Here is a 130,057-nt window from a genome sequence, read left to right as displayed (position 1 = left end):
TTAAATTCAAATCAAGTAATCACAAAGTGAAATTGATTTAACTCTTTTAATATATATTTTTAAAATAACAACAATAAAAAAAGAAAAAGGTAATGTTAATATCTCGATCAAACATTACACCTTTGGTCAAACTAATTTGAGTTGAACTTCAATACTAACCAGCTCAACCGAGTCAACTTAGTTCAACCTTCAATCCAGACTATCTCAACTTGATTCTTTAGTTCATTTGACTCAAGTTAATCTTCAGTTAGGGTCGACTTATGTCAACTTTCACCTAAGATGACTCAAGTTAACTTCTACCCAGGTCGACTCAGATTGACCTTCGACATGATCGACTTGCCTTGACCTTTGGGTTGACCCGACTTTATTTGATTCTTTGAACTGACCAACTTGAGTTGACTTTTGACCTAAGTAGACTCAACTTAATGCTTTGACTTGGTCGAATTGAGTCGACCTTTGACCAAAATCGACTTAAATCAACCTCTTACCTTAATCGACTCAGTTTAACCTTCAGTTTGGGTCGACTTGACTCGATTTTTAGGCCAAATCGACTTAGGCTAACCTTTCACCTAAGTCAACTCAATTCAATCTTTAGCTAGGCCAATTTGACTTGACCTTTGATCGGGTCGACACTGCTCAACCTTCAAATAGGGTCGACTTGACTCGACCTTTTACTTAATTTGGCTCGACTCAATTCTTTGACCTGATTGACTTAGCTTAGCCTTTGGCTTGGGCATGTCGACTTGATCTTTAACCCAAGTCAACTCTTGTCAAGCTTGAATCCGATCTTCTTATTTTATGTACATAGTGTAGCATGAATAAACATGCACATAAGTTTCATTATAAACTTTAATTAACTAAAATGATTATTTCTTTATAAGTAGGGGCACTTCAACTTAAACAACTCATAAAAATGTTATAGATACTATAGTCATGAATGAATAAATGAAGATTAACAAATACTTCTCACATGTGAAAGGAAAAAATGTTTTAAAAGATACTTTAATGATGTATTCATAAGAAGACAAGTAAATATAAAGTTTGAGAAAAAACTTTTCAAATACAAGGGAACATTTTATATTTTCTTGTCTCCTTACATATTCAGAATTTGCAATGACGAATTGTTCATGGGGCTTGTGCACCGACACTTCAAAAAATAACACTTAAGTTATTTGGACAACTATGTTATTCTTCATGTTATGAAAGAAATTGAAGTACATGCTCGTTTATACCTTTTTTAGAAATAAATAAGATTACACTTCAAAGAGTGTATGTTGTTATAACAATTTTTTTCTTTTCTAAATAAACTCTTCAAAAATATAATCAAGACAAAATTAAATTGTGTCATGTTATAGACAAGTTGTTATTAGATGACAAAGAGATTCCTAACATAGCTAGTTTATCTTTTGATGAACTAAACTTAGAATTATGTTTCTAATTATAATTGATAGTATTAATTAAGTTTAGGGTGTGATCACTAGGGAGGTTTGGTTGTTCTCAAATTGTTCTCTGGTGGTTTATGGTCTTCAAGGGAAGCTTCATGTTTCAAAAAGAAAGGTAAGTGGTTATACATCAGTTGATAAGCATGTTGAAAAGTAAAGACAAAAGGTTGTGAGAATCAGAAGAGTTTAATGAGTATAAGTGTAGAAGAGAAGAGTAAGTCTTTTGGTGTAAGGATTTTTGGTTAGTGTTCTGAAGCAGGTACTAAAACTTCCACATCAGAGTGGTGGGGTTCATTATTACATTGGTGTCTAAAGCATAACCAATGTTGATAGTTTATAATGGAATAGTTCTTGTTTAGTGTGGGGAGTACAAGAGATAAGTGGTGGATTGATTGGAACAATAGTGTTTTGGACTCAGTGTAACCATAGGGAGAACTACAAGGTTGAAGAATCTCATAAGGGAAGTTGAAGGCAGGTTGGAACATTCTAGTATAAGTCTTAGCAATCAAGAGTGACTTCATGCATGCATGTTTTCTAAGAATAAAAATAGTATTGATGAAACAAAATGTCAAAGTTAACACGAAAGAGAATAATTCTTAGGGTTTTGCAAGATTGTAGAAGCTTTGAAGAAAGTTTCTTAAGGGTAATAGTTTCGAGTTACAGTTATACGAAGAAAGCGTTCTTTTCAGTAAATTGATGAATAAGGAAGTATGAAAATCAAACTAGCGCAATAGATGATATTGGGCAGGTTCTTATCTGTAAGTAGCGTGTGTGAACAATTTTCTTAACCATGAATTGTTGTTTTGTGAGCAATGAGCTTCTTTAGAGAAGGTAGTTATGTTGTTATCTGAGTTGATTTGAAAGTGTGTGGTGATCTTTAAAAGTCAGAAGTGAGATTATGTATGAAGGAAGTAGGTAAGAGTCAAAGAAGGCAAAGTCAGTCTACGATTTCAAGCTATAGCGTCAACCTTGAAGTGAGAGAATATTAATAGAAGTTAAACAGAGAAAGTGGGTCAATGAGACGAAGAAGAGGAACTGTGTTTTTGGTTTTGAGTGGTAATGTCAATCTTGAAGTAACAAAGGGTTAACAAATGGTGAGACAAATGGGAAATTCAAGTTCTTGGTTTTGTAAGAATTGAGTAAGAGTTAATCAAAGGGTATGAAGAATGAGGTCTGAAGTGAATGTGGGAAGGAGAATTCATTAGTATAATTAAAGTACTATATCTAATGGGTTTATCAGAATGGTTGAGAAATGGGCAGTTTAGGCAATTGTAGTTTGAGATGTATCATAAGATGGCTAAATACAGATCAAGCTAATGATTTCAAGCCGAGAAGAGGATAGAGCTAAGCGTGAGTCCAGGCTAGTGGGTCAAGAAAGACAAATGGTTCAGGTGGCAAAAGTGAAGATGAAGTGCTTAAATTTGGTTTTGTCGCTACAACAAATGAAAGAGTTCTACCTTGGAAATGAAATATCATAGTTGGAAACTATGTTACTCAAGAGTGGAGATCAGTAAAGCAATGTGAAGTCCTTAGAATGAGTGTGTTTAAAGGTAATCAAGAGTGATTAACAGTTGGCAGTAAATCAGAAGTTGTAGTGATCAAGTCAATCGTATGGTGCTTCTTAAAGGGATCAATAGAAAATCAAGGGGGATCAGTCAAGGGTTGATCTGAAGTCAAGGCTAGCAAAAGTTTTAAAAGAGTTTTACCAGATGCAGTGGAAGGTAGATGAGGGGTTAGCAGTGTGGCAGACTCAATATGGTTGGTTATGTGAAAGAAAGATTCGTAAGAGTGAAGTTTAGAGGTTGAGAATTTATGTTGAGAGTAGTGGCTATACCAATCTACACTATTAAACACTAGAGCATTTTAACACAAAGGCAAGGTTTTCATGTTAGTAAGGTTGTTGGGGAATAATATATTGGTTAAGTTAGGTTGTTGTGATGATAGAGAATGAGGAGAGCATACTTTCTTGCTATCTATGAGTGAATTTTCGAGGTCGAAAAGTGTTGTTGTTGGGGGGAATGTAAGCATTTAGAAAATAGAGTATTAGATTTGGTAGGTGTATTAAAATAATGAGACCAAGTATTTTATTTTAAAATATAGAATTTTCTAAACTCGTCCCATTTCTTAAAACACACTCTATCTCTTTAGAACTCTTTCTCTTTGCTTCCTCTCACATCTCTCTAAGTGTTATTGCTCCTAAGTAATCTGTTTGGCGATTAGGAGGTGTCTAGACGATCACGACGTCAAGGTCTACAAATCTTACCGATCAATTTTTGTCTTAGAGCAAGTAAGTTTCTACTCATTTTTACCTTTTAGCTTTGGTTCATGATCATGCATGGAAACTATTTTGGATGTGTCATTTGACCTTCCTTTCTTGTTCTTGGTTGATCTAGAGTTCTAAGGATTCTGTCCGTTTTCAATTTGCTGTCTCGTAGGTTCATCTAGAGATTCCTTGTGTTTCAAGCAATCGGCGGAACGTTTCTTTGAGTTGGGTAGTTTATTGTAAGGTAAGGGAAGCTAGATCTGTCTTTGATTATGTTTGTTTATATTAAAATAGAATCTATAGGAATAATATGTATTGAATGAAATTGTGATAATAGTATAATATTTTCTTGGTGTAAATAACAAAGGTATTATGAAGAGTTTGTTATTGTAATATTGTAAAATTGATGTTCCATGCTGTTATGAATATGTGCTATGAAGTTGTGTTGTTGTTTGTAATTGAATTCAAAATTATTATGATGAGAAATGGTGAAATTATTTGGTTTTAGGCCTAAAATAAGGGTTTGTATGTGTGAGTTTGAGAATATGGGGTTGATGTGAGGAAGCTATTGTCTAGGTGTTGTCAGAAGGTAAATTGGAACTTGTTAGGAGAGCTGGATGGTTGAAAACTGTTATGTAGCAAAGTGAGAGTTTATATTTAAAGTTTTCAAGTGCTTTTGGTGTAAAATGGGGGTTTTGAGTACTGAGATTTTGAAGTAGTGAGTATAAACTGTTTTGAAAGGTTAGAAGTCTATCATTATACCTATTAGAACTTGTCTAGGAACTAAAATCAGTCAAATTTGTCATGGAAGTGATATTCACTAGTGCAAAAATAGCGTATAACATCACGCGTTCAACGTCCAACCACTGAATAGCTAACGTTAAAAATGATCGGTGACATTTTTGTAAATAAATGCAATTGTAGAACGTCGAAGCCCCATTCAATTCGACATTCTATGATGGTAATTATTTAAACCAATTCATCATTCTCTTTCTTCTTTCTTTTAAACTACCAATAGTATGTCGAATCCTGTAGGGGTTCGACGTAATATTTATCAGTCAGAAATAGTCACCATTTTTAATTTTTTTTTATTTTCTTTAAACAACAAATAATACGTCAAATTTTGTAAGGGCTTCGATGTATTATTTGTCAATCATAAGCCAAAAAGTAACACCTTTTTAATTCTTTTTTTCCTTTTTCTTTTAAACCACATATAATACGTCGAATTTTGTAGGAGCTTCAACGTATTATTTGTCAGCCAAAAGTTTCCCCTTTTTAATTTGAGCGGGAGATTGAAAATTCATTCACTTTATCTTAGTACGCGAGACCCTCTTCTCTTCTCAAACTTTTCTCGAACGAAGTTTGACGTCCATCACATGTAATATTTCTTTCATTTGATACAAAGGCATGTTAATTAACTACTTTATGTATAATTTTTGTTTGTTTTGACCGATTATTTTCGTGTTATTGTCCTTCATAGGCGCATTATGCTTTCTCTCTCACTGGTGGAAACACTTTATTTCGACGAACCCACCTTTTGAAGGTTAATTTTCGTTTTGAAGAACTTATTTGTTGAACTTGTTTGTTGTTGTTTGTTGTTGAACTTGTTTGTCGTTGTTATTTGGTTGAACTTGTTTTTTGTTGTTGTTGTTTGATTGAACTTGTTTCTTGTTGATATTATACTACACGTTCATAGTTCATGCTTTATAAAATACCAAAAACTGAAATTTGTTGTTTTTCTACTTTTGAAGTCTCGTAGAGTTGTAAAAAAGGATTACAATTAATTAAAAAAAAATTGTTTCACGTCGAATATTAATAAAATTCGATGTCAATTTGATTAACGTCAAATTTTTTAAATTCCACGTCAATTTAACATCTCCCGATATGACATCGACCTCGAATTCGACGTGAAAGGCCAAAAAACAACGACATTATACAATATTTGTCATGGAAGTGATATTGGCTTCATAAGTTGAGTTTCTAGTCCATTTTAGAGGTTTTAAGTGTTAAGAATTGAAAGTAGGATAGTTGGGATGAAACTTAGGTATTTGGGTATGTTATCTAGTGTATTAAGACTTGTCTATGTTGCTAGATTGCCAATATTGAGTGTGCAAGAGATATAACTGAGTTTAGGCACTTTTGAGTTGTTGAATTGGTTTGATACATCTAAGTCCTATCCGAATGAGCAATGTAATACTCTACTTTCTTTATAAACATGTTTTCGTATCAATATTAGTATTAATTACAAATTCTAAGTTGATCATTTGGATATGTCTAAGATGCACCAAAACCAGAAAAAATTAGGTTGTTGTAAAAAACTAATAAGAATAATCGATCATCTCACTTGATAATCGATTATTCCTGTAAGAGGGTCATATTTTCTTCAAATATCTCAACAATAATCGATTATCACATGATAATGGATTATTATCATTCGAAAATCATCTTGGGTGCTACTAGGCACCACTACCAGTATTGGATGATTTTTAGGATTTTGGATATTAGTTTTGAATGTTTTTTAGGTTGTTTTGGACCCTTCCGATGTTGTTGGTGAGAATTTTAAAGTTGTTTTTCTTGCCTAAGTGTGAGTACTAAGTTGCTATGAAGAAAATTGTGTTATTGTGTGATTTTTGATGAATTATATGTGTGTTTCTATTTCTTTAATGTATGACCAGTAGTCTCATGTATTGGTATACTATGTGAATGTGAAGTGATCTCAATGGTTTCAAAGGTATGGTAGAGAGTTTCAAGGAGGAAATTCTCAGTGGTAGTTTCAAGTGTGTTAGTGTGAATGCAGGGAGCTCAGTATTGGAGGTTATCCTGACATTCTAATAGTCATACATTCTCAAATAGAGAGGTTTAACACATGTGGTGAGAGTAGTAGTTTCAAGTGTGTAGTTTCAAGTGTGTTAGTGCGAATGCAGGGAGCTTAGTATTAGAGGTTATCCTGACATTCTAATAGTCATACATTCTCAAATAAAGAGGTTTAACACATGTGGTGAGAGTAGTAGGAGGTCTGAACCTGAGGAGCCTTTTTCCATATGGCAAAAGGGCATTTGAGGACTAATCTTGTGATGTGTGGTAGGGTGAAACCCAACTGGCAAGGGCTTTACAAGCAGTAGTGGCCACCACAAGTGCATAACTCGTCATAGTTCAACATTCTAGGTCTGAACAGTCGGTTTAGGTCTTTGCACATTAAGATGTTTGGATTGGTGAATATTACACATTTGATTTAAGAGTGATACGTTATAAATGATATATGACTTGTTTTGTATTATAGTTTACTCTTGCTTCTGTGTTGTTTGTTTTTGTGGATGTTTTCTTTTTTGCGATGATCACCTTAATGGTGTAAGTTTAGTGAGACATTCTTTACATAGCTCCAGCGAGAGGTGAGGTGAAACAGTTGGGAAGTTAGATAATTCTATAGGTGTAGATCTTGTCTTTCGTAGTTTTTTTTTTCTTATAGTAATTTCATTATCATATATCTAATATTCATTTTAGTAATATTTGACTATTAAAAATGAAATGTTACATATAAAGCCTACACTCTACGTAATTTAAAAAAAAATATATTTAATTTTAAGGATATTTAACCTTAATGAATCGAGATAAATATTCTTAAAATTAAATAATTATTTAAAATAAAAAAATATTAATCGTGTTTTTGTTGTTTTAAAAGTAAGTGAATGCTATTTATTTTCTTACAAAATCTTAATGCATTTAAAAATCATAAATTTATAAAAGACTATCAAAATACATTAATAATAAAATAATATTTATTAAAATATTATAATATATATTATTACTTAACGTATTGTTTTACAAAATGAAAATTCAATGTATACCTTTTTTTTTAAATAAAAATGTTTATTACGTCACGTCATTCCTACCTACTAACACAAATGATGTAGTAGTTATCTTTAAAAAAAACCTTTATATAACTAATTGTGATGTAAAAGGTCTAACAAACCATTTCAAGTATTTTGGAGAAACCCAAATAGAGAAAATCTATATATAATAGAATAGGCATAAACATAGATTTATAAGTTATATTTCTTTTTACTATTTCAAAGGAGATATTATAACAAAATGGAGAATGAAGACATAAATTTTATTACAAGAAATCAAAGAAGGAAAAACAGAGAGAAGAAATTACAATGGGAAAATATACAAAGGTTTGCACACATGCAGAAAGAGAAGTTGTACATTTTTGAACAGAGCCTAAACACTGTCATTGATCAAACGCTTATGACGATGATAATGCTCTTCCAAGAAAATTCTGGATGCACCTTCAATGGTTCTACGCCATGTCTGCAACAAGTCATGAAAAAAAATATTTATATTTTTCAGATAAGATTGATTAGTGATCAAAGTTAATAAAATTACTTCTTAAAGTAAATCATTAATATTTTTGGTATAAAGTTTGAAGCTTCAAGTTAAGCCATAATCAGGCTTAAATATTCCCCCTTCTAAAGCATGTTATAGCCTTTTCCTACATTATTAATTTATTCTTGTGTCTAGGAATTTTAGACACAAGAAAAGTGAAAAAAAAAAAAATTTTCGACCAAATTAATTCTTTTTTAGCTGACATAGATGTCTGTATAATTGCTTCATAATTTATTGCATTTATATAATTAACTGAACAAAAAATAGTACTTAGTGTACAAAAGAAAAAACACCTTTTCAACTCACGAAAACAAATTAAAACAAAAATTATCACATATGGACCAAAAACACGCTTTGTCTGAAGAAAATGATTTGAATTGGCTTCACCTTATGAATGTTTCCAAAGAGTGATGACTTGTTTCTGATCCTGAGCTGCCGGAGCACCACCGACCTCCGTGTCAACCTGGGCAGCAGAAGAGACCTCCTTTCGACAGCTGCGCCACCTGTTGAAGGGCTGTCAAAGTCATATAAATCATGTTCCTTCCTCTTCTTCCTTCTCCTTTTTCTACCCTCGTCACAACCCACTTCTGCAAACTTCTTCAGAAGCTCATCAGAAGATTTTTTGGTTACATGTTGAACCTTAGCAGTGTCCATTGGAAGTGAAACAATAATTGACATAATGGAATAGCATATGGTGTATCTTATAAATGCACTATTTATGTTATGTGAGGTAATATTAACAAGACTATATATATGTTCTGTGGTGAGGACCGTTACGAGATGCAAAAGTGGTAAGAGATAATGGTTGAATAATGAACTGGAGAGGGAAGAAAATATAGCCGTTGGGTTGGGATAATGAATTCTGACTGACTTAATTATCCTAAGATTTTTCTTATTTTTGTCTTGTTTTGGATTTTTCTGTGATGTTAGATGGGAATGGCATGTGAATGTTGTGATGGGAACAATACAGTACTAAAGTTGAAAGGACCCACAATTGCGCTCTCCTTCTTCAGTTTCAGTGCTACTTTCTGACATACTACTACCTACCTTCTCCTACTATATAATAAACAAACTGTTTTATCTCTCCTAGCTATCTATAATATAATAAACTAACATTTCAAATTAGTATAAAAGTTTTAGTTTCTACATAAATAGTCAGTTGAATTTTTTCTTTCATAGTTAATATTGAATTTTTTCTTTCATCGTTAATACTAAATGCGTTCCTAGTTATTAATAATGGGCTATAGCAAACGAATTATGGCTGTTGCTTCTTACACCCCACCAAATTACACCCCATCAAAAAACTTCCCAAAAATTGTTTCCATAATAAGAGGGGGGTGATTGCTTTCCGAAAAAATAAATTCCAGAGCTGTTTATAGTGTTCCTGAAAATAAATTCCGAAAGTGATAACGTACAGGAAGCAATAGCCACCAATTATTAAGTTACACGACAAGATACCTTGAAGAAAAAATAAATAAGAAAACTTAACATTTTCTGAATTGAAATCTTATATATCCATTGTCAAACAAATACACAAGTGTAAATACTATGTTACATTCAAAACTACAAAGAAAAATGGTCACGGGTGTCAATACATCAGATACTATAAATATTAGACTAAAAAACACAGGTAGCCTCTGTCAACTTCAAGCTTCAATTTTCAGTTCTTTGCTTTACGTCTAAGGATACACCCATAATAAACAAATTTTGAATAACCTGCATTAGATGTAAATGAAAATCATCTGTCTACAGATAAACATGGATGACTCTTTCAAACCCATTTAAGGGGAAAATGACAGCCTTCAGGGATCAAAATTAATTCAGATAAATTAGTTCTCAAAGCTCCTGTTAAAAAAGATAAAAGTTTCACATGTTCATTGTTCACGTGAACTGCCAAAACCATTGAAGATTAAACTTCATAACACCAGCCATAGATATCAGATAAATTTAAACAAATTGTATTTGTAACAACTATTATAGTGGAGAAGCCACACTAACTATGGATACAACTTAAAAGCAATTTTTACATGAGCGTGTTGCTATCAGGCACTACAAAAAAACAAACCATTACACCAAAATGACTTCAGTAATGGCTTTGTTGTATTTTAGATTATTACTTTGTCGTATTAGTTTTTAATTAGTTACGCCTAATATGCCAATTAGGCTTTTAAAAGTGAGAAAATGTAACAAGTAAAAAAAGGATGTTGATTTCAGTTGGAAATACCTCATAGACTTAACCCATTTTATAGATCAAGGGTAAAACTGAGAGCATGACATTCGAGGTCCCTTAGATTAAGCTGCAAAAAGGGAAAGAGGAATTACCAGTCTGAAAGAATTACATCAGATGAAATCAGCTTTATAAGACAGCAGACATTAAGCAAAGAAAACAACCTTCAGCAATAGTAATCCTACAGAATATTGCTCTTAACTACATTTTCATCAAATATAAATCATTCCAGAATAGCATCAGTGACAGCCATGTAGGATCGAACTAAAACTTCTTTTTCAGAGAAGACAAGAGATTACTAGCTAGGTCGGTAAAGTTCTTGGCATATTAACAGTCAATAACACGAGCAGCTAAAAATTTTGCAAAGGGCTTTATTATTTTATTCATTAAATTTCAAAATTAACTGATTTACAAGCATTGTCTTCAACCCAACTGGAAACCATATCAACCATCGTACAGCTGGGGCTAAGGGACCTTGGAGGAAATATTGCCGTTGTCCATAATGGTAGAAAAAGACAATCTACATACCAAAACCTATTTGTCTCACGTGACTAATCCGTAACCAAAATAATTGGAAATACCCAGTTATCTCTGGCACAGGCCAACACCAAAATCTTTCATGAATCTTTCACGTATAGAAAATTGTCAAAAGAGTAACAACATAATTTTCAGATGATAGTTCTTTTAAATTTTCAGATAACATTGAAATTCTAGCTATGAACCATATTTTTAGCTTTTAATCATTTAGAAACCCATTCTAAAGATTAAATAGACTGCAATGAAATGCCTAAAGTGAGTCTCGTTAGTACGTTCAGAGGGACAACAATCCATTGCCTTAAACAACAAACCAGAGACATGTTACTGATATGCTAATGGAATAATGTATTTATACAAGTATAAAAAGGCCATATCTAAGTTAAAATGAAGTGTGCACGATTTGAAGCTCACCATAACAGCAACTCCAGTTTCACTGAATTTAGGAACACATATGAGTCTCACCAACTGCCCTTCTGATCCTGCAAGCAATATGCAAAATTGATTGAAGTTTTAGAGAAGCGATATTATAGTAAACGCAAACAGAAACAAAGTAACTTTTATTTCTGACACTACAATATAGATTTTAGAATAAAAATACCCTTTATGATACGAGTTTCAAATTTATCTTGATTTCCAACAAAGTAAACGTGAGGACAACTCTCAATGAAGAAAGGATCTCTCTCAGTAAAAGGAAAGCACCCTGGAAGACAATAGTTAGTATCAGAAGTGAGAATAAATAATTTTTATATTTTGTAAGAGAAATATATTTCTTCAGAAATAGCAGGTAATATAACAAATGTTCAACCCTCCAGAAAAAATTGGCTGAGCTAAGCAGAAGAAAAAAGGATTATTGATGATAAAGGAAGTGTAAAAGCATTGAGGAATATATAATAAGCATACCAAGAGTATTAGGTGCGGTGGGTGCTAAATGCCTCCATCTTAATGTCCTTTCCATGAATTCAAGTTTATCTTTTGCATCTGAATATTTGTCAAGATCATCTACATTTTGACCGGATGTCCCAAGAAACCTGCAAGCAGTGTGGGATCATGTTCAACGTATAATGCATTTAGCAACAAAGACAATAATATTGAGAATAGACTATTTACCTGACATTATCAAGCTCAAAAGAATGAGGATTTGTACAGGATCTGAAAGTATTATACGATGACGACCCAGGGAAAAGGCATTCATGCAATGACTGAAAGTGATAATTTTAGTAACAAAGCAAAACAGCACATGTTAATATGACATACATAAACCTTGAAAGAAAAACATAAGAACCTGTTGTGGCAATGAGAAATTCGCAGGGTCACTGGGTCCTGGCATAATATCCAAAGGCAAACCAGCAGCTATCTGAAAAGCAAGTAAAACTTAAGCATATTATTAAGAAAAACAAGGAGTAAAATTTAAGAATGACTGCAACGAAACGAACCTGACTCAACAGAATGTCTAGCTCCCTTATTGGCTCAGACATTCTTGCAAAATCTTCTGAAGCCAAATTCTTCAAATATTGATCAAAAGGCCAATAAATCACATTAGGAATTACAGATTAAATACCATAAAATTGGTTGTATTATTTACTGAAATCAGCAATCGCATGCAATGGGCACTGTATGTCAATCTAGACTTTATATAAATAAACCAAGTGTGTAAATCTTAAATGCAATTCTAAGATGTTAACAAGTAGCGGGATTACTTAATTCTTCTCATCTAATTATCCATTAACACAAATCAGATGACTCTGCAATATTCCTAAAAAATAGTGAATTACTACGGCAACTAAATCAAATAATAGAGAGCAAGTGCAACCAAGAATTCAGATACCAGAGAAAACTAATTGGTGATGATACAGTACAAATTACATTAGAAGAGTATGTGATCATATGTTAGGGTGTTTACTTTATTAGAATAAAAAAAGTAAAACTATTGACTTATATTGAGTGCATTGTTTAAACTTGTTTAGCAAAGAGATATTAGTATAGGAAACTCAGTAGTAGAAAACAAATGCAATATCATTAAAGAAACTTGTCATTGAAATTGTTAAGATATCAGTGCTTGATATTGCTGTTATATTACTTTTGTACTACCACACATCGTCACATACTTATACTATTCTTTCCCTGTAATAAATCAGATCTCTCCTTACACAGTAAGAAGCTAACGTAGCCAGTAAATGACATGCAAAACTAACGGTTTCTCTCTAATTTTAATTTTCCTATTTCTCTCCCTATACGGAAACATAAATACCTGTCCATTAAGAATTCTGTGAGGTATCTCAACTAAATTCCCAGCAAAGACAACTTGAACAATTTTTGATGCAAAAAGTTGTGCCTGTGTAATTTGTCACTTTTCATTAGTGAAAACTTAATGGTGAATAATTATCAGCTTGATAAGTTGGGAGAAAAACAGGACAAACCTTCTCATCCCCTAAATGCCCCGTAATATGATCAATGAGAAGCTGAAACTGAAGAGGATTAGAGGTGCTGCTACCAACACTTAAACCTGACACAAGAACAACGTATTTGTCTTCCCCTGTAGAATCCAAACAAAAGAAAATTCAAGATAATATTTTTACTAAAATTAGAAATTTTAATAACAAATATTGAAGTGAGGAGGATCAAAGATGTAAAGTTAAAAGTTCGCTGCTCATTATCTGTGCATAATACAAGCAGGAGGAAATGAAGCATAGAACAAGCAGCATATTTAAATTGGATAACTTTTCAAAGTTAGACCATATAAAAAGATAAGAAACTAGTTTCTTTAACTCCAGCAAATACAATTGCAATCAAATAGAAAGAGACTAGGATAAGAAAAGAAACAGAAGACAATTTATGATCGCTGACTATCAATAATAAAACTTTCAAACAGCACAAATCCTTCTGGCCAAATACTAAATAGATAACAGAAACATCAATGCAGGAAAGTGGGATGCCAATTCACCAAATATCCTTCCATCCTCAAATGGGAAATCCTAATCTATCATGGGTAGCTAAGGTCTGGGCAAAAAATCCCATACATGTGTAATGGGTGTGCTTTATTGGGTTATAAAATGCAAAGGATATACAAGAGGTACCTGATTTAAGGGGGAATTCTATCTGTGGGGGTAAGCCAGCATCTAGTACATCCTGAACCAAAAAGTCACCTGCCCCACTTTCCTTTCCAAGTACAGCGACCACAATTCCTGTTGCAGACAATGTAAGTATAAAATTGTCATGTTCCAAATGACAGCCATTTGTACGGCAGGCATGTTGCATAGCTACATGTGTTATTTCTAGATACCTCAGATATATTAAACAAATCTGAAAACAAAGCAATCCAAACTGAAAGAAATTAGAATTAACATACACCTGATTCTAATTGCCTTCTTATAACAATCTATTTACTAAATAAAGTTAAGTTGTTCATCATATAGACCTGTTACATATTCAGGCGGAATGATATTTCCGCTGAGCTTAACCCGCCCACTTTCATCTTCCAAAACTAGGTAATCATCAGAGTGCATGAAGTTATGTGGCTTGACAAGTGGAACCACTGATTTCTGCATATTATCAGCAGAAAAATAGTGAAATATAGCACCTCCGCACACTGTTATCAAATTTCACAAAAGAAAGCACAAGATGCATCCTTATATAACAAATTCAAGTCCTTACTCTCAATAGCAGGATGGCTGACATAGATGCTCTCCATAGTCCCATAACACAACACAACACAACTCAAAAGCTTCCATATTTAACCAAGCAAACATTTTTTCTCCACTTTAATTAGTAATTCAACAAAAAGACACTTTGGTTTCTCTGCATCTCCTTTAAAAAATACCCGAATCGTACAGTTTACATTACGCATAAACGATATATTTACAAATAATTGACAACACAAGTAAACTAAAACAGAGTTTCAAATGCCAGCATTTCAACGTTTTCATCATCACATAAACTAATCTCCAGACTTAATATCTATATTGACGCTGTGAAATAATCAGATACCAACATTGATACGACTTTTAAGACCGGCAGTTTAAAAGGTCAACAAATTATCATACATGTCAATCCGAGATTAAATGAACGTGTAAAAAACATTTACAGTGTCAGTGCACTCATTATTCATTCTTAATATTCTCTGTAATATTTTCTTAATTATACTTTTACAATTTAATTAAAATTTAAAAGCACACGTGCAATATTGATGGGAATACCCATGAAGTATAAACAGAGAGGAACCTGCTTAGAATACTCATCAAGTACGCGAGGTTTGAGCTGCATGTGTTTGTAGAGGGTTCCAACAATGACACATTCCTTGCCCTCTTCCAATTCCAACACCGTGCACACTGTGCGAAACAGAAACCGTAAAAAAAAAATTGAAACCTCAAAACAAAAGAAACACCACAACACAGAGGAATATGATAGTATTATATAACCCTAAGTGGATGTGATGGTAGAAAAAGAAGGAGTAGGTTACCGGGAAAATTAGGTTTCCAGTGAGGAACGAGTGAATACAAGAGAGTCCGCATCAAATGAAGGCGTGCGAAGTAAATATGGCAGTACTGTTGACCGTGATACTTCTCTTTTCCAATTTCGAAGGTTTCGTCCTGCTTCCACACAGAAATCAAATTAACACATTCATCATAAAAAATCACAACACAAGTGAAGCAGAGAGAAAGAGCATTGACCAGAGAGACATAGTCACACTGCACGCGCTCTATTCCCATGGCGGGAACACTTCCCTCGCTTCAGTTCTTTCTTTCTTTCTTTCTTTCTTTCTTTCAACCCTGCAGAGAACAACATATAAATACTCAATTTCTTTAATAAAGTGTAGATAAACGGTTTTATTACCTTGCACCATGTGCGATATCTCTGATTCTTTACCCATTTAGTATTTTCTATATGATAAATGATAACTAATTTATTTAAATTCATAAATAACAACGTTACTTAGAATTTTAGTAAAAGAAAACATTACTTTGGATTTTTAGAGCTTAAATATTTTTTTCTCTATTTTTAATTATTTTGTTTCACGTGAGATTATTTTTTTCTAATATTCAATATGAATTTTGTTTTGTAAATTATCTATTTTTTTACATTGTCTAGATGGTTAACAAAGTTACGTTACACTTCAGTTTCCGATTTTTTTATTTATTTTTTAAAAAATTTTAAACTTTAATTTTATTTTTTTATTTTAAGAAAATGTTGTAGTATATATTAAATCAACTTGTGTTATGTAATAATGTCAGTATAAATGTCAATGTCACGTTGTTTTAGGTTCAATTTAATTATAAATTTCGTTAAACTCAGGTACAATTTTAAATTTTATAAGGAAATCTTTTCATTATTTTTAAAATATAAGAAAAAATCTTTATTTTTTTAGAATTAGTGAAAAATTCTTTATTATTTAAAAATTAGAAGGAAAGTTCTTCCTTATTTTAATTTTTTTTTTCATTATTTACAAAATTAGAAGAAATTTTTTTCATTATTTTTAAAACAAAATCTAAATAAAGTTACAAAAGAATATAAAATGTAATATCAATTAAATTAAATATAAATTAAAATAAAAACTATAAATTAATTTAAATTTTAATTAAATTTAAATTAATAAAATATATTTTTCTTTTGTGGATAATGAATACTCACTAATGTGTGTAAAATGATATCCCTACTCAATCTGCTTATAAATAAGTATTAAAATACTTGTTACTCGTGAATAATAAATATTAGATATCTATAGATACTCACGAATATGAGTAATTTTGTCACCCTAATTGAGACTCAATTGAACAAAATTATCAAAAATATATTAAATTAAACAAAATTAATGAAAATTGTGACTAAATTGAATATAACACAGACATTATTACGTAATACAATGTTGACTTAACACATGAACAACTTTTTTAAATTAAAAAAAAAAGAAAATAAAAAATTAATAAACTCACGTACTAACATATTATACTAGTACTAGCTTGACACGTGATACTAATATTGATTTAACACATGATATAATGTTGATTTGACATGTGAACAATTTTTTTAAATTAAAAAAATCTACAAACTAACACGTGACACCTATTTATATTGCGTCAACCATTTAGACGTTATCATGAAAAATGATTAAATTAAATATAATTTAGTCAAATAGAAACCATATTTAACATGGAAAAAATTGAATTCCACCTTAAACAAAATGGACAAAAAAATAGAGACCAAACAATTATTTAAACCATTTTTTAAAATGTAACTAATTAATTTTATGCAAATAAAAGCTAAATTTAAAGCATGTGTATACCGGTAGTATTATCTACTATGGCATACTAATCATCTAAACCTAATTAATTATAACGGAACCTAATATCTTTTATTAATGTTATAGATTTCACTAAATAAAAGGCATAAACCGTTTTAATATTAGTTGTCTGGAGCATTAAGTAAAATGAAAGGCAACATTTAAAACATTTCAATAGCAAAGCAAAAGAAAACACATAAAAACATTCAATCCTATTTCATCTCTCCCTACACACGATCTAGGCAGTTCCTCCACTGCCTTACCCACTTCTAATTCTGCTCCTGATTTACCTCTTGTAGCTGAGTTTTCTCTTCCTATTGTTACATCTTAGTCTACCTCCACTCATGCAATGCAAACTCGGTCCAAGTCTGGTATTGTCAAACCATGACTCAACCACCTGGTTGTCTTCTGATTCCAATCTTGTTTGCAAGCTTTACAAGTCAATTTATGGATAAAAACAGGACCCTAGCCTGGCATGAGAAACTCACCACTACTCTTACTGGTTTTGGTTTTCATCAAAGCAAGTGTGATCCTTCTCTTCTGACATTCACTTTTGCTATTGACTGTCTCTATGTTTTCATTTATGTGGATGACATTATCTTCACTGGATCTTCTTTAGCTTTACTTCAGACCGCTATCTCAAAATTATGCATTGGTTATGCTCTTAAGCATCTTGGAATTCCTGAGTACTTTTTGGGAATTCAGATCAACAAACTTTCTAGTAGTTCTCTTCTTCTTACTTAGTAAATATATTTGTGACCTTAACAGAGTTGGCAAAGGAGTTTCTCCTCCTTTTCCTGGTGGTCTCAAATTATCTAAACCTGGTTCTGATTATATGGATGATTCATCCCTTTATCGATCCACAGTTGGTGCTTTACATTATATCATTATTATCGGGTCAGAGATTAGATATAGTATGCATAAAGTTTGTCAATTCGTGGTTCAACCTCTCATTGAACATTGGAAGACAGTCAAGGGTATTCTATGCTATCTAAAAGATCTACCTCTTATGGTTTGCACATTCAGCCTATTTCAATTGTTCGCAACAGATACACTATCCATGTATATTGTGATGCAGATTCGTCATCTGACATTAATGACAAACGCTCAACCTCAGGTGCATGTATATACATTGGCTTTACTTTGGTGTCCTAGTGGTCTAAAATACAACTTTGGTTGCTCGATCATGAAGCCGAATACCACAACCTTAAGACTAATGTTGAAATTCAGTGGTTGCAATCTCTTCTTCAAGAACTTCAACTCAAGGTCAGTATCCCTGTTATTTATTGTGACAATCGAAGTGTCTTCTAATAATATCAGGGATCTCTCTTCTTTAATTCTATCACTTGAAGAGTAGAGATTCAATAGGCCCAACGATTAGAAATAAGTTTAAAGTGAATCTCATTAGAAATAACTTCAATTGCAAGACGAGTTCAGTGAATTAAAAACTGAATCATTAGGCCTGCTTCTCAACATTTAGAAAAACAAGTGTAATAATTACTAATGTGACTCGTTTGAGAATAATGATTTTAGAACTTTTAAATGGGAACAGAATATGCGAATTGCTTGCAATAAAATACTAGAACAAGAATAAGCTTTCCTCAACAGCGTAAGAGCATGGTGTACATGCACTGATTCAAGTCTTGGTGCAATAATTAAACTGTTCTGAGATGGCATATCTTATTCTGCAAACAAAAACAGCTACACTACTTTTTAGACACTACAACCAACAACATTAGGGTTTACCAAAATTATTCCCAATAAGCAGGTTTGCATACTTAACCGACACAAAGGAAACTTGAAACGCCGCAGCACTAATCTCACAACTTGTTGTTGTACCAAAATACACCTTTGTTCTCAGTATCGTGATCTGGCTCCACGTAAACACACTCTCTTGCCTCTCTCCACATTGCCTTCACAAATGGAGTCTCGTCAAGCCGATAATACTCTCCCAAAATGGGCCTTATTGCTTTTGTAGCCTCCATTGCATGATAATGCGGCATTGTGGAGAACAAGTGATGTGCTACATGAGTGTCTGTAATATTATGGAAGACCTTGTTCAGAATTCCATAATCTCTGTCAACTGTTGCCAAAGCTCCTCTCAACCAGTCCCACTCAGAGGAATTGTAGTGCGGTAATGCAGGGTGAGTATGCTGCAAGAATGTAATCAACACCAGAAATCCATTGACCACTAGCAACGGAACTCCATAAACACACACCACCCAGGCAAGCCCTTTTGCCATGACAAGATGGTAAAGGCCATAGCATACTGCAAGTACTCCAACATCTGATATATATATTTGAAGTCGTTCACGATCAGAGTAAATAGGACCATAAGGATCATAGTGGCAAGCAAACCTTGGATAAGGCCTGCCTGACACGTTAAAAGCCAGGTACATGGGCCAACCAAGAGTGAGGGTGACGACTAGTGTGAGGACTCTGCCTGGTGGATTGTTGAGGTATTTAGAGTACCACTGCATACCGGACTTCTGCTTTGGCACAAATACTTCATCCCGCTCGAGAGAACCGGTGTTGGAGTGATGACGGCGATGGCTGTATTTCCATGAAAAGTATGGGACTAGGAGACCAGAATGGAGAACAAGGCCAACGATATCATCAAGCAACTGGTAGTCACTGAAAGCATGGTGACCACACTCATGAGCAATGACCCAAACGCCAGTGAGGATACAACCTTGGACAGCCCAGTAGATTGGCCATGCAAGGAAAGACAGTGGTTGGGGAAGGATGTGAAAGTAATGGGTGGCAACATAATACAGGCAGAAGGCTATAGTTAGATCATAAATGACATAGGAGAATGAGCGGAGAACAGAGCGCTGAAAACAGTGAGGTGGTATGGCTTTCTTGATCTGGCTGAGGCTAAAAGGAGGTTTTTCAAATGGCACCCGCTTCAGAGGATCGGCCTCTGATTTCCTGTTGGAAGGAGGGACAAAGGTTCGGCCACCAGCCCCCATCTTCACACAACCTGCAAAAGACAACATCAGGGCATATTCTTACAACACTTTGCATTTCCATGAACAAGACTCTCAAGCCAAGAATTATCAACAATACCTACCTAGTAGCTTCTAAAAGCACACAGCATTAGAATGGATACAATGTGTGATCTTCAGAGCAAAACATGCATTATTAAAATAGTGCACAGTGAACATTTCAACAAAAGTAGGCAACAATTTCCTCAGTATCGTTTTCTAGTTCATTACGTTTCATCTCTATACTCACATTTGATAAGGGGGGAGATAATCCTACTTGTAATAATAATAATACACAGATTAAACGCGAATAGAGAAACACGCAATTACCTATACAGGAATAGAGATTGCTAACAGAAAGTGTTAGATAAAACATGCTAACAGAGTATGTTGAAACCACTAATCACCTGTTATATTTTTATTTTCTTCTTATAATGGACTTGAGCATGGACCATTCTCTTTGTCCAAACCAAGGTAATAGATGTACACCATGGTCACAAAACAAAAATGATTTGGACAGGGCGTTGTCTAAGCTATGATTTTATAATTAAAAGAAAAAAGCAACCCACATGCAAAAATAAACGTAAAAAAGATTCATTCACAATTCAGAAAAATAAACATGCAACATTATTCAGATCTGTAAACAAGAGGGAAGACTTTTCCAATGAGAAACAATAAGCATAAATAGCTAGATATGACACTATATTAGCTTTCCATACTTTCACCCAATGTCTCACTAGTGACGATCATCTTGACAAAAGGTAGAACTGTGTCAACTACTAAGCAAATGATACAGAAACTAAATTTGATTTGTAGAGTGTGTCATGCTTTACTGTTTGTTTTAGAGTGAAAATATTGCAATCGAAATCGAAATACAGTATTTTCTATAATCATAATCCTTAGCTTCATGTAAAAAAAAAATACTAAGTCTAATAATATAAATTAAAAAATATAAAACACCATATATCGCTTTCTAAACATATTCGCTTAAGAAAAGCGAGCAGCCGCCATCCTCCAGGGAAGTTCGACGAAAGTTAGGTAGGACAAATTGCAACCATTAAACAAAACAGGTGTTTAGATCTCAACCAGAGAAACTTATAACGACATTTACTGTAGGAGTTTTGATTACAAGTTGGGTACATTGCACCAAAAGAATTTATCATAAATAAATACAACTCAACCGGCTTCAAGATGTCCCATCTTTAAACAAAATTATTCAAAGCTAAAACAAATACAACTTGCAAACTCGTCAATCAATCTAACTGATGTAAACACTTTGTTTGTATTATCGGCAACAAACGATGACTCAGAGGCGGACCCACCATAAACATGGCAATATATATAATGATAAACGAGGTAGTGAATTATGTCTTGGACAAATCAGATTTTATTCTTTCAGTCGCTTTCACATATAGACATTAATGAACATTGAATTGAATGCAACAAAAATAATTTGAAATAAAAATTACTAACACGACATTTTTAAAAATTTCATAACAAAAATTATTGTAAATCTTAAAAAAAATATTTTTACTAAATTCTCATTAAACTAAATATAATAACAACTTGTTCATTAAAAAGTTTAAAAACATAATACAAAAGCAAATATTATATAATATATTAACTAACAATTTAAGCTAATTATAATAATTGACGTTTACAATTATTTATAATTAATTAAAATCATAATAAACAATAAATAACTAAATAATATAGTAATACGTAAATAATTCTTTAATATATATTTTTATTAATTACAAAATATCGAAAATTAGAACTTAATAAAAAATCATTATAACATTTATCGTACCAACTTTCATGCAGCTCTAATAAATTCTAATTGACTCTTCATTTTGTTGTTCACAATGGAGTTTAATTTAAATAAAAACGAGAAAATCTACAGTGAGGAAAATATTTTACACTTTCTCGAGTTATTGTAATATAATTTATTTTTTAAGCATATGTAACTAATATAGCAATTAAAAAGAAAATAATATGCATAATTAATACTAATACATTAACAACATCTATATATATTACATATGAATAAACGAGAGTCTAGAAAAACATAGATACACCGCTCTTCATTGCCGTTAAATTTACTGTGGGAAAGAGAAACTATGCAGTTACCTGATATCACATAAAAATATAATTTGTCCCCCATGTCTTTTTTTATGTGAGATTTGATTTAAGAATTTTTCTATAAACCAAAGTATACAATAAATTATCTCAGTTTTATTAAAATACTTATAAGACTTTTTAATTTACACTTTTTATTTCTACATCAAAGTAAATACATATATACATAAACATAAATTGATAAGAAATGAACCTGTAAAATATAATTAAGTAATCAATATGATTTCCAACATCAAGTAGCAGCCAACAAAAAATATTAAGACCTGTTTAACTATACTTTTATTATTTTTGTTCAAATAAACAGGAAAGAAAGAGGCATAATGAATGAGTCCAATTAAGACGTAGTCCATGTTAAATTTCATAAAAATAATATTTATAAAAACAGGATTTCCTATTACTATGAATAATCAATGGAAGTGAGAATTCCCATTTTATAATGATATCTTTTCCCATTTAAGTTAAGAAAAAGTTGCCTCTCTTACTCTCTCCTCTTTTCTAAGATCGCATAAACAATTACACTCAAACAACAAGCATATAGACAGTCAAATCCAAAAAAAACTAGAAAAGAAATTACAGTACATATTACTCCGTTCAAATGGTTAACAAATTTGAATGGAGAAAAATCACACATTTTGATAAAAAATATTAAATAATGTCAGAAAAAGTCATTCCTATATTACAGAGTACTAAATAATAATCTACATAAATAAATAGGCCTAATAAGAGCGAAACACAAAAACGCTGTGAATTTTTTTACAGGAAATACAAATCCGAAGTGAGAATTCAATATTGCTAAGACAAAAAAAATCATTATATAACATTATTTATTTATATATAAAGTTTATTTTGTAAAATTTAATGTATACCTATAGAATCCTTATAGAGATATGTGAAATAAAATTTAATAAACTTTACATTACTTTAATAATAACAATAACAATAATCTATGAAAATTAAAATGACTTGAAATACATAGAAAAAAAAAACATCAAAACAAAATACAAAGGTTAAACCAAATTATAAAATTGATGATAACTAAAATTCTATTCTTTTCTTTTACAATACTAAAACCAAAAAAGGGATAATGAGATATCAATTAAATTAAATAAATAGTAAACTCTACCATCAATAACATATTTTAAATTAAATAAATAGCAACATATCCCAATAAATACACATTGTTCAAACATTCATAATTATTAATTATTTGAAAGTAATAAGTATAGCTTTTTAAAGGCATGGTATGTATATATATATTTTAAAAAGGAAAGAAAAGTGCAATTTAAGAATAGAACAGAAAGAAGAATTTTCCTTCCTCAAAACAATACCAAAATTTATCGTGCAGAGATTTTATAACCCAAGTTGATTTTATAACCCAAGTTGGGCAAGCGAATCCGAATATTCTAACTCACCAACCATCCAATTGGTCAACCAAACTATTCATTAAGCACAACAGTAAATAAGGCGCAATCATCAAAGAAAAAAAGGAACAATCAGTGAAATCCTAATTCCGGATAAGTGGTGTGTATCAGTTTGACAGCAAACACACAGATTAACACAAGCGAATAAACAAGATCTGAAAGAGAACAGAGGTGGCAGGTTACCTCAAGCAAAATTTGTTCAGATTCACGACAACCAGGCTTATTACAGAAGAGAAGAACACAATGCTGCCGTTTTCCAGTGTATTAATACAAACCAGAAATACGACAAGCGACGGGAGGTAAACGAAGCTTCGTCCTTAGATCCGATAAAGATGCATCATAAAATAGAAGTACAGAGAGGGTTTTATATATGCATATGCGGAGGAGAAAACTAGAGTGTGAAAATCAAACAGGACATGGAAGAAATGGCCACAATCAAATCACGTTGTACGAAAATCACGTAAAATAAAATAAGCGTGGAATTTAAAATGAATCGAAGCGCGGAGAGCGGAAACAGTTAGATCGAGCGAGACTAGGGAAAGGAAGGTAAGAATAGGAGAGAGAAACATACATAGATAGAGAGATAAAACAGATAGATAGATAGCATTGGGAGAAAATACGAGAAGAAAGAGATAACAAGAGAGAAAGTTACCTGAAAGTATGAGGAAGAAAGTTGGTTGGTGCGGTGAAGAATGTGTGAAGGGGAGGGAGTGAGAAAGGGGGCAAGGTTAGAAGAATGCGGAGGGCTGTATTTAAGGTTTGTTTGGGAGTGAGTTACAGTGGAGGTGAGGCCTCCGTCCAATGAAGGTAGGGCCCACTGGATAATTTTACACGTTTTTCTGCTAATGCCAATGCTTCCTTATGGCTCACCTTACCTCTTTCCTCCTTCATCTCAAAGGCCCACTTTCTATTGCATCCATGTTTAATATTCTTATAAAAAAATAGTACAGTTTTAGATGGGTTAGGGTGAAACTTTTACACCGTTCCCATACTCTCTATTTTCTGACGGGAAATATCATCTTCTTCTTTTAATGGCATGCCTGCCACTGGTTTGAATGCATTAAAAAAATGGTTATTTATATATATAAATTTTAAACGTGAATATGTTTTCTAGTGATTTTTAAAAAAATTAAAAATTTGCATTGAAATGTCGGATTTTCCAATGTTTTTAAACTGGTCATCACCGTGCATGATTTTAAACTGCTAATGGCCGTGCAATTAAAAGTGAGAGGATAAGGTTTCACAAAATGTATGGCACCAATACAAATATGAATATTTTGTGATATCATCCTAACAGTGAGATGTGGGGTTTCAAGAACTGTTATAGAAATGTGTAAATTTTTATTTTATTATTTAAAGTTGGTTTGAAATTAATAATGTGAAAATTAACATCATTTTATAAATTAAACACAATTAAGAAAATTAATTGATATTATCTATCAATTTCATGTAAAGTTATTTTTTAAAATTTAAAATATGGCTCCTATACATATATAAGAAATTATTAAGATAAGTGTTACACATAGAATAAAACCTTATTAAATTAGTTTTTAGATATATAAGAAAATGTCTTCATCTGTCTTTCTTACCATTACTTTTTACATATATTTTTAATTTGATTTATACTTTATATATATAATAATCAAATTAAAAAGGTTATAAATAAATAACGTTGACCAAATTAATAACATTTATATGTTAAAGACTGATTTTATAAGTTTTTATTTGTAAAAATAAAATTGATAATTTTGTACAGGAAAATAACTAAATATATATTTCAATTTTTGAATTACCCTTCATTATAATTTGATATAAAAAAGGAAAGTAGTTGAAAGTAAAACCCAAATAAATAAGAGATATTTTATAAATAATGTCATTATATATAAAAATAGGTTACATGTATTTGAATATTCAATGTCAATAAATATATATATATATATATATATATATATATATATATTTGATATACGAAGATAGTATTTACGGTAAGAATGTTAATACTATACTTACCTCTTTTTTTTTTAATTCATTACTAAAAAAAATCGTTCTTATTGAACTTAAATATAAACAAATTTTGATTTTCAATTTTCTATTTAAATAAGATAATAAATAAATAATTAATTAATCCATTTAATAATTGTGTACAAAAAGAATATGTTGATAACACGTATCTTTTGTCATTAATGAAGTCTTTTGATGAATGGATGGTGACCTTTGTTGACACTTATAATAAATGGTTAATACAATATTAAAATATTAAACCCGTTTTAATAAAACATATAAAATATCTACCAACTTTAATGTAATTCAAGTGACTTCTCAACATATGCAATAAATATCTTCATTATTAAATACTTACATTCAATAAACTTAATTTTTTTTAACCAATCATTCATTCACAAACTTAATTTATTTTAACCAATCTATTCATTCACAAGCTTGCACTCTCTACCTCTTATTGGACCTTTTCCTACCAAAATATCTGGGACTCTCACGTGACTCCTTATCTTATGGTCATCGACATCCCAACGAGTCACCAGCTGATTCAACAATGGCCAACCGATTTTGAATAGCTTTTGTCACAGAATATATATATATATATATATATATATTTACAAATGAACCTGAATATATAATTATCAGCCACATGATGTAGAATCTTATGGTACATTCTCTGTGTTTCTCTTAAACCACTTTTCTATACAGCTTGCGTTAAATTGAGACAAGTTATATGTGGACAATTTTTAATCAAGATTTTTTGGAGACAAATTAAAAAAAAAATACCACACAGAAAGGTAAAAATCTTCAGAATAACATGTTTTTGAAATACACTGAAAAGTGTAATTTGTAAATGAAGAGCATTAAAAAAAATAATACCGCAAATATAAACTTGTGGACAGACATCAATGTCCCATCAGAGTGAAAAAAAAAACAAAGTTTCGTTCTAAGAAATCTTCTTTATTTTAAACTTTTGAATTCACAATTTCCATCAAAATATATAAGATCATGCAAATAAATAGCTTAACAAAGAAAAAGATATGATTGTTGGTTGAAATTTTTAGCTTCATAATTTAGTTATTTATTTTATAAAAAAAATAATACAGAATGGAAATTTAAGAGTTTAGACAGGAAAAAAGGACAAAGAAACTATATTTATATAATATAATTAAGTAAGTCAGATAAAAAAACTTAATAAATTAAAATGTTGTTAATATAAATAAAAAAAATAAATTTTCAAATTTCTTTCGAAAACCAAATTTTTGAGGAAGACATCTTTATGATTTACTTTTGTTCTGACATTGAGTGATGGGTGTTACTCTCTCCACCACCACAACTTGCTTCCTCCACCATCCCATTTCCCGTTTACGCTTTTTTTTATTTTTTCATTCCTAGTTTATCCTTATTAAAATTTTAGGGTTAATATTATTTAAAATCTCACAAGGACATTTATTCTCTTTATAATTCTTCCCTCTTTCTTTTTATTATTTTTCTCAGGTTGTCTCTTACGTTACTTCTTCTTCTCTTTTATAGAATTGTGACGTGAGAGTGTGGTGGACTTTGTGTTTAGTAAGATTGAAAATGGGAAAGCAATTCATCTTCAGCCGTGAGTGTGGTGGTGCTTCAAGGTGCTGGTTCAGAGGCGTGAGAGGTTCAGAGGCGTGAAGGTGCGTAATAAAACCCTAAAATATAAATCGTATAATCTTTAAACGGATGTGAGCATCCGTCAACGGATGTCAACATCCGTTTAAGAGAAAACGGATGTCAACATCCGTCGACGGATATCGACATCCGTTTCAGATCCAAACGGATACCCGACATCCGTTTTTGGCCTGGTTATCTTCTTCCTTTCTCCTAACACACGCACACAACAAAAAAACGCAGAGCACAGTACAACACAGAACACAACACAGAGATATATGCATTGCATTTAAAAAATAAAATAAAAATATCATCACTAACCTTGTGAGAAAAAATGGAAGATGATAAACAAATGTGTTGGAATTTGGGTGAGAATCTGAGAGGGTTGGGAGGTGGGTGAGAAGTGGTAGAAAGATGATTTTAGGGTTAAAGTAAATAATTAGGATTAAAAAATAAAAAGGTTATTTGTGTAATTATAAAAGGTTAGTTTTGTAATTCAAAAAATATGTAATAGAATTGGGGAGGTGGAGAGAGAAAATGTGGTGGTGGAGGAAGTAACACCCTTGAGTGATGGACCCAAATACTAACCTAGGAGCCCAGCTCTTGCAATTGTTACACCAAAAATTTACAAAATGTGTTTAAGGATACACAAAAAAACAAAAGAAATTTTTTTTAGACAAAGCAAAATATTAATCTTTTCAATAATATTTTTGGATTTTTAATTCTATCTTATGATTTTTAATTATTTGATCATTTATTAACATTAAATTATAAAAAATATATTTCACTTTTATTTCTTAAAATAACATTATTTAAAGAATAGTATAATTTTATTAATAATATTTTAAATACAAATTGTCAATATCAAATTACATTTACTTTTTATATTAAATTATAATATAAATATTTTTTTCATATCTTATGCAGGAGAAAATAGCTGAATAATTCTATAAATATTATATTCAATATAATATTATATATTTTAATTTTAAAAAAAACTAATAAACATACACAAAAGTAATTATTAAAAATTGTTTTATAGTGTAAGGATATTGTTTTTGTAAAGTCCATTAAAAATAATAATAATAATAATAATAAATTAAATATATATATATATATATATATATATATATATAATAATAATAATAAAAAAAAAATATGATTGCAAAATGATAAAGAACCTTTCAGAAGTGGAATGGTGACACTTTTGGTGGTGAAGTCAAAATATTATTTTTTATAAAATAGTATTTTTAATAAAATATTAAAAAAATAATAAATAAATAAATAAAAAGACAAAACTACTTTCAGAAGTGAAGTTAAGGGGAACAACTTTCTGTAATGGGATTTAAATATTATTTATAATAAAATATTATTAAAAAAAAAAAACCTAAATAGTGCCAAATCTTAGCCTATAAATAGCAAGCATGAGGAAGGCTGAAACTTGCACCCAAAATTGTGAAAATTTTTGAGAGAAGAGAGTTGGAGTAAATTCTAGTTGCAAAGAGAAAATTCTGGAAGTTTTTGGGGAACAACTTCTAAGCAGGAGATTAAGTCTGGAATAGAGGTAAGGGGAGCTAACCTTGAGTATTTCGTTTTGTATTATCTTGAGTCTTGAATATGTAATATTTTGCTTTTGTCTGATCTTAAATCTTGAACATGGATTATTTTGTTTCTGTATGATCTTGAATTTCGAATAAGAACATGCTTTTGTGCCGAGATCCAAGTTTGATAGTTGTAAAACGTGATATTGATTCTGCTATGCTAATTGTACGTTATTATTACTCAGAACATTTAGTTGTTTCTTTTGCATTTTTAGAAGGATGAAAAGTTGTTTAACCGGCTCTGCCAGATTCAACTTCTTGTATTCCCCATACCTTTTATTGTTTTTCTTATTTATTTATATTGTATTTTTGGAAAGATGAGAAGTTGTCTAACCGGCTCTGCCAGATTCAACTTCTTGTTTCCCGAGAACTTTTATTGTTTTATCTATTTTCATTGCATCTTTTTGGAAGGAAGAGAAGTTGTCTAACCGGCTCTGCCAGATTCAACTTCTTGTTTCCCCAGAACTTTTACTGTTCTATTTAATTTTTATTGCATCTTCCTGGAAGGATGAGAAGTTGTCTAACCAGCTCTGCCAGATTCAGCTTCTTGTTTCCCCAAGAACTTTTATATATTAAGATTATTTTAATGATTGTCAAACATTTGATTCTTCTCCGGTGACCATTTATAGTAATATTTTATTATTGTTAATTTGTTTGTAATATATCTGTGATGAATGTATTTTATGATGTTGATATGAAATTATGCATCTGAACATGATATGAGTATTACGGGGAAGATTTTGTAATGATATAATATGAGTTGAGGAATATGAGCATGATATGAGTCTCATGGAGAGATTCTGTAATGATATGGTATTAGTGTATATGTTGATGTTGAGGGTCCTGCTGTTGGAGGTTATCCTAATACTCTAATAATCATCCAATCTCAAGTAGAGAAGGATGAATTATGTGGTGAGAGGGACACGAGGTCCTGGTCTATGTGCCGGTTTTGGACATAGTGTTGAGGACTAACCTTGTGGATGGTATAAAATATTTTGGAAGTGTATTTGTAAGAATAAGTAGAAGTCATCACAAGTGCATAACCTCCCGTGACTGCTCATCAACGTATCATCCGGATGAGTGTCTATTGGGTGTTGTGGGATGAGTGTCTATTGAATATTGTGGGATAAGTGTCTATTAGGGATTGTGGTATGATGGGATGAGTGTCTATGGTGCGATTGTTGTATGATAGTATGTGGGTGTATGACATAATTATTATATGATGTTTGTTAAGTGTATCAATGTAATTATGCATGTTTTACAAATTATTTGTGTAATGTTAGCTCACCCCTACTTGTTTGTGTTTGTGTTTGTGTGATCACTAGTAAAAAATCGGGTTTTTACAGCGCACATTATGCCACGGTTCAACGAAAACCGCAGCATAATGGTGCGCGGTGGCAGTTTTGTAAATAAAACGAACATATATGCCGCGGTTCTACTGGGAACCGCGGCATATACCCCAGTCAACCATTGCCTTTGACGCCACGTATGAATAAAAAATTAAATAACAGAGTATATGCCGCGGTTCTCTGCACAACCGCGGCATATACCCAGCCAATTTATTGCAGGTGCTGACTGGGTCAGAGAATTTCAGAAGTTACAGGGGGTATATGCCGCGGTTCTCTGGGGAACCGCGGCATATACCCCTGTAACGTCTCAACTTCTCTGCCTTTCAGAGAATTTCAGAAGTTACAGGGGGTATATGCCGCGGTTCCCCAGAGAACCGCGGCATATACCCCCTGTAACTTCTGAAATTCTCTGAAAGGCAGTTGGGGAGACAGTTGTGTTGAACACGTTTCAGGGGTATATGCCGCGGTTCTACGAGCAACCGCGGCATATTCTCCTATCTGAAATTAATTTAATGTTTATTTGAAATATTTCGAGGTATATGCCGCGGTTGCCCGCTGAACCGCGACATATAGTTTGAAAATAATTTCAAAAATGCCATTTCTGATAATTTTTTAAATTAGTATATGCCGCGGTTGGACGTGAAACCGCGACATATTCCCCTTTTATACCGCGGTTAAGTAGTGAACCGCGGTAGATTCCCCCGTTCAGAGTTAAAAATTAAAACTTGGAACAGTGTCGTCTTCCTCGCGCGTTCTCTGTTTTCTTTCGCGTTTCTTCTCCTCCGAACCACCCATCACCTCAGATTTCGCGTTTTTCACCGTTTAAACTCAGAATTGTTCGGTCATTATTCATTTTTGACGATAAAAACGAGTTTTAGCCGATCAAAATCGTGATTTCGTTGCGTTTTTCACCCTCACCGCCGTCGTTCCTCTTCCAGGTATTTATGTCCTTTTGCATTCTTAACGTTATTTCTTCATTAGTTTTGGTAATGTATGAAGTTTCTATAGTTTTGGTAATGTATGGTATAATTTTTGCTTTAATTTTGATAATGCATGAAATTGTTATAGTTTTGGTAATGTATGGTATGGTTTTTGCTATAGTTTTGGTAATGTGTGTTGTAGTTCTTGTATTATTTATATACATATGATGAATCCATATCTTTATGTATGAATTTTCAATTTGGATACTATTACATGTTTTGTTAATTTATATGATATTACATAAGTCTTGAAAGAAAATTTAATGTTGTTATTTATTTTGACAGATATATGGCTGATCATCCACATTCTTCAGGGGATGAGGCTCCCCCACCCAGATCCACTAGAGGACCCACTAGGATGAAACAACTATTAATCAGGAAAAATAGTGGTGAAAGAACTCCGGTGAATGTGAATGTCACCACGGGTGTGGCAACTGGCCCCTATGCAGATGACTTCCGATCATACCTTGGAGTAGTGGCACGTGATAAGATTAGCATTCTCATTCCATCTTTTGATCATGTGTCCGAGGGTGATCGGAACATTATTTGGCAAGATATATTGGTAAGTTAGTTAATAGCATTTGAATTATAATTTGTTTATATTGATAATTTTGTACTAATACAACTTTATTATGTTTTTTTCAGATGACATTTGACATTCCAAATGTCCCAACACTTAGTTACGTTATTATGAATTTCAGGCGCCATTGGCAACTTCTTGTTATGTCTGTGCAAGACAACTATGCTTTGTGGTTCTGCTCATTGCACAGGCCTCCTCCCACACAACTCAGACAAGCAATTGATTGGTAAGAACCTCAATGTTTGGACTTTCTTTGTTATATAACTGAATGCTAAAACATTTTTTTATATACAGTTCTATTCCAGCAAGTATGATGATGGACGGGAGATCAATTGCTAAGAGTAGAAAGATTGCTTGGATTTCTCTCAAGGTTTGACATATGCTAAAGTCTGACTTTGTTATAATTGTTTTATAACAAATGTTATTCACTAACTATTATCAACTGTGATGATATATTGTAGTGTAACAGACAAAATGGGTCATATGAGTGTGGATACTATGTAATGTATTGGATGACCCATATTGTTCGTTCTCACATCACAAGAAGCTGGGAAACGGTAATATTTAACTTTAACAAATTTTGATTTTTTAACAAATGTTGAATTCATATACACTAATTAAAATGAATTGTCTTTTGCAGAGATTCAAGACTACTACACCAGTTCCTGAGAAGTCACTACTATTCATTAGGAACGCTGCTGCGAAGTATATAGTTAGATTATACAATAGCTCTTAGATTTAGATTTAAACAATGCATTTGATTAGATAAAATTTTCTTAGACTCTCTACTTTATTTGATGTTGAAATACATTTGAACATGTGTTTGTTATGTTGAAATTGAATTTCTGTAAATGTTTTTATATGCAGGTCTGTTTTTGTGGTAATGGATATCACAAAAACAGACCTGCAATTTTAAAAAACTGCAGGGGAATATGCCGCGGTTCTAACCACAACCGCGGCATATAGTGCTTCGTTTTTTTTTTACAAACGAGACATATGGCCGCGGTTTTGACACTAACCGCGGCATATTCGTCGGCCTATATGCCGCGGTTGAACCGCGGCATATAGTGCATTTTTTAATTTTTTTTTTTAAATTTTTTTTAGGGTTTAGGCAGCGGTTCCCTAGACAACCGCGGCATATTCCGCAGCCTATATACCGCGGTTCGAACCGCGGTATAAAGTGTCTGACTTACTACCGCGGCTGAATATGCCGCGGTTCAAGAACCGCGACGTATAGTGAAAATGAACCGCGGTAAAAGCCCTTCGCTGCACTAGTGGATGATCGTATAATTCGTTATACGGGAGCAGATGAAGGAATATCGCTCGATTCAGTGCCAATGAAGGAAGAGATAGAAGAATAAATTAGAAGAGTTCGAGTTGTATTTATGAGTTTTTAGTTGAAATCTGAGTTTAAAACATATATATATATATATATATATATATATATATATATATATATATATATATATATATATATATATATATATATATATAGAGGTATCTTGTATGAAATCCTCTATATTCATTATGAGTGGTGGTGTAATGCTACAATATATCAACTATCAATTATGAAGTATATATATTACCGTGTGACCGAACGTAGAAATGTTACAATATTTATAAAATCTATTAAATGTCGAGTATCAGATTATGGGATGTTACATTTTTACAGTATTTAATAATTATTAAGACTAATTATATTTATTTAGAAAACGTATAACGTTAATAAAGTGTGTTTATCGTTAGAGTTTAAACAGAAACAGCAAATAGTAGTTAAAAATTCAAAATATAGCATGTGTAAAAATTTGGTCAATTGGTACTTTTTTTAATATTTAATATATTATACTAAATTGGGCATGTTAATTGTGTAAATAAATAAAAAATAGACTATCTTAATAGTTATTACCTAACTAAATCCGAATTTAAGTAAGAATTTTCTTTTAAGTTGTATACTACTATAAAACACATCTATTACTTGCATGTTTTTTTTTTTGTGGAAATTTCCAGCAGAAAATATTTACGCTTTTTATGTGAAATATTTTCTAACCTACATGCACATTTTTGTGAATTATTTTCCATAATAAATATATGTGAGTTTTCTTGTAAAAAAATTCTTTTACAGAAATTGAAATTTTTTATAAAATTACCCAGTAAATTTATTTTTCTTGCAAATAATCTTTTTTAACTAAAATATTGGTTTAATATATTACATCTAAAACACAAACTAACTTATTAAACTCTAATATATTTTAAATTTGATACAAATAAAAATATTATAATTTTATTGTACTTTTGTGATTATATATGACTAATCAGTACCTAATTTTGGATGCTCTTAATATTAATTAAAAGCAATCAAAAATAACTCTAAACACTCTTTATAGGTAACTTATATATATATATATATATATATATATATATATATATATATATATATATATATATATATATAAAATAATAGTCAGTTTTCTAGCATGTAACATTTATTTATATAAATAGTTATATCATATTGTGGTTAAAACAAGATATATTTTCATAAAAAGAAAGTCAGTCCATTTTTATATAAAAAAAAACTTGAAAAATGCTATTTTAAGTATAACTAACATGTTCTTTTTGAAACTAATTATGTGTAGTTATTTAAGCATTGATACTATAGTTAGTTTATAACACAAAATTGAAGGACTTGTCTTCTACTCTTTCTATTTTAAAGAGTCAGAAGAACATGGATAGATAAAAATTGACACGTGTCTCAGACCTCTCCGGTAATTACTCTTTCTCAAAAAAATCTATAAAAAATGCACAATGATCTATTTTCGTAGTCAACTTCAATCTCCTGATGGGTTCAGCTTAAAGAAACATATTGGATTCCCTTAATCTATTGGGCTGTCAACTTCAATGCTAGATTTTATTTAAGATTTCTTAGTTTGAAATTTAGATATCTGATTCCAACAGGTTGTTAATCACTATGAGCTCTAAATTTATTTTGATGGAATGATTTATTATTTTTTCTTTTAAAGAATTTTCTGAACAAAATGCTGAAGATTCATTCATATTTTTCTTCTTTCTCTTTGGTTTGGTCTCTATGCATGTTTTTTTTTTTTTGTGTTAATTTGAAGTGAATAAGCAAAGTTTTTCCACAACGAATGAAGAGTATTCTTTGTTTGGTAAACATTCTAATTCTAATTCTACTACTAGTGCCATAATTGAAATCTAAATCCCTCTAGTCTTTGTTCAGGTTTCAACATTAATTTTTCTTGGTGTTATCAATATGTTTCAACCATTGAGTAAAAATATTAACCATATATGGGCTCAAACCCACGACAACAATTTTCGCGAAAGCTTTTTCAAGTAATGCAAATGGCAACTTTGATTACCATATTAGAAATTAATCATGCTGTTTTGATATCCTACTAACTTTTTCTAATATAGTTTGTGTATATGCTATAAGAATATGAATAGAACAACATATAATATAATCTTTTTTATTTGTGATTTGAAACTTTTTGGTTATTGCTAGCCAATGTTAGGTGAGTGCTGCATATTAGTTGTTTATGATCAAGGAAGGATGACAATATTTCTCTAGATTTTGCAGATCAGAAGGGGTCATGCTGAGGTTAGGCACTAACTGTTAAAGTTGTAGTCCTTGATGCATTTGGTCTTGTTTATCATTTAGCACCTGAAAACTTTGGGAGGAAATATGGAAGATAACTCTTCTCCCTTCACCAAATCCCTCTTATGAGAGCGGTAAAACAAATTAGTTTCTAGTCACATGAAGCAGTGTCAGCAGGACTTTATAGTTGCTTCTTACTATTTATAGGGTCTCGATCCTTTGATGTTCATGTTTGCTTTACTTGGAAATTCCACTTATGTAGTCAGGTATCCTGATAGTTTATATTATCTTCTCTACTTAAAATTTCAGCACCAAAGTGACTTTTGCCAACTGAAAGTATTCAGGATACGAAAGTATCAAAATGTATTTAATGAATTTGAGACAATATCTTTATAATCTTTCTAAGAGGAAATAGATACATAATCTTTTATTTTATTTTCCTAGGTTTCCTAGTTTCCCTGTTTCTTTTTTTAGGAGAATTAGATTATTACAAATAGAAGATATAGAAGATATGAGAATGTATTTATTATGATTGAGAATAATAAATCAGTCTTATTTTCCATATGGTATCAGAGCTTGTCTAATCTGCTTCCGCTGTCTTTGCTGTCTGCCAGCGACCCCCTAAAATTCTCTTATTTAACATATGTTTTTAATGGGCTCCAATTGCTCGAGTCAAGTTCTACCTTAGAATTCTAGCTTTTTCTCCAACATTACCAACACGTCTGTCCTTCTAATAACACCTACACAAAATTGTGCTTCTAGAATCTGGCCAAGCTATAAGCTATACTTCCAGAGATTAATCTGACCTAGCTATAAACTATACTTCCAGTGAGTTGAATCTAACCTAGCTATAAGCTTTACGTCCAGAATTCAATCTGACCTACCTATAAGCTATACTTCCAGAGAGTTGAATCTGACCTAGCTATAAGCTATACTTCCAGAATTTGTCTCAGAATGAGATTCCCTTTCAGACAAGTAGTTGCACTTGTAGTTTACGTAATGCCCATAGTTGGCCTCTTCATTGACTTCCAATCAGGATCCTCGTTCACTGTATTTCGCTGTGCACTGCCGCTCTCTGCTGTCGGCCACCGTCCGCCGGCGGCCACCGTCATAGTTTCGACCAATGACCAGCGGATCTGGATCGTCTCTTCGAGCGAAGGCCAACCGCGCCGGTTCCGATGACTACTTCTCATTCACGCGCCGCCATGAGCTAAAAATCAGTCTGATAGTCGCCGTCGCCGTCGTCATTTTCTTCGGCGAAGATAAGGGTTGGGTGCGCCTCAAGGAGCGCGACTCAACCCTGGTAATCCACCTCCTAGAAGCCTCCCCATGCACGACCTTTCTTCAGCTGGTCTCAGGTGCGCGTTCGTTACGCGCCACCCTCCCGGTGTCGAACTCACACCGCGCCACTACTGGTTGTGTCGCCGAACCTCCATCTCTGTAATCTGCTCCTTCTGATGTCACTTTAACGCCATCATCTCGCCACTGTACTGAATCGCTGGATATACTTCATGACCCGCTCTCTCGACAGGGAGACCTCTTTCGACGCCATCGCATCAGTTCTTTCCAAGGGTTCTCTACCTCTCTATTCGTTTCTGTTTCTCGAGCAATAGTGCTTCGTTCCGCTGCAACCACAGTCGGCCGACCCAGTCAGTCGCCATCGCGACAGTTAGTTGTTGTAACCTCTACAGTTTGTCGCTGTCGGTTGTTTGCCGTGAGGGGAAATATTTTTCAGCCCCTTCAAAGAACTTTCTTCTTGGGCTAGAGTTTAGCCTGTACTTGTTGTGATACAGTGTTAAGTATCACCATTTAAGAGTAGCCCAGTAGAGAACTTTGGACCTCCAACTTGTCTTTGGCCTTTTGATGCCATCATAAGTCCCAATCTTTGGTGTTTTTGGTTTCTGCCAATGCCTTATTGTAACAGCTCACTGAGAGTTGTTCTAATGCCTTGTTGTAATAGCTTACTGAGAGTTGTTCTATGAGACTGCACGCTGATATGGCTCGTTCGATGTTAGGGGTTTTAGATTTGTCCCCAAGTACAGATCAGTTCTCACCAATTCTTCTACCTTCACATTCTGTCATTGACGTGCATATGTCGTTCAGTCGTGAGGGGAAGAAAAGTTGTAGCCGTTGTAGGGTTGTTAAGTCCCTACAGGTTTGTTGCTGTTAGCCGCTGCAGGGCAGTTCAGTTCCTGCAGGTTTGTTGTTGTTCAGGGCAGTTAAGTCCCTGAAAGTTTGTTACTGTTCAAGACAGTAAAGTCCTTGAAGGCTCGTTGTTGTTAGGGCAGTTAAGTCTCTAAAGGTTAGGATAGTTAAGTCCTTGAAGGTTCGTTGTTGTTAGGGCAGTTAAGTCCCTAAAGGTTCGTTGGTGTTAGGGCAATTAAGTCCCTACAGGTTTGTGGCTGTTAGCCTTTGAAGTTCTCCCATATGTTACTCATGGAAATCATGTTCTTGAAGTTTTGTTGTTGTTCGCCACAATTGATGGCAATCCAGTCCTTGCAGTTTGTTGTTGTTCGCCACTATAGGTCATTCATCTGTTCTAGTAGTTTGTTGTTGTTTGTTGCTGCAAGTCATCATCCATTTTTTGATGGAAATCTCTCTCGTCCATTGTTGTCCAAGTTGAAGTTTCATGGTGCTAGTTCGCCCTCGTTCATTGCTGTCCAAGTTGAAGTTTCATGGTGCTAGTTTGCTTTTGTCTATTCCAAGCTTGGTTCATACAATCTTGTATGATCCAACTTGAGGGGGAGTATTGTAATTTGAGATAATATCTTTAGAATCTCCCTAATTAGAGGAAATAGATACATAATCTTTTATTTTATTTTCCTAGATTTCCTAGTTTCCCTATTTCCCTTTTTAGGTATTTCCCTTTTTAGGAGAATTAGATTATTACAAATAGAAGATATGAGAATGTATTTATTATGATTGAGAATAATAAACCAGTCTTATTTCTCACAGATCATTTAGTTTGTCTTTTGATGATAGTATACTTGTGATCGGCTTGGATTGGTAAAAAATTAGACCAAATTTGCCATGGCTAGTAGATGCTGGAGAATGTGTACTTCTCGATTTCTTTGTATCCATTTTTTGTTAATTTATCTTTTCCAGATTATACTTGCCCGAGAGAAGTGGGTTCCAGGTGGATAAAGTTATATATGTAGGGCAACAAAGATAACCTTAGAGCTTAGCTCATTAACTTTAAAGTTAATACATTGATTATCCAAGGTCGTTTAATCCAAGCACGCAGTTATGGATCATTTAAATTGGAATATACATGTAGTTATAATATTCTAATAGTTAGTTTCAAAAATAATCTAGAGTTAAATATAAGGCCACATGTGTACATGAGATTCCTTTTGAGCTATGGAGAGTTTTATTGTAAAAGACTAAATAAGGATTTGAATCTATTAAAGATGGGTTCAACTCAATTCAACACAAAATAGTTAAAATCAAATTGATATGTTGTGAGCACTTTTAGAATTGGCCCAACATTGTTATGACTAAACTTGATCTCATCTTATTTGACTTTACTCAGTTAACATAAAGATAACTTTACTTTATTAGAAGTGGATTTGACTCAAGTTAAAGAGTTGGACCTAACTTGAATCGGCAACGTGGACTCGATTCAATTCAGGGTAGACTTAGCCTAATTAACTTAGTTAGAGGTGAACTTGCCTCAGCTTAGCCTAAGGTGGGCCTGACTCGACTCTACATAAGGTACGTTCATTACTCATTAATACTTAATTTAAGTTGGGTCTAACTCAATTTTATTTAAGGTGAGCTTGGAATAATTTGGTTTAACCTAACTTAAATTCAGACTACTCATTATTATCTAGTTTGATATACATGATTTTGATGCTAAAAATATATAATATAAATAAAAATAAAATCAATTATTAATTATTATATACAAGTCAACGTCACTTCATCTTATTAATTAATTTTATAAATTAACTCATATTTATATTTAAGAAAACACATTATATTATTTTTTAAAATAATAATATATATAATTATAATAAGTTTCAGGAAAATTAAACAATAGAAATAATGAATATTTTTCAAAATAAATTAAGAAAAATCGAAATTATTTGAAGACAGGAAATATAAAAATAAAACTGAGATGATCTATAGATAAAATCGAATTTCATTACAAATTATAAAAAAGATACAGCCACGCGTCCTTAACATTGGAAACCCCATTCAGTGTTGAAGGTCGTAGCTAACTGACACGCGGCAATTACGTGTAAGAAGATGAACCAAACTAGGCCGAGAAACTTGCCACGCGTACTACTGCATGTGCTGGTGTGAGAAAGATATGGTAGCACCTAAATCTATTTATTCGGTGTGGGATGTTTGAGTCTGATACAGTGAGCTGAAGAAAACCTAAATCTGAGAAAGAAAGAAAGAAAGAAAATAATAGAAGCAATAGTTAAAAATGCAGGGAGGAAAGAATACAGGAGAATCCATGAAGGAAAAGGCTTCAAACATTGGTGCTTCTGCCAAAGCTGGCATGGAGAAGACCAAGGCCACTCTCCAAGAGAAGGTATATATATCAACCCTTTATTTGCATAGCACCATTATATTAATACTTACTATCATATTTTTCATAAAATATTCATCATTTTGTCACCTACTTAATTATAAATGTGCTTGTGCTATAACCAGGCAGAAAGAATGACAGCACGTGATCCGTTGCAAAAGGAATTAGCAACCCAGAAGAAGGAAGCTAAGGTCAACCAGGCTGAGCTGGACAAGCTGGCGGCCCGTGAACATAACGCTGCGGTGAGTGAGCATAACTCGGTGGTGAAACAGGGAGCCACCTACTCCACCACCGGGGAGCATGGTCATCCCACGGGATTCCACCAGATCTCGGCGATGCCAGGTCACGGCACTGGGCAGCCCACGGGCCACGTGACTGAAGGAGTGGTGGGCTCGCATCCCGTTGGGACCAATCGAGGCCTGGGAGGCACAGCTACGGCCCGTAATACCCGTGCAGGTGGAAACCCGAATGATTATGGGTATGGAAACCCGAATGATGATTATACTATAATCAAATAAGTTATTGGCAACGGTTTAATAAAAACGATGTAGTTGTTTTCTGTTCATGCTTTTTTTTCTGTCCCCTTTTCCCTCCATTTTTGTCATGGAGAGTGAATGGGGTGTTGTTACTAGCTACTGTAAAAGTGCTTTCTTTCACTCTACTGTCCCTTTATGTATCACTTCCGTTTCAATAAATAAACAAGATGCGTGTAGTGTATTACGACGATTATTATATTTTGAAAAATCTATTTGAAAATGAAAAATCAAATCGTACAGTACTTAAACTCATCATTTTAAGTTGGGATGAAATCGATCAGATCCAAATAAATGACCTTTAATAAGAAACCAACTTAAAGATAAGTTATTGAGAGTTTTTCCTAATACAAAATCAATGATAAGATATAGTTATTGAGACTTCTTACGAATACAAAGTCATGAAGATAAAGTTATTGAGAGTTTTTGATACATTTATTACAACAGGGTTTAAGAGAAATAGACTAACTTTATAAATAAAAACAAAAACACTTATAAATATAAGTCGATCTCATACACTCAACAATTTGATATTGATCTCACATTCAAAACAATTTGATATTGATCTCATATAATCAGATTTCACATACTCTCTCTAAACATTTTGATATCGGTTAAAGGGAGAAATTATCACAAGGAATATTATATTGATTAAATTTATCACAAGGAATATTATATTTGATTAAAATTATCACAAGGATATTATGAGATTGTTAATAACTGGACATAATAAAATGATAAGAAGAATAATCCAACAAATGGATGAGAGACTTGAGAGTGAGATCATTCATTATAGGGAAAAGTTATTTTCCAATTATAATTATCGTAAATGGTTACTTACCGCAAATAATGACACAAAAATAAGTTATTGATTGATATATTCGCCAGTAAAGATAAGGTTAGTCATTATCAAAAAACTGTGACCATCGAATGAAATTAGAAATTAGGATTTTTTTCTCTCAATTATCAAAACACTGTGACCAATTAGAAATTAGGATTTTTTTTCTCTAAATTTCAGTTTGGCAAAAACTTTTCTTCTTCAATATTCAGAATTTCTCCATCCTAATCTCCCTATGTTGTTCACTACACCTTACCCTAACCACGATTGGGATTTTATCGACTTTGTCATACTTAATTGTTTTGTTATTTTTTCTAATGCTCAAAAAGGATAATTGAAGAAAGTTTGTCATAATTATTTTGTTATTTTTGGATAATTGATGAAAGTTTATTGGTCATAATTAAAAAAAAAAGTAAAGGAAGAGATTGTTGAAAAGACTCCAAACATTTTGGTTTTTTTAACGATGAGTGGTTGATAATGAGTAGAAAATGTTCTAATCATTTTTACACAACATAATTTTAAATAAATGTTTAAACATTAAACATAATTTTAAATAAATGTTTAAAACATTAAACATAATTTTAAATAAATGTTTAAAACATTAAACATGTTTGTTAAATGTATATCATAAGTAGATGAATTGAAATAAGCCTAAATAACATTGAAATAAGCCTAAATAATTCTTATAGTTATGATATTATTAATCGAAAGTAATATAATCTATTAAAAGAACTCAGAATTCATAGAAAGTAAAAATTAAGACAAAACTATCTGTTATGATCATTACATAACATAATCAATTAAAACAAAAAATTAAATATAATATATTATGCAGGTAGTCTAATATGTTAGAGGAGAGAAACAAGACATAATGTCATTTTAATCGATTACATTACATAATTGATTAAAAACAGAAACATCGGTCTAATCTATTATGCTAACAACCCAGTTAAGTTAGTTAAAAAAAGGAGTATAAGACATAATTATCATTTTAATCGATTATATAAGTGACATAATTGATTACAATATTAATCTAATCGATTAAACTGCGACAAAATATAATTTTCTATTTTAATCATATTAGAGACTTGACTCATTACATTTTTTCATTGGCAATATACTGACATTTTCTCTGAGTTTGATATAGACATATTCAAGAAGAATTCTAGGAGATTTCAAGCTACATTGGTAAATGAGAAAACAAGAAATCCATCAAAACTCAAAGGAGTTCACTTGTTATGATCTATCTACACAATTGAGTGTAATTACTTCAGGTTCTTATACATTGTGTTTGATTTGATACCTGTGTGGGTAGGCCAGGTTAGAGAGTGAGTGGAATCCTCTCTTGTATTGGATTTGAGTGTGATGAGGATATCAATTGGATGTATCATTGTATTCTTGAATTCAATCCTTGATTAGTGAATTACCTTCACACTAAAGTTGTTGATAGAAAACTGGATGTAGGCTTTTTGTAGGAACTGAACCAATATAAATATTTATGTGTTTTAATCTTTCTTTTACATTTCTTTGCTTGATTTATTCAGACATCTTTGACTTTGATTCAAGATTAAATATTTTATAAAGATTTAAAAAGCTTTTGAAATCCAATTCACCCCTCTTGGTTTGAGATATAGGGGTTACTTTTCTAACAATACTGACGACTTTTCCTTCGTTAATTACCGAATGCCAATATTTGCATGATTACCAATAATGGCATTATCGACAGATTAATTGATTGTCGATAATTCATCGAGAAAAGTTTATTTATGATGGAATATGGTGTTATCAAGTTGCCGAATTTCTACAATCAAACTATTATACTGTCATGAAACTAGGTTGTCAAAATATTGAGTGTACTTAAGGTTATTAAATAAGGTCAACCTATCAAGTTATCGAACTAATACCTGAAGTCATTGAAGAAGACTTAGAAAACAAACAAAGAAAACAAGTTAACATATCAACTTAGGTCAAGTCAACCAAACCAACTATGAAAACTAAACATAACGAGATGATAAACAAAAAAATAGCAAAAGAATTAGAAACCTCCCTTCTTGTCTTACTTCTTGTACTCTTCTTCTATAACATATTAGGTGAAGTTATTGAATTGTTATATATCAAATTACTCATTATTATCTATCTTATCTTGACACTGGAGAGATGTGTATTAAAAGTTTGTAAATTATTAATTATTATATATAAGTGAATGTTAATTCATCTTATTAATTAACTTTATAAATTAACTCGTATTTATATTCAGTGAAAACACATTATATTATTTTGCAAAACAATAATATAGTAATAATAAGTTTAATAAAAATTAAACAATAGAGATAATGGATATTTTTCAAAATAAATTAAGAGAAATCGAAATTATTTGAAGACAGAAAATATAAAAATAAAACTGAGATTATCTATAGATAAAATCGAATTTCGTTACAGATTATAAAAAAGATAGAGCCACGCGTCCTTAACATTATTTGAATCCCCATCAGTGTTGAAGGTCGTAGGTAATTAACACGCGGCAATTACGTGTAAGAAGATGAACCAAACTAGGCCGAGAAACTTGCCACGCGTACTAGTGCATGTGCTGGTGTGGAAAGATATGGTAGCACCTAAATCTATTTATTCGGTGTGGGATGTTTGAGTCTGATACAGTGAGCTGAAGAAAACCTAATCTGAGAAAGAAAGAAAGAAAGAAAATAATAGAAGCAATAGTTAAAAATGCAGGGAGGAAAGAATACAGGAGAGTCCATGAAGGAAAAGGCTTCAAACATTGGTGCTTCTGCCAAAGCTGGCATGGAGAAGACCAAGGCCACTCTCCAAGAGAAGGTATATATATCAACCCTTTATGTTTGCATAGCACCATTATATTAATACTTACTATCATATTTTTCATAAAATATTCATCATTTCTCACCTACTTAATTATCATTGTGCTTGTGCTATAACCAGGCAGAAAGAATGACATCACGTGATCCGTTGAAAAAGGAATTAGCAACCGAGAAGAAGGAAGCTAAGGTCGACCAGGCTGAGCTGGACAAGCAGGCGGCGCGTGAACATAACGCTGTGGCGAGTGAGCATAACTCGGCGGTGAAACAGGGGGCCACCTACCCCACCACCGGGGTGCATGGTCGTCCCACGGGATTCCACCATGGGACTGGAGGTAGTTACAGTTAAATAATGATGATTATACTATATATCATCAAAAGTTATTAGCAATGGTTTAATAAAAACGGTGTTGTTGTTTTGTGTTCATGCTCTTTTTTCTTGTTTGTCCCTTTTCTCTCCATTTTTGTTATGGAGAGTGGATGGGATGTTGTTACTGGATACCACTGTAAAAGTGTTTTCACTGTACTGTATCGTTATGTATCATTTCCGTTTCAATAAATAAACAATATCATGGTATTGTGTTATGAGGATTATTATATTTTGAAAATGAAAAATCAAATAATGAAGAAAATAAAAGGCATATATAAATTACCAATGTTGTTTATCTAACGAGTAAACAAATACAAAGTTTCTTCAGAATGAAGATATGAAGTCATCAACTATTCCTTTTCCATATTTTAATTTTTTTTATCAAATATTATGATTGTAAAGGTAAATATTACAATAATCCATGAGTTCTATTTTATTATTTTTTTATTCTCAAATCATGAATTAATCAACTATAGGAAATATTTGGATAGATTCTGTTTATGGTGTAGTTATGAAGTGTTTAGTTCTTTCAGTGGTACATTTCTACTCGATTACAAACTTTCGTATAATTTTTAACAATAAACCGCCATTTGTGACCACACTATATTTTGCATAAAACTATTGCAAATTAAATCAAATAGACTTCCTAATATCTATATTATCTTCATACATTCTACGTCTATAATGACTCTTGTCTATAATGATCCTATAATGACTCTGTCGAACGTATTAATTTGTTGAAACTATACTAAACGAACTAAAGGTAGCATCAAATTCACATAAATTTGTTATATAATTACTTAAATAAGAAAAGCATAATCCAATTTACAGAATAGAGAATTTAAGAGAATAAAGAATTAAATAAGAATTTTTTTAGTTTTAATAATAAGAGAGGAAATATTACTAAACTTACTTAATTTAAGAATAACAAAACAAAATTTTGAGAATGAGACAATAAAACAATTCTCGAATGAGATGATAAAAAAAGTTATGAAGATTGATTTTACTATTTTTTCATTTAATTTAATTATATATATTCTTTAGGTACATAAATTTAATTATGCAAATAATTCAACGGTACGGCTAAATTTATTTTAATTTGATTCATGGATTGCTTGACAGTTAGCTCATTAACATTAAGGAAAAATGCTACTGGGTGTTAGCTCCCTCCACCACCACCCTATACACCCTATACTTCTTTTACAGATTTTTACTTTTACTCTATTTTTATCCTATTTTAAATAATTTAAAATTCTAATTTTACTTTCCCAGCACCTACCCACGAAACTATTTTTCCCTTTTCCCATTTTCGTTTCACCTCCCCACCTCCCACACTCCATTCGCTTTTCTTTCTAGTTTTTTTGGTTTGAAAGCTTCCTAGTTTTTTTTGTTTGAAAGCTTCCATGACCGCCTTTCCTTTTTCCCATTTTCGTTTCACCTCCCGCACTTCCATTCCTTTTTCTTTCTAGTTTTTTTTCGGTTTGAAAGTTTCCTAGTTTTTTTTGGTTTAAAAGCTTCCATGACCGCCGTGGTGCAGAGGAACATCGAAGAGCGTCTAGAGCATCAACCAGCGTAAGGAAGTATACATCAACGGAGGTGACATCCTTCAACGGATATCCCCTAATAAAACAAACTCTAAAATAAAAAACGTAACCTTTAAACGGAGGTGACATCTTCAACGGATGTCAACATCCGTTTAAGGTAAAACGGATGATGTTGACATCCGTTGAAGGATGTCACCTTCGTTTACGTTTTTTATTTTAGAGTTTTATTTCAAGGTTTATTCGAATACGAGGAAGCACGACACACATTGTACCACGAGAGCGACACTGCACCATAAGAGGGAGACTGCTTGATAATTTTTTCCACCACCACCAACCTTTGGAACTTGTAGTATCTCACAACGACGAAAGAAATAGAGAAAGAAATATAATGTTAAAATAGAAGAAAAGTATTTTACTCGGGACTAGAATAGATTATTAGTGAAATAGGTTGTGAATGGATAAAATTAAAAAATAATAACCCTAAAAATAAAATTTTACTCAGAGATAAAATAGTAAAGGAAAGATAGAGGAAGAAAGGTGTAGTGGTGGATAAAATAGTAAAGGGAAGATAGAGGAAGAAAGGTGTAGTGGTGGAGGGAGCAACACCCACTATTACAAGTAAGGTAATAGTTCATATTTGTTTTCAACTATAATTTGTATCGCAACTTTTAACTGCAATTAATATTGTCAAAACGTGATTAGGTAAAGAAGCATTAGGAACAAACGTTAAAACAATTAGTCGAATAAAAAACTAATTTTGGGTTAGAAAAGATAAATATATGAATAGGGTACATCAACCTTTATCAACAGTGTATTTAGTTACTTATGATTTTACACCAAAATAAAGAACTAGTAAGCATATTCTAATTTGTGTCTTTAGTTAAGATGATTTCAAGATTTGTGTGTCTAATCCTATATTTATAATAATTTGAGTTGATTTTTTTTTTTAATTCGCTCTCAAAGGGTCTCGACAACATAGTGCAAAAGATAAGGTGCAAATTATATGCCTCTCGCTTAAACAAGAATCTTTGTTTTATTTTTTAATTTGAACTTTTGGATTCGAATCTTCTAATTTTTCGTAAAAAAAGTAAACAAAAACGTAAAATCATAATAAAAATATTTTTAAAACAAAAATTGTTATACATACACTACAAAGACGACACTAATGATAAATAAGATGACAGATAATCAAATATAAAATGAAATGAAAACATAAGAGAATAATTTAAGCATTTACATCCTCTTTAACTAAAGAAATAAAAAATTGAATAGAATATACTCATAAATTAAACTAATTTAACATTATTTATATATATATATATATATATATATATATATATATATATATATATATATATATATATATATATATACATACACTACAAAGACGACACTAATGATAAATAAGATGACAGATAATCAAATATAAAATGAAATGAAAACATAAGAGAATAATTTAAGCATTTACATCCTCTTTAACTAAAGAAATAAAAAATTGAATAGAATATACTCATAAATTAAACTAATTTAACATTATTTATATATATATATATATATATATATATATATATATATATATATATATATATATATATATATATATATATATATATATATATATATATTTGAAAAACAAGTAAACTCAAAATGTTATGTTTTTTTATGATGTTTTTGATGATGGTAAATGTTCTTTATTGATGATGAAAATGAATGCTCTTTCTTGCTTTCTTGGACAAATAGATTGTAACACTAAGATACTCTATGTGACTTGTTATAAAATAAGTTCATTGTTGTGGAATGATTAAAACTGAGTTAAGTGTCAAGTACTATAAAAATATGGGTTTTTCTCATTAAGTAAAATATTTAATTAATTAAAACTGAGTACAAAGTTTAATTGATTAGAAAATTAATTTAATTAATTAAAATAGTCTAAAATATACAAGATAATTTGTTCTTTAAGTAAATAATATAATTGATTAAAATTATTAATTTTGTGATATATATATATATATATATATATACATTTATGTTTTACTTTTTTTTATAGACACGAAAATATTTTGAAAGTTATCAAAGTGTGAATCAAGAATATTAAGTTGTCTTGAAACATTTTTAGAATTATTGAAAAATTTCAAGGGTTCTAAGGTTTAAGGAGTAAATGAAAGATCAAGCAAGGATCTGTATTTGTCTTTTTTGTAACACCTGCACTTAGTGCATTTTTTTGTAGTTTAGTCTTAGCTATCCAGGCAAAGCTCTTAAAGGTGTGTAGTCTCTTTTTTAAGTTTGTGTTTTGATGTGTTTGAGGAGAGTGAGAGTTTATTAAGTGGATATTGTATTATGTAATTTTTGACATTTGGTGTTAGTGAATTCCTTCCCACTGAGGTTGTTGGAGAAAGTTTGGATGTAGACTCTTAAAGAGTCGAAGCAGTATAAATTTTGTGTCGTGTTTTTTTTTTTATTCTTGCAAATCTTTGAAGTGTAAAGGTTCTTTGAAAAAGCCTATACACCTGAAAATTTTTAAAAACTTTAAAAAGTGTTTCCAAATCAATTCACCCCTTCTTGGATTGAAATATATTGTCTTTCAATTTAACAATTGCACCAGAACTGGTTCATCGAGTTTAATCGATTAAAAAGATCATGTATGATCAATAAATCATCATAAGTATCATTTAAGACAAAAACAATTAGTTTGATTATATACCAACAAATAAGAATTAGAGGGGGCAACCTATGAAAAACTGGGATGGAGACCTTATTTGGAATTGTTGAAGTAGTCACAGGACAAGACTCAGTCGGTCATTATTATCGGAGGCAGGAATAAGGTAAGGATACTCCTAAACCATAGGTATCCTAAACCACAGTAGGTATCCTGCAACACAAGCAGTTGGACAATTGACTTCAACGACATGGATTATAGCATGCTCTACAAAGCGTAGCCAACACCCATCAATGGTCACAACGTCTGCTTGTGGGACACTCTTTGGCGGTTATGGTATCATCTGCTCATAACCAAACTACCTAAACACACATTTGTTACCAATAAAATGGATCGAAGCTTTGAAATATTTTGATGATGATGCACTCAAAGAATTGAAGAACAATTTACATGTCTGGAAGAATTATGTTAAAGTTTTTTATTGTAAATTTAATTATAATAGCTTTAAACTTTTGAATGTAACTTAAAGAAGTCTTATATCTATTTTTTATAGTTTAGAATGTTCACGACTATAATCGATTATCACTTCGAATAATTGATTATCACAGAAAACATATGAAAATGCTTTGATTCGTAAATAATCGATTATCACTTGGGATAATCAATTATCTCTGAAAGCATGAATTACCAAGGTTCGCAGATAATTAATTATCACTTGGGATAATCGATCATCACAGAGAAAGTTTTTTCATAATGACCTGAGATAATCGATTATCACAAACAGTTTGGAGTTATCTGTTAAGCTTCTGAACTAGCTCGAACCTTGGGTTATAAATAATGTGTTTCATAGTTCTTTAGGGGTTACTTAAACTATTGCAGAACATAGAGAATAGTTTGAAAAACTCTAAGTGTTTTAGAAAGCTTGCTGGTTATGTGCTTGAAGAAGTAAATGTTGTTACTTAGTGTGTTTAAGTTTTTGGTGCTCTTCTACCAAGCATAATCAAGTTGCTCATTCTTTTGTGGGTCAAAAGAAGGTGTTGGTCATCTCTTATCTGTTAAGAGAGGTGTTTTCTAATCTTATCCTTGTTATTCTATTACAAACTGGTTTTACATTTAGTGAAAAAGTTAATCTCTCTTTTAGAGAGATTAACAACTAGATGTAGAATCTTTTTATTTGAACCAGTATAAAAATTGCTCATGTAATCTTTTCTCTTCCCTTCTCTACTTTACTTATTTTCTTTTAAACAATGCAAGTTTTCAGTTTTATCAAAGAAATTTTTAAAAGCAAAAATTTGTTTAAAGTAAATTAATTTTTTAACTTGAACCAATTCAAACCCCCCCCCCCCCTCCTCTTGACTTTTCCTACGCTTAAACATTCTACTACATGTTTTCTACAATTAGTATCAGAGTTTGCTTTGATATTCTTTCAAATATTTCAAAAATGGTCGAACAAAGCCAAGTGTATGCCGAGGTGCCTCCATGAACAGACCCCTTCTTTTCACTAGTGATAATTATGCATTTTAGAGAGTCAGAATGCAAATATTTTTGGGGTCTATTGATAGGGGTATCTAGGAAGCAGTTGTGAATAGTCCTATAGTTCCTATTATCAATGTGATTGGTATAGAGGAAGAAAAATCATATTTGCAATGGACTGTTGAAAAAAGCAGAATAACTCAATTTGATAAAAGAGCTCATGACATAATATCCTATGCTTTGGTTTTAGATGAGTTTTATAGGATTTCAATGTGCAAGATGACTCATGAAACGTGGAAAGTTCTTCAAGTAACTCATGAAGGAACCAGCGATGTGAAGCGTGTTAGGAAGAATACCCTGATACATGAATATGATATGTTCAAGATGCAACAAGGGAAAACCATTGTTGATGTGCAGAAGCGTTTCACTCACATTGTTAACTACCTTTCTGGTTTAGGTAAAACATTTGATATTAATGAGTTGAATGTTAAAATTTTAAAGCTTTTGAACATAATGTGTCATGCAAAGGTGACGACTATTTCTGAGTTGCAAATATGTCTTCAATGTCAATGGCTATGTTGTTTGGAAAGCTAAGAGAGTATGAGCTCGAATTGAGCAACATCCTCATACTTAACATACTCTTGCTCAACATACTCCTTCTGCTCTTTAGTAATCAACTATTTCTCAACAACATCAACATTAGCTTCTTTTGTGCATGTTCTACAAGTTGATGGGTCTTCTCTTTTCACCCTCTGATGAACTTTCACCACAGTGAATAGATGCACATCTAGTTCTAGCCATATTTGTCAACCAAATATATATATATATATATATATATATATATATATATATATATATATATAATACTTATATAAAAAGATAACAAATAATACAATATTTCAATTTTTTAATATTTCAAACAATATATAATTAACTAAATATAATATAAACTTAGTAAATAAAAATAGAATATTATTAAAATATACGAAATATTTAAAAATTTAAATTTCTCATGGGTATATAAATATATATTAAAAACCAAATATAATATAAAATTCAATAATCAAAGTTATTTAAATAAATAAACAAATATAACATTATAAATTATAAAAATAAAAAACAACAAAATTAAATTCGTAAATTTATAGAAAACATAACAATATATATAAAATATATGTTAAAAAAAATTAATAAACTTTTTAAAATAAAATTATAAGTAGTATTCTATTCACAATTAAAATATGAAAAGAATGATTTTATTTTATTTGAAGGAAAAAAATAAATATTTAAAACTGTATTTCTTAACAATTTATGTATAGTTGATGAACCAAGATTTCCAGCTTTTTAAGGAAAAGTTAATCTATAACTTTATTTGAGGTTATTTGGATGTTGTGTGAAATATATTAATGTTGGATGAAAGTTAATCTATTACTTTATATATTAATGTGTGAAACAAAGTTAATCTATAACTTTATTTTATGAGACTATTCTGACTCAATTAAATATTAAATTTATATAAGGATGAAAGTTGGATGAGAGTTGAAAGAGATTTTTATTGGTATATTTGACATTAAAGATTAAATCTACATATAAATATATATAAAATATTTATCTTGTTATATTAATTGAAATACAGTAAATATAATGTGCATAACCTCATATTCTAATTAATATACTTATTTTTCATAATATAAATTATTTATCTTGTTATATTAATTGAAATACAGTAAATAAAATGTGCATAACCTCATATTCTACTTAATATACTAAATTTTTCATAAGTAGTGTATATTGTATGACGAGTATGTTACACTTAGTAGTGAGTAAGATAGTTTTGAAAAAGTATAGATAATAAAAACTAATTAATATTAGTTTCTATTGTATTACATGAAGTTTTTTTTTTCAAGTATTATTTTTTAAAAATGTTTCTTGTGTATATATTAAGTAATAATGTAATACATAAAGGATTCCTATGTAATTTTTTTTAATATTAATTATGAGATGCTGTAATTATTAAAAATTAAAAATTAAAAATTCTATTAATTGGGATGTCACCCTAATAACTTAATACACCTTTTCTGCAATAATTGTTTTTCAATATATAAAATATATATTTTTTCATGCTCAATAAATAGTTCATTTTAACATAATTTTACAAATATGAATTTTAAATTTTTAAAGAGAATAAAACTAATTTTCACAATTTAAAGAGATCGAGATACTACTTTTACATTCATTTAAAAAAACAGATTTAGAAGAATAAAATATTATTGTATATAAATTAAATAATCATAAGGCAAGTACATATACTTTACCATACTAAAGAAAATTATTCTCCAACCCCAAGATAATAAGGACAAGAAAAGAACCATGATTTCCAAATAAGTGGGTCAGCTAAAGAGAACAGGAATTTGATGATATAAGCGGAAGTTGCAATTGATAAACAAAACAAGCTATAAATAAAACGCAACTCAACAACAAAACTAACATTCAGTACTGCTAAAGTGGCAATGCACAACAATAATAATAGCTCTGGCTAATGTACCTCACAAACACAAACTTCATACTGATTTACGCAATTCGGAAGCTCCATGAGCAAAGTGGCATCTCTCTCCAAATGTGCAAGACCCTTTGGAAAAATTCTCGCACAGCTTCGTCTTAAAATTGCTTCCATGCTCTCGAATAGGTGCACCAGGAACACCTGGGTTAGCTTTTGATGCAGACATTTGCAGGGTCAGTAGCAAATCCTTCACCATATTACTAGCTTCCTTGATTTGCTCAAAATTTCCCTCTAGTTCAATGTTTCTAATATTAGGATCCGATTCATGCTCCCTGATCGAAAGTTTGGCTCCAGTTTGGCGGCATATCTGTTTTGAGTTCACACCACCCTTCCCAATGATTGCACCAGCCAGGGATGCTTCTACGCTTATCTTGGCAGTGGCATGGGAACCAAAACTTGTAGCAGGACCAGGAGAAGGCTCCATTCGACCACCAAAACGACCTGCTGCAGTCGGCCCCAACGCTCGATGGTCATCAAATGATGGAGCAATTTGCTTCCCAAGTTCCCATTCACCATGGGCAAAGTGGCATTTGTCACCAAATTTGCAACCTTCAGCAGTATTAAATTTGTTGCATATGCGGGTCTTTACAGCAGGTGGCGCAGACCCATTTGGTACAGGTGGCAGAGCTGCCACATTTCTTGATGCTGGAGGTGCTGCAGGTGTTAGATTCATTATATGGGCAACGGCATTATAGCCACCAGGAACGTAATGCAGGAAGTGGCAGCTCTCACCAAACGGACAACCAGAAGTGCTGCAAGACAATTCACAATCAGGTTACACCACACTCGTTTCCACTTCTTTAAGTATAAAATGTAACATGAAGAAACTACCGGCTTATTTCGCAAAATCTACAGCAAGGAGTTTTAAAATAGGACAAACAAGCAACTTAGACTATCAGAGTCGTCTACTATATTGTAATATATTGATACATCACCCATGCACACTGTAATGCTTAAAGGTCACAAAGTTTCAGAATGGTTCCTCCAAATTGTAAAGGAAACAATACAGCTACATCACTAAGCCAAACAGAAGAAAGACAAAGTCATACAGGCAGATCTCCAATCAAGGCCCACTTCTTAGGATCAACCAGTCACAGCAACAAGTATATAGACAGCCTAAAAAACTTAATATAAATGAGTATAGCTTCTAGTTTTACCCATCCAAAATACTTAATGTCATCTCTACTCAATCTGAAATATAATCACAGTAAAGACAAACACCAATAAAAATTTAAAAAATCAAAGAACAAGCATTCAAAGAACTCAAACATAAATATACAACAGCAAATAAATGAATATGTTTTTTAGATTGGCAACTGGTAACCAAACAGCGTTGTGAACCGGAAAATATTGGAATATAGAGGAATCTCCTTGTATCAGCATAAGAGGCCAATCCTTGTCACTATAAGCTTTGAATTGAAGGTCACAATCAGATGGGAAAAACAATTCTAGGCCTAGTGTTCTTTTTTATGTAGCGAAGGATCCTTAGGGCAGAATTGCGATGGATGGTTGTCAGCTTAGAAAGAAATTGCACAAGATAGTGCACAACATAGGTTATATATGGCTGTGTGCTTGTGAGATACACGAGTCTTCCTATGAGATGTCTATAGCTAAGAAAATCATAAGTAATTCTTCTGAGTCAATTGAAATCTTCTAAGTATTATCCATCGGTGAAGATGTTTAGCATCCCAAAAGACATGGGTCACTTAGAAATTCCACCATATATTATCCCGGGCACATCAAGATACCTTTCTTTGACCATGCCACTTCAAAACCAAGAAAAAACCATAATTCTCCGGACTCTTTGATGGGAAGGGATCATCAAGGGCTTGCCTAATTTGTGCTATTTCTTGATCAGTATTTCTTGCCAAAATCATATCATCCACATATACTAAAAATATTGTGAAGGAGTTATTAACTTAACAAATAAAGAATAATCATGCATAGCCAGTAAAGAGAAGAAATGAGGAGAGTTTAGCGAACTTTATTCAAGACCATATAATGCCTTCTATAGTTTACACACTTGTACCGACAAGACTTTATTCAATCCAAGAGGGGCCATCATGTAAACTTCTTTCACCTCACCAGGTTAAAAGGCATTGTTGATGTCAAGTTGCCTTAGTTTCCATTTCAACATGGAGGCAATAGATAGAATTAACCTGTCAGTGGTTATCTTTGCCACAGGTGAAAACATATCCAGATAATTAATGCCTTCAATTTGAGTGTAACCTTTTGCTACTAAGCAAGCTTTTTATCTCTCTATTGTGCCATTTGCTTGCGTTTGATTTTGAAACATAACATAGGAATTATAACATGAAGACAAGTGTGTATATGATAAAACGGGAGAAAGTAGATAGAGAACCTTGGAAGAGGTATCGGAGACCATGTTGATATAACAATAATAATCCTTCAAATAACCTAAAGGCTTTCTTACTCTAGTGCTATGGTGAGGAGGTGTACTTGCAATGTTCATTTCAATTGAAACATTGGTTTCAGTTGTAGGACGGGAGTTTGTTTCTTCTGAATCGGATGAATGATAGGTTGAGCTTGAGGACAGGAGTGTTTGGAACAATTTTAGGCTCAATAGGCTGACTAACATCAATAGGAATATGAACTTGAGGATCATGGGTTTGGGAGATTGGATATTGATTGCTATGATTTTCACCATTAGGGAAAGTACATCGGTCAACCTCACTACCTTTGGTCTCTATTTCGCAATATGGAAACACCCTTTCATAGAAAACAAAATTTCTAGAAACACCCTTTTGTGCAAGTTTCATATCCTAAGAAAACACATTTGCAGGCCTTAGGATCAAACTTGGTTTATGAACAGGTGAGGTACTGACAGAACAAAGATATACCAAAACCTTTAGTTGAGAAAAATCGAGTTTTGCTTTATGTAAAGCCTTATGTGGGGAAGAACAGGTGTAGGCAACATGATGATAAAATCAGCATGTGACCCAGCAAAAGACCAGTATAATTTTGGTAAATTGGATTGTGTAACCAAAGCTCTTGCTACATTCAAAAGGTGCCAATGTTTTCTCTCAACAATGTCATTTTGTTCAGATGTGTTAAGACAAGGTTTGGTGCATTATCCCTTTATTAGCATAAAAATTAATTATAAAAAACTTTGTTCCATTGTCACTCCTTATGGTCTTTATCATTGAGTTAAACTGAGTTTGTATAAAGGTGACAATATTTTGTCATGTTCTTACAGATTCAAACTTTTGTTTCAAGGAAAAAATCCAAGTATAACGTGAGTGATCATCAATGATTCTGAGAAAATATTTATGTCCATGAATAGATGGAATAGAATAAGGTCCCTATAAATCAGTGTATATAACATCAAACATTTAATAGAGATTGAACTGCTAATGGGAAAGAAGAGCCTCTTTTCTTTAGATAAACGAAAAACATCACAAATGTTGGATTCATTACTTTTGACAAAAGGAAATTTTTTCTCTCCATCAAGACATTTGATGGAAACGTGACCAAGAAAAAAATGCCAAAGGGTGTTAGTACTTAAAGTGGCTAAACTTACGACTATGATAGGTTGGTAGGAGGTTCGAGCATGTAAGAAGGTTTGATAACTGAATATCAATTGAACCACTCATCTTCAAGGAGTTCTTGTCCTGAATTTTACAATGAATGGAATCAAATATGAGAACACATAAGAGACTTCTAATCACTTTAGAAACAGGTTAAAATTAAAACAAGGAATGTAAAACACATCATGCAAAACATGATTTCAGGTTAGAAAAACACTCCCTGAGTAATTAGCAACAACTTTGTTTCTAGTTAAGAAGTGGCCTTTAAGCCTAAATCAATCCCACAAAATTAGCTTGTAGGATGAGATTTACACCTACTTATATGCTCTAAACTAGTCTTATCTCTAGTCTAAGTGGAACTTCCAACATTTCCATTGGGTAAGGTGACATGTATGGGCTTAATTTGATGATATGATGCAAAATGGAAAAGACAAACAAATATTATCAATGGCTCCAGTATCTAGTATACATGTAGTGAAAGAGGGAAAGGTTTTACTAGTGTTTTACTGAATCGGAGGGGGTGGAAGTTACAAACACTTGGTTGGAAAGATGACTATTATCGAAGATTTGTGACTATTGTAGAAGAATCAGATTTTCCTTCAAAGAATCACCATAATAGGAAAAGAAAAGGATAGATATTGAGTTCGTGAAATGCACATAGTGCTATATTTTTCTTATTGCAATGAAGGAAAACCAATAGAGGAAATAAATGTGTACACTGCAAACACTACCAGACAAAAGACACCTTCGCTAACATCATACCATTGTGCTGCTATGCAAAGTAGAAAAGCAAAATAGAACAGAAAATCAGAATTTGGGTGCTTAAAGATCTCTCAAGGCGATGCATGTTTGTGTCCTTTAGGTGAGCTGTGTTGACTTTATTTGATAAAGTACAAAACCACCAAAATTTTATACGTAGTTTAGACAACATACCTAACCCAACCAATTGAAGTTCAATTCATATTAGTTTGTTAATAGCTTACCAATTGAAAGGTGGGTTCAAAAGCAATAGAACCCATTAAAGGATGAAAAAATGATGTCAAACACAATTACAAGGGAAATGTACTAATTAAGCTGAAAGGTAAACATTAAGTGAGAAATGATCAATTTATCACCAATAAAATGATGCTGTAATGATCAATTTATCACCAATAAAGTGATCTTGGAACCCACATTGTTATCTTTTTCTACCTTGTTATTTTTGTTACAACTTGTTTAGACAAAGAACAATATGTACCTGTATAAAAGCTTTGAATGCTCAATTAATTCACAAAATTGCACGATTAAGTTTTAAAGCAACTAAACAATTAATTATTAAATAAATTATAATAAAACACTATTAATAACAGATTGGCAGTTCAAAAATATTTATTAGATAGGAATAGATTAGAACCTGAAAAACTTGGTACAAGGCTTCGATTTGCTTCCTACACCAGTTGATAAGGACTCCATTTCTGTTGCAAAACATTATTACTTATTCTCAGTTAATATTCCCTTCGCTTATTAATCTTTTATTCCAAAGGTATTAATACCAACAAACAAAATTATAGTATAATTACTATTGAGTGACAACATTTTATAATTTTTCTTAAGTTGTGAGTTCATTAGACAGGGAAATCAGAGGTTAAGTTTTCCACTGCCCAAACTACTGAAAAACAGACAAATCTGAAACAATTCTACCACAGCAAAAGCTATGCTCATAAGTGAGAGAGAAATTTCTCACCTCAAAGTGCACCCCACAAAACACAAACGAAGAAAACAAAGGCAAACAACTTTTGAAGTCCAATAAAACACAGCGAAGAAAATTACCAAAATCAAAGAAACCAAAAATGCTCAAAATCAAACCTTGTTTGGATTTCTTAAATCCACCATTGGAGTTGAAACCAAATTCGAGCCTTCCCCTCTTTCGAGTATCCATGGAACTAGATCCGGGAGAAATGGCGAGTTCTATGTATATAAGATTCCAGGAAAAACCTAAGATTACAAACTTAAGCTTAGAAGCAATGAGAGGAAATGAAAAGACGAAGAAGAATTGATAGAAACTGAACGAGGAAAAACCCTAACCCTAGGAGCTCTGATCCTGAAAGAAGGGTTTTGCAAAGTAGGAAAGGAAAGAGTTTGATGATACTATAAATGAAAAAGATGATAAAGATTGAGAAAATATAATTTTCATTTTATCTCCATGATATGTGTAAATGTATTAATATTAATTTGATGATGTTATCTATTAGGTGTACATACCCGTTGGATTTGTTATGACATTTTTTGCTGCTCCCATCGTCACATGACATTCTTGATCATTTATATTGTCAGTAAATTATATATATTTTTATTTAAATTTATATATATACTTAATGTACATATATATACTAAATATATTATAAAATATTTTACGATATTTATAAATATATCTTGTAATATTATAATTTGGTTTAATTAAATTTGATATTTATGATAAATTTGAAAGGTTTTATTTGACTATCTATTCAAGTTTTTGTTTTTTATTTTAGACTTTTTTTTATTAAGTAGGTAGTGGTTAACAAGTCTGCTCTCTTGTTTCGTTACCTCCTTAGTTTTTGTCATAAGAAATTTTATGATTTTAAAATTTTACAATTTAATAATTTTTTAATTTTATAGTTCGAAATTATTTTAAAATTTATAATTTAATGCATTTTGATTTTTTTATTATTTTAAAAATTTTAGGTTTATAGCTTTATAATTTTTAAATTTTTTAATTTATAATTTTATGATTTTATTATTTACAATTTTATAAATTTATAATTTTATGATTTTAAGATTTTATATTTCATAATTCTATAGTATTAAAATCATATAATGAATCAAATAATCATGTAATCTTATATACTTATAATCCTATAATTTTATTTTTTATAATCTTAAAATTTTATCATATTATAATTTTATAATTCATAATATTATAGTATTATAATATTACAAATTTATCATTTCATAATCTTATAATTTCATAATTTTATAATATTATAACTTTAAAATTTATAATCTTATAATTTTCTAATATTAGAATTTTATAATTTTATAATTTTATAATTTTATATTCTACAAGTTTATAATTATATAATTCTTTAATTCTATAATTCTATGAGTTGAATACTCTTAATGAAAAACGTTTTCGCAACCCTTCACGTTATTGAGCTCTTGAAATATTCTTTTCGAAAGCTTAGGTGCTCGACTTAAGATTTATGTATAAACTTTGATAAGTTTGTTATGTTATTCAGAATATATTTATTGCAGTGTTTTGTAAGAACTTCCTTAGGAAAACAATCATTTAACTTAGTTTCTGCATTTAAAATATAAAGCTCAATTGTAGATTTTTCAAGATGATTGTTTAGTTAAAAGAAGAGAAAATAACACAATAGATTTTATACTAGTTCGCTCCAACTGAGTTATGTCCAATCTCCTCTACAAGGGGTTCCACTATAATCATCACACAATTACAAATGAGTATTAGCACCACTATTGGTACTCAACTACCTCGTTGAGATATCTTCTAAGTATTAGCATCACTCTTGATACTCAACACCTTGTTGAGATTTCCTTTCATATCTGTACCACTTATGGTACTCAAAAACCTGTCGAGATTTTCTTTGAGTATTCGAACCAATAGTACTAGACTACCACGCCTAAATTCCTCAACTCAAATACAGTTCAGTTGTGAGTGTTTATTTTCTCTTCAGAATTGCAATCAATGATTGCTTATAAGTAATTCATACTATATCTCTCAACGAGAGGATTTGAATGTAATACAACATAGTCTCAACGAGAGGATTTGAATGTAATACAACATAGTCTAAACATTCATATGTTTTCTCTTCTCTCTTATAGAAGTAAGCAATTTGACAATGAAGCTTGAGAGTATCTCTTTCTCTTTTTCTCTTCTCTTCTCTTCAGCTAGATTAATTCTTTTCCTTGAGCTCTTTATCTTTTTCTCTTCAGCTTTTTCTCTTCAGGATGGATATATCGTTGTAAGCTCTTCTTTCTTAAGATTTTCTCTTAACTTATCGATCTTGATTTTTTTCTCAAGAGATCTTTTATTTACAGGCTTCACGAATATTTGTCTGTTAGACTGAGTTTATAGTTTATAGCTTTGATACTTGTGTTTTCTCTTTCTTCTTTTCACAACAACCGTTTTGTAAGTCAACTTTATCAGAACAAACATATTTTTTCAATCATTTGCTTGAAGTATGTTGTACGTAGGGATGGTAACGGGTTGGGTCGGATATGGATAGTGTCTATCCACAATCCGACCCAAAAATAAAAGCTCCACCCACAACTCGTCCGCTACCTACCCGAATATCTACTTCAAAAAAATATACACATATCTTAAAATCCATGGATGACCGTATATACTTGCAAATACATGCAAATACCGAAAAATATTAAAATATATATATTTTATACATTTTTAAAATAAAATTTAAATAAAATTACAAAAAAAATGTATATAATTTAATATAAATGAAATAAAATATAAACTAAAATTTAATTTTAATTAAATTTAATCTAAAAAAATAGAAAGTAATTCATTTAAATTTAATTTAATTTAATTTAATTAAATATAAATTAAATTATTATTTTTATTATTTGCAGGTAACGAGTATCTGCGGATCGGGTAGTATAATACCCGCACCTAACTCGTTTATAAGCAGGTATTAAAATATTCGCTACCTATAACCCGCTGGTATTAAAATATCCGCTGCGCACAACTCGCAACCCGCGGGTAGTAAATATCTGCGGATACCAACTATCCATTGCAGATACCAACTATCCATCCCAGATTTTATTCGCGAGTGCAGATTTTTTTGTCATTCCTAGTTGTACGATCTTTTTAGACTTTGCTTCAAGTAAGGAACATTCCGTGAATATTTATTTTGTTTTAACGTCTACATTTTGATATTTGAACCATATTGTGGATACGTGTAGAATAATTTATCTGTAAAGTTAGAGTAAATTGTGCATGCAACATATGTGAATTTTCTTATTACTTTTGTTGTTTTTGAACGTTGATCATTTAATGTCATTTAATGCTTACCGTTAGGTAGCATTTTACAATTAAGTTATTTTCTTTGAAGATATCAAGCATAGATATACACTTCATCAAAAGATGAGGTACTTAGTAAAGTAAACACTTCTTTAGCTTTTTGTCTCTTTTTAGACTTAGTAAATCTTCCTTACATATTTTAATAATTGAGTCTTTTAAAGCATTGTGTTAGAGACATTGTCTTGACCCATTTTGTTTTCGAGAGAAGCTAAATACCTATTCCAGGTATTATAAGCATTAAGCTTTTATCTCAATATATCTTGAACGCTTTAGGCAGAACATCATTTAGCAATGCGTCTAGGTGTTTTAGCTTAGATGTTTTTCTATTTCCTTGGACCTAAGTGTTTCCCTATGTTTTTCTATGTTTAGGGATTCTGGTTTTAGGTTGTGTTTGTTTAGGGTTTAGGCTTTAAGTTTTATGTTCTCACCCTAAGTTATTTTTTTATTATTATTCTGTTTTAATGTTATTTGATTAAACTTCAAAACATGAGAGCGTTTGGTTGTATAGATGATTTTGTCTTTAACATGGAGCTCTCTCAAGTGTTTTTTTATGATGAACTTGTTAAATGTTCTTTCTTAGGTGATTAAACTGTTATATTAGGATTAAATTCATGTAAGATAGATTATTGCTTAAATATAATAGTAAAACTGCATAAATGTGGTGTAGTGCTACTAACTTAATCGATTAAGTTAATGTAAAATCAATTAAAGTGAGTCAGAGGCACACCTGGGTTGTGCTGTCTGTTTTAATCAATTACATTAGTAACCTAATTGAATAAAACAAAGAATTATATATATATATATATATATATATATATATATATATATATGTGTGTGTGTGTGTGTGTGTGTGTGTAATTCCTTTTGTAAGTACGTAAAACATTCTGAAAGCTATCGTTTGTGAAACAAGAAAACTTTGTGAGAATTATTGGGGCATTCTTAGAGGAGCCAACATAAATTGTGAAGATTTAAAGGATCAAGCTCTCAAGAGTGAAAGGGAAGATCAATGAAGTGTCTAGATTCTGAATTCTTTGTAAGATCTGCACAAGGGGTGTACCAAGTTTTATTTTTCTGTAATTCTTTGTGAATTGCGATAACCTTTGTTGTGTAAGCAAGGTTCCTAAAATAGTGTGTATAGCCTCACTCTTAGGAGTATGTTCTTGGTTCCTAGAGTGAGTGTGGGTAGTTTCACCCTTAGGAGTTTATTCTTGTTGTGATTTGAGATTTAAAGTGGGTGAATCTTGTATTCTGTAAATCTTGACATCCTTAGAGTGGATTTAGACTCTTGATTTAGAGTGGATTTCCTTTCAACTAAGGTTGTTGAAAGAAGACTAGATCTAGACTCTTGAAGAGTTGAACCATTATAAATCCTTGTGTTGATTTCTTTGTTTATTTTTGCCTATTATATTGTTGAATCTTTGATGTGTTTCCAATCATCAAAAGCTGAAAGGCTTTATCACCTCTGATCTCTCCCTTCCAAACAAGAAGAAAACTATGGTAGTAAAATATATTATGTGTTTAGTACATGAAAACTAATTTATCTAGATACTAATTCACTTCCTTCACTTTTAAACTGTGATTAATTTGGTGATATTGATAATTTCTAGTTTCTTAGGTTTAGAGAACTTTTATCTACGATTCCTTTGTAATTATGTATTTGACCTCATTTATTTTCTTTTTAGGCAAGAAGATAGAGATGTAGGAAGCGACTCATCTCATCTAAACATCTTGAAAATGCATGTCAACCAATGATGCATCATTGTATGATTGGCACTTGGACTTTCATATTTCTTTAGTATTGTTAATTATATCTGGCCATTTCATGAATATTTCTTGAGTGTGTTTATTTCAATGTTTAAAAATTTATTCTGAGAATGCGAATTTTGGAATGTGATATTTCCATGTTTATTATAATCCATAAAAGAGTTTTCCTTTAATTAAATGATTAGCACATACAATCTTTTGATACATTTCTTGTTCATTGATGATTGAACCTTGTACTTTAATCAACTAGTTCATAGCTTAGATAAAATCAAGATTCTTTTGAAAAATAATTATTTTGGTGTTGGGGAAGTAATGCTCTTTGAAAGAACTAGATATGGAAGACATTAGAATTAAGTGGACATCTTTTATTTTAGATGTTAGTAACTTATATAAACTTGACTATAATTTAATATTGTATATGTAGGTTAATATAACATTTAGATTAGATATATAATTTTATTACAAATAATGTGTTAAATATTATTAAACAATTTAATATATAAAATCAATTCCATTTTATATATATTGATTATAAATTGATTAGACATAAATGTCAATGTATATCAGAATAAATTAATTTTAAAAAATATATATGTCAAATAAATAAATTTAAAAAATATATATGTCAAATAAATAAATTTACGTCATGAAATTCTATATATTATGACAAATAAATCCATATATGTTATAATAAATTCAACTATTTTATATTTTATGATTTGATAAGTGATTTTTTTCATAATAGAATAATATGTCACAGATAATATATTAAACATATGATATACATTTCTGCGATATCATATAAAATTCGAACCTATGACGGTTAAAACTATAAAGTCAGTCTATCTATTATAATAATGTAATAATAGGTCAATTTTATGCGTTTTATATATTAAAAAGAAATTAATATGTCAAATGCTTTTATAGCAAATTAAAGAGATAACGAAGTAAACAATATAAACATAAAATATGTTTGATACGTGAAATTTTTTTAACATAATTGGTTTAAAAAAATTATATCCATTATTTTTTAAGACTGAAGACCGAAATCAAAATTTCCAACAACGACAAATTCTAATTCAACTCTACTCTTTATTTTCTTGGATTCATCCCCCTCACTTTTCCCCAAATCTTCACCTCAATCCAAACACTACCTAAAATGGTTCATTTTAACATAATTTTACAAATATGAATTTTAAATTTTTAAAGAGAATAAAACTAATTTTCACAATTTAAAGAGATCGAGATACTACTTTTACATTCATTAAAAAAAAAACAGATATAGAAGAATAAAATATTATTGTATATAAATTAAATAATCATAAGGCAAGTACATATACTTTACCATACTAAAGAAAATTATTCTCCAACCCCAAGATAATAAGGACAAGAAAAGAACCATGATTTCCAAATAAGTGGGTCAGCTAAAGAGAACAGGAATTTGATGATATAAGCGGAAGTTGCAATTGATAAACAAAACAGGCTATAAATAAAACGCAACTCAACAACAAAACTAACATTCAGTACTGCTAAAGTGGCAATGCACAACAATAATAATAGCTCTGGCTAATGTACCTCACAAACACAAACTTCATACTGATTTACGCAATTCGGAAGCTCCATGAGCAAAGTGGCATCTCTCTCCAAATGTGCAAGACCCTTTGGAAAAATTCTCGCACAGCTTCGTCTTAAAATTGCTTCCATGCTCTCGAATAGGTGCACCAGGAACACCTGGGTTAGCTTTTGATGCAGACATTTGCAGGGTCAGTAGCAAATCCTTCACCATATTACTAGCTTCCTTGATTTGCTCAAAATTTCCCTCTAGTTCAATGTTTCTAATATTAGGATCCGATTCATGCTCCCTGATCGAAAGTTTGGCTCCAGTTTGGCGGCATATCTGTTTTGAGTTCACACCACCCTTCCCAATGATTGCACCAGCCAGGGATGCTTCTACGCTTATCTTGGCAGTGGCATGGGAACCAAAACTTGTAGCAGGACCAGGAGAAGGCTCCATTCGACCACCAAAACGACCTGCTGCAGTCGGCCCCAACGCTCGATGGTCATCAAATGATGGAGCAATTTGCTTCCCAAGTTCCCATTCACCATGGGCAAAGTGGCATTTGTCACCAAATTTGCAACCTTCAGCAGTATTAAATTTGTTGCATATGCGGGTCTTTACAGCAGGTGGCGCAGACCCATTTGGTACAGGTGGCAGAGCTGCCACATTTCTTGATGCTGGAGGTGCTGCAGGTGTTAGATTCATTATATGGGCAACGGCATTATAGCCACCAGGAACGTAATGCAGGAAGTGGCAGCTCTCACCAAACGGGCAACCAGAAGTGCTGCAAGACAATTCACAATCAGGTTACACCACACTCGTTTCCACTTCTTTAAGTATAAAATGTAACATGAAGAAACTACCGGCTTATTTCGCAAAATCTACAGCAAGGAGTTTTAAAATAGGACAAACAAGCAACTTAGACTATCAGAGTCGTCTACTATATTGTAATATATTGATACATCACCCATGCACACTGTAATGCTTAAAGGTCACAAAGTTTCAGAATGGTTCCTCCAAATTGTAAAGGAAACAATACAGCTACATCACTAAGCCAAACAGAAGAAAGACAAAGTCATACAGGCAGATCTCCAATCAAGGCCCACTTCTTAGGATCAACCAGTCACAGCAACAAGTATATAGACAGCCTAAAAAACTTAATATAAATGAGTATAGCTTCTAGTTTTACCCATCCAAAATATCTAATGTCATCTCTACTCAATCTGAAATATAATCACAGTAAAGACAGCATTCAAAGAACTCAAGCATAAATATACAGCAGCAAATAAATGAATATGTTTTTTAGATTGCCAAAGAGTAACCAAACAGCATTGTCAATGGAAAGATAGTGGAATATAGAGGAATGCCAAAACTCCGCTATAAAAATGTCATTGCAGCCGAGCACTGCCATACCATTTGAAGTACAAAACCACCACAATTTTATATGTGGTTTTGACAAAATACCTAACCCAACCAATTGAGGTTCAATTCATATTAGTTTGTTAGTAGCTTACCAATTGAAAGGTGGGTTCAAAAGCAATTAAAACCATTAATGGCTGAAAAATTGATGTTAAACATAATTACAGGGGAAACAGACTAACTAAGATGATAGGTAAACATTAAGTGAGAAATGATCAATTTATCACCAATAAAGTGATCTTGGTGCCAACTACATTGTATCCACTTGTTATCTTTTTCTATCCTATTATGATACAACTTGTGTACACAAAGAACAGTACGTACCTGTATAAAAGCTTTGAATGCCCAGTTAATTGGCCAATTAAGTTCTAAAGCAACTAAACAATTAATTCTTAAACTAATTATAATAAAACACCATTAAGAATAGATTAGCAGTTCAAAAATATTTATTAGATAGGAACGGATTAGAACCTGAAAAACTTGGGTACAAGGGCTTGATTGGCTTCCTACACCAGTTGATAAGGACTCCATTTCTGTTGCAAAACATTATTACTTATTCTCAGTTAATATTCTTTTTGCTTATTAATCTAGTAAATTTTATTCCAAAACTATTAGTATTAAAGAACAACGCTATAATATAATTACTTTTCAGTGACAACATTTAGAATTTTTCGTACCTTCTGAGTTCATTAGACAGGAAAATCAGAGGTTATGTTTTACTACAAAATAGACTAATCTGAAAAAATTCTACCACAGCAAAGCAAACTATACGCTCATAAGCACGAGAGAGAAATTTCATCCCTCAAAGGACACCCCACAAAACACAAAGGAAGAAAACAAAGGCAAACAACTTTTGCAGCCTAATAAACCAAATCGAACGAAAATACCAAAACCCAAGAAACCAAAAATGCTCAAAATCAAACCTTGCTTGGATTTCTTAAATCCACCATTGGAGTTGAAACCGAGTTCGAGCCTTCCCCTCTTGCGAGTATCCATCGAACGAGATCCGGCAGAAATGACGAGTTCTAGGTATATAAGATTGCAGTGAAAACCTAAGCTTACAATCGATGAGAGGAAATGAAAAGACGAAGAAGAATTGATGGAAACTGAATTAGGAAAAACCCTAATCTAGGAGGAGTGGTGATCTGAAACAGGGGTTTTGCAAACAATGAGCGTAGAGAAAGCAGTCAGTTTGATGCGACTATAAATGAATAAAGTGATAAGATTGAGAAAAGATAATATTTATTTTCATATCTTGTAATGATATATATAAATATATTTATATATTTGATGATGCTATCAATTTGGTTTAATTTTAGTACGATTTGTTCTGACATTTTTACCCGCTTTCCTTCTATCGTCACATGACAATATTATTGATTATTGATGCTGTCACGTAAACTATATTTTGTATTTTATTTAATTTTATATACATTTATATAATTGTACATGTTTTCAAGATTATTATAGAAAGATATTTATTAAGATATAATAATTTTTTTATTAGATTCTAGTTTTTAATCAAGTGAAATACGAATAATAAACAATGTCATATTATGATAACTAAGCTTTTTAACAAGTCACAAACGTAATTAAGTATAAATAGACACATGAATACATTTTTTTTTACAAAGATTAAGATCTTATGTTTTTATTTCATATTTAAATTTCATATAATATGTTTGTAAGTAATGTGGTATTCATGAAAAACGTTACATCAAATAATAATATTACAAACGAATAATCATGTATCACATAAACTAAATTATTTAAAATTTATAAATATTACTAAATAAATTTTAACATACTTTTAAGATATTATTGATATTAAGAAATATCTTAAAGGTATTTATAAATAATGTTATAATAACTTCTTATTAGATTTTATTATATCTTGATATAATAATTAATTATTTAATATTTTTAAAATATCATAGTAATTAATTATCTAATATCTTCAAAATATAATATTTAATTATTTTTACATAATTTTATGATATTATAATTTTACAAGTTTTTAAAATAATAAAATAATATATAACGATATCTAGGTAACGAAACAACGTAACAAACAATAACATCAGTTAATTAATAATTACATAATTCAATTAATAGAAAAATTAAATAGTAGAAGTTTAATTGAAAAATATAAATTTATTAAATATCTGATAATTAAATTTTTAAATATCTAATACATTTTAAAAATTTATTAGAGATTTGATCGAAATTTTTTAAATTTAATAGGAATTTAAAACTTGATCAAACCATAAATAATTTATACACACTCTCAAAATATTAGAAAATATCTTTAAAATATAGAGTTATAAGGTGGTTTAATGATAAAATTAGAAAGAAGAGTGAAAGGGGTTGTGAGTTTAACTCAACATCCATAACAATAAACCAAGAAAGAAAAAGGTTTTCATATGTAAAGAAGGGGAAAAAGATACATACAAAGTGAACAAAACATAAAACAAACTATCATTCATGCATAACTAATCTTTATTTTCATCTTTCACATAATTAGTTGTCTACCCATGAGTATATCTTAAGACAACTTTTAGCTTAGTGAACAAATAAGGACATTTAATGTAATGTTAGATATAAGTTTCTCACATTTATAGCTATGCAATTTAGAGGTGGGTTTTATGGTTTGAGATGTAAAAAAAATTTATATCATAGTATTTATACTCATAAATATCCGTATCCGTTAACTTCTAATTTACCAAATATCATATTTTATATATATAAGAAGTGATGTATTGTATTTTATTTGAATTTATTTGTGTTTTATTTTTTATTGAATGTTTAAAATTAAATTATATATATATATATATATATATATATATATATATATATATTATGATTAAAATATTTTTTTAAGTACTTTTAATTTGTTTTGTAAAATTGAGTATCTATAGATATGTGCAAATATTAAAAACTCAGCCTACATCTTGAGTAAAAATTACAAGTCTTGAAAATCGTAATTCCCTTAAATAGAACTCACTTAAAATCTCTAACATCATTCTTAAATGTTCTTTATGCTCCTTAATAAGAGTTTTGGAATAATAAAAAATATTTTCATAAAAAATTACCACAAATTTTTCTAAAAAAGAAAATAAAAATATTGTTTATATACTTCAACAATCTAAATTTATTAATTACTATTTTTATCATATAATATATTAATATAAAAAAATCTTTTTCTGAAATACTAATTTTAATTTTAAACTTTTAAGAATTGAGAAAAAACAATGATATTTTTCTCATAATTTACATTTATTACACTGCTGTAATACAGTCTACAAAAAACAATTACATTTTTTTGGCACTCTTGGTTCTATGAAGGATGATTTTTTTTTTTTTAAATTTGTTTGTTGTCATATTGACTTGCATCTCTTGTAATTCTTATAATGTGAGTCAGTAATTAAAGGAAGAAGGGACAAGTATAAAACGCTTCACCATTGTTGATTAGCATCTGATTGCTCGGACGGACGTTGATGGAACTCGTTTTAAACGCCCAGCACAGTATTAAATCCTTCAGAAAAAATATTCATAAATTGACAGTTTTCAAAAGATTAGCCAGAATCCATATGAAAACTTCATCTGAAACTAAACTACCGAGCATGTATTATATCTACAATGAATAGAACAACAAAAAATGCATCATGAGACGCATAAACTGCACTATCTCTGTGATTCACTGTTCCTATGAGGCATCAGCTCCTCTCCAACCCTAACAGTGCCAACCATCAACTGAGAATTCAATACAAGAAAACGAATACATAAAAAAGAGGAAATAAAAATAGCTTCGCAAGAACTTCCAGACTAAATTAATATAAATATAAAATTTATCCTAATAATTAACATGACAAAGGAGCTCCTTTTTTTCTATTGAATAATTTGCTTCCAGTACAAAATCATGTTCAAGAAAAAAAAGTGCTACTATAATCTGAATGATAATCAAAGCGGTAGTGTAAATGTCTCTATAATTAAAGCATAGGACAGCTACAAAATTGAGTGTTTGGAGCACTATTTCTTCTCTGGAAACAGGTACATTCCACAACCATTTGATTGCGAAGCTTCATTTCATTAGTCTAACATATTGATTATTCTTAATAACACTTTTTATAGCTTAAAAACACTTTTTATAGTAAAAACTATGAACTATTATTTCGGAATGAAAACGTCGACAAACGAAAAATGTTGCACTAAATTTAATTCAATACAAGAAACAATTACAAGTAAAAATACCTTCCAATCGTTGAAGTCAAATCGGAAAACAAAATGGCTAAAAGCAACATCCCCAGAAACAACTGAATTTGCAGCAGGAGCGTTCCTAGGCGCTGACATTGAGCAAATGCATGGAAAAAATATCAAGGGGAAAAATCTAGGCTAACTGTGTAATAAAAGTTCAGAGTTAGTATAATCATTTTAAAAATAACTCACAAACTAGTTGCCATCCAGACTCGTTAACTTTTATTTCAGCCCGACCATCTCGGACTAAAAAGGATAAAGCAAATAAATTCTCCACGGTTTGTCCAAATGAGTTCCGATTCAAAACCAGATTTTCAAGCTTGACAACTTTATTGATCCTTAAGATGTTAAACATCGTTAACATATGCTTATCGGTCTCCGCTATCTCTTCCCCTGAACCTCCACATAGCTGCAAAAATATACAATGATAAAAAAAAGAAGACATTAGTATGTCATATTACATTAAAATCACTGAATTTACAATTCTGAATAACAAGAAAAACCGTAGCTTTAATAATTCCATATTCTCGACTACGACTAAAAGATTGCATTTTCGTAATTTTCTCACCACAAATAAACCGTAAGAAACTTCAAACCATGAAAATTACAAGTTGAAGACTTGTGCAACATTTAAAGGTCTATCAAAATGAAAACCACCAGTGAACACTTATTTTCTCTCCTGTTTTCTTTCTAGCAAAACCGCAGACTGAATAATAAGTTTTACCTCTTCAGGCCGTGCCAATTCAGTTGGTCTCACACGCTTTCGACGATTAATGACCTTCCTCTGCTCTATTTTAGCATCCATTGGGGCCATCCTGAATAAGAAAATTCGAAATGAACACCCAAAGAAATATTACAATCGATAAGAAAGAATTCTCTTCTATATACGGAACGGACATTACATTGTACAGCACCCATAACCTGCTCTAAAAACATGTGACACCGCAACTCCAATATCATTCCAAGCTACTGAATTTCTACTGCAATCTTCTGTGCTATTACTTGGTCCAACATGTCCTCCGAACTTTTTAAGAATGTGTGTAACAAAGTCTGAAGGAGTTAGTCCGCCATTCGCAGTAGTTCTCACAGACATTACCAGGGATTGGGTGATTTCCAAAAGAGCCTTTGCGTCAGCTACTTGTTCTCTTGGTTTTGTAACTGAAATTAGACAAAATATTAAAAAAATTAAAAGCAAAATTTAAATATAAGAAACAAAGTCGTACACTGGATAAACTTGGGGTATTATATTTGTTAATAAGGGGCACAACTAAAGAACGAAAAAGGTTTAACAATTTTTTTTTCTTTTTTTAATTTAAGAAATTCTAGAACAGAACCAATTAACAAAAGGCATATTATGAAAGCAACTACCAAAATAAACTCAACAAACCGTTAGACTAAATTTTAATATTATCTTATAAAGTAGATTTAGACTAATTTAACTCTATGCAATTAGCTTACATGGTGAGGCTTACATGGTGAGGCTTACATGGTGAGGCTTACAAATGTTTATATACTATAATTTACCTCTTGTCAATGTGAATCTCTGAATGATATGCCACGTAATATCTTATTGACTGACATAGCAATCATGTTGCATATCTAATTTCATTACTCAGGCTCATATGGAGCCATACCCTGCACATCCTTTTATAACATCAAAGATGACTTAATATTTACATTTCCATACAAATCACTAAATAAATTATTTCTTACACACTTTCTTTAGATTAAGGGTTCTACTATTTAAGAGAAAGATAGGAGATGAAATAAGAGGAAATAAACTAGTTTGAAACGAGGAATTTGCAATGAGATGCATGGAGAGATTGTGCAAGTCCAAGAAGAGTTCTTTCCGCACTCAATTCATATGATTTATCTAGAAAGTTAACGTGACTTTGAACTTTTCTTCTTTTTGTCCTTGCCGAACCTAATAACGTGTCATAATTTCTCTTATCTGCCAATCAACTTTTATGTCTCATTACCCAACTTTATGAGTCACCTGTGAAGAACACATTTGGATAATTCATATGATTGGTGCATAATACAATATGTAGTATGTATAACTAAATATGCAGTTGCCAATATGACATATTAATATAATAGAGTTTATGTAATGGATTATGCATGAGACAATATTACTTATGTTGACCATTAACATGTATATATTACAAGTAGTATGCCTCACATACGTCCCTTTAATTGATTATGTGTGCTCTTTTGTTAGAAAGTCTCTTCATTTCAATAAGGTATAATCGATTATGAATATTACTTAATTAGTTATGTATCCATATGCTTGATGTATATCCAACGAATCGGGAATCTAATTTTTTCAGTATCACTTACTTTATTTCCTACACGTATAATTTAACATACTATAGAATCAAGTGTTTGGAATTATTAATTTAATTTCCACAAATAGCTTTAAAAACTATAGTTCCTCAAAAAAATCCTCAAAACTAATCAGAACAAAAGCATTACCACAATAAAATAAATAAATACCTTGCTGATGTAAGCTCTCCATTTCACTAAAGATCAAATCGAACTTGTTAGAATCAGGCCTAGCAATTTCTTCCCTTTCATCTGAGAAACCAAGGTACGCATGCAATCAAAATTCAAAACGTTACTATTTCATTCCTGACACGGAAAATCGATAACGACACAGGACTGGCGGTCGTTTTTGTGCATTAAGTGGTAGTTAATAAGGAATATTCGAAGTCATAATAGAGCGAAACGAAGAGTACGAATCAAGCAAAGCGAGTAAAACGAAATTACCTTGAATCATGTTCTTGAAGACCAGATACCGAGAACGAATACCTCGACGGCGTTTCCGAGTTTTGTAATCAGCGTCGTCGCTTACGGCGTGGAGTTCAGAATCACGCTTGTCGATGCTACTGCAATCACCATCACCGTCCAGTTCGCGTTTCACGTTGATCATGATACTGTTGTGAGGATATTGCAACAGAGCGAGGATAAAAACGAACAGTAGAAGGATTTCGAGAGCGTAACGAGCTGTAGAATGAGGAAGGAAGGGAGGGAGGATAGAAGGAGAAGAAGGAGAAGAAGGAGAAGCGGCAGAGACTCCAATAGACAGAATTCTGAGTCACTGTGTGCTCCTTTTATATGGTCCTTGAAAGGTAGTGTTTGGTTTGTTAGAGAGGGTGGTGACGCAAGCGGGTTGGTTTAACATTTTTGGCTTCCACCCGAAGATTGAGAAGCGTGTGAAACTTTTGGGTTAATAATAAAAGTAAAAAAGAAATGTTTATTTCACTTTTTCTCCAAGACATTATATTTTAGGTTAGTTTTAATTAATATATATATATATATATATATATATATATATATTAATTATAATTATTTACTTGTTAGACATTTACTGTTATTATAATTTAGGTAGTTATTATTAACACAACTGATTTTTGTTTGTCCAACATAATATGTTAATTATTCTAGCAAATGTGTAGAACCGGTTAAATTTAATAATAGCATATGAATTAAATTAAATTTAGTTAAGTTATTTAATTATGTTAGATATTTAGAACACTTTATCCTTTCAAATAACATGTCTTATTTTTTATTTACTTAGAATGTTGCTAAAATTTATGTATTTGATTTGTTAGTTTGAAAATTTTGGTCTTACTTTTTATTATAAATGAGTATACATCAGTTTTATGATAGGATAATGATATTTTGACAACATTTTTTTACAATATTTTAATCTCATTTACGTGTAATTCTGTTATTCGTCCAAAATTATTCCAATATCAATAATAATAATCATAAACATTAACATGGACCAATCATAAATGACAGATAGATAATTTTAAAATATTATAAAAAAAATGTTGTCAAAGTATCATTATCATTTATGATATGGGAAAAGTCGGAAAGATTCCTTGATCTTCAATTTCTATATATAAAATATGGAAATAAAAAAGATATATATTATTAGACCTACATTCAATGATAAAATTATAATTTCTTCAGATTGGCTGTGTGCAGATTGATGTCAACAAGATTGGGTAATGTCTTTGCTCTTCGCGAATGATTTCTTCAGTTTCCATTTGGTACGGTCTGAGAAGTTTTTTTGCTCCTTCTCTCTCATTTCATAAGATATTAATTTGGATTGTTGTTGTTTTTTAGTTTGTTCATATCAGGATTCGTTTTCGCGAATGAGTTTCAGTCATCATCAATTCGAAAGGCACGAAGCTTTTTCTTTTTCTCCAGTTTCTTCCTCATTTTCAAATATTATGATATTTTCATTTTTGTAGTTTTCAGGACAAGGGACCATGTGTGAAACATAAACAGTTTCTTATGTAAGAAGACTGTTAAGAACAGAAATAAACTGGGCATTATTTTTATTTTTTTCAAGAGATTACTTTAGTCTGCATACAAAAATAATCTTAATCCAATTATATTTTAAATAGTACACTAATTTATATCTTAAACGTAGAGTTGAATCCAAATTCAAAAAGACAGTTAAGAACAAAAATAAATAGGGCATTATTCAAACTTTGACCATATAAAAAAGTTTGTATTTGATTTGTCAAATTCAAATTGAACAAACTCTGTAGCATGACTTGAATTTATCAATGGATACTTAAAAAATAACTAATTTAAAAATATAGTATCATCACACTCAGAAGTCAAAAATCAACTTATTATATGGACAATAAATAAATAAATAATTTTCTTACACACCTACAAACAAAAAGTGAAAATTTCATTTTGTGAGTATACCCATTAATCTTTTACTCTCTTTTTTCCTGTCAACTTTAGCCTTTATGCATAGTAATTCATCAGAAATATCGTGCGTTGATGAGAATATCCTGCATGGTATATATGTAATTGCATCAAGGAAGTTCTCATGGTCCTGTGCACTTAACTGTATTAAGGATGAACAGTGATAGAAGGAGAAGGTGACAAGAACCATAACAGCAATTTCTTTGCACTCTTGAGATCCAGAGAATTTAGATGACTTGAAACCAGAGTTCCATCCACCTGAAAACACCACTCTCCTTAATTATATAGCAATACTTACAAATCTCAATACTTAGCCATGCCATGGCAATGTCATATTTACCTCATCAACCAATCTTTCTGTGTCTCTTGCTCAGCTCTCTTCCACCAAACATTTTCATGTCTAACAATTCTTCCTGCAACTGGAATATTATTATACTGGCCTAGGCCACCAAGTTGTGTAGCATGTACTCCTGCATATACTAATAAAAATAGCAGAAACATGATTTTTCTTGTCACAAATAGCAGAGATGCTTCTTGCATAATCTTGAATCTTTGAGATCATTACAAACGTTTCTAATGCGTACCAATTCAGATATTCTCCGAGTTCTTATGGGGCGCGGAGATTTGTTTCCTATTGCCTGTTGATCACCGCCTTGGCTAGTTGGTTTCTCTTTCTGTCTGATTGCATTTTGCAGCAGGTCATCAGAATCAAGAGTGCGAAGAAGCTCTCCGTGAACATCATTTGAGATTCCCAATTGTTCCCTAAGATTCGTTAGAATCGATTCCTTCTCCTGATGAAGAATAAGTGCAGGAGTTTCGTTTTGAAGTAGGAAAACACAAAGATCGCTGAGAGAGAACGATCGAAGAGAAGGAACTGATCATTACCCATGAAAGATCATTGGATTGAATCCTGAAAGCACGCAAGAGTTTATAGTATGCTTCCCTCTCAAGTTTAGCAACCAATTCCTCCATGCTACCCAGCTCCTTCGTCGTATTCCAATCCATACCTCGTTCTTGAAAAGGGAATAAAGCAATAACGGAATTCTCTGCAACACAAGAAAATGGGTGGGAGCAAATTCTAAATGCATACAAATTATCAAACAGTTTCGTAATTTCTTTTGTCTCTGCTTGTGACTGCTATTCTCAGTGCAGACTTCAGTGCCATTCTCAGTGTCAAACTTCCCCTTATATAGGAAACACGTCCCCAATATTTATTTAGTGTAATTGAAAATTATGGATGATGAAATACTATATTTAATAATATGGTTAGTAAAAATAAAATAATGAGACGTTGTGTGTTTCATATTATTGTGGTTTTATATGAAAATGATTTTATAAAGATTTTACATTTTTGTTTTATAAAATGTGACTGTCTCGTTATGATTTTGAATTTAAGATGATTATTTTTATTCAATGTTTATAAGATGTTTTATGAATACAAATTGTTAATATTTAAATTTTAAATTGAAATTTTGAAATATAATATTTTAATTTCAAAAGTCATACATCAAAATGAAACATTTTATATAAGTTCAATAAAAATAAATAATTAAATTTAAAATAATTTACAATATATGCATATGTAAAATATGCAAAATTAACTTTGAAATTTGTATTAGAAACAAAATTTTAAAATTTAAAATTTGACTTGGAATGTTCCCATTATTCAATTTATTTTAAATAAAACGTAAATCCAAATAAAATATTTACATAATACTAAATAAACACTAAAAATAAATAAATGATAACCAGTGACTGAAAATATTAATTATTATTCGTGACTGAATTAGAGACTAATTTTATTTTTTTAAGTTAGTGATCACTTTGATAATATGATTTTCGGTTAAAAATAATAAGTGACTAAATCAATTAGTATTATTAAAAAAATTAATAAATAGTGACTAAATTCTGGGAATAAAAATTATTAGTAATCAAATATATTTTTTAAAATTAATTAATAATTTGGTGAATAGATTAATAAATAATTAATTACTAAATTAGTCGTTATTATTAAAAAATAATAAATGATGACTAAATTTAATGACTAAAAAAATGTAGTTACTATTAGTAACTAAACTAAATGAGTATTTATTTATCCAAAATTTATTTTCAAAATCCTATCAAAACCCAAAACTTACAATATCAATTAAATGAGTAGTGTATAATTAGATTAACTTTCCTTACTTTACTTTCAACATTTCAACATTTCAACATTTATTTACTCATAAATTTTCATCTATAATAAGAATATCTTATTAAGTGGTCTAATTATTATACTTTTTGCTAATCTACATATATGATATTTAATAACTATATATACTTTCAACGATATTTCTATAACTTTTAATCAGTTTATCTTGTATTTTTTTGTACATGCCCTTGCCCCTTTCATATTAACTTGATCCAACTCTTGGAAAATATTCACTCTCACTTTCCTACTAAAAACCCTTTCTCATTTATCTCAATCATGAATATCAGAAGTAGCAGAATTCTGGTCGCTGTCTTGGCCTTGGTTGTGGTTCACTTTCTTCTCTTCTCCTTCTACTCTGTCTCCCGCCAACACAGCTTTTCAGGAGAGACAAGTCTGCCAGTGCCAAGGGAGCTGCTATCTTCATCATTGCCTTCTTTTTCAACAAGTATGAATAAGATAAGCGGAAGCAAGAAACAGAAGACCAAAGATGTAGAACTGAGCCTGAGGAAAGCACCATCCAGCATACCAAATCCTACTCAGAACTAGTACGATTAGATCTTCGCAAGGAACAACTCTTTCTGATTTCATCTTCTTGTCTCTTTTATTCCTCTCTTGCTTACATACTTCACTCGTCTTCCATATTCTTATCTCTCTTTCTTGTTTGCTATTTTCTCTTGTACGGTTTTAGTGATAATGTTTAAGCATCAGAGAAAGCAGAGACATAATACATAAACTGTACATAAGAACTGGAATTAAAGAAAGTATGTTCCAAGGACAGAAGGAAGTAGCTTCGCTTGATTAAGAAAAAGTTTTTGACAGAGCATGGTGAGATCTATATAAAAAAATTGAAATTATATTTTTCAAAAATGAGTGATGAGAAGAGATGGCAAAGAGAGAAGTCCACGTCTGGTTGTTGGTTAGTGAGTTGTTGAACACATGTAGGCATATAATGCATCTTTTAGGTACAAAGTTTGCTTTACAGCCAAATAGATTGAAACTTATTTGGCGGTGATAGGAAACATTGCTTTGATCGAATGGTTTCAAGAAAGAATATGTTAAATACATTATCAGTTACACACCATCATCAGCTACATAATAATTTGAGCATAACTGAATAAAATCATATCTCCTCTTATAAATCTTAGTCTAACGTTAATTAATGAGAAAGTTCAACATAAAAAAATTATCGTTTCATGTCTTATATGTATATTTATGTGTCATTAGTATTAGTATTGTGTTTTCTTGGTGAATATTTCTTTAAAAAATCCATCGAAAGTCTTTTTACTTTGTTTCGGGTAAATTAATCTCTAATCTTACAAAACATTTTTAATATCTCGAATTTTCTTAAAATCTTTGAACAAAATTATTTTGTCGTCTCTAAATTAGTTTATCAATTGTTTATGCAAAAGAAAGCATCAATAAGAAGTATGTTTTTCCTTTTATTCGGACAATATTTTTAAATTAAAACAATATTATATAAAAAAAATTAGGAATTTTTTCAAGAGCAAAATCAAGTTTGTAATTCAAATTCCACCTCTTGCAAATTACCCAGTGAGGATTTAAATACGTCAACATTAGGTTTTAGTTAAATTCAACATTAAGATATTTTCGTTAAAAAAAATTATATGATTTAAAAAATTATTTTATTAAGTTTTGAAAGTAGTATTTTAAAAGTGTGTTTAAAATGATTTTTAGATGGTCAAATAAAACAACTTTTAAACTATAAATAAATATGAGGAAACTATGATTTTTAATCTTAAAATCATTGTACTTATAAAAATATATAAATTAAAATCCTCCCAAGAGTAATTTTTTTTTTTTTTTTTTTTTTTTTTTTTTTTTTTTTACCTGTAAAATTAGGGTTTTTTTTTATAACAAGGAAGAATTTCCTAAGCTCTTATTAAACACTGTATTTTATCCTTTTATTATGATAAACATTTTTATACATAAATTTATACAGTTTTAAATATTTAAAAGTAATATAAAGATTGATGTTAATAAAACCAAAAATTATTCAAACACAACTTTCACTGTATAAGTCCATTTTCTCTACTGTACTCTTCTTTTTTTTTACTTGTACTTTAAAAGAGATAGAAAACGAAGTTTTGAACGTTCAAAATCCAAAGCTGTCAAAAAAGAAAAATGATGGATCATGACCCATCAACGAAGAAGGATTGTAGGCATAGGCTAAAAGGCCAAGAGAGTAGTGCCTAAAGCTGTTTTTTTCTGTCTTACATTCATATTTCAGAGCCCATATTTCGTTTTCACGATCTTCACTTTCACAAACTCAGATAATTTTTATTCCAAGTGTTATGTTATGTTCTTAGCAGTTTGCATTACTTTTTTCTCTTAAAATTTGAAATAAATCTAACAACTCAAATTAACTTTTAACATTAACAACAAATATTGAAAATCTTTCGGACGTGAGATTGAAGATCAAAATCAAACACTCGTTCATACTTTTTTCTAAATCATTTTTCTCGAAATCGCCATGCGTTGTTTTAAGTATCAATAGTTAAGTTTTTCTAAGTCTCAATGCCTTAACTCCAATCCGTATAGACGAGTACTTGTCAAAGACACTCTGACACTCATGTTAATAATTTAGTCGATCATTTAAATTTACAGTAAATACAATCGTTTGTCTCCTTACCTCAAATTCATATTTATAAATTTTGAAATGAACTTACGATTATCATAGTTGTAATACCTGATAAGTATATTTAACTTGTAAACTTGATTATAAGTTATACTTAAAACTTTTTGGGATTGATGGCCGGTTGTCGTCCATTCACCTATCTAATGAGTCGGAACAACACGTTTTAATCCTTTGTTTGCATGGCCTGTGGCTAACCGTATGACATATGGTACAAAAAGGAACATGAATTAGTAGTAGGAACATGAATTAATAATAGGAACATGAATTAATAGGATATTTATTAGAACACTTTCTATGCATATCCTACCACCTTAAGCATTAGTAGTAGGAATAATTTGTTGTCAACATGAATCATCATCAATTGAAAAGGATTAATCATAATAATTAGCCAAAAGGTAGGTATTATTGTGTAATTAATTTGTAACATGAAAACAAAGTATTCCTAATGGTGGTACAATAGAGATCCTGAGATCCAGAGTGTTGACTACTAGTTGGGCTATTCCATGGCCAGTGGTCCAAGAAGTTGGCTTTCAAATTTGAAGTGTGGAATTAGAGCAGGTAGAAACACCTCATCCATTTGATCCTGTCATAGAGAATAAAATCACAAGTGGTTCCACCCATTCACTTTTATGTGTAAAAGCAGAGTTTCTATGGTAACAAGGAGACCAAAGGCACCAAGTTTGTATCCATTAAAGCTTCCATACCTATCTGCAATAAAGCAACAAAAGAAGTTTCGGAATAAAGCATAACTCAGCAGAATAAAAGGCATCCATATTGATGCCATAGCTATCTCCTTTTACTGTCATATTAACCCTGCATAATTGCTAAAGGACTATTGACTGGTCTTAATTCCTGTTCTTCTGTACTTAGAGAAATATGTCACAACTCAAAATTAATTAACTCCTTTCAAAAACTTATTCTATTTCTTGAATAACATTATGTGTACATAATCTTCATATGGAGTGTTATCAAATGACTAATTTCTATTCAAGAACCTTAGCTTTATTAGCATCACTTTTACTAGGATTTTCCTTTCTCATTATTATTCATTGAAGTTGACTCTGAATCCTAATCTGTAAATGGTTTAATACTATTTATATGTTCCTTTCATCAAATAGTTAAGATTCCTCAACAATTACATAAGATAGTCTCATCATGCATGAACTGATGTGATACTTAGCATATTTCCTTACCCAATTTATTACTAATCATGCTTGGATCTTCCTGAGATAGTTTTTTAATACACTTAATAGTTCATTTACAAAATTATTTATCATTTGTGTAATTATTAATTCCTCACAGGTTTCTTCAAGATCCAACATTAATCAGACAGGAAGTCCCATCCCAAAGATTACCCTAGACTACTAGTCCATTATCATAATATCAATTATTTACCCTTGCAATTAGCTACTATAAATTAGCTTATCTCTGACTTTCAGAAACCCACTTGAGGATAAACAATTATTTTACCATATGTTTTACCAGGTTTATTTTTTGCTCAATTATTGGGATACTCAAACTTTGAGCAAATGCTGCTGCATATATGGTCCAAGATCAACAATACAATAAAAAAAAAAAAGCTTCTAAATAGTGTACGAATTTGTGTGCAAAGGCAGGATCTGCCACTCTTGGCTGACATGGTAGAGTAACAAAAACTACTTGATATCAAAACTAGACTAAAAGAATACAACTTTTCTTTTGTTTAAGTTGAGAAGCACATGACACGAATGACCTATGTTCTTGTCATGGACATGTGCTCGTCCTTTAAGGCTGATACAAGATGTCCGTTTTTCTGAAATGTTATTAAAGTCAAGTAAGACAGAACACAATCAGTGGTAGAAGGGAAAGGATAACCTTCCAAGTTGGTACATCTGAAGATTGCAGAAATAGATGACAAGCTCAATGAATTAGTATATATTACTTTACTTGTAAACATGATTTTGGGTTTGAAAAGTGTTGGATCTATCACCTTAACTATCTTCAAACCTGTCTAGCTGTCCGGTAGTGAGTGAGAGTGCGTGCATCTTGATCCAAGCACTTACCCACCTAACGGGGACCATCATTTTAATATTGTTACTGTCTGCATCATGTTAAGGTTAATTAAGATTCTCTGTTATGAACCCAAGAACTAGTCTTTTCTGTTAGTGTATCTTCCACCTAGTGTGCTACTTAAAGCTCATTTTGTACCTTTCTAATAATTTCTCCCTTTTCTTAATTTCGTAAATTTCATCAAATGTTTGTAAACTAAAATTCAAAGGAGAAAAAAAAAGGCAGAGAGGAGTTGGAGTAGGTGAGTTGGGTACAGACCGAGTCCACTCTTTTATCTAGAGTCCAGATACAAACAAAAATGGTTAACAATTTTAAGTAAACGTAACTTCTGCAAAATCAAGCTCTACAATTGACATGTGCTACATGGCTATGCAATCAGCAAGAGATATGGTAGGGTTGGAAATAAATAAACTGGTATAAAAAAAATTCATATTTTGGACTCGATCTGAAACAAATTTGTTAACAAATGAATTGGAAAGTCTGATGTTTCTTTCTCATTGTTTTGGCCACAACCTACGCATGGACTAACAAACAAGAAAGTACCTCCAAAAATGGTTTAACAATGGATAAGACGTCGGTTTCCAGTAATTTATACCTATATTTAGGTGTTTGGAACACAGTACGCTGTGTACATAGGTATTTGCATTGAATGTGAGTAACTTCTTTGTCACATATTTCCATTATAGCGAGAATACGTAAAATAATACTGTGATAGACATTCAATGATGATGCATCTTGGATATATACAATGAGGTAGAATAGTGAAGATGAGATCTACATAATAATTCCATTCAGCAGTTCTCAATTATCATGAAAATAAGTCTGAAAATTAAAGGTTAAAGGCACTGTGACCGTATAGACAGAAGAATTGCACAATTCCCAAGCCCATCACAGATCGTGTACAATTCTTCAAACTCCCCTCCCTTGGTCTTTTGAAAAGTTTGGATAAAAAGAAAAAGGCAAATTAATAAACATGAGCGACCATAAATAATAAGACCCAATGGACAACCTTTCTTTCCCACGTTGTCAACAGGTTCGAATTCGAATGTGGGAAAGCACTGCACAACCGAGGGAACTAACTTGGAAAAGAAACACCAAAACATCTTGAGCTTTTTGGTTTACAACTTTACATGCTTCTAGCCAGCATTTCTTGGAACCTCCTATCAGACTCTTGCTTCTCCAACCTGAACTTCTCGTGGCAATTGGCAATGAACATTTCTGCCAGCACATCAATCTCATTCATGTCATGCTCATTATTTGCACCTGCACCCGTACTTGCACCCTTTTTCTCACCACCCTCAACTTCAACCTTCTTCTCTTCAAGCCACCGAAGGTAGGGGCAATCTTCACCTTGTGGCTCCCCAGAACTCAACCCTTCGAAAACAGGTTCTGGAACCGGTAACACGTGTGAGGATTTGGAGGAGCACCAGTTGTAGTGAAGCCTGAAGGAGCCTAAGATGATGTTCTTGCGTCTGTTGGTGAAATGCTTTTTGTGAGAGAAGTGGATGCCTGAATTGTCCTTAAGAATCTCAACCACGACAGCTTTGACTTTGGAGAGTGCACGAATGATTCGGCACAAGTGGGAGATTATGAGGGTGTGGACGATTCTTTTCAGCTTCATGGAGCTTATGGTTGAAGATGGGGAAGATGGTTTCACGGAGAAAACTTGAAGAGGGTACAAGGTTTTTAGATGTGAAGGGCTAAACATTTTGTGTGTTACTAAAGGAGCAGGTACATAGAAACAGTGTCTGAGAGAGAGTGACGAGAGTGTGTAACGTTACACACGTATTTGGTTTGGTCCATGTTTGAGAGCTGTTGTTGTAGTTTATATGGGGTGCCAACCCTTCTTAATTACTGCTTTACCCTTTGTTTTCTGGTTTATTTAAAGGCTACCCTACACTTTTTTTCTGTGAGAAAAATAGTCAAATTGTTCTTTTTCTTTTTTGGATATGTTGTTGGGAATAAGACCCGCTTGTTTGTTTTAAAAAATTTGGTTGGTTTCAGCAGCTTCACCAACACTCAATTTCTTTCTTGGTCGTGTAATTATGTTAATTACAGTAGTATGAAATTCGAGAACGGTGATTAAGGCTCAAGAATCGCCATAATCACGAACCCAAGATTATATATAATACCTGATCCAGGAACTATATTATTAAATGTTTCCTACAGTTGTAGTGCTTTTTTTTATTGCTAAGAAGTTTCTTCTGCATCTGCGTAAACAATAGCATCCTGCAGATTTATACGTACTTTGACACTTTCTTCACGCACAACTTTGTTTGCATTATGTTATTATTATATGGGGCAAGAAAGTGTGTCATTGAATGACATAAGAAATTAGATCATCAGATAATAATAATTGTAAGAGTATAACGTAAGAAAGTTGGGTATTCTATATCGTGGATTGATTTAGTTGAAAACTCGATCACTTAACTCTGTTTTTCACAGCTGTTCACCACTCCTTTAAAGATATTCAGGTAAACTTTGACGCAAATATATACATATATCTTTTATTAATTAATTCGCTTTTATTGTATGGATAAGTGTCACTTATTTAGTCATAAAGTGAGTGGTGTCTTATATTTGAAATGGATTACTCATGTTACGTGTATAAGATGCACTGATTTACAGTGTACCACCTTAGAAATGTATAATTTGTGTGAAGCATTTTAATTTCTTAAGTTGATGAAAGTGATAGAAAGTTAAATTAAATAATAAATTAAAGGGGATTTTTCGTAGGAAGACAATGAGAACGTTTTACATGCTGTTTTATGACTTTATAGTGCAATATGATGTTGTCATGTTTACCAACTCAAAAACCCCGCAGGGTTATCTCAATTCCTAACCCTTTTTTACTTAATTTTTATATGTGAAATAGTACTATACATCAAACTCACATCAATTAGTTGGATTTGAAGGAGACATTAGCCAAATTACGTACACTCAAGTATTTCTTTTATGGTGAAATAGTACTATGGTCATCATGCTTATTATTTTTTTGAGTAAAAATTTAAATCAAATCTATTCAAAGTAAGAGTTTTTATTAATTAAAACTCAAATCAAAATATGATTTAACCTTTTTTCTCAACAAAAAAAAATCTCTGTACATACTTAATAAACAATCTCAACTTCTAAGGTTAAGGTGACTTTTTACCCCTACTCTAAGATACATTTTTTTTTCTTCAGTTTCTCTCAACTTAATATGTTAATTTATGTAACATAAGCTATCAATAATATATATTTTTCTTAATAGTTGTACTTAATACCAAGATCACAATTTCTTTAAAAATATCGACATCATCATAATCCAAATTATCTCATAGGTTTGTATATATAAATTCAATCATATAAAATGCACGTTATCAAAAACGTGTTTTGCAAGAATATGTTATTTGAGCAAATATTCTCACTTAATAACTTGATTTCCTCAAACAAAAGAAAATCTCTCGTTCAAGCATAAATTCATTGCTTGAGTGATATATTAAATGAATTTGCATCACTTGATAATAATTTTTCAGAAGAAATAATCTGTTTGATTTCTTCTTTGCATAAATATCATCATTGTTTGAGAACTCGACTCGTAATGAAAAGAGAATTAACATTTATTTTTGTTACTCAAACATTACATTTTTGTTACTCAAACATTATATTCTTTCTTGAGCTCGTCAAGTAATTAGAAAACTTATAGAATTAAAAATGTGTAATAAGAATTAACCAACTCAAAACTTAAAATTAATAATAAATAATTTTACTGTGAGATGAAGACATTATTTTCCATATCTTAGAAAACTATGATTAAATACCAATTTAAAAAAAAATCAAATATTGAAGTAGAGATGAAGATTTAAGAATTATATGTAACTAGGGTGCTTAGCGATCAAAAGGCGACTTGGTCTCTTGGCAAATTTACTCACCAGTTATTTTTTCTTAAATATATCAAAAATATAATTCATTATATAAATATTTTTTAATATTTTAATTATTGTCTTGGATAAATTAAAATAATTATTATATTAAATTACTTTATTATATAATTAATAATTGAAACTTATAGGTATTAATAACTTAATTTACAATATTATTGCATTCTTGAAATAATATAATATATAAACATTAATTTCTTAAGTTATTTTATTAATTTTAAAAAGCGTGGGTCGTTTTTCTTGCTCCATATTTGGTATTCAGATGAGATGGATCAAAACGAATTCACAAACTAATACATAAACAAAAATGAAATCAAATTATAAATTAGTTAAAAGAAATATATATATATATATATATATATATATATATATATATATATATATATATATATATATATATATATATATATAGGGGTTTGCTAACGCGCGCCTGTTTTTCAGTTGGTACATTTTAGCAATGTGTACCGGGTTTTAGTAGATAAAAATACCCTTATATATCATGGATTCTAAGTTTTAAGGTTAAGGGTATTTTAATAATTTTCATTCTCAAAACTTAAAAAAAAAAAAAAAGAAACCCCCCAAACCCTTACTCACCTCTCTCATTCCTCTCAATCATTTCTCTTTCATCTCTCTCACTCCAACCTTTTCTCTGTCATCCCTAGTGTAACCCCAATTGAAAAAATCAGAAACACTTGCCTTTAAACAATTTGTCTTTCTAAAGAGTTGAGTCATTGACATATTCACCTTGAGGCAAAGGTTCATTCAAGATCTCTTCAATTTCACCATCTTCACTAATTTCTCTAATTTCATCATCTGCATATGTTGAATCATCATCTCTAAAAAAACCCTCCAGGCCAATTACCAATTCTTTCGGATGTCATTATGCTTGTGAAAATTAGATAAAATTAGATAAGACAAAAATTATAAAATAAAAGCTCATTATAAAGTCATTTTTTGTAAGAAATTGTTTAACAACAAGTATTTCTGATTTTTTCCAGGTCAATTACCAATTCCTTTATGCTTGTGAAAATTGGATAAAATTAGATAAGACAAAAATTATAAGATCAAAACTCATTATAAAATCATTTTTTTGTAAGATTGTTTAACTTTCAATTGGGGCTACAGTAGGGTGTTTCTGATTTTTTCAATTGGGGCTACAGTAGGGATGACAGAGAAAATATTGGAGTGAGAAAGATGAAAGAGAAAGGGTTTACAGGAATGAGAGAAGTGAGTAAGGGTTTGGGGGTTTCTTTTTTTTTTTTTTAATAAAATACCCTTAACCTTAGAACTTAAAATCCATGGTATATAAGGATATTTTTGTCTACTAAAACCCGGTACACATTGCTAAAATGTACCAACTGAAAAACAGGCGTACGCGAGTTAGCAAACCCCATATATATATATATATATATATATATATATATATATGTGTGTGTGTGTGTGTGTGTGTGGGGGGGGGGGGGGGGGGTTATTATGATTCTAAGTTTTAAGGTCAAGAAATTTCACCTCTTTCTCATTCCTCATTCCTCATTCCTCTCAACCCTTTCTCTTTCATCTCTCTCACCCACCTAACCCTAATATAACTTTTTGCTCTGTTCGTTCATTTGTTTTTCACTTTAATAACAAAATAATTGATGATGTTGATGTCAACAATAATTTCAAAAATTAAAAAAAAAACAAGAAACCCCTTGCGAAAAGACGTTAGCATCAACCCATAATAGTTGCAAAGCATTTAGACTTTGTTCACTTGAATAGATTTGGGGGAGAGTGATTGAATGGATTTGAGAAGATTTGAAGGTAAATTTGTTGTTGTTTATTTAACTGGATTTGGATGTAAGTGAGAGTGGATTTCGAAGTAAATTTTTTTTAATTTGTCACATCAATCAAATCCTACACTAATTCTCACAAACTTTACTTCCAAATTCACTCTCACTTACTTCCAAATCCACTCAAATAAACAACAACAAAATTTACCTTCAAATTCATTCAATCACTCTCTCCCAAATCCATTCAAGTGAACAAAGCCTTAGTTTCTTAATACCAATTTTGATAAAATCATAGAATGAAAGGAGTAGAAGTTAAACTATGAGCGTGATGGTAACAAATTTATTAAGTTTAAATTCCAATTTGAAATTGAGTGCATTTTGTTTTTCTTAATTTAACTTCTGCGACAAATGAGAAATCACAACATCATGTTTATATTGACCAAACAAGTTGGAGATGTGAATTGTTTAAAATAAACTTACATGATGTGATTTACTTTAGAAAGTAATTTTTTGGTCCAACTGAGAGCTAACAGGTTTATTATGACTAATTTACTAATTTCGGGTTGATTTTTAATTAGTTGGTATATCAATGCAGTTCTTCTTGAAAACTACACAATGTTCTGCAGTCTGCTCAAATCTATAAGATGTGTAATTTGTTAGAATATTTTTATTCTTTTTACAAAAATGAAATGAAAATATGCTTATCAATATGAAACATTCCAAAGGGAACGAGTAGTGGTCTCTGTTCTGAATAAGGGGACAAAGTGAACAACAACAATTTTATCTGTTCATAACTCTCTTCAATATGTGCAAGAGCTTCTTTTTGCTATGTTTTGACGTTGGTTATATGTAGGAAGATGAAAAATATATTTCGAAATATTGTTTCTGCGTAAAATATGTTTTTAGAATTATTTTTAAGAGCTGACTTCAGAAATCCATTTTTTGGAGAATAACTTACCCTTTTCGGAATTTCCTTTCCACATAAAGGTTTTTCTCTTCTGAAAAGTATTTCCGGACAACTTAATATTCAAAATATCAAATCTCTCTGAAAATAAACTACTAATTCTAAAATTTAAAAACAAAAATCAACATCAACATCATCAATTATTTTGTTATTAAAGTGAAAAACAAATTAACGAACAGAGAGCAAGAGCAACAAATTACGGTGTCGCAGGTTAATGTGTGTGGGTGAGAGAAAATATGGAAATGAGAGAGAAATAAATTGGATAAGTGAGGAATGTAGATTAAGGTTAGGCGAGTGTTTCTAATTTTTTCAGTTAGAGCTATAATAGGGATGACAAAGAAAAAGTTAGAGTGAGAAAGATAAAAGAGAAAGAGTTGAGAGAAATGATGGATGTGAGTAAGGGTTTAGGGTTTTTTTAGTACCTTTGACTTAAAACTTAGAATACATAATATATGAAGGTATTTTATCTACTAAAACTCGATACACATAGTTAAAATGTACCAACCGAAAAAAGAGCAAATACAAATTAACAAACTCCATATATATATATATATATATATATATATTAAGTGGCTTCAGAAGATAGGAATAATTCACCTTTCCTTTAATATATTCCCTGAGCATCAGTTGTCACGTCAACGAAACTCCCATGCAATTCTGCATTTCAACTTTTCTTATTCTCATCAAAATTTCTACCTTTTTATTTAATTTTTTACCTAGTCGTTTTATTTTATATGGTTTCTTTCTTGGAGTTTCTGTGTAGTTGCTCAAAAACTTTCAAACCAAGGTAATACCAATTTAGGAATTAATTAAGTGGTACTAATCTGTCATAGAATAACTAAATGAACTAAAACTTTGAAAAAACATAATTAAAAAATATTTATAAGATGAAAAAACATAAATTAAATTTCTCCTGTAAATTAAAATCTAACTTTTCAAATATATGAAGAAAAAAAAACTTAATATACACATAAATTAGTTTAATAAAAATTCAGTTTATTTTTATGTTCATGTTCATTTTGTACAAATTGATGTTTTGAAGTATTCCTATATCTTTATATTCTTTCACTCTCCGTAATTGACTCCATGGAAAGAATAAAGAGGAAGGGAAAGAAAAAGCAATAACACATTCAGTCTATATAAGTGTAAGCTTGTGCAGGAATCAAACTTGAAAAAGTTAAATTTGCAAGTCTTTTAGTTAATTTGTTATAGAAAACTCAACAACTACATGACTGAATCGAACTCCAATAATGCATGCAGAGGTTGATGATGAGATAAAATTTTGAGAACTTCTCAACCCACCTAAAATTTTTGCTAAAAATACATCAAATAACTAACATTGAACAAGTCAAAGCTATAATATTTACTTGCGTAATGCTTGCTAAGTTAGTGCTTTTGATATAATTGCAGATATTGGTGAAGTTTGTAAAGTGATTATAATGATTGGTAGTTTGAAGGTTTAGCAGTTAAAGGGTGATTTGTCGATGCCTGAAGGGAATAAAAACGAAGACCTGAGATGATGTAATCAAAATGTCGTGTCATTTTCGATGTTCTTTTACAGCACATGAAAGACTGATCATGCAGTGTGGATGCAATTTGTGTGCAGCAAGGGGTTGCATTTGGACACTGCTCAAAATAGATATTGAGAAATGGTCTTGTATGTGTGTTTTTCTAAAATTTAGTTTTAGTCTTTTTAAGAAATGGTATTGTTTTTAGTTTTATATAAATTTATATTTTAAAACAAAATATTTAATTAAAATTATTAAAATATTTTACAACATTTTATATAGCTTTAAGATTATTTAATGTAAAAGTAAGAGATTGATGAACTGATAAATTTTCAAATTCGAGTTGTTTAACAAAATGTTCTTAAAGAAAATAGTGTCTAATTGGTGCAAAACAAATATTTTAAGTAGAACAACTATAATGAGTTTGAATCAGTTATTTAAGTTGGAAACCCATTAGCCTTCATAATTTTTGTACAAAGATGCTAATTCATACATTAATTAATGTGAGAGTCCTTCTAACTCCAATAAATTTATTTTTTATTAAATTGTTTTTAGTAAATTTATTTATAAATCCTTATATTTCGAAACAAATCGTAATTAAATCTTTATAGTTTTAAATATTTTCAGTTTTATCTCTAATACCAAACGCTGATATTTAATATCTCTTAAATAATTTAAAATCATCACATGTCTCAAGTTTATTTCTTTTGTTTTCTTTTCTTGCTACACTCGAGACTCTCTCTTTAAAGTCCATAGAGAAACTATGAGACAATCCTACAAAACATAATAAAAATATGCAAATCTCTTTACCAATCACAATGTTGGAGGCATGCTGTCTAGTCTCAATATTGGGATTTTGACTTATAGGTCTCATGATGTTCCCTTATATGATATAAATATGCAAATCTGAAATGATTATGTTAATTAAAAGGATTTTAATTTATTTTATTACTGCTAGGCCCAAATTTGAAATTTACAGATTCACTACTGATAGGCCCATATATTTCGACCACAAAGCCCCTTAATGATGGCCCATCATTAGCCGCGCAAATAAGCTAACTAGCCCAATCTATTAAGACTAAGTTTTTTACTAATTTGCTAAAATGTTTATTTTTGTGCAAACCTCAATTATAGTAATTATTGCACTTTATCAATTTTTAGAATTTAAAAGATGAAAAGAAAAATGCATATATCTCTCAAAAAGGGAATCCAGTATAATTTAAATAAATAATATATATATATATATATATATATATATATATATATATATATATATATATATATGTATGTTTTTTTTTATAAAAGTCTTGCTAAATATTATTATAATTTTTCACATAGTGACACTTCAGAATTATCTATTATTTGCTCATGATATACTTTATGTAAAAGTCAAGACACAAAAAGAATATATAACTTATTAACAACATTAATTATATTTTATTTTAACTTATTTTCATATATTTAATATTCAATAATATTTTGAAAGAATTTATTTAAATTTTATATGATAATTACTAAGAATTACTTTCAGTTAACTGTAAAAAATATTTTTATTGTGAGAGACTTTATATCTTAATATAATAAAGAAGAATTTGGAGATATTTTATATATTTTCATCTTGGTTTTCTCTTAGTGATTATGATAGTTCGTGTTTTAGGTTATTTTTGGATTGTCATGAAAAACATGAATTCAACATCATTTAAATTGAAAAAGTATTTTTCTTAGATTCAAATTGTACCTTGGTAATGAATCTTGTCGAAAGAGTTGTATTCTCTCTAGTAGAGCTTTACGGTTGAGCTTAATTTTCTGTTGGTCAGGCTTCATGGTTGGGATGGTGGCCAGGTTGTGTTCTTTGGTGGTCGAGCTTGGAGGCCAAACTTTATTGTTTAGTGATCAGACTTTGTGAATGAGCTTTATTTTATGTGGTGGTCATGCTTTGCTCTCTGGTGGTTGGGCTCCTAAGTCGAACTTTTATTCTCCATTGGTTGTGCTTCGCGACCAGACTTTCTTATGTGAGATGATGATCGTACTTTGTCCTCTTCTTATACTCCAATATATGTTGAGTTGAATTTTGCGTTCGGGCACAAGAAGGCTAAGCTTCTTTTGTGCTTGGTTTAGTGTTTTAAGTTTGGGTGCCTTGTTTGTGGTCTTATGTTGAAAGAAATAAATGAGTTGAAAAATAAGGATAAAGGTGTGCACATCTTTAAACTATAAAAGAAACGAGTACATATAATCATTCAATCGTGATATTTGTGTGGCGTTCCTAGCTTCCTTTCAAGCTCCTCTAACTTGTAGGCTCCGTTCTAGAGAGAATCCATCACATTGGGTTGGTCAACGGAGCTACTTTCAGACTCGTAACGTAGATGGTTCCTACTACTTTTGGGTTTGCTAGTGATGATGGCCTTATGTGAATCAACACGGGATTTCAACACTTCCCATCACTTCTTAGGATGACGCGTTACCTATAATGTTAGCATTTATTCAACATATAGATAAATTCAATTTTATGCTTGCCAATATAGTTTGAGACATTTGTAGCAGTTTGTTATTATTTTTTGTTGTGGTAGGACCTAAGTGTGTTAATCTATTGATATTCCTTTGTGGTCGAGCACATCTTATAAAGGCGGAGCTTAGAGGCCAAAGTCATCCTCTATGGGTCGAGCTCCGTGATCGAAGTGTATTATTTACTGGTGGTCGGTCTTCGCTGTCGAGTTCCTTTGCAGGCCAAGGTCATCCTTTATAGGTTAAGCTCTAAGGTGGAATTCATCCTCTGCAGGCCGAGCTCTACGACCAAGTTGTATTGTTTGTTGGACTGTCCTGCTTTGTTCTTGAAGTTTGGCGTTGAAGAGGTCAGTCTTGATCTTTTTTGGATTCTTGTCTAACTGTTGGGCTAAGTAGCTCGGAAGGTCAGGAGGATGATTCTAAATTTTTTTCCGATGATGATGACAATCACTTTCATCGTCATCTCAAACAAGGCCTGAGTTTTCGTTGGACCGAAAAGAAGCATCTTCCTGGATGTCGAGGCTTGGTCCTTTGTATCTATACCGTTAGCAAGCATAAAAAATACAAGCACATTTTACCTGCGAGGGAAATTGGGATTGATCATTTCCACATTTCTAATGTTTCCATCACAAAGAGGGAGGATGGTGCTTTAGTTAAGAACTATATTTAAATATTTTCACTTATGCATTCGTTTCACTAATGGTCGATGGATGAGACCGAGGAGATGATTCTTCCTTCTTTAGGTTGGTTAGAGCTACTGCAGGTCACAATATCTCGATCTCGATATGATGATACCTGCGCTACATCGTCATTGTTAGGTAGTTGTGTATGGTGATCATGAGAATGTGATGTCAGATAAACGTTTTACCGAGGACCTACAATGAGTGTCAATGTTCTTATCCAGATCTTAAATATGAACTTGTGGATATATGACAAGATTGTAACGGTGATTTAATTACTTCTATTATTTATAAAATGTCTCCTTTGAGATGAGAGATCCACTTGTAAAATATGCTTAAATCAGATAGTTATATTTTTATTTATAAAAGAGTGAATTTCACCGGATCTTTATGATAAAATGTATGTATATTTATATAGTCTCGATATCCTATATTATTTATACAGTTTAAATAAATAACCTAACTATTAAAAGTAAGATTTAAAAAAAAAATTAATGATTGTTTAAAAGATAATTAAACTATCCAGATTTTAGTAATAAATCATGTTCCATGCCGCTGACATATTTGAGGTGGGGATGTACAACCCTCCTTTTAATCCCTAGTTATAATTTATCAAATCATTTTACTACATTGTTCATAAAACTAAGAGGTGACAAAGTGAAAACATACAAACACCTATCCCTTTACAGTTGTAGATGGATTTTAATATTATGATCCTTCCTTGCTCATACGACCCTTTACTCTAAATAAAAAGGGATCGAAAACTCTAAAAGTGTCTCTTGGAGGTTCTAAGGGTCATTATATTTATAGCGTGTATTACAACCATTCTCATGAACTTCATCAAATGCATCTAATGACATAATTTTATTATTAATTATATGAATTCCATGTTTATATTTATCGTATATCAATCACCATGAAATTCATTGTTTTCATGTCATTCCCTTGTTATTGGGTCTTTAATTGTTGTTTTGGCAGTTCATATCAATGCTTTGGAACAGATTCAAATAAAAAATAATTGGTGGTAGATCAACGCGTGCGTTATCAATGCAATAATATGTATACTAAATTAATTTTTCATACCTACATTGTTCTATCATTGCTTACTGTATTTAGAAAATGGAAACTGTTTGATATTCTTTTGATCAGAATGAAGAAAAATATTTGATACATAACTTTGTCGAACCTCCACATCTCCGATCATTCATAATGTTTATTTTTTAATTGAATAAAATAATATTTTATAATAAATATATTACTAATTTTGCTCTATCATCTTTTGTTGTTGATTTGACTGGACATACGATTCAAAATCAAGGAAGGCATTGATTATATAATAAAATAAAAAAAGAAGCATACAAGTGTATTTTTTTATTCAGAGCATGCATGTATATTTGTGAGGTAGAGTAATAAGATTTTTCGCCAGAAAAGAATGAAGGAAAAGAAAGGTGGAATATAGCATATAGCATTTCGTTACAAGAGTTGATAGAAAAAAAATGTTACAAGAAAAAAAAATTATATTCGTGTGGTAGGCAGATTTCACTACAAAAATAATTAATTTTAAGAGGAGTTATTTTTCGACGGTTTATGTGTAAAATCGCAGATATCTTTATTTTTATTTTTTTTAAACTTTCCAATAATAACCGTCCCTAAAATATAATTTTTTTTTAATTTTATAATACTTACTACCCATATCTCCTACCCCGTTCATTCCATCTATTCTAATTTCACACACTTTCGAACCCTAAAACCTTTTCTCCGTCTTCATCAAAATTTCCCCGAACCTTACTTTGCACTACAATCTTCTCCTGCTTGGCTTCTTCTTTGGCTTGGCTTTGTGTTCGTCTTCTCCTGCGAGGTGGAGCGTCGAGGTGGAGGCGTCGAGGTGGAGGCATCAAGGTGGAGGCGTTGAGGCATTTGTGGGTTGAGCGAGTTCGAGGTGCTCTGGTGCACTCCTGCACTGACCGTCAAGATAAGACTATGTTTGATCTTTGGTTCTCCGGTTTTGGCTCTCTCGTTCTTTGTTCGATTTATTGACGTTCGATGTTTTTGTTGTAACTCAAAACATTGTCTCTGGTTTGGTTTAACACTTTAATAACAGTTTTTGAAACATTAAACTCCACAATCTAACAAGGCTCGCGTATGTAGAAGTGATTTGCAATATGGTCTATAACCATATAACGGTATCTAGGTTCTTCTAAATTTCAAAGCATTACTTCTAAATTTGCAATGTGATCTGCATTAATTTTTCATAGCTATAATTACTTTTAATTAAGTTTTTATTAAAATTTGTAATTTTTATTTGAATATATGTAATTTTTATTTTTTTAGTTATATAATTGGTACTTTATATTGTTCTAGTTTACGTATTTTTATATAAAATAATAAAAAATAATTTAATTATGTTTTAACTCATAAATTTAAATTTAAATATTTTTAATTAATTTTTTATTATAAAATTTTGTTATATTATATAATCAAGATTAAAATTAACACTATAACTTGAATCTCAAACTTTATTTATGAAAGAGTGATAGAGATTTCCTCTTTAAATTAATACTAAAAGAAATCAAATCAACAATAAAACATAAAACAATAAATTCGAAAACTTTATTTTTTTTATTGTTCATGATATTTTGTTTAAGATTACAAATTCAAAGAGTTGCGTCACTTTAATTCAAGATATATAAACTTATCATTTAATAAAATAATTCTTTTAATATGAACTAAATTAAAATAATCAAATTTATGATGAACCTAAAATAAATTATCTTTTTTTGTCTAAACACCTAAATAATGATGAAAAATAACATTTATATTATTCCAATTAATGACATAAATCAAACGACAGAAATTCAATTTAAAAAATAAATTTTGTTGAACTTAAATAAGAATATTAAAGTAATAACAGACTTAAAGCTTAATAATATGAATATATATATATATATATATATATATATATATATATATATATATATATATAATTTTATAAAAAGATACAAGCCAGCTACATAACTTAATTGGTTTAGATATCGAAATTTGACTCTCCAGGAAAGAAAATAAAAAGAAAAAGACAAACTCATATATCTTGTAAAGTAGTTTGATAGAATATGTTTCAAAATCAACAGAATGATTGGTAATAAAAATATAATGAAAAATAGCATGATACATCTCTTAAATAAAATTAGTCAACTGCCTGCATGCTAATATGAAGTTGCATTTTGCAGCATATACTTCTTTATATGGTAAAGTATTTTCACTTTCCAATGTTTTATATATCATTGGATTACGATGGAACAAGGTTCTATTACATCCAGAGAAAGGATAGATATTTCAGAAAAAAAAAATAGATTATCAAAGTAATTTTATTGTAAAGATAAGGGATATACCTCTAATCCATATACAAATGACTGTCAATTCACAACGTTAACAGAATAGAACCACTAATATATATACTAAAATTGATGTTTATATATGTAAACTACAGAAACAAAATCTATTACACAAAATCACTGTCAAACAATCCTATACTGTAAATTATAAAAACATTTTTGAAAAATATATTGTAAAATATTTTAATTAATTTCATTTTTGACAATAAAATGAAAATAAATGTCTATTTAAGAAAAACATTTATTAATATGATTCCGATATTATATATTATTAAACTTAATCACCATATATTTAAAGTATTGTATATTAAAAAAATATTTAAAATATATTTAATCTTGATTGTTAAACGATAGTGTATGCGAAAAAAAATTAAAATATATTTAATCTCAACTTTTATAAATGATGTAAATTATTAAGTGTGATAGTGATATTAAGGCCAAAAGTAAGAATCTTAAAGCAGTAATTAAAAAAAGAAGCAAGCATGATTAGAATATGAAGTTTTAAGCTAAGGTTTAATTGGAAGGAAGAAGACAGAGTTGGTGCACTTTATAGTGAGTGAATTTAGGGTTCTAAATCCACGTAGGTTATTCCTTTTGAGCTGAACTTTTACTATGGAATTTTTCTTTCCACACTCAAACTTTCAACTCCAAGCCCATTAATTTGATTCCCACCACTTGATAATGACGTTTGGGGTTGCTGCCAGAAAATAAATCATTAACATCTTCCTATGTGACAGACATTGCAATAGTTTATACTTAACATATTAATTTCTTTATGTTCATCCACTACCACCCGAATCATCCCATGCGGATTTTTCCAAGTACTCAACATTTTTTCGTTATTAGGCTTTTTAGTGCTATTCAACATTCGTTCTTATGTTTTGAAATAGATTTCTATAAATATTATAAAGTAATATAGAAAGTAAATTATTCGATTAGTCTACGTCAACACCAACACAAATGCAGCTTCGTTCATGGCCCAAGTTAGGTTAATTAGTATCGACGTTGACTTCTATTTTAATTTTTACATGTTCTACTTGTGTTCTTTGTGTCTAACAATTTACAATACCTTTTTCTTAGTGTATTAATTCTAAATTATGATTATTTTATAAAAAAGACATAAAATGTTTGATGGTGTTTAGTTAGATTGTCTATAGTCTATCACTTATACAAGATGATGCTTTGTCTTGTCTTTTAACAACATGTTTTGTGTTATCTCTCAGTGATGTACATACCCTTCTTTTAACTTTTTTAAGTATGTTTTATCTTGTATTGAGATATATCCTTTTGTGTATAGAATTTTAGAATCTTATATTATATATTATATATATATATATATATATATATATATATATATGAATTTTAGTTGACAAAAATATTCTTATATATTATGGATTCTGAGTTTTAAAGTTAAGAGTATTTGAATAATTTTTGATTTTTTTTTGTTTTTTTATTTATTTTAAATTAAAATTAAAAACTATTAAAATATTTATGCCTTTAAAGTATGTATTAAAATACTCTTTAAAGTATGTCTTTTATTTTATGAATAAAGATTTTTTTTTAACTAAAATTTGATACATGATGTTACGTAAATTAACAAATCCTATATAATATTATATATATATATATATATATATATATATATATATATATATATATATATAATATAATATAAGACTTGTTGGAAGTATAAAAATAAACTTATAAGTTAAGTTATTTTTCGACCTGTCAATCCACTTACCACACACTATGTGGCTCATCAAACTTTATAAGGCAGAGGTGGGGCGAAGAGGTTAACCACTTTTGTTTTTTAAAAAAAGAATTCAAAAATTAATTTTTTGTATTATATTATTTAAAGCCTTAATTAGTAGTTTAATTCTTATATTTTTTACAAAAATTGAGTTTTAATATTTATTAAACAGAGCTAATTTGATGTTAAATTAATATCAAGTATCATGTGACAAAATCTAATTCATATCCTACTTTGAAACCCCTATAATTATCTTTCTTGTTCCATCTCTCACCACCTCCCTCCACCTTCTTCTACCTCCCACTACCTTCTCCAGCCTCCTTTCCAATATTGTAAGAAATTCCTTCATATTTATGACAATGTCCCATTCTAACCAATGGTGTATCTTATTGATAGCTTGATGAGATGTGATGTATTTATTTGTATATGTATTTATAAATTCATCCTTTTATAATGTATGGAGTCTATAATACTATAAGTGATAACAATATAGGTTTGACAAAGAGAATGCAAAGATATATTATTGTATATTTATATTCATTATAGAAACTTACTATCATAAATTTATATACAAACAGTTATGTATATTTAGATTAGTATATACCAACCAGTATCTAAGTAGTAAACCAGTATTAGATAAGAAGCATTGTTATAAGTTTATGTGGGATATAATAAGTTTGATTGTGAAAAATTATTTAAGAGATTCGTACGATGTAGAATAATTTGATTAGAAATGCATAAAGTGTATTTAAGAAGTTTTCTAAGCTTATCCAAATTAGAAGAAACAACAAGAAAGGATAAAACCTCTCATAACTCATACTTACACTCCCCAATGATAAAAACATGCAAATGCGACAATGTTTCACTATAGAAACATAAAACAAAGAAAAATCTACCTTATGGCACAAATAAAAGATGAATAAAATGTTCTATCTATATTTCTTTTGTTCCCAATTATTTTTATGTGATGAATGAATTAGGTTGTCCTCAGCCCCTGATTTTTCCCATCAAAGGTTTTCCACATTAAACGTGTTGATTTCCATTTTCTTTATTTTTATACATTGTGCATCATTTCTAACACGTTCCCTTTCCCTTTGTCAAGTAAAACCTTATTCACCAAGAAAATAAAAAGGAAGGAATTAAAAGAAAATAGAGGTAAGAAATATGTCTAAAGAAAGATGTACAGCAACACGGAAGTGAGAGTGCATATGAATGCACTGAATATGTGTCTTTGTTTTACCTTTATGTAATGGAGAGTCCATTAGGTTACTGAATTTTACTGGGAATCTTATAGTTAAAGTTCCATTGTGCTTTTACGATGAATATAAAAATTAGATGCACTTTTCTGGTAACTTCTGATACCCCCACTTTGCAAGATGCAGTGGCAGGAAGCAATGGAACATGACTTAATTTGATAACATATTTGTCATCCCTGTGTGTGGTTAAAGTTATTTCATCCGAATCCATTGTAGGAATAATAACAGATGTATTATTATATGTGAATTTATGCCAGTATCTTTATCTAACATTTAATTATGACACTACAGATGCCCATAAGGCCATCTCAATATTCTCCATTTTTAAGAGATCAATGGTATTTAATATTACTCTGGGACCGTTTTTCATCTATGACCCATCATCATCGACCTTTGTTGTTGAACTTGTCCTCTATGGAACTTCCCTTAACCTCTTTTTAGACCCATCTAACTTAGGTTGCTTAGTGTTCCTACTTTTCCTATTGATTCTTTTGCATTTGGTTTTAATTCACGTGAAGACAACATTTCGACAAAACTTTTTGTTTGTTTCCATGTACTCTACTTCGTTAATGTCAATTCTTTATTGTTCATTCTTATCCCTTTTTTCTAGAATAATTAATAGCTAATGACCTTGCACGGTAGCATTTAGACAGTTAGATTCAAATCTTATACCTCAAGCCTTTCGGAATATAAAACATAATTTTTATGAGCTTTCCTATTGTTACCTTTCCAATCTTCTTCTCCCCTCCCCAATCTTTATGTGCTTCCAAAGAGTTCTTTTATTTATTGATATATGCATTAGTCTTGTTACCATCCTACATCAAAATTTTGGGTCCATATTGTGTCAATGAACGAGAACAAGGTTCATTGGGGAGGCTTGATTCAACAAAGTCATGGACTGAGTGGGGATTTTAATTCTGAGTTTGGTAATCATTACTGTCAATATTTTGATATCAGACAGCCCTGGAATATGGGACCACTTGCGATGGTTGGAAGAGAAGCCACAGATCAGTTGCCAAACATAGGCCATGTCAAATCATCTGGCACCATTATCAGCCGTTTTGAGTCACCAGCTTCTGCCTTTTATGCTGCCGAAAACTGCATGGGATTTGCAGAATATGATTGCCAACTCGGTGTTCAATCTCAGTTATGCAAGATTAATGACTCGGAATTCCCTTTGTATCAATCTCCCAGGGACAACCTTTTCTTGGACTCAGCAAACCAACCTGACTTAAGCTATGATTTTTCAAACACTTTGCAGTCCATAGTGAAATCTCAATTCAATAATGATCAATGTCGTGTATCCCCTGAAAAGTCCAATAAAATTTCATGTGGGAATTTTCCCACCACCAAGTTCCTTCCAATTCAACAACAGAAGTTGTTCATTGATGGTGTCATCAGGGGCTCCTCATTTCCTAACAAAGGAATTCAGGATCGCACGGTAAGTTTTCCTTTTGGCAAACCCCACATGAAAATTTTTTCATGTGTCCATTACTGAAGATTCTTTATGAAGTTAATTTCCTTGTTTGCAGGTTGCTCGTGGATCTTTTGATTTACCTGTTGCACATATGAGATTTTCTTCTCAGATCGAGAAGTTATCTCCAACACTTTCAGCAGGAAGTGTGTCTACTGTTGGAAACTCTGCTTCTAATGGGGCAGCAGTCTCAAGCAAAACACGTATAAGATGGACTAAGGATCTTCATGAGAAGTTTGTTGAGTGTGTGAATCGCCTTGGAGGCTCTGAGCGTATGTAACTTAACTAAATTTTCTAATTGGCTATGCATCTGTGTAACATCTGATAATCCTCTGTTGCTGTTTGACTGTAGAGGCAACACCAAAAGCTATATTAAAGATGATGGACACAGATGGTTTGACTATCTTCCATGTCAAAAGTCATCTGCAGAAATATAGAATTGCAAAATTCATTCCAGAGCCTAGTCAAGGTGAATTCTATTTTGTTATTTACCAGACTTGCAGTGTAGTTTCTTTTTCATGTCATCTACATTTCTTTGTGCCTGAATTTAGTGACATTCATGTCACAAATGATGAAATACCTTCTTTTTCCCTTTGTTTTGATTCTTTAATTGTTGTTGAGACTTAAATAAACTAATGTAGATTGCAGAAGTTCCAATGCAGAATAACTGCATTTCTTCCCTGACATGGTAGAAAGTTTGACTTGATCTCTTTCGTACGAGTTATGTTATTCATACAACAGCTCATAATATTCTATACAACACTTAATCTATCTCTATCACAAAACCTATTACATCTTATATTTTTCTTCTCCTTTAGGATATGACCTATTGTTCTCCTTTGCGTTATTCTTCCCACAAGTTATTCATGATCTTCTTTGTTCTTTTATTCTTTCAAATATCAGGTTAACTCCACATACTGAACCGAAAACTTTCTTCTGTTTCAGGGAAATCAGACAAAAGAAGCCACATAAAAAATGTGCATCATCTTGATGTCAAAACGTAATGCTACTTAATATATTCCTGTAGTAATAGTACGTCCTCAAGTTTCTTGGTTCGTTTTGTAATCTACCAAACTAACACTGTTCTTGATCTTCAGAGGCTTACAAATTAGAGAGGCACTTAAGCTTCAATTAGATGCTCAAAGGTGTCTTCACGAACAACTAGAGGTATATCCACGCTATCATTTTTCTGGTGAATTTTTATTCCTACAATGTACTTAATCTGTGACCCTTTCCCTCCTCTTGTAAGAAAAACTTGAATACTGGCCAAACCAGCTGAAAGTTTCTTGAATCTTAAACATTGAATTTCACAATTTTTCACCTTCAACCAGCTTTAGATCGAAGAAATGATGTAGAGATTTTAGTCACAGAAGAACAATGAAATCCAATACCTCACATACTTAGAAGATAAAGTATCATTTTTACAAACAAACTTCTAGACATCTCTATTTTGGCCTTTCTCTGATTCAAGACATACCCATTTTGGCATAGGTGATGATGTGAAATTGCACTGTCATGTGCTAAAATGTGGATAACAGTTAGGCACATATTTTGAGGAATTGGATGCTAAAAGTAGTGAATGAGAGGGTATATTTGGATTCTTTTAACACTCTGTCCTCACTTAAGTTTTCATATAACTTACTTTGGTGTTACAGGTTCAGAGAAAATTGCAGCTGAGAATTGAGGAACAAGGAAGGCAACTAAAAAAAATGTTTGACCAGCAGCAAAAGACAAGTAATAACCTCTCAAATACTCAAGATTCAGGCACTGATGAGACAACAATTACTCATAAAGATGGTGAAGTTTCTGTTTCTGAAGGAGCCAACAATTCCTTCTTCACTTCCCAAGCCTCTCCAAGCCAATAATCTGATATGGTTATGTATAAAATTACAGTTTTCTGCATGCTTACATCCTGTGATTTTGTTATAGCATTGTTGTTTATCCTACATATGCAAACTCTATATGAATTAGTACATAATTTAGAGTGCTTACATTATATATTCTATAGAAACAAACAAGTAGCATTGCTTTACTAGGGGAGGAGGGAATAAACTTTGTAAGCAGAGTCTTATGTGTTTTCTCAGCAAGAAGCCATTGTTTTGCTCGTTCTGTGTTTCTTTCTTGTTTTGTTTTGAGCTGTTACATATGATTTGGTTTGGTCGGTTCTGTGTTTGGCTGCTCAAATTTAAGAAGCATTAAAGAGTGATTTTACTTTTCTTAAAACTAAAATCAATCCTCGTATCTTGATTGCGGAACCTTAGAATTTGTTTAAGCCAAAATTTTCAATATGATCCTAAAATATATTCAATCCAAAATTCATCTTATTTTTCCCATAAATTAAGTTGAATTTGGATTAATCAGTTTTAACATTTCAAATTTCTCTCATTGTATTAAAATTATTAATAGAAGAGATTATTATTTTAATTTTATACCCCCTTTTTTCCTCTTTTAATGAGTTTGGCCCTAAATATGAACTGTTGAAAGTGAAGAAGTAAAATAAGAAAGGAAAAAAGAGAGAGTGAAAATTAAGTTGTTAATGAGAAAAATAAGTCAATAATTATAATTGATTTGATAGAATAAAAAATAGACAAGATTTTCATTATTTATTCAATTATCATAATGCTCATATTTAGAAAATGGAATTAATACAAATGTGTAGAACACTACTGAAGAATTTTTTTAATCAGTATAGAGAAATTTAATTATAACGAATAATCTTTTATATCTTAAAATTGCATGACAAACCCATGTATTTCTTTCAAAATATTGATTGTTAGAATTGAACATCTAGGCTCTACAATATATTTATATGAAACTAGATTCTTTGTTGTTTTTTTTCTACCGAGTCCTTAAAATATTAATATATTAAAAAAGTTTAATACATTTTAAAGCCTCAAAGTTAGTGTTTATAAGTGTATTTTGAAAACCTGGTAAATCGATAATACCAAAACGTCGTCCTAAATCTAAACTCTGTTTATATATATATATATATATATATATATATATATATATATATATATATATATATATATATATATATATATATATATATATCAATTAATTATTTAAAAAATGATGAATTAGGTAATTAAGCTTAAGAAAAAGCTTTTAATTTTGTAATATGTTGTAAAGGTAATGAGCAATATTAAAAGTTATTTATGGTTGTTATTGTTGAGAGGTTTGCTAAAAGTATTATAAATTAATGATAAAAAAAATGAAAATATTTAGCATAGAAAACATAAAAAGGGACGTATTGTATTGTTAATTAATTGGGGAGGGAACCTTGAATAGACCGGAATCTCGAAGCCTTGTTTTTATTGAATCTTATTTCTTGTGGCCGTCCTTCTTTGGCATTTCATTTTTCGACCTTTATACATATTCTCTTATTATTGCTAACCATTTTCTTCACAATGTCCCAATAATATTTATGAATTTGTCACATTCAAATTATACACTAAAATATAATTTTGGAATCTTTAAACCTGTTCAAACATGGTTTTACCCTTTTTAATTTATTTATTTTAAGCCCTTTTGGTTTCAAAATATAATACTATTAGTCTTTCAAATGGTCTTTTATATTGGGAATTATTTGCATAGAATTTTTGAAAAACAATATTAAATTTCAAAATTAAAAGAGGGAGAAAAAAATTGAAATTACAATATTTTAGAAAGATTAAAAGCATACTATACTGGCAAAAAATTAACAAAATTATATATATCTATATAAAGGATATTTAACTTTTTGATGTTCACATATTTTTTTCAATTTTATCTTTTAAATATTTTTTTTAAATTAAAATAATTATCTTGTTAGTTTTACTATTTAGTAACTGTATTTTTAATATTTAACCGTTATTTTAAATTTATCTATATTTTAATTATAAAACTATATACAAAATAAATAAAACTATTTATTATATAATTATAAATTATTTATATTTAATTTTATAATAATAATAATATTTGTTATTATCATAGAAGAAAAATAAACACGCACACGTGTTTTCGCTACTATTTACTAAAGTTATACTAAATGATATTCACGTCTCCTTAAATTTTGAATAAACATTTAAGTTTTGAAATAAAAATTCATTTTGCTTAAGATCTTAATAAAATGACATTTAATGGGTTTATAGTTCCCAAATAAAAAATTTCTTTCTCATCTTTCCTTTTAGTAAATGATACTCACGTCTTGATACCTGTGTTTCCAATTTTATTTATACAAAAATAATTTATTGTTTGCAGAAATCTTTGAATTTAATTTTTTTTTTAATTTTTTAGTTACTATGATTTGGTTTTAACATTGGAGTTAACACAAAATTTTTATTCAGAGGTAATTTATTGCTGCCATTGATAAAAAAAAGTAGCTTTTGTTTAGCTGAAAATAGATTATGAATTTCTCATTCAAAGTTTTTAAGTTTGACTCTTGAAAATGATTAGTTGAATCGTTTTTATTCTAAGGTTTCTTTCACATTTAGACTCACTCACGTTTACCTCGGACAAGCTAGCAGCCACGTGCACGTAATCCAAGGCCTTTTGTTTTAATATGTTGTACTAATGTACATGTAACTACACAAATGACAATTCGTAACAACAATATTCTAGATGGTTATTAAGTAAATTATATAAAAAATTATGTGTAAATAAATGTCTAATGTTTTAAAAAATTTCTATAATATCTTTTATTAGTAAGATGTTAAATTATATAAATATAGATGTAAGAAATTCTTTGTTTTTTTACAAAAGAAGAAAGACATAAAATAGAACAAAAATTATAATTATGTTGTATTTATGCTTTGAAATATAAAAAAAAGGCGGTTTCTTTCCTTTTTGAAATGTTTTCTCACCGTTAATAATAGTAATAATCCAATATTTACACCAATCAAATTTAAACCGGGTACCTAACAGTTAAAAGCTACTACAAAATCTAATTAAGCTACACATATCTGAAGTGTTACTACGTTTAAAGTTACATATAGCATTATTCATATTAAATTTTGGCATGATTTATTCTATATTGTATACTTGTTATTCTAGATATTAATATACTATATTGTATATATTACTTTTTTAGTTTGGATAAAATATACATATTATAGATGCAATTTTATGTGTTATTATTTGTTTTTGTTTGAGGTGAATGCAAAAATTTCACCCTTAATGTTAACATTTATTGGCAAATATGATTCTAATAGATTATAAAATAAAGCATCTTTAATTAATTAAAATCATATATATATATATATATATATATATATATATATATATATATATATATATATATATATATATCTTAAAGGTCATATTAAAAATTTAATTTTAATTTACTATAAGTAATATTATAAAATATGTTGATAGGAATTTTCTTATGTTTTTTGCGATCGGTTAGAATAATCTATTGGATTGTATTTTTAATTATCCAATTAAATTAAGTCAAGTTGAGTGCGACTTTAGCTAATATAAGTGTTTTATATTACTATATTCATTAATTAAGATATATTTACATTGGTAAAACATGATGATCATTAGATTGTAAAATTATGATTTTAAACATGTAGTATCAATCTATGAATATTTTTTATATAAGATCTGACAGTTTCAAGTTAAAGAATGAAAACTAAAAAAAAAAGGAGAAAGTTCTTCATTTGGGCTAGATAAGCATTGACTATATATTCTATCATGAAAGAAGAATAACCACGTATTAATGAGATCAACACTGTGGAGGCAATTATTCTCATGAAAAATGGAAAAAGTTCAAATCATCTCTATGTAACATTCATAAAGACCTAAATCTTTGTTGAAATTCAAGTTTTTGTTCAAATCATCTCTATGTAACATGATAATGTGAAGAATTTATTGAAGGTTATAGATAAATACACATGATAATTAGCACATTGAAAGCTTTCCTTAAACAATAAACTCCCAAAAGAATTAGACATTTAATCAAATAAAAACCAACTCTACATATATTTAATAATCAATACAATTATTAAATCCCCAAAAGATTCATAAGAGCTAATACCTTATAATACCAACTCTACGTTTAATCATATAAAAACCAAAACCAAAGGAATACAAACCTTTAACCAGTGGTAGAAGATGTAGAGAGGTGAGAATGATCAGCACAAAACAAAGTGATGTGAGACTAATGACATAAAAAAAGTTACTATACCAGTTATAAGTGACCTGTAATAGTATCTTTATGCTATGCCAAATTTAATTAAAATTCATAATAAACTTGTAATTTATTATAAAAGTATCGTCGTTTCCCTTATCATAAAAAGTAAATTATAACTTAGTGAGAGAACTATTTCTTCGTTCAAATCATTCTAATTACACCATTCAAGTTGCATTATTTATTTTAATATTTGATAATGTTATAATGTTATCTTCAGAAGATCATATAAATAAATTAGCAAATATATATTGGCGGTGCAAAAATAATAATTTTATCTAATTTGAATAACGGAAAATGTTTCACATGAGATATGTAAAAAATGACTGGAAGATTGGGGGGTTCCGGCCTGTCCAAAGTAATGCATTGTTCTAATTGCTGTTGAGTAGAATAAACAACTATAGTTGTTTTGCATCAATGAATTAAGAATGTCTGTCCATAGTTTCTCTGTGATGCTACAATGCTTGATACTTTTCATAGGTCAGAATGTACTTAGACAGAAACCATGTCCTAATGCATTGAGAAATTCGCTTTGTACGAGGACACAACTATGTCTGTATACATTGTTAACTTTTCCTCACACTGTTCATCCCTTACATATTTTTATTCTCCCACACGTCCTTTTATTTTAAATAAAAACTATTTGAAGTCTTGTATAGGTAGAGACTGTTAATACCTTTTCTCTTCTAGCATATAAATGAGCATCACAGAAATGGAGTAACTAAATTTCGGCAAGAGTTTAGGTGTTTTAGGTTAGGTTTTGAGAGAGTAGAGAAGCATGTATCAGTGTAGTTCCCAAATGTACGGAACTGATTGGGAATACATGGGGATTAGCAACCTAGCCAAGGTTGTTGGATCAGACCAAATGAGTGTTCTTGAGCCAAAAAGCTCACCTTTCAACATTGTCACCACTCCTCTTCAAATTCAAACCCCACAAGGCTTTTGTGCAACTGCAACAAAAGGGCTTGTGAGTTTTCAAGCTCAACAACATGCTCATCATCAGCATCAGATCGAAGTTCCTGCTTGGTGCTTTGACTCTAACATGCTGAATATTTGCCAAGCCTCTGGGGATAACTTTACCACCAAACAAGATCCACCCTCGTCTCAATTCACAAGCTCCTTGTGCCCGGTTGCTGAATCTTTCTTGTCGTCCAGCACTGGTGCAGATTGTCCTTCTTCTTCTGAAAAATATTGTAAAATTACTTCCTATTCTGAAAAACATAGCAGCATGCAGCCTGATGGTATGCCATATTACGATCACTTTTCCCAAGAAGAAGATAAATTACTCAGAGATGATGCTGCCACGGATGAAAGGCCCCTTGAAATTTCCTTTCAGAGAAACCAGGTGCTTACTTTTTCAGTGTGTGGCTAGTAGTTTCTGATTCCATTTGAATATACATGATTTAATGTGAAAACTCCTTAGAGAAAAGAGCCTCCATCATAACCCTTTTCATCTTAGTTTCGCTTAGAGAAAAAATTATCAGTCTTCCCTTGTATAGAAATTCATAGGTGCATGATTGATCGTTGACACTCAGGTTAATTTTTTATATATATGATATCAAACGGAGAATCCATTCATATGTTCTTAACTTAGTTTTGATAAACCCAACGCTTTGTGTAGGATGTAGGAACTCCAACCAATTCTCTCTGATAGTAAAACTCATGGAAACTTAAAAATGGTTCATACAACAGACACACATCATTATCTGATAGTTTGAATTTTTGTGCTGATGAGATGCAATATGTCTTATATTAGTTGGAATCATGTACAAAGCCACAAAAGCAAGCTCCTCATAGACTTTGTGGGGTTGCCTGTGTAACTTCTAGCAACTCTGCTTCTAGAAGAGGCAAAAGAAGAATAAAATGGACCGACGATCTACACGAGCCATTTATGATGATTGTTAACAGTCTTGGTGGTCCAGAAAGTAAGTTAACTATTTTTTACACTTAAAAGTAAAAAACAACAAAGAAACCTCTTGTTACTTAATTTGTTCATTGTTAATCGCAGAGGCAAAACCTAAGGCTATACTAGATATGATGAAATCAGATTTGCTGTCCATTTCTCATGTTAAAAGTCACTTACAGGTAAAATCCAATTCCAGTGATCAATTTTGTTTCACCTAATTGTCTCACTAATGTTTCTAACATGTGCCTTGCAGAAGTGTAGGTCTACAATAAACATGCACAAAGCTTTGCAGGGTAAATTACTTCTGTCATTGCCATGGTGTTATATTACCGTAATGCATATACCTTCTGAAATTCCTCAAAACATCTTTCTTTTGAACTGTACCATTGGTAAGCTCAATTGGAGTGAAAAGAGAAAGGTGGAAATTAGAGAAATGTATTTGGACACATCTTAAGTCCGGATACATATCATTATGATTCCTCAATTTCTGCCTTCTGATATTTAAATATTTCTACCAAACACAACCAACCCTACAACATTTTTTGTTGGCTTCTATGAATTATAATTTCATTGCTATTGGGGTATACCTTACAGTTACCACTTTGCCTTTCAGAAAAATCCGAGGAAGGACAGAGAATGGATGGGGTGGCTGAGCTTCAAGTGAAAATGTAGCATTACTTAAACTACAACAATCTACACTTTTGTGTTGTTATGATACCTTTTTTTATATGCAGTAATAGCAAGAGATCTTTCAACTAAAATATCAAACAGTTAACCTGCTTTCTCAACTCTGCAGCCACATGCAAATTGAGGAATCAAGGCAACTGCAACTAGAGGTTCGGAGGAATATCTGCCAACAACTAGAGGTAATACATAGAATTTCTTTGATAAAAATATCTACTGACACATGAATGAATTTTTTTATGAAACTCGAGCATTTGGATGACTTACCCTTTACTATCTTGTGCTTGTTTCCTAGATGCAACGAAATCTCCAAATGCTAATTCAACAGCAGAGCCAGCAACTCAAAGTAATGTTTGATTACCAAAAGAAAAAACCCAAACTGGACACAGAACTCGAAGCAACTGTCCCCTAATCATGGTTCAATTGTTTTGATAAGATACTTTATTTTTGCTGCCTTTGGTCTTGCAATAGACAATCAAACATGTAAGTGTGAGAAACGTGTTCTTGGCAGCAACTTCAAAACGTAAACATGTCTATGTGCATCTTGTTCTGCATTCCCACACAAATCTCACATCATTCTTCGTTCACACATAAAGAGAAAAACTGAAAACACTTTCACTAAGTGAGGGTCGTATATAAATACTTTTGACAATTCTTTTTATTGTATGGTTTATTTATGATTAATTATCTTTTTTCTTTACATTAACTATAAGATTAATTTAAAATATATAAATTAATGTAAATATGATCTTTCTATAGGATTGTTTTAAACTTACAGTTCACTTAACAAATTCAGATTTTATATAATTGATTTAAACTTAAAAACCACTTAACAAATATCTATAATCATGATGGTATTGAACAATTACTTCTTTAGTTTAAATTGCACTAAATACAACAATCCTTTACATTATGTATGAAAAAACAACTTTAAAACAATTCTAAAAAATCGAAATATTTAGTAATTGAATTACTTGCAATTGAATTATATTCATTTCTTAAATAATTAGTTTGGATGGTGTAATTGAAATATCTTAGATTTCAATTTTGTTGTTTGAATAACATAATTTAATTTCTATTTTACGGAGAACTCAACTTCACCTTTGAGTCTAACTTAACTTAGTTCGACCTTTAATTTAATACGACTTATTTTAACTTTTAGTTCAAGTCAACTTGAGCTAATTCGACATCAGTTTGACTGATTAAAATATATTCAACCTTAGCTGATTTGACTCAATTTGATTCAAGTTGACTCGACTTAACCTTCAATTAAAATAGATTGATTTGAACTTTATTTGACCCTTATTCCCCTTTTGGCTAAGCATAAATGTCTTTGTGACCTGATCACGTCAAATTTCACCAAAGTATTATTTGAAAAACAATCACTCTTTATTAAAGCCAAATATTACAATTTGGAATACAACCACTCTTGATTGAGATTAAGTGTTTTTTGAACATAATCATTCTTGACACCAAGTGCTCTTTGGAATACTCACTCCTTGTTAAATACTAAATATTATTTGGAACACAATTATTATTGACTAAACAGTACAAAAAAAATGCTAAATTGCCCAATCACATTTTAAGAAAGAAAAAATTTATCTATAAAATAAAATTTACTAAGGAATTTTACTAAATGATTTTAGAATTTTAACTAATAACAAAAATATCTTTCAATAATGGATCCAATGGTAAAATATGTCAATATATATTTTTTATTATCAACAAAAACATTGAATTGATGATCTATCAATAAATTTATTAGTAAAATCCACTTTGAGTTTATATTATCGACGAATATTTTTATCAATAAATTTTGTTGATAAAATGAGTGTCAAAGTTTCCATTTTGAACTTTGAGTATTTTGTGGTAAAATCTATTAATAAATTTATCGATAATTTTTTTAAATGTGTAGTAGGTAAATTGTTGATAATTAATTTTTTTAAAATTCTTTGATAAATATGTTTGTAATTAATTATTTAAAAAATTTGTCGGTAATTGAATTTTTTAAAAATTTGTTAGTAATTAAAGTTCTTTTAAAATTCTTCAATAAATACGTTGGTAAAATAGGTGAAATTTTTTTCACCAAATATGATAATATTTGTTATAAATTAATTATACATAAGTTAAAAAAAAGAATAGAACAAGGAAAAAAGAAAAGACGAATGAGGCTGAAGAGGTAGTGAAAAAGAAAGACAATGAAATAAAGGAGGAGAATGGCAACAACAACAACGAAGCCAAAGAAATAGTTAAAGGAGGAGAAGTTGATGACAATGTTAGCAAAAGAGAAGAAGAAGGAGAAGGAAAAAAAAATCAAATCACAACAGTTACCAATAGATAATTACAAAAAAAAATATATATTGTCAGTAAATTATAAACAATTTTTTCTTATCATTGGAAAAATTTATTAACATGCACTTTAAAAACAGATTTTTACTCTTAATAATTTTAATTTATCGTTAAATTTTGACCATTGGTTAATTTTTTCTAATGAAACACAAAAGTTTACATAAAAATTAATTTAAAAGATCACAATGTCTCATAAAAAAAGTTATGCACTTTTCTAGATAGTTATGAAACACAAAAAGTGTTATTTTACACAAATGAAAGAATTATTTAAGATTACGCAAATTTGTTTTCGTCATTGTTTCAATAGTTTCATCAACTTTGTTTCTAAAAAAAAAAAGTCTTCTTTATATAGAGTTTGAAGAAAAGAGCAATGTAAATCCTTTGAAGGTGTTGTAAAACAAATTGGAAGTCCTCTTCTGCTTCTTATAATGTTAAGAAATATCTATAGTTTCTCAATGTATTTTTGAAAATTATGTACATATAATTATGTATAAAAGTAGATTTACTTTTATATTGTTGAGTAACTTTCAAAGTTTTAAGAAATTTTTATAATTCAAAATTTAAATAAAATAAAAAATGTCTTGTAAAATTAAAGAGTAAGTAAGTTTTTTGTTCAAGGATGATAATAAATGGAAGTAATATATAAATTGAGAAAGATAAATAGTATAAATATTGACACATTTTGTTTTTAGTATAAAAGAAATTATAATCTTAATATAATTATTTAATTTTGTTTCAATTGATTAAGAAAATTAAACATCGTATTTGATATTTAATAATTGTTAAATATATTTATTAAAAATAATATGCTTAATGGATAATTATTAAAGATAAAATATATGTTGAATTATCTCAATTATTAATTATTAACTGGTTCAAACAAAATTAATAAAATTATAATTTTTATATATAGATATAAATTTTGTATTGTAGTAAAGGTAGATGTGTCTCTACACTTAAAAATCTGTAAGAGCAAATTATATTTTTTTGTTAAAAAAATGACAAAATAATTTGATTATACATAGAAAGTATATTACAAATTTATTTACGGTGAGGCTGGGCCGAACACGGGCCTTAGAGTTTCTTGCAAGATAAGCCCGTACTGCATATAAACCAGAAGCCCATGGTGCATGTATAAGAGAGGCCCAATTAAAGACCTAATGCATTGGGTTCGGAGGTGTTGAGTGGAAGAAGGTGGAGAAGAAGACATGGAAGATTTGAAGAAGAGAAAACTGGACGAAGCAGGAAACGGTGATTTTGCCTCCAAGGAAGAACTTCGCTTCCTCATTGAACCTCTTGCTAAACCCCAGCTTGTTGATCTTCTAGCTAAATTGTGCGTTTCATATTCTCAATTCCACTGCTTTCCTTCTTCAACTTCTTCTTTCTTTTTCCGTCATCCTCTCCGAGCAATCAGTTTCCCCATGCTTTTTTGCTATCTTTTTTCGCATTCATCCGTTGGTATTGCAGTTCTTTCATTGAATTGTGTATTTTAATTTTGAATTGGCTCGTGTGGAACTTGTATCTTGTAGTAGTGTCCTTTGGGGACTGTAATATATAGTTTTTTAACCTTGTTGGATTTGTGAGTATGTGGTAAAGTTTGGAATTGCAGGATTTGGCCTTAAAATTGTTGAAGCATGGGTCTTTAGGAATTAGCATTTTTTTTTCACTGTTTCACCATTGACACGGTCCTCGGAATAATTTCAAACTTAATTTTTGTCCCTTTTTCTAAGTACAGATTGAAATATGGACAACCATAACAATTTCCTCCTTCTTGCATTCCATTAAGCTGTCTCACCCCCATTGCCAGCTGTTTCTTCTTGTGGGGATGAAAGGTGGTGTTATAATCTAGGCTGTAGTTAATGACTTAGTGCTGACCCAGACCCAGTGCACTTTGTTGTCACAGTTCTAGAAGGGTGACCCATCACATAGTGGGATTGGGGGAGGAAAGAAGTATATGACATTATCCTTGCAAGGGGAGAGATTGTTTGTGGATTTGAACCTTATGTGTCTAGGACACAAGGCAGTGTCCTTACTAGTTACTGGTGTGCCAAGGCTTGTCATCTCAGGGCATCATGGTTGTTAATTGACAAATTTAGCATTATTATAATTATGACTAGATGAAACAAAAATCGACCATTTGTACCTAAAACATTAAAATAAAATCAATAAATGCTTGGTGAAAATAATTTTTTCTACTTTGAGGCAGGTATTAATTTTCTGCCTCAGTTTTTCGGAACAGAATCCTTTTTTGGGCATTGCTTTACATTTGTGTGTATACAATGTGCAGTTGTCATCTTTGAATTGTTGGTACCTTCTGCTTGCTTGGTGTGCTTTGCATAAAAAGGGGCCAAAAGAAATTGCTCCCACTTGTATGCTGTGTGATTGACCGTGTGCATGTGTGTTTGTTTTCATGTTGAGGCATAAAGAGGGTCCCAATATCCTTCAATTGCAGAAGAAATAAAAAGTATTGCAAGTGCTGATCCTGCCCATCGAAAGCTTTTTGTTCGTGGCTTGGCATGGAATACCAATTCAGAAACTTTGCGTGCTGTGAGTGCATTGGTGATTGTGTTTAGTGTGTCATGCATGTGATTGCTTCCATGTCACATGGAATCTGCCCAACAAAATTTATTTTCTAGAGCTCCAAATTTTTGTCCCTGTATTTCCCACCCTGTACCATGTCTCTGGCTCAAGCCTTGAGAGCTAAAAAAAATGAAAAATTCTTTCTTCTCTGTATGTTGCCTCTTATACATTGCTTATTTTTCCAGGCATTTGAAGAGCATGGAGAAAATTGAGGAAGGAGCTGTGATCTATGATAAGGTAACAGGGAAGACCCGTGGCTATGGATTTATTACTTTCAAAAATATGGAATCAACTCAGCAAGCATTGAGAGCTTCTAGCAAGTTAATTGATGTAAGCTTTGCCGCATTTTATTGCTTTGGATTTTTATCTCTTATATACATGAATCTGCAGTTTTGCTTTAGCAACATCATGGTATCTGAGTTTGCCTCTTTGAATCTCTTAACTTGCCTATCCCAATACACCCAAACTATGAAATGTATCAGGAAGATTATTTTGTATGTGGTTCTTTGTTGAGGGAGCTATTTTCTGGTAGCAAACAACCTGTAATCAGGGTTTGTGCACTTTTCTCAATACTTCTCATGTTGAAGAATCCAATTTACGTTTACCTACCTTGTACTGTTGAGAAACATTCGGGCCTAGTGACATTTCTTAAACCTTAGGGCCTAAGGTCGAAAATACACAGGAAGGTTATTTGTGATTTGTATTTTCTTTATTCTTATAGATTTTAGTAGTTTAGTTGTGTAGGTGCTGTCCTTCCTAAACCCCCAAAAAATGAAAAAACTATTAATATGTGTGAAACTGTCTGCAGCTGTCATTCCGACATTTCCCTGATTGATTGTAGAAATTTGTGTTTTCAGGGAAGATTGGCTGTCTGTAATCTAGCCTGTGAGGGTCTAAGTGGAACAAGTAGTGCTCCTGATGTTTCCCTGAGGAAGCTTTATATAGGAAGCTTATCACCAGAAGTCACAAGTGAACTGCTGCTCAACTATTTTGCGAGGCATGGTGAAATAGAAGAAGGTTCAGTTGCATACGACAGGGATACAAATGAATCACGGTAAAAGTAGCAACATGTATTACTTGGATACAAACTTTATAGTCTTTTTAATTTCCATGAGAGAAGCTCGATTGCCTGAGAAAGATAGTTGTTAATTTGTTACCCCAGCCCACTTAAGTATGTATTCATGTATTCACTGGTGGAGAGCATCCAGTGTTGCTTTTGAAAAAATCTATTTGTGCTCACTTTAGTAGCTCAGAAACGGGTTGTCAGGAATGGCTTTGATTATTTTTCTTTTAAAGAAAATGGTTTATATAGAGCAACGGTCATATATAGAGCTCTGTCTATATATTTGCAACAGTCACATAGGGAAAAACTATATGTTAATTGTATGTTCTCTGAAATTATCAATTTCATATATCTATATTTGTACCGATTTGTTCTGTCGAAGTCTCAATTTGAAGTTCCAAAATTTTGTTCTCTGAATTATCAACTTCAAAAAATCATGTTTAACAACCTATTTCATCTATGTATCGGTAATTCTCTGAGTTGTTTTCTTACTGTAACGTGTTATTATTGTTTTATTTCCAACTGTAGTGGCTTTGGCTTTGTCACGTACAAGACAGCAGAAGCTGCCAAGAAGGCCATAGATGATCTTGAAAAGACTCTTGGGGTAAGCAAACGCTTCATATTTTATATCAAGTCCGAGGTTAGCTGTTAGAGTGGGACCTGTTTATTTCTGTGCTTAAAAATGTCTTGGATGTGACAATAAGAAATGGAAGATCATTGAAAAAGGCAGCTTAATTATACGGTAAAGAAAAAGTAATAAAATATGGTGATTTACACACTTTTAGGCTGCATATTAGACTATAGGGTTAAATAATTTTTTTATATTTCGAAATTTACCCCTATTGAAATTGGTTTCTCTTAAAATATTTTGGTGTTTTTGATTCTCAACCTTTAATAAATATGTTCTCAGGTCTTGATAGTAACTATGTTACTCTTAAACTAAGAATGTTGATATTTGCAAGGATGATAGCATCTGACACTAGAAAATTAGTACGTCTATATTATTAATTTACAAGTAACAGAATGAATAACTTTTAGGATCAAATTAACATATTTATTAGATATTGGTAGTCAGAAACACAGATTTTGGGGATACCAAAATTTATTCAACCTACATCTGAATTTGTTTTTATGTTTAACCCTACTTATGACTAAAATACAAACCCCTACCATGTAGTATATTGGAAGGAGATTCTTTTCCTAATTGGTAATTATCTAACTAGACAATAAACTAGCATGATCAATAACAATCTCATGTGTTTTGATTGCAGGCAGTTGTTATTTTTTTTAATGGAAATTGCAATTCATATTGAAGCTGTATAAATTTTGGAAGTTATGACATGTTACTTGTTTTGATTGCAGGGAAGGAATATAATTGTAAAATATGCTGATTCCAACAAAGGAAAAACTGGGCAGCCGCCATTTCCCTCTGGAGTGGTTCCAATGGCTGGCTTACCTATGACCACAGGCTATATGCAGCCTGGTAAAGCTCATGTAAGCTCTGGCCACCCTATAAATTACAATTACCCCCAAACTGTTGTACCGTATTCCGCATCTCCTTATCCAAACCCTCACACTGTACCTTCTCCTTATCCAACACAAGGGCAGATTCCTTACCCTCCTCTTTCTGCAAAGAAAGACCAACATGGGTTTCCGCCTATCCAACCTGTAGGAATGAACAACTACCCTTATTACTATCCCAAGCAATGAATGCATTTAACTGAATCTGATGATTTTGACACTCCCTCTCTTTGCTTTTCTTTTCGAATCATTTTAGCTATTAGTTACCTCTCATATCATAAGTCATCACATCACCTGTTAATGAACCTCTGCATCCTCTCTTTACAGCTTTTCATCTAGTTGATTTTTGGCATTCTTATTTATTACCTGTAATATTGATTAGAAATTTTTTATATGTATTTTTTTTTTTCTGAATATCTTGAACGGGAGCAACATTTTTTTTGTTTTTGCATTTAAGTTACCTTTGAATTTGCTACTCTTGAGTGTGGTGTATTTAGCCTCGCTGGACGGCTTACATTTATAAAATTTTCACCCCTTCCCCTGTTGACATTTGTTCATGAATCACACCACATGGTCGCTGTTGCAGGGATGTCCATCAGGTGGCTCCTACTACGCAGAATCCATTCCCATTCCTTGTTGTTTTTGAACTTCAATGAAAATATTCAGACACGGAAGATAGAAAATAGACTTGGAAAATTGTGTAGTAAAAAATTAAAATTTTAAAAATACTATAGTGACAAATCCTGAATGGAAAGAAATGAAAAAATACAACTCTTTCGTCTTTTCTTTCAATCGAACCGAAAAGAAAAGTGTCGTAAAACTGACAGATTTCTGATTCTGATATTTTCATTTGTAAATTATGATTAGGAGAGCTACACATGAGCACATAACAGAAAATTAAGTAAAATATATGAATGTTTGTATTAAGGAAAAAGATAAATGGTTTTATTTATAACAAAAATATAAAATAATGTTTATAAAATAATCAAATTAATCTTATTATTATCATTATATTTAATTTTAATGATAATAATAATTTTATGAGAACATATTTTGTTGTGGATATTGGAAAAAAGAAATAAAAGTAACATTTAGTTGGGTTTTTTTTTTTCTCTCAAAATTGTTGGAATGTGAAAATCATCCTTATCTAGTGTTACAAACGTGGGAACAAACAAAGGCTTAGATATTAGGATCTTTAATAAATTTGCTTTTTGGTATTAAGTATGTGATCCTCGTCTTGGCCATTACACTATATCTGAATATTCGCGTTGAATTGGCCATTGGACATCATCTTACTATAGCAGTAGTTGTATTGAATAAACTAGTAAGATAGGTATTACAATTTGGTGTTTTCTTTGGAGAAATTATCCATTGAACTCAAGGCACAACATGACTTCGTAAAAATACCTTTTAAATAATTTAGACACAAAAATAATATCACGTCATGTTGATAAAATATTTAAGGTTTAATACATCGTTTGATCCCTACTTTTAGAGGTTTGGTTCAAAGTGATCCTACTTTCATATTTCATTAAAAACATGGCCAAACATCAGTTAGCTATGTAGTTTGATGAATACCGTGGTTGAAAGAATTAAATGGAGAGAGAGAAACAAAAATGACTATTTGAATAATTAAATGCAAAAAGAGAAACATAAATGATTTTTAATGGTTGAAGAGAGATATTGATGTATTGATTAGAGAGAGAATATTTCTCTGGACATTACCTAACAATGCACCAGTTTTATACACCCACCTCCAGATTCCACCCTATATCACCTATATACTATTCCACTCAATAATGATATAATTTTCGAAACCCATAAAACTAGATATTTCACTGTTAGGACAACATCAATATAATTAAAACAAAGAATCCTTGTTTATTAACAACAAAACCGTGACCATTAGATAACCTTTGCACCTCTCTCATCAATCTTTATATCTTCAAAAAAAATCTCCTTTAGCTTCCCTAGACCTATTTTATAGACCCAAAATTTAAAATCTGCACAACGAAAACCTTAGCCTATAATCTTTCACCATTCTTATAATACACCCATGCAACCCCAAAATATCATTTGCGTACTTTACCTATCAACAAGGGACATAGCAGCACATGCACAACGACAATTTCATGCGCTTGGTATTAACCATATTATGATTTCCCTCCCAAGGTAGGTACCACGAAAACCATTAAATCTCTGGATTCCAACGTCTACACTATACAGGACTAAAATAAAATATTTCTCTTCATCTTACCTTGGCCCCCACATGCATTGAAACTCTTTACTTGCAAGAAGAAAACATGCACTCATACCATTATGTGTACATTACTCAACATTTATACAACTTCCATACATTTAATACCCATCAAACATTCCATGCAATTACAAAATAATAATTTATTATACCCACAAACCCATGTTGGTATCCCTATTCAGACCCCCACATGCATTGAAACTCTTCACTTGCAAAAAGAAAACGTGCACTCGTACCATTATGTGATGACAGTACATTACTCAACATTTATACCACTTCCATAAATTTAATACCCATCAAACATTCCATGCAATTACAAAATAATAATTTATTATACCCATAAACCCATGTTGGTATCTCTATTCAGAACATAACCCATCACCAATGCACTTTATTGTCATATTTCACTCATACAACACGTTAAAACTTTCTACTCTTATTTACATTCTTAACCTAGCTAACCCACGGCTGTCCTCCAAAGTTTCACGATATGCATTTATCCCTTACTACAAACCACATGCACTGTAATCCTTCAACCCGTGCATTCATATTTTGGGAATAACATCCTAAACCATTTTTTTCCTTAGCAACCCACAACCTTCTAATTGGGTATACTATTTATCCACATTGTTTCTCAATATTAACAAGTTTCAAAGGAAACACATCATGCTCAATCAATACATCAAAAAGTTAACTCCCCTTACCTGGGTTTTCCAGTGAATTCTTTAAAGGCCCCTTGGTTCCTAGAAAATCCTGTGACTGCAACAAGGACCCCTGCACAACTCCTTGGTACTCCGAGTCTTCTCTCTATTACTCATTATGCTTATGGTGGAGGACAAAAAGTGGTGGTTTCTTCTCTCTTCCGCACTCTCTCGAGTTGTTATGGAAAGTAACTTAAGGTTGCTTCTTATTTCGCACACAAGCTGTCGGAGGCCGCGCGTTCTTCCTCCTTCGCTGTCGTTGTCGTTGAGGATAACCAGCTAGTGGCTCCCCCGCACCTCTGGGTCTCGTCGGATTCCCTCTAGTACCCACCGGGATACGCCGGTGCGGTTCCCCACCGGTCTCGGTCCGACAGTGGTGGCTGTTGGGATTTGCACCTAACTTACGCCATTTTAATTATTTTAAAATATTTACACAATGCAACCTCTTCAAACGTGTCACATATTCATTAAAATGCACAACTCACTCAGGTTTGGCAACGGTGGCATTTACATCATTAGGTTTTTTACAGCATGAGCGAAAAGGACCGGATTGAACATTTTTTTACGAAATATGATGTTTTACTGAACTTTTTTAAAAAGTAGGATCATTTTGAACCAAACCCTAAAAGTAGGGACCAAATAATGTATTAAACCAATATTTAAATAACAAAGAAATCAATTAATAAATATATTTTTTTTGAATTTATATTAGTACCATGAAAACAAGAGTGATAAAGTGGTGTGAATTTTTTACAAGAAATTGAGGGTTGTAAAAATATTTAGGTTTAATGTCTCCTTAAGTCCCTATTTTCGTTCAGAATTTCAAATAGGTCTTTTTCTTGTTCGACGTCTCAATTGGATCCTTATTTTTGTAAAATTGAAACAAATAAAGACCTTCCATCAAATTAGACAAACGACGTTTAAAATGATGTTATGTGGCATGCTGAGGGTATTGTTTTAGATGACGTGGCGATTTATACATAATTGTGACCTATATTTTATAATTTCTATAATTTCTAAATTAAAAAATTGAGGGCAAATTAGGAAAAAGAAATTAATGGCAGCCCCTTTGCCTCTCCTGCAACTGAGGAATGCGAAATTAGGGTTCCTGAAAAAAAAAAGCAGTGGTTTCGTGGCAGCCCTTTCTCTGCAATTGAAATCTTTGGAAAATTGGTAATGGTTTTTCCTTTCTTCTTTGGTTTTTGAAATTTTCTTTTCACTTTCCATTTTCCCTTTGCCCATTTTGATGTTTGCTTCTGTGAAGAGATTTATTCTTATACGTTGCGTCGTGGGTTCTTCGCTTGTTCGCAGTTGTATCATAGGTTTTGATGTCGGCTTTCATGGTGTCCACGAACCCAGGGGCGCGTCGGAGGTCGGTGCTCGCTGCCGAGAGGAAAACCGCCACCAACATAGAGCTCCTCGCCAACGACATCGCCGCCTCCCCCGCAGTCGCGACTTCTGGCGAAGGTGCCATGGGCGACGGGCACGACCTTAGCCACCACGAACCCTAATACGAAGCTCCATGAGCGTCGGACACTCATTTTTGTTCGATTGGATATTGGTGTTTGTTTACACACCTTTTGCAATACCGATATTTTTTTCTTTATTTTTTTTTTCGTTTCGTTTTGTAAGTTTGGTTTCGATGGAAGAATTTTATACGATCTCTGATTTTGTATCGCTGAATGATCGTGTATGCTATTTTGGAAATTAGCATGATTGTTTAACTGTTCGCAGATTGTTGTTACCGTGTGGTAACAGTGATCTAGGCATGATTTGGGGCTTTTGATAATGAATCGATTTTCTGATATTTTGGCATCAACTAGAAATTTGCAATAAGGAACAGGTTTTCTTCCGGTTGAGGACTTTGATTGTACAAAAATGAGAGTGCCCGACGCCCATGTGCCCAAGTGGGTGGAATGTTCTTATGAAGTAGTATGAGAGTTTGCAGGCAAAAGAGCCATCTGAGCTGAGCAGCCTGTGCAATCTACCTAGACATAACTAGAAGTAGAAGTTTAGCATGAATGATTCCATTTGAGAGTGTTAAAAACATAGTTCTGAAAGTTCTAATTTTTGTGTCTGGTCTTCCAGTTTCATGATGAAAATATAATCAATGTTAACATATTGAAAGGAGCTGCCTTTAACTTTAGAGAAAGAAGCCGTTTTTTATTTCTTTTTCCAAATTTACCCTCAATCTTTTAATTCAGAAATTACAAAATACACATCATAATTATGTATAAACTGCCACATCATTATTCTCAGCATGTCACATAACACCAATTTAAACACTGTATATCTAATTTAAGGGAAGATTTTTATTTTTTTTAATTTTACAAAAATAAAGATCCAATTAAAACGTCAAACAAAAAAGGATCTATTTGAAATTCTGAAGTGATTTAAGGAAATATTAAACCAAATATTTATAACTAACCCATCTCCGCCGGAACATGAGTTGGGACATAGTTGACTGTGGGCTTGGGCGTGGCTTCTGAAACGCATCAGCATGGCAGTGGGTTCGCCCTAGCTGCGCCGTTGACCCAAAGATGTGTCTTCTCTTCCATCTAACTTCACTCTCCACGTTTCTCTATCATCACCCCTCCGAAACGACGCCGCACCCACGATGTTCCCCTTTCGAAAACTCCACGCTCAGTGCTCCTTCTTCCTTCTTAAACCCTGCCAAAACCCTAGACTTCAGAGCACGAAATCTGCTACCAAATTCGCCGGAAAAGCCACCCTAAAAGAAGCCCAAGCCGCATTGCTCGAGTACCTCCACTCCACGCGCAGCCTTAACTTCTTAGACGCCGACAACATGTGCAGAAACTCGCCCTCCTTCATCCAGGATCTCCTCGCCAAAACCCACTTGCACACGCCGCACGTGAATACCAAGCGCTCCATCTCACGCTACCTCCGCTACCACCCCATCAACGAGTTCGAGCCCTTCTTCGAGAGTGCGGGTCTCTCCCCTTCCGAGTACGCGCCCCTTCTCCCGTCTCATATGATTTACCTAAACGACGACGTTGTGCTCATGGAGAATCACAAGGCTCTCTGCAACTTCGGGGTACCCCGCACCAAGATGGGGAGGGTTTTCAAACTCGCACCTCAGGTTTTTCGGTATAAACCCGGGATCTTGATCTCGAAGCTTCAGGAATACGAAAACCTCGGTGTTTCGCGGAAGACTTTGATCAATGTGGTTGCTTCCAACCCCTGCATTTTGGTTGGGGGTGTTGATTTTGATTTTGTTAAGGTTGTCGAAATGTTGAAGAGTGTTATTGGAAAGGATTGTGATTGGATTGGAGAACATTTGTTGATTAACAAGGGTTGTTGTAATTGGAGGGTGATGTTTCATGTTTTGACTTTGCTTTCTAGGGTTTTCAACGAGAAACAATTGGATGATTTAATCACCAGTAGCCCTGGATTGATTTTTGAGGAATCTGGAGGTTGTGCGTTATCCTTGATTGGCTTTTTGCTGAAATTTGGATTGTCTGTAAACCGGGTTTGTGTCATGCTGCACGAGTTTCCGGAAATTCGGGTTGTGAAATTTTTGTCCAATTTAAGATTGTGTTTTCTGTTCTTGACAGAGATTGAGATGGAGGCTTCGGAGATTGGGAGGATTTTGCAGTCTCACTGCTTGGTGTTGGGTTCCTTCACTATAAAGAGAACGATTACTTTACTTACTAACTTGAATGTTGGAAAGAAGCGACTATGTAAAGTTGTGAAGGATGATCCTCTGGTAATGAAGAGTTGGGCTTTGGGAAGGAGGATTGAGCCTCTGGTTAACTCGTATTTGGAGTGTGAATCCAAGGCGCTGAAGAAGGAGTTCATGCTGAGCTTGGGGTACGAAGAGAACTCCAAAGCAATGAATGAGTCGATTAAGTTGTTCAGGGGTAGGGGAGCTGAGCTCCAGGAGAGACTTGACTTTATTGTTAATGCTGGGTTGGATTATGAGGTTGTCTGTAAGATGATTCGAGAGTCCCCGCGGATTCTTAGTCAGACCACGGATAGGATCAACATGAAAATTGAGTCTCTTGTGAATGAAGGATATGCAATGTCGGATTTGGCTAGTTTTCCTTCCTTCCTTTCGTATTCGGCTCAAAGGGTTAAGCTGAGGTTTTCAATGTATAATTGGCTAAAAAAGCATGGAGCTGCAGAAGCAGGGCTTGCTTTGAGCACTATAATTGCATGCTCTGATAAAGCGTTTGAGAAGATGTACGTAAATCGCCATCCCTCTGGCCTTCAAGTTTGGCGGGATTTAAAGGCACAAATTTCTTCTATGGCTTAGTTGTTTGAAGAAATCCTCCACTTCGATTGTATTATTTGATGAAAGCAAGCATGAGATAATATATCGAGTCTTTCGCAGAGACTAATTGCTTCTGATGTGGATAATAATGGACTAATTTTTCAACCTGGTTGTGGTTCTGCGTCAGATAATTGCGCATCCCCTGTTTTCACCATATTTTAAGGATGATTGAACTGCAAGTTTTATTCTGGAATAAGTCACTTAAAGTTGGTAGACATGGTGTGCGCATTGCAGATAGCCAATTGAAGATCAGATATGTCACAGAACGACTAATATATGCAGGTTTTCATGAGCTAACATCTAGAGGATTGCTGATTGCAGATTGCTGATATTTATCACACTTCTTGTAGATGGAAAGAACGTTGGCTAGATAGAACATACATTGTCAATATCACCTTCTTACCCCAGTTACATTGCAGATCGCTAGGGTTTAATTTATAGTCTGACTACATCTGTTCCTCAAGGATGAACCACACCAGCAGTGGAGCTGTTGAGGATGAGAAACTGTATTTCACAATTGAAATTAGATGATCAGGTTTGCTGGGTTGAATAAATTTGTTGATATGATTATGTTTCCAGCCAAATAAATTGTGAAGAGGAACATACATGCTCACCGCAGCTTGGCATTATGTAACAGTATGCTTCTGAAATCAGACACTGCAAGTTTTGATGTAAGTAGCAGGTAAACGATGTCTAGGAGTTTTAGAAAACCCACATTGCATCTGATAGAATGTTGCCCCTCTTCAACTATGCTGAATTAGTACCATATTAGAGCCAACCAAAATTATTTAGAACCTTCAAACACTAAGCGTATCAACTTAGAAAGAATATGAATCTTCTTAATGATGAATAGTGTAATCTTTGGATATTTGCCACAGAGCCAATTGTTATCTTTTGAAAATCAGAAATTAAGGAAACAAGTGATCTTGAACTATTAGTGGCTTGTTTCCTCCACACTGATTAGTTGGAATTTCTGCCTTTCTTGCCGGGGCAAAAGTCTAGTATTTAAATACAAACTTTAAAGCAACCAAACTACTTTTAACTAACCACCGTTCAATCCTAACTTTAGAATCCTATTTTAGGTGGCTCCCTTCAATTGGCCATTGAATTCTAGGTTTTCAATTCTACCCTTTTTTGAGCAAATATAGTGTCTAATTTGAATTGTCCTTTCATTAGATGATTAAAGCTTGGACTGAAGTTGGAACTCGTTAAATGGCATCATTACAAAGGGACAATAGCCCTATGGCGGACCCAACTACCATGTTGCATTTATCATTTTGGATTTGATTTTGAGTGTGTTAAGTAGTATTTAATATATTTTATTTTCTTTTATTCGTCATTTAGTTATTCATAAAAAAATCTAGTAAATATTAAATATTTTATATGCAATATTATACATTTTTATTTTATTAAAACTTTTTATTTTTGTTATATTATGTAGTATCCTACAAACATGACGAAACATTTGTTGGCTTTATAGGTTTTTCACCTCAATATTTAAGGGATCTATTTAATGTAACTTTTCAATTTTTTTATTCAATTTAGTTTATTTTATTTGAAATGAGTTGATATTGTCATTTTTATTAAATTGGTGCTGATAGGTGCTGATAACTCTCTCCTGACTACTCTAACTTTTTACTCTCTTTGTTTGTAGTCACTGCACTTCCATAAGTCGTCTTCCGAAAGAGTAAAACTATGTTTTGATATATAGTAAAAAAGAGAATAAAGGGTGAAAGAAGTTTAGAGTCATTGGGATATCATCACCTCTCAAACAATATTAACATCAAGACAAAATTGAATAAAAAATAAAAAATAACATTAAATAAATCTCTCAAATATTTGGTCCAAAAACCCTACTAAGCAAAAAAAAATCATGTATTTTTCTTTGCTTTAAGTATGACAGTATTTTATTTTATATTAAATTTACAAAATTTGTTTTAAAGCAAAGGTACAAATATCAACATATTCAATAATAAGGATAATAATGTTTTATACACAATTCTAATTTAATTAAAATTGTGAAGTGTAAGTTATTTGTATACTTAATTAATTCACTAAATAATTTGTAAGTTAAGCTTCAAAATCTGACGCATATTGGATCTCAATTAAAAAGAAGTAAATTTATTACAATGAATTTAATTTATTTTATCATAAAGGCTTTGTAATAATATTTCAGGTATACTAATATTTTAAAGCCATGATGTGATTTTTTTTAACATTATTGAATAATTTTATTTACTTTTAAAACTTACCTGATTTAAATATATGTTACCAAAATGGTGATCATGATGTGTGAGCATGCATTTTTTGGTATGGAAATGCTAAAAGTGTATGTATTGATCGTTGAATATGATTTGAAAGGTATAAGAAAATGAAAGCGAAGTTTAACCAACAAAGTAGAAATTCCAAAAATATAATTCCTTTTAGTGGATGTCCATATTATAATGATTCTACAAATTATAATTAGGTGTTATAATGATAATAGGTGTAAAATACAGAACTCATCAGATACATGGAAAATTAATTATATATAAAAATATTCATAATAACTACTTTAAATTGAACTTAAAATTATCCATCTTAATGACTTATTATAATGTTGCTAGTTGCTATGTCTTATAATTAACTTCTAAATATTGTAAAGAAACATTATTTTTGCAGTAAATATTTAATAAGGAACAATGCTTAAATGCCCTCAATTGCTCTAAACGTGAAGTGCTTGTGCTAAAGGAATGTAAGTTACATTTTAATAATCTAGCACAAAATTTATATATATATATATATATTGAAATAACTAAAGTGTAAGTTTAAGTTTTACAAAATTAAAAAAGATACATAAACTTATTATTTAAAAGTTTTGAATCGAAAATTGTGTAATTTTTGTTGTATTTTAGGTTCAAATCACGTTTATATAATTTCTCTTAGTGAATTTTAGAAAATTCATTAATGACAGGAGAGTCTCTAATTCGTTTTGATAATGATTTAAATCATTAACAAAAACAACACAACCACAACAACTGAATAAATAAAGATCATCGTATAATTTAGATAAATCATATTAAATGACTCACGGTTGAATATCGTTGAATAGAAGTAACAAAATTAAACATTATATAGGAAATAAAAACCATAAACCTATTTGCATAATATGTTAGATTGAGAATAATATTAATTTTTTATATGAACAGAGATTAAATCACATTCATATAATCTTTCTTAAATCTTGTTAAAAATACTATCAATATATATATATATATATATATATATATATATATATATATATATATATATATATAATATAGCTAATTAATTATGTTAGAAATTAACTTTTTGAAAACTCATCACATAATTTATCATCTTAGTTACATTAAGACCAAACCGAATTCATACACAAAAAATACAAAGTAGTATTCTTTAAAAAAAAATATTATAAAAAAAACTAAATGTCATAATATTACACTATTTAAAATGAATTTTATTTTCGAATCTTAAAATTTTCACACTAAAAAAATATGAAAATTATTAATCTTTATTATTTTATATATCTTCAGTCATTTTTTCAAAGAATAATTTAAAATAAAAAATTTACATAAGAAAATAAAATCATTTTCCAACCAAACACATTTGAAAATTTTAATCAATAAACTTACTTTTAACATATAATATCATAAAAATTAATCTTTTAGTTAAATTCATTGAAAACTAAAAATAAAAAAAAGAAGTGAATCTTATATTTTAAAGTTACAAATGAATGAGAATGTTGTTTTTTAATGTGTGATCACTCTCTATGATAATAAAAACTAACATTTCATTTAAAAGATACAGAGTCTTATGATGATAATTTTTTATGCATCAATCATCCTATAAGACCATAGGAGAATATAATAGCATGAAAGACTAATTTATTATAAGATTACTAGACATTCCTCTATTGTCCAACCAAATAAAATATCAATGTCAAACTCTAAAAGCACAGTCTTTAAATATCATGTATAATATAGGTGAATGTGAAACTATGGTCTTTTAGAAAAGTTAATACTTCAAGACAAAAGTAGAAAGTTCTATCAAATTAATATCAACAAAAACAATATTAAAGTGTTGAACAAAATACCAATGTTCGTACTCCATTATATGTGCAATTATATGACATGTTTTTAACAAGTTTTTCAATAGTAAATGTTGAAAAATATTTTTTTTTATAAACTAAAATTAGTTTATGTATAAATTTTAAAAATAAAAATTTAAAGAAATTTTATAATAATTTTTTTACAAATTACTTTATAAACTAATTCTAATTTATAAAGATTTGTTTATTATTTTTCTCGTATGAGAAGGTTATCAAAAACCAATCAACACTCATATTTTTAAAATAATTGCTTTCACATTAAAGTTCTTTAACCACTCTAAAAAATATTGAAATAATTGACATTGGTAGACGCATTAACTCCTATTTTAATTACCTAAATACTGTAATATTTTTGTTTAAATATATTTATTTCTTGTAATTTATTCAGTAAGAGACTTAGAAAAGATATATTATTTACTTTTCCTGTATATCATAAAATACATCTAAAAGAATAATTGTATAGTAATGATTATAAATATTCGTATATTCTTCAATAATCATAATGGAAAATTCGATAGTGTAACATAATCGAGGGAGGAAATAAATTGGGTAGTGAACAGGAAAAAAAACAAATACATTCTTCCATTTTTATTTGTATAATATTAAAAACGTGTGTAATTTTATAGTATTAATATTTATATTCTCAAAAATATTATATCTAGAAAATATATTTTCTTTTTCACGCGTTATAAGTATTTACTAGTTTTAGAAAAATAAAAATATAATGGGAAAATTTATTTATTTTAGAAAAGGAAATAGCTTTTTAAATAAAATATAAACATATTTTCATATTTTTGTAAAAAATGTTTATTCTCACCCATGTCTTGAGGGAAAAAAATTATAATAAAAATCTTGGAATAGTAATTTCAAACTTATTAATAATAATTTTAATTACCTTGTTAAAGATTTTACTACTCTAGATATTAGTTATAAAATGTTAATAATAATAAATATTTTGTCATTCGCTGTTATATTGGTAGTTGCTATTTAATTTAAAAACACAATTCAAATTCACATCCGCATAACAAAAAAGAAAGTTGTAATATAGAAGAAGAGGTTTTAACCTTTTTGTGGCAGTATTTGGTTATTGTTACAATAACTTAATACAGAATACTAGTTCAAAAAATATTATTATTTCTGACAGGTATTTATTACT

The 130,057-nt window shown here is 30.9% G+C and overlaps 13 protein-coding genes and 1 long non-coding RNA gene across 17 annotated transcripts; 7 read left to right on the top strand and 7 right to left on the bottom strand.

Moving 5' to 3' along the window:
* Positions 1-7,740: 7,740 nt before the first annotated feature.
* LOC124830472 (uncharacterized) lies at positions 7,741-9,323 on the bottom strand. Its single transcript, XM_047304199.2, has 2 exons — positions 8,479-9,323; positions 7,741-8,016 (listed from the first exon to the last, which is right to left on the bottom strand). Exons 1-2 carry the CDS (start codon positions 8,767-8,769, stop codon positions 7,927-7,929), a joined length of 381 nt encoding a protein of 126 aa, XP_047160155.2. The 5' UTR covers positions 8,770-9,323; the 3' UTR covers positions 7,741-7,926.
* Positions 9,324-9,550: 227 nt separating this feature from the next.
* On the bottom strand, positions 9,551-15,674 carry LOC148197971 (DNA polymerase delta small subunit-like). 2 transcript variants are annotated; one of them, XM_088091516.1, is made up of 15 exons: positions 15,523-15,674; positions 15,312-15,441; positions 15,074-15,180; positions 14,271-14,394; positions 13,930-14,037; positions 13,273-13,388; positions 13,104-13,187; positions 12,289-12,357; positions 12,138-12,209; positions 11,963-12,054; positions 11,756-11,883; positions 11,454-11,555; positions 11,267-11,334; positions 10,316-10,388; positions 9,551-9,807 (listed from the first exon to the last, which is right to left on the bottom strand). In XM_088091516.1, the coding sequence occupies exons 1-14, from the start codon at positions 15,559-15,561 to the stop codon at positions 10,335-10,337; spliced, it is 1,293 nt and encodes a 430-aa protein (XP_087947642.1). In that variant the 5' UTR covers positions 15,562-15,674; the 3' UTR covers positions 9,551-9,807; positions 10,316-10,334. The 2 variants fall into 2 exon arrangements, with proteins under 2 accessions (XP_087947642.1, XP_087947643.1); XM_088091517.1 differs by lacking the exon at positions 13,104-13,187.
* A 3,032-nt stretch (positions 15,675-18,706) lies between these two features.
* On the bottom strand, positions 18,707-24,486 carry LOC124830459 (omega-6 fatty acid desaturase, endoplasmic reticulum isozyme 2). Of its 2 annotated transcripts, none has more exons than XM_047304174.2 (2): positions 24,329-24,486; positions 18,707-20,112 (listed from the first exon to the last, which is right to left on the bottom strand). In XM_047304174.2, the coding sequence occupies exon 2, from the start codon at positions 20,099-20,101 to the stop codon at positions 18,950-18,952; it is 1,152 nt and encodes a 383-aa protein (XP_047160130.1). In that variant the 5' UTR covers positions 20,102-20,112; positions 24,329-24,486; the 3' UTR covers positions 18,707-18,949. The 2 variants fall into 2 exon arrangements, with proteins under 2 accessions (XP_047160130.1, XP_047160131.1); XM_047304175.2 differs by lacking the exon at positions 24,329-24,486 and adding an exon at positions 23,860-24,238.
* Positions 24,487-39,783: 15,297 nt separating this feature from the next.
* LOC124831307 (18 kDa seed maturation protein-like) lies at positions 39,784-40,704 on the top strand. Its single transcript, XM_047305252.2, has 2 exons — positions 39,784-39,978; positions 40,101-40,704. The coding sequence occupies exons 1-2, from the start codon at positions 39,871-39,873 to the stop codon at positions 40,491-40,493; spliced, it is 501 nt and encodes a 166-aa protein (XP_047161208.1). The 5' UTR covers positions 39,784-39,870; the 3' UTR covers positions 40,494-40,704.
* Positions 40,705-43,988: 3,284 nt separating this feature from the next.
* Positions 43,989-44,759, top strand: LOC148197970 (18 kDa seed maturation protein-like). Its single transcript, XM_088091556.1, has 2 exons — positions 43,989-44,175; positions 44,299-44,759. Exons 1-2 carry the CDS (start codon positions 44,068-44,070, stop codon positions 44,521-44,523), a joined length of 333 nt encoding a protein of 110 aa, XP_087947682.1. The 5' UTR covers positions 43,989-44,067; the 3' UTR covers positions 44,524-44,759.
* Positions 44,760-52,612: 7,853 nt separating this feature from the next.
* On the bottom strand, positions 52,613-58,583 carry LOC148197969 (zinc finger CCCH domain-containing protein 36-like). Of its 2 annotated transcripts, none has more exons than XM_088114957.1 (4): positions 58,567-58,583; positions 58,171-58,299; positions 57,719-57,779; positions 52,613-53,529 (listed from the first exon to the last, which is right to left on the bottom strand). In XM_088114957.1, exons 2-4 carry the CDS (start codon positions 58,241-58,243, stop codon positions 52,779-52,781), a joined length of 885 nt encoding a protein of 294 aa, XP_087971083.1. In that variant the 5' UTR covers positions 58,244-58,299; positions 58,567-58,583; the 3' UTR covers positions 52,613-52,778. The 2 variants fall into 2 exon arrangements, with proteins under 2 accessions (XP_087971083.1, XP_087971084.1); XM_088114958.1 differs by lacking the exon at positions 58,567-58,583 and adding an exon at positions 58,390-58,539.
* A 6,011-nt stretch (positions 58,584-64,594) lies between these two features.
* Positions 64,595-67,356, bottom strand: LOC148197968 (zinc finger CCCH domain-containing protein 36-like). The gene is made up of 4 exons (XM_088114959.1): positions 67,070-67,356; positions 66,627-66,679; positions 65,876-65,883; positions 64,595-65,511 (listed from the first exon to the last, which is right to left on the bottom strand). The coding sequence occupies exons 1-4, from the start codon at positions 67,140-67,142 to the stop codon at positions 64,761-64,763; spliced, it is 885 nt and encodes a 294-aa protein (XP_087971085.1). The 5' UTR covers positions 67,143-67,356; the 3' UTR covers positions 64,595-64,760.
* Positions 67,357-69,528: 2,172 nt separating this feature from the next.
* Positions 69,529-73,464, bottom strand: LOC124831321 (non-structural maintenance of chromosomes element 4 homolog A-like). Its single transcript, XM_047305270.2, has 7 exons — positions 73,170-73,464; positions 72,897-72,977; positions 71,303-71,558; positions 71,125-71,215; positions 70,593-70,809; positions 70,398-70,489; positions 69,529-69,899 (listed from the first exon to the last, which is right to left on the bottom strand). Exons 1-7 carry the CDS (start codon positions 73,330-73,332, stop codon positions 69,831-69,833), a joined length of 969 nt encoding a protein of 322 aa, XP_047161226.1. The 5' UTR covers positions 73,333-73,464; the 3' UTR covers positions 69,529-69,830.
* Positions 73,465-82,725: 9,261 nt separating this feature from the next.
* On the bottom strand, positions 82,726-83,823 carry LOC124831318 (uncharacterized). The gene has a single exon (XM_047305268.2). The coding sequence runs from the start codon at positions 83,739-83,741 to the stop codon at positions 83,160-83,162; it is 582 nt and encodes a 193-aa protein (XP_047161224.1). The 5' UTR covers positions 83,742-83,823; the 3' UTR covers positions 82,726-83,159.
* Positions 83,824-100,302: 16,479 nt separating this feature from the next.
* LOC148197967 (uncharacterized) lies at positions 100,303-103,349 on the top strand. Its single transcript, XM_088115141.1, has 6 exons — positions 100,303-101,212; positions 101,304-101,517; positions 101,598-101,714; positions 102,191-102,245; positions 102,343-102,412; positions 102,901-103,349. Exons 1-6 carry the CDS (start codon positions 100,619-100,621, stop codon positions 103,108-103,110), a joined length of 1,260 nt encoding a protein of 419 aa, XP_087971267.1. The 5' UTR covers positions 100,303-100,618; the 3' UTR covers positions 103,111-103,349.
* A 4,849-nt stretch (positions 103,350-108,198) lies between these two features.
* LOC148197966 (uncharacterized) lies at positions 108,199-110,554 on the top strand. Its single transcript, XM_088115142.1, has 7 exons — positions 108,199-108,765; positions 109,177-109,345; positions 109,429-109,505; positions 109,580-109,619; positions 109,940-109,994; positions 110,123-110,192; positions 110,306-110,554. The coding sequence occupies exons 1-7, from the start codon at positions 108,199-108,201 to the stop codon at positions 110,420-110,422; spliced, it is 1,095 nt and encodes a 364-aa protein (XP_087971268.1). The 3' UTR covers positions 110,423-110,554.
* A 2,963-nt stretch (positions 110,555-113,517) lies between these two features.
* On the top strand, positions 113,518-118,068 carry LOC124831311 (UBP1-associated protein 2C-like). Its single transcript, XM_088115025.1, has 6 exons — positions 113,518-113,692; positions 114,786-114,906; positions 115,125-115,269; positions 115,797-115,993; positions 116,531-116,606; positions 117,365-118,068. The coding sequence occupies exons 3-6, from the start codon at positions 115,138-115,140 to the stop codon at positions 117,710-117,712; spliced, it is 753 nt and encodes a 250-aa protein (XP_087971151.1). The 5' UTR covers positions 113,518-113,692; positions 114,786-114,906; positions 115,125-115,137; the 3' UTR covers positions 117,713-118,068.
* A 3,447-nt stretch (positions 118,069-121,515) lies between these two features.
* Positions 121,516-122,210, top strand: LOC148197965 (uncharacterized). The gene is made up of 2 exons (XR_015786585.1): positions 121,516-121,654; positions 121,793-122,210. It is a non-coding gene; the product is annotated as an uncharacterized LOC148197965 (long non-coding RNA).
* Positions 122,211-122,920: 710 nt separating this feature from the next.
* Positions 122,921-125,393, top strand: LOC124831312 (transcription termination factor MTEF18, mitochondrial-like). The gene has a single exon (XM_047305259.2). It carries the CDS (start codon positions 123,099-123,101, stop codon positions 124,755-124,757), a length of 1,659 nt encoding a protein of 552 aa, XP_047161215.1. The 5' UTR covers positions 122,921-123,098; the 3' UTR covers positions 124,758-125,393.
* Positions 125,394-130,057: the final 4,664 nt, after the last annotated feature.

Source organism: Vigna umbellata, chromosome 5 (genome assembly GCF_029865625.1).
Source record: "Vigna umbellata cultivar VRB3 chromosome 5, Vumbellata_1.0, whole genome shotgun sequence".
In the NCBI taxonomy this organism is placed as follows: Eukaryota; Viridiplantae; Streptophyta; class Magnoliopsida; order Fabales; family Fabaceae; genus Vigna; species Vigna umbellata.
This window is presented reverse-complemented; position numbering and strand designations above follow the sequence as displayed.

Excerpts from the sequence above, each read along its gene's own strand:
- LOC124830472 (XM_047304199.2), bottom strand. The coding sequence starts at position 8,769 with ATGTCAATTATTGTTTCACTTCCAATGGACACTGCTAAGGTTCAACAT. Across the intron at positions 8,017-8,478 it reads TCTTTGGAAACATTCATAAG|ACATGGCGTAGAACCATTGA; the intron begins GTGAAGCCAATT and ends GACTTGTTGCAG.
- LOC148197971 (XM_088091516.1), bottom strand. The coding sequence starts at position 15,561 with ATGGGAATAGAGCGCGTGCAGTGTGACTATGTCTCTCTG. Across the intron at positions 14,395-15,073 it reads TTGATGAGTATTCTAAGCAG|AAATCAGTGGTTCCACTTGT; the intron begins GTTCCTCTCTGT and ends GATAATATGCAG. Across the intron at positions 13,389-13,929 it reads AGAATTCCCCCTTAAATCAG|GGGAAGACAAATACGTTGTT; the intron begins GTACCTCTTGTA and ends TGGATTCTACAG.
- LOC124830459 (XM_047304174.2), bottom strand. The coding sequence starts at position 20,101 with ATGGGGGCTGGTGGCCGAACCTTTGTCCCTCCTTCCAACAGGAAATCA.
- LOC124831307 (XM_047305252.2), top strand. The coding sequence starts at position 39,871 with ATGCAGGGAGGAAAGAATACAGGAGAATCCATGAAGGAAAAGGCTTCA. Across the intron at positions 39,979-40,100 it reads AGGCCACTCTCCAAGAGAAG|GCAGAAAGAATGACAGCACG; the intron begins GTATATATATCA and ends TGCTATAACCAG.
- LOC148197970 (XM_088091556.1), top strand. The coding sequence starts at position 44,068 with ATGCAGGGAGGAAAGAATACAGGAGAGTCCATGAAGGAAAAGGCTTCA. Across the intron at positions 44,176-44,298 it reads AGGCCACTCTCCAAGAGAAG|GCAGAAAGAATGACATCACG; the intron begins GTATATATATCA and ends TGCTATAACCAG.
- LOC148197969 (XM_088114957.1), bottom strand. The coding sequence starts at position 58,243 with ATGGATACTCGAAAGAGGGGAAGGCTCGAATTTGGTTTCAACTCCAAT. Across the intron at positions 57,780-58,170 it reads ATTTAAGAAATCCAAACAAG|AAATGGAGTCCTTATCAACT; the intron begins GTTTGATTTTGA and ends GTTTTGCAACAG. Across the intron at positions 53,530-57,718 it reads CCTTGTACCAAGTTTTTCAG|CACTTCTGGTTGTCCGTTTG; the intron begins GTTCTAATCTAT and ends ATTGTCTTGCAG.
- LOC148197968 (XM_088114959.1), bottom strand. The coding sequence starts at position 67,142 with ATGGATACTCGCAAGAGGGGAAGGCTCGAACTCGGTTTCAACTCCAAT. Across the intron at positions 66,680-67,069 it reads ATTTAAGAAATCCAAGCAAG|AAATGGAGTCCTTATCAACT; the intron begins GTTTGATTTTGA and ends GTTTTGCAACAG.
- LOC124831321 (XM_047305270.2), bottom strand. The coding sequence starts at position 73,332 with ATGATCAACGTGAAACGCGAACTGGACGGTGATGGTGATTGCAGTAGC. Across the intron at positions 71,559-72,896 it reads GGAGAGCTTACATCAGCAAG|TTACAAAACCAAGAGAACAA; the intron begins GTATTTATTTAT and ends GTCTAATTTCAG. Across the intron at positions 70,490-70,592 it reads GTCTGGATGGCAACTAGTTT|CGCCTAGGAACGCTCCTGCT; the intron begins GTGAGTTATTTT and ends GCTCAATGTCAG.
- LOC124831318 (XM_047305268.2), bottom strand. The coding sequence starts at position 83,741 with ATGTTTAGCCCTTCACATCTAAAAACCTTGTACCCTCTTCAAGTTTTC.
- LOC148197967 (XM_088115141.1), top strand. The coding sequence starts at position 100,619 with ATGAACGAGAACAAGGTTCATTGGGGAGGCTTGATTCAACAAAGTCAT. Across the intron at positions 101,213-101,303 it reads AAGGAATTCAGGATCGCACG|GTTGCTCGTGGATCTTTTGA; the intron begins GTAAGTTTTCCT and ends CCTTGTTTGCAG. Across the intron at positions 102,413-102,900 it reads GTCTTCACGAACAACTAGAG|GTTCAGAGAAAATTGCAGCT; the intron begins GTATATCCACGC and ends TTGGTGTTACAG.
- LOC148197966 (XM_088115142.1), top strand. The coding sequence starts at position 108,199 with ATGTATCAGTGTAGTTCCCAAATGTACGGAACTGATTGGGAATACATG. Across the intron at positions 109,346-109,428 it reads CAGTCTTGGTGGTCCAGAAA|AGGCAAAACCTAAGGCTATA; the intron begins GTAAGTTAACTA and ends TGTTAATCGCAG. Across the intron at positions 109,620-109,939 it reads CATGCACAAAGCTTTGCAGG|AAAAATCCGAGGAAGGACAG; the intron begins GTAAATTACTTC and ends TTTGCCTTTCAG.
- LOC124831311 (XM_088115025.1), top strand. The coding sequence starts at position 115,138 with ATGGAGAAAATTGAGGAAGGAGCTGTGATCTATGATAAGGTAACAGGG. Across the intron at positions 115,270-115,796 it reads CTTCTAGCAAGTTAATTGAT|GGAAGATTGGCTGTCTGTAA; the intron begins GTAAGCTTTGCC and ends TTGTGTTTTCAG. Across the intron at positions 116,607-117,364 it reads ATCTTGAAAAGACTCTTGGG|GGAAGGAATATAATTGTAAA; the intron begins GTAAGCAAACGC and ends TTTTGATTGCAG.
- LOC124831312 (XM_047305259.2), top strand. The coding sequence starts at position 123,099 with ATGTTCCCCTTTCGAAAACTCCACGCTCAGTGCTCCTTCTTCCTTCTT.